The sequence below is a fragment of the Rosa chinensis genome, chromosome 5 (genome assembly GCF_002994745.2).
Source record: "Rosa chinensis cultivar Old Blush chromosome 5, RchiOBHm-V2, whole genome shotgun sequence".
NCBI classification, from domain to species: Eukaryota; Viridiplantae; Streptophyta; class Magnoliopsida; order Rosales; family Rosaceae; genus Rosa; species Rosa chinensis.
Window position 1 is genome coordinate 7428999 of NC_037092.1, and position 107167 is coordinate 7536165.

At 38.2% G+C, this 107167-nt stretch overlaps 7 protein-coding genes and 1 long non-coding RNA gene across 15 annotated transcripts; 3 read left to right on the plus strand and 5 right to left on the minus strand.

The window, feature by feature from the left end:
- The first annotated feature begins 10489 nt into the window (after positions 1–10489).
- On the plus strand, positions 10490–12811 carry LOC112166391 (cyclin-dependent kinase B1-1). 2 transcript variants are annotated; one of them, XM_040505388.1, is made up of 4 exons: positions 10490–11323; positions 11444–11531; positions 11691–11874; positions 12676–12811. In XM_040505388.1, exons 1-4 carry the CDS (start codon positions 10720–10722, stop codon positions 12754–12756), a joined length of 957 nt encoding a protein of 318 aa, XP_040361322.1. In that variant the 5' UTR covers positions 10490–10719; the 3' UTR covers positions 12757–12811. The 2 variants fall into 2 exon arrangements, with proteins under 2 accessions (XP_040361322.1, XP_024159001.1); XM_024303233.2 differs by having other exon boundaries at positions 10493–11323; positions 11694–11874.
- LOC121048999 lies at positions 12061–14314 on the minus strand. 2 transcript variants are annotated; one of them, XR_005799103.1, is made up of 2 exons: positions 12687–14314; positions 12061–12421 (listed from the first exon to the last, which is right to left on the minus strand). It is a non-coding gene; the product is annotated as an uncharacterized LOC121048999 (long non-coding RNA). The 2 variants fall into 2 exon arrangements; XR_005799102.1 differs by having other exon boundaries at positions 12061–12430.
- Positions 14315–15614: 1300 nt separating this feature from the next.
- Positions 15615–20380, plus strand: LOC112167196 (SAP30-binding protein). 2 transcript variants are annotated; one of them, XM_040507324.1, is made up of 8 exons: positions 15615–16263; positions 16519–16561; positions 16655–16863; positions 17814–18015; positions 18372–18503; positions 18618–18706; positions 18799–18841; positions 19925–20380. In XM_040507324.1, the coding sequence occupies exons 1-8, from the start codon at positions 15838–15840 to the stop codon at positions 19975–19977; spliced, it is 1197 nt and encodes a 398-aa protein (XP_040363258.1). In that variant the 5' UTR covers positions 15615–15837; the 3' UTR covers positions 19978–20380. The 2 variants fall into 2 exon arrangements, with proteins under 2 accessions (XP_040363258.1, XP_024159943.1); XM_024304175.2 differs by having other exon boundaries at positions 15617–16263; positions 18799–18857; positions 19925–20374.
- Positions 20381–28306: 7926 nt separating this feature from the next.
- Positions 28307–32023, plus strand: LOC112166114 (nucleobase-ascorbate transporter 2). The gene is made up of 13 exons (XM_024302881.2): positions 28307–28645; positions 28757–28854; positions 28947–29123; positions 29439–29539; positions 29636–29711; positions 29818–29877; positions 30014–30198; positions 30508–30604; positions 30684–30829; positions 30907–30998; positions 31104–31181; positions 31280–31440; positions 31579–32023. The coding sequence occupies exons 1-13, from the start codon at positions 28552–28554 to the stop codon at positions 31789–31791; spliced, it is 1578 nt and encodes a 525-aa protein (XP_024158649.1). The 5' UTR covers positions 28307–28551; the 3' UTR covers positions 31792–32023.
- A 144-nt stretch (positions 32024–32167) lies between these two features.
- On the minus strand, positions 32168–35066 carry LOC112166195 (O-fucosyltransferase 8). Of its 2 annotated transcripts, none has more exons than XM_024302969.2 (10): positions 34569–35066; positions 34401–34493; positions 34226–34328; positions 34061–34131; positions 33889–33977; positions 33674–33794; positions 33457–33600; positions 33000–33337; positions 32662–32887; positions 32168–32582 (listed from the first exon to the last, which is right to left on the minus strand). In XM_024302969.2, the coding sequence occupies exons 1-10, from the start codon at positions 34899–34901 to the stop codon at positions 32271–32273; spliced, it is 1830 nt and encodes a 609-aa protein (XP_024158737.1). In that variant the 5' UTR covers positions 34902–35066; the 3' UTR covers positions 32168–32270. The 2 variants fall into 2 exon arrangements, with proteins under 2 accessions (XP_024158737.1, XP_024158736.1); XM_024302968.2 differs by having other exon boundaries at positions 32662–32902; positions 34569–35063.
- Positions 35067–36021: 955 nt separating this feature from the next.
- Positions 36022–47711, minus strand: LOC112168022 (LRR receptor-like serine/threonine-protein kinase GSO1). 2 transcript variants are annotated; one of them, XM_024305134.2, is made up of 6 exons: positions 47492–47711; positions 39630–39991; positions 39324–39395; positions 38882–39241; positions 36735–38519; positions 36022–36618 (listed from the first exon to the last, which is right to left on the minus strand). In XM_024305134.2, the coding sequence occupies exons 1-6, from the start codon at positions 47659–47661 to the stop codon at positions 36257–36259; spliced, it is 3111 nt and encodes a 1036-aa protein (XP_024160902.1). In that variant the 5' UTR covers positions 47662–47711; the 3' UTR covers positions 36022–36256. The 2 variants fall into 2 exon arrangements, with proteins under 2 accessions (XP_024160902.1, XP_024160901.1); XM_024305133.2 differs by lacking the exon at positions 47492–47711 and adding an exon at positions 40739–40838 and having other exon boundaries at positions 39630–40314.
- A 1794-nt stretch (positions 47712–49505) lies between these two features.
- On the minus strand, positions 49506–64159 carry LOC112202565 (probable LRR receptor-like serine/threonine-protein kinase At3g47570). Of its 2 annotated transcripts, XM_024343570.2 has the most exons (9): positions 63386–64159; positions 63210–63281; positions 56451–56669; positions 55850–56140; positions 54490–54780; positions 53895–54185; positions 52534–52824; positions 50207–52228; positions 49506–50088 (listed from the first exon to the last, which is right to left on the minus strand). In XM_024343570.2, the coding sequence occupies exons 1-9, from the start codon at positions 63930–63932 to the stop codon at positions 49688–49690; spliced, it is 4425 nt and encodes a 1474-aa protein (XP_024199338.1). In that variant the 5' UTR covers positions 63933–64159; the 3' UTR covers positions 49506–49687. The 2 variants fall into 2 exon arrangements, with proteins under 2 accessions (XP_024199338.1, XP_040361479.1); XM_040505545.1 differs by lacking the exons at positions 63210–63281; positions 63386–64159 and having other exon boundaries at positions 56480–56527.
- A 36112-nt stretch (positions 64160–100271) lies between these two features.
- LOC112166295 (probable LRR receptor-like serine/threonine-protein kinase At3g47570) lies at positions 100272–105251 on the minus strand. Of its 2 annotated transcripts, XM_040519751.1 has the most exons (5): positions 104358–105251; positions 104188–104259; positions 103812–104099; positions 100864–101080; positions 100272–100774 (listed from the first exon to the last, which is right to left on the minus strand). In XM_040519751.1, the coding sequence occupies exons 1-4, from the start codon at positions 105007–105009 to the stop codon at positions 101022–101024; spliced, it is 1071 nt and encodes a 356-aa protein (XP_040375685.1). In that variant the 5' UTR covers positions 105010–105251; the 3' UTR covers positions 100272–100774; positions 100864–101021. The 2 variants fall into 2 exon arrangements, with proteins under 2 accessions (XP_040375685.1, XP_024158863.2); XM_024303095.2 differs by lacking the exons at positions 103812–104099; positions 104188–104259; positions 104358–105251 and adding an exon at positions 101970–103724 and having other exon boundaries at positions 100864–101292.
- Between the last annotated feature and the right edge of the window lie 1916 nt (positions 105252–107167).

The following is a 107167-nucleotide window of genomic DNA, read 5'->3' on the forward strand; positions in this document are numbered from 1 at the left end:
GAATTTGAGGGCATTGCTAATTTGCTATGCTGTTCATGTACATAAATGAGGAAGAGGATGAAAACTTAGATGATGCCAAAGATCGGAACAAATAAGAGTATAGAGCCAGAAAACTATTTGAATTTGGTCATTTTCTTATAGGCACACATTGTTTCCTCATGGGTCCAATCTTTCAAGCAGAAGATTGTACATAACTTACTAGTTGATACCAGTTAATACCAATATTGATGTGATTGTAAATTTTCATGTCACCTAACAAGCACTAATCAATAATGAAAATGAATGTCTATTGAACTTGAGCACAGAATGGCAAAATCAAAATAAGTATAATCCCAACAAACAAATAATTATTGTTTCTTTCCAACTCTATATAATGCCAATACATATATACATGAGTTGGGACTAGAATAGTTCATGCTTCACAAAAAAAAATACATGCTTCCCAATTACTATTACAACCTAACTTTCTTTCTCAAACAGATCGATCCACATCTTCTGTAATTGTAATTCCAAGAAAAACAAAAACCATTTAAATTTCTAATTCTCCAGTTAGCAGTCCAATTTATAACATGATCTCAGAGATCCCAATATACCATGTAGGCCTGAGAGCATCTGCCATGGTAAGGTAAATCCTTACTGAATATGGCTTTCCAAAAAGGGAATATACCAGGAATATTCTAATTTGCCATTTCATAATTTCCCACCGTAAGCTATATTTCATATGCCATTTTCTAAACCCAGCTTGTTTTTGGCCACTAAACAACTACAAGATTTCTATATCTTTTGCACGCTAACAGCTAAAAAAAAGACTCATATAAATTGAGTTATATAAAAGTTAATTTTCAAATCTCTTACAAAATTTTCATAATTATATACTAAATTAAATTTATCTAAATGTATTTAATATTAGGCTCAAATAAAATTGTAATGTTATAATATTTATCATAAAAAAATATATAAGTACAAAATTAGAGAAGAATAAAGATTAGGAGCTAAAAATAATAAAGGACACAAACCGAATTAAAACTCAATGTGTTTGAAATTGTTTGGGCAAAATAGGAACAGTGAGAAGAAATAATAAAGAAATAGAAAGATATGGCATATGAATATGTAAGCCATATATGGGGTGCATCTGGGTGGTGAGGCAAATTTTTTTTTTGATTTCCGTGTATAAGGCTTACGATGGGAGCAAATTATACCCCATATTTGGCTTTTTGGCTTACCGTGGCAGATAGTCTGAGAATCAATAAATTAAACTTCTATTCTCTATGAATGGATCTACAAAGATTTGGTTCCAAACAATGAAACAAAGAACAACTGGACAATATCATTAACATGACTGGGAATTCAAAGATCATCAAGTAGTGTAATTCTGTAAAGGACCCAAAGATGCATAAGATAGTAAACATAAAACGGACCCAAAGATCAAAGATGTATGTAGAAGACAAATCCAACCAACCAAAAACCAGGAAGACTTTCAGCAGAACACGAGCTCACATAGAAGGCAGGGATAGAGATGAACAGTAGGAACTAACGGAATGGGAGGTGTGGGAAAGAACTGATCTTTCTCAGTATTACTGGGAGGTGTTCTTCTTTCCCAAAACCCCATTCCATAACTTCCTGCCAGTCTTCTCTCTCCCCCTTACTACTTTCTCTTTCTCATTCAGACCCAACACTTGCAGACTCTCTCTCTCTCTCTCTCTTATGAACCTATCTAACAAAAACAAGGAATAAACATAACACAGAGGCAGAGGAATAACCACCCACACTCAGTTTCCTCAGATCTGTGCTTTGCACATCCCTTATTTCCAACTATCATTCGATGACGGCTTGAAAAGTACTCTTACGAGTGACCACATATATAGCAGAGAAGTCTAGGGTTAACACCATTTCGGGCTTGGCGGCCCATTATTGTGTGGGTCGTTCCTTCGGCCTCCAACATTTACCCATAAAGCAGATTAACACTGCTCTCTAGTATCTACTACAACGAGCCCACCAGCATAAGAAGTTAAGAACCGTAAACAAAATCGAATGATTTGCACTTAAGGGAAGGGGGATGTATTGTATTTAGATTTCTAAGGTGTTTTAAAGACTTTTTTGGACTTGAAAAATCTGTGGGTATTCGATTATGATTTAACAAAACTTTTAAAGAGTTGTTGCAAGTATTAGGGTATTCAATTTGGATTTGTAAATGGAGATTTTAATTCCATAAAAATCTGAAGGTATTTAAAAAATCTACAAATTCTATAGAATTTATAAAATAGTGAACTCTTGTGGATTTTAGAGCCTCAGGTATAAATACCAAAGCTCCAAACAAATCCAACGTCTCCACCAAAGATTTCCACAATATTATTTTTTTCAAAGCAGCTCGACGTAGGTACGTGAAACCTCTTCTCTCTTTTCTAGGGTTTCTCTTCTCTCTCATTTTTTCTTGAAATTTGGATCTCCTTTCTCTCGTTTCAATCCTTTTCTTTGCTCTTGAACAGATTGCTATTATATGTATCCATATTTTGATCACCTATGAATTGCACCATAAGCCCTAGGTTGACTTCAGTAGTATTCTTGTTGGTGTGAAAATAATCATTCTTGTTGCTATGAAAGGATCAATTCTTACTACTGTGAAATAATCTGTAGATGGTTTGAAATTATGTTGTGAAAATAATCAATTTTTGTGAACATGTATGACGTTCTTGTTGGCTGTTGTTGTGAAACCTACACTTCTCCTAAAAGCAAATAGGGTAAAGAAAAAAGAAACAAACAATCTACAGAAGACTGCCAGTCCCTTTACTTATTCCTCGATCATTAATCTTGATGTGAGTTTCTTCACATGTTTCAGCAGTGAGACCTCTTACTTGCTAAAAAGCTTCATTTCTTATTTGTCATATTGTGGTCTAGATAAGATCATATCCAAAATCTGTGTCCAAATTAAGAACGTATCCTCTTATTTTGATTCAACCTGAAAAGAAGTAGGATGCTCTTCTTTCTTGATGTGAATGTTGTAGTGTAATGTACCTAATCAACACCATATATATTATGTATTAGAAATGATATATTGCTAAGTAATTATTCAAACTTAGGAGTTCAACTAACATTCGATGGTTATGGGCTTTGTTACCAATTAAACTATCTCATAGAAACAAATCCAGGGTGGATTCTTGGGTTGGCTTGGGGATTTTAGGGGAAAATTGAGACAGAATCAATCAGAAAGTCAGAAGACCAATTTATTTTATATGTTGGTGTGAAGTGTGTATTTGTTCTGTGCTAGTTTGGTATCGTTGGTCTTAGATTGGATAGGTACTCAATTAGGTCTTAAGAAGTTGGTTGGTGCTTGAGTTAATTAAGAAAAGGCATTTCACTACGAGATTTCTTATATAGTGAATGGCATTCATGTCAAAACAAGTTCTTTGCAAAGAGGATATGACTCTGTGGTCATATATATGCCCACTATCTAATCTCAGCCCTTCTTTTGTTATAGTCATTGCCCAATTTTCTTTCTTGTGTGACCTGGTTTAGCTATAGTAATGAAAGTTACAGTTGGCTCTTGTTTGTAATCTCTACAGTCTCTCTGGGTTCTTATGTTCATGTAATTATATATTCTTCTAGTTTCAGTGTTAGACAAATTATGTGTTACGTGGGCATGAGAGAATATATAGAATTTTAAGTAGAGTTGATAATATTCAGAAAAAGAACTCCAGAGAAGTGTTGGAAATTCGTTATCCAGATATTTTTTCCATGGTCTCCTCTCTTTTTAGAGTTGCATATTCATAATTAAGTTTCTGGCCGAATTTAAAAAAATTCTTAGTTATTTGTAATTCCTTTGGCAGGTTTCAGAACCATACTAAATTGTGGAGCATGTTGGCTTGAACAATGGTGTACTGTCAATAGGCTCGCATTCTTTGGCATTGACAGATGAGTTCCCAAGTCTCAAGAGCTGAGTTGATGCTAAGGATAGGGTGGCTGCTGCTAAGCTATTAACCTCCATCTTGGATCCATGAAGCAGTACAGAAAAAAGACAAGAATTTTGAACAGCAACAAGGAGCTAGAGACAGAATGGTCCTTCCTAATAGTTGCCATTTGCTGTGCTTGGATTCAAGTTAAATGAAAATCGTAGTTCCAAGTTAAATGTACATATACCTAGATAGGTGTATACCAAACTATGAATCTCATCATCTCAAACATTTAAATGCACGTAGAGGAACCAAGCCTCGAGCCCTAAATATAACCCAAAAACAGGTCTAATATCTTGGACAGAAATGGAAAAGGATTTACCTTGCTTATCTCTGTAGAGTAGGATTGAGAGGAAAACAGGTGACCCTGAGCTTCTGTGTTCAAATGTTTAGCTTGATTAGGATTGAGAGGAAAACAGGAGACCCTGAGCCTCAAGTCTATCACCACAAAATACCAAATCTTGGAACTGGAACTTATTAGCCTAGCTTTGAGCAAACACATTGAATGGAACAAAATGAAATAGATTGTTGACAGGAAGCTGATAAAATTGGCCCTCAAAAGCATTCATCTAGCACTGTTGCAACTTTTGAGATTCAAAATGAGACTTGTCAAGCTACACAAATAGATTGTCGATAGGAAGCTGATAAAATTGGCTCTCGAAGTGGAAGCGGGGACTTGCCAAGATACACAAAGCGAGATGGTTTGCATGGATAAGGACATTCATAGGTATTGTCTGCCTCATCTGAAATCAAAAGGGATTTCGATTTGGCCATTGCTAGGATTGAATTGGGAAGTTTTGCTTGGGAGCTCGGTGGGCTGGGTACACTACACTCTCTCTGCTTTCACTCTCCATCTCTTGCCTCGATTTCCTTTTCTGTTTCTTTTTGTTTTGTTTTTTTTTTTTCACTCTATTGGTCTTGGGCCAATAAAAACACTCCATCAAAATCCATAAATTCTAGTAAAAAGTTTATACAAATTAGAAAAAATCTATACAAATCTATTTATATAAAATCCTGACAAATTTTAAAAATTTTACAAATCTATTAAAAAGTCGTTACAAACCAACAAAACTCATAAAATCTATTGAAATCTATCACTTAACAAAAATCCACTAAAATCCAACTACAATACATCCTCCTAAATTTTCATTTCATGAAGCCATAAGGCCGGTCCTCCCTCGGCACGAGCATATGCTGCATTGTAACAGCAGAAGCAAAGAAAACAAATTCTAATTGAGATGGGGTGGCAGCGTGGCCTTTCAATACTAATCACCAGCCAATGTCTTGTGGAACATTGTGCGTCTAATGCATTTCTGATGGTGTTCAGCTGGCCTCAATTTAGCCATGAAGTTGACTGCAATTCTGCTTTGATTGGTTTAGCTATTTTTAATCAATGGGTTTAATCAGCCGATAACATTGGTTTCACCCATCCAAAACTTTTGCTTCTTGGGTATCAATTGCCATGGTTTAGTCAAAATATCCAAAAACCAGGAGATTCATTCTGTGACTGGCTAATGACCACAGTCGCTGGCTCTTGAACGTGGTTGAAACACAAAGCCTACAATCCAGGAGTTAATGACTTGACAATTATTTATTTGTGCATTTTCTATCAGTCCGCGGATAGCTATCTGGTGCTTGACGCAGTTATGGCGTTTGATGAATTCTTGCAAGATGAAAATGTAGTATAACTGTATAAACTGTAAAAGACAAAAAAAAAATTGAAACTTTCAAGGAAATGGGTTGCAAACATGCATTCTTTGATCGAATTTCATTACACAAACTAATCTAATACAAAATAAAATCCCAACATATATTGCTGGCATATATGCCTCAAAATTAAATCAGACATCTGCATAAAGAACTTGTATAAAAATTCCAAAACGTAAAGAACCAACATGCAACATTTGGAACCAACAGTGTCAACCTAACTAAAAATTCAAGATTATTACTTTTTCTGATTCTGAAAAGGTCGATGCATCTAAAATTCAAAAGCAAAGTTCAGAACAAAAGTGCAGAAATAACAAGGGCAAAGCAAGAAGAAACCAATACAATAGTTAACAAAGAAAAAAATTGAAGCATAAAACTGGATCACATAGAAGACAGGGGAAAAGATGAGCAGCAAGAAGGAATGGAATAGGTGATGTGGGGAAGAATCTAATTTTTTCCAATATTTCTAAAAAAAGAAATATTGAATATTGTTTGTTTCTTTCCCACACCCCTACTCCATAACTTGCTGCCACTCTTCTCTCTCCCCTCACTTCTTCTCCTTCAAACCAACAACTTTCAGATCTTGTTCTCTCAGACAATATGTTTGATCTGTTTATGAGTAAAAGAAGGAATGGGAAAGGGAGAACTCTTGAGCAAACTAGATGGGCTGTTGATTTAAACCAAGGATTTATGGGTTTTCTATTGAAACATACGACTTTGCCCCTCTACCTTGCTCAAACCTCCTACCTTTCTCACTATCTTTCCATTTCTCTCCATCCATGGCGGCTTCTGAATTTTTGTTACCCTTGACTATATATATGGCACAGAGGGTCTAGATTATGAAACATCGTCGGGCCCATGAGCCCATTCATTTGTGTATTCCTTGGGTATCCAATGGGCCCAAAGAAGTAGCTTACTCTAAAAAACTCCTAATTATTTAAAAATATATAAAAAATAAATGAAATTAGTTTACTCTCCCTCAGCATCTCTAACAGTAGGAATTATTTATTGGGTTAATTAGTTAAATTTAGCTAAAATTGCGAAATATAGCTATTGATTTAACAATGTTGCTCCAACAATAGTAGATATAGAAAATTACTCACAAGTGTCATTTTGAAACTTTAATTAGCCATAAGGCCACCTATTATTTATTGTACACATAAGGCCATTTCAAACCCAAATTATTTTCGACAATGACAATTTTGCCCATCCACCTTATAACAAACAAAAATTTCTAATATCTCTCCACAATTATAAAAAAAGAAATTATGATCTCTCTCTCTCTCTCTCCGGTGAAACACTCTTTCTCTCCGCCATCACGTCAGCGACTGGAATTAAATCTCAAACGTCGTTTCGCGACTGGATCTCTAACGCACAAACTAGATCTCTGATGCACGACACCGACTGGAACAAAATCTCTAATTATCTCATCTTCCTCTCAACTCCATCGGCCACGTCTCCAGCTCAGGCTCCCTCAACGATTCCCTTAGATTCCTCCATCTTAGGTGTGTTTTGATTGTACTCCTTCTACGTTCATAGTCGTCGTCCTCCATAGCTTAAGCTTTGCAATCGAAATCCGACTGCTAGTGTTAGCGATAAAGCCTTCAAGCCTATTACTCGGTAAGTAGATTTGGTTCAGAGATTGGCTTTTGAAATTCCTAGCTTATAATGATATTGGCTTTTCATGTTGTATGCAAATTTTGTTTAATTGATGAATCGACGCTATATTGATTTCAGAAGTCAATGCAAAATGAGCTCGTTCTCCATCACGCGGAAGAGGACTCCATTCCAAAAGCACAGAGAGGGAAAAAAAGGTATTGCACTAGTGAATTTGTTCATTTAAAAAAAAAAATTCCCTAATTCGATCTCCTTTTGATCGAGCAGTTTGAGTTTACCAAGATTTGTAATTACCTAGTGAATTTGTGAATTTCAAATGGGCAATAAAATTCTACAAATGCTTTTCTGATGTGAAATAGCATGCTGCCAAGTTTTCTCTATAATTAAACAGCCAATATAGTGGTTGTGTGTGTAGCAGAGTCTCTATGCAGGACATAGGGGCTATGATTACTAATCATGCTTTAAAAATTACTATAGTGTTGGAGAAAGCAATCTGCTCCCGAAGCTTTGCAGGTTGTGATTTATCAAAGTTTGGACTGTGATGATAGTGCTTTATTTGATACGGTTTATTGGTTTCTTTTATTGATTATGCGTCCTCAAAGTATACATGACTCTCTGTTCTTTGGCCTGTAATGAATTTAATTTATTGATATATGAATTTGGAGATGGCTTTGGGTTGGTAAGTCCATTATGTTGCTACTTTTTTATGGATGCAAGTGTAACCAGCAAGGTTTAAATTTGTGCTTTGGCTTTATTAGTTTTGACAATCAACTAAATTCTATCATTAGCTTCCTTCCCCTTATCCAAATCTTTTTACATTTATTTGTTTGATGTAATGCTTGTAATTTTTTGCTGCGAAAGGTATTTAGACATGTAGTTTCATGTGGTGGGACAAGATATAGGAAAACAGAAAGATATCAAAGCCTAATACTTAGTTGTAGTTAAAAGAGATACATGCAACTTTGCTGTGGCTAAATGCTCTGTATTGAACATTGAGACAGTTTGTGATAACCATATTGTGTAACTTGACAGTGACTCTCAAATTACTAGATTTGGAGATAGTTTTTCTATTTTTATTTTGATTGATTTCAAGTCAGTAGCTCTCCATGATTGTTATAGTAGCTTTTCAACACATAAATAGTACCTTTCTATGGCCATGGTAGTATATTTTTAAGTTGATGCCAATGGTCAATTTCAAGTTAGTTGTAACTGTTACAGTGGTTTTTCAACACAATGATAGTAGCTTTATATCCCTATGTTAGTATCTTTTCAATCTGATGTCAATAGCTTTGTAGATTTTTTATAATTGTTTTCTGTGTCTATGTCAGTAGCTTTTTATTACTGGTCCAGTAGTTTTGTACGTGTATTATAGTAGCTTTATATACCTATGACAGTGGCTTTTTAGATTTTTTATTATTGGTCTAGTTGATAAAGAGTGCCAGGTTTGCGTTGCAGTGGTACATTGCTATTTTCAGTTTTCATTTCAAATACTAATATTTTGTTGTATTTTTGTTCTTGCAGAATTCTTCTCCTTTACATTTGTAGTAGTAGATTTCAAAAATCATGTGAATTTGGATATTGAAGCCTCCATTGACAGTAGCTTTTGTTGTGGTAACAGTAGTTTTTGTTGCTGGTGACAGTAGCTTCTGTAACCTAGTTGAAAATCTCACCAGCGTAGCTTTTGTTTGTGATAGCAACTTTTGTTGCCAGTGATAGTAGATTTTGTGACCTCGCCGGAAATCTCATGAGCGTAGCTTTTGTTGCTAGTGATAGTAGCTTTTATTGTTAGTGATAATAGATTTTATGACATCGCCGGAGGTTGCCAGAAATCTCATCAGAGTAGCTTTTGTGGTCGCCGGAGTACGCTGGAAACCCCCGGAGTTCGGCCGGATACCTGTCGGAGAGAAGAGAGAGAATGGTTGTTGACTTTTTACTCTAGTGGCATTTATGTAAATATGTTGGTTTTTATATCTAAAATATAACACCATTTTCAAGTGGCCTTATGAGGGAAAAAATTAATTGGTGACCTTATGACTAAAAAAACATTCAAAGATGCACTTATATGTAATTAACTCTAGTAGATAATCCTCTGATACCCCTCGAGGAACAATTTTCCTCCATTAGAATTCATAGGGATAACTTGTTGGGGCTATAGGTACTAGGGCATCTCCAACAGACTAGTTAAATTCAAATTTTAGCTATATATAACTATTTTTAAAGCAAAATTCAACTCCAACAGACTAGCTATAGCTAAGTTAAATTTAGTTTTAACTAAATTGGCTAGCTATATTTAGCTAGAGAATCATACATAATTAAAGCAAAAGTTATATTTCTTTCTCTTCTTTTGTCTACATGTCAGTTTATGATTCGACAAAATATAGTAGATTATTTATAAATATCTACTAGAGTTAATTAACAGATAGATGAAGACTAAAAATTGCTAAATCAACAGCTCCCCCAGAATGGCTGGTAATACCACTTAAGGGCGGATAGACCGTCCACCCAGTCCCGCTACCCACTTCTACTAAGGCTGAGCTTAATAGGAGCAAGAGACTTGGTGGCAACAACCAGAATGAAATATTATTTAATCGTGGAAATGCCTGGGTGATAAGAAACATTTTAATGTGTCTTCAAGTCATAAGGAGATAAACGACACAAAAATTTGTATTTTGGAAATGGCATCTCCCCTCGGAAAGCCAGTTATACTATTCCACTTTAGCTAAGCTAATGATGAAACAGGATCTGATCTGGATTTGTCTGCAGATGATGATGATGTCCACTCCTGGCTCAAAGAGCTTAAAGAAAGGGAACTCTCTAGATTAAGAAAGTGGTTGTTATGAAGCCTACCCACTAGTGAGCATTAGAGGGACAAGAAAGAATACGAGTAGGTTTGGTACCGGCTTTAAGGGATAGGGGGAAAGGCGGTTCTTTGGAGAGGCGGGAACAGAGCATGGACCAAGAGGATACCTTTGGTTTTATGGCTTGGCAAAAGCCTGTCCTGGCTTTCCGGTGCCTATTATAATACAAGACGAAATGACGCTATGAATGCTAAGAAAAATACAAAATTTATTGTTCGAGGGGCTAGTAAAGAAAAATGAATAATGTTTACCTCTATGGGTCTCTATGTAGACATGTACATTACTACTACTGACTAGTGGTAGGTCAAGATCTAGAAGATTAACGTACGTAGGCTTTTCGTTCGACTCACACTTCTCGTTGGTAAGAAACGAACCAGTAGTCTCTTCGACTAGTTGGTTGTGGAAGACTGAGCAGCTTTTGTGTGGTATAGGATTAACTTTCCTTGGTCTGCTCGGTTTCCTTGCCACATTAATTTTAGCATAACCTTTCAGCCCCACCAAAATCCTATTTCACTCATTCCAAGGTTTTTATTTTGAAATTTAGAACAGTTATTCTAGGGTTTTAGAAAAACAAAAATCCAAGAGGTTCGATGAACGCCCGCCCCAAAATACAAGATTACGAGATCAGTCCGGAGATTTTGAGGGTGGAATCCCATGGCCAAGTGTACAAAGCCACGCACAAATTGACCGGCGAGTTAGTCACGATTAAAAAGGTGACGGCGGACGACGGCGTACCTCCCACTCTCGTCCGCGAGATGTCTGTCTTGGGGAAGTTTACGAAATCGGCTTACGTTGTCAACTGCCGCGAAGTCATCCACGAGGTCGAGGACTACAAGCCCGTTTACTACGTTATTTACGAGTACCTAGTAACCGATCTCCACAGCTACATCGCCGCCAAACCCTTACCGTCCGATGTGGTCAAGAATCTTCTCTTCAAGCTCCTCCAGGGCGTCGACGAGTGTCACTCTAAAGGAGTCCGCCACCGGAACCTAAACCCTAGTAATCTGCTGGTGGACGAGGAACGAGGGTGTCTTAAAATTGGGGCCGGCATTGGTCAGTCCTTCGCTTTTTTTGGCGAGGCTTCTTCCATCCCCGGCGGGACGGTCAGTCTCTTTTACCAGGCTCCGGAGGCTTTGCTCCGATCAACCAAGTGCAGGGCTGCTGTTGACATGTGGGCTGTCGGCTGCATATTCGGTACTATTCAGTTGATGCTTGCTATCTTGATGTCTATTTATGCATGCTTTCTTGATTCAATGAGAATTTGATGTTTTCATTAGTTGATTGATTGTGTTTTGAATATGAAATTGATTGTAGCTGAGATGGTGACTGGGGATGTTCTGTTTGTCGGAATTGGTGATGATCCTAAACATGCTGATAAGGAGCACTTGCATGAGATTTTCAGGTTTTTTCTCTACTTAAAATTATTGCAAGTGTTTGCTAGTTGCTACACTTTTTTATTTCAAGAACTGTATAGGAAAAGAAATATATATATATATATATATATATATATATATATATATATATAGTCACCTCACTACTAAGTATGGTGAAATTATGTAAGCAGGCAGTTAGGAAAACCAACAGAGCATGAGTGGCGAGGAGTCGCTTCTTTGCCGGGTTGGGAACCCTACGAAGAATGGGAAGGAGAAAAGAAGAAAGCTCGGTGTTATTTGGCAGGAGATTTGCCAAAAGATCTGCTGGTAGCTGCAGTTTCTTTGGAACAAGATGGAGCTGATCTTCTTTCGGTGAGTTTTCTTTAACTGTGATCTGTAATCAACTTTTTTCTTTACTTTTTTATAACCTTATTACTCATTTAGGGCAATAACAAAAACAACATAAACAAGATTGAACGTATTTGCATCTATGAGAGCTGTTACATGATGGTGTAGCTTTTTAGTTGCCAGCAAATGTATCCACTTCTTGCCAACCTCTGTAATTAACTTTTTGCTTTACTAGTTTCTCAAATTACAACCTTATTACTCAATCAAGGCAATTGCATTTTTGCGTGATAAAAAACACAGTGGAAACAAGAGTGAGCACACATCTGGATACATGATTTGACAAACGGTCTATATACTTGCCAGTAACAAGAGTATCTGCTTTCTGTTTTTGTGTCCATGGTTCATGAAATACGTTTCTGCCATACGTCCAATCAGTAATTTCTGTTTTCAAACGACTCACATTGTCTAAGGTTACGCTCATTTCTCAATTTTTTTCAACCCCAGAGGGCTTCCAGCTCCAAATCAGGTGACCATGAATTGTGGTTTGCTAATGCCTCTTCCAAATGAAAACCTGAACATGCTGTAGAGTTGATGAGTGACTTGCAATAAGGACTATCAATCAAGTTAATCGCTTTAATATAACGTTACATGTTTTCACGAAGGTGTAGTCATTGGTTTAACTATCAAGAAGATGTAGTCATTGGTTTAACTATCAAGCTCATTATTTGACCCTGGCCGGCTGTTGTATGATTTTTATTGCAAAGCTTTTGTCCTTACAAATATGCAGTATGAGTCTTACAGTATATTTTCTTTTGAAAAATGCAGAAAATGCTTACATATGATCCAGTTAAAAGAATCACAGCTAAAGCAGCAATGGAGCACCCCTACTTCAAGCCAACAGCATGAGTCTTACAGTATATTTCTTTTGAAAACTGCAGAAAATGCTTATATATGATCCAGTGAAAAGAATCACAGCTAAAGCAGCAATGGAGCACCCCTACTTCGAGCCAATGGACCTCTAATGTTAGACGTTAGCTAAAGAAGTATATGGAAATATTCACAAACTGAAAACAGAAAACTTGACTGCTTGGAAAGCAGCTGTATATGTGCCACCTTATTTAGATTATGCATAGGTCTTCAAGCTCACCATAATCTTTTGCTACTTTTTCTCTGTTGGAATTGGGCGATGAACAAAATTAAATGACTCTGTTTGATCCAAAGACTCGTTTCTTGGGTATACCATGCCTTGTACTGCTTGATGCGTCTCAGAAGCCTAAGCATGTCGGCGCATATAGGACCACTGACTCTAAATTATTTTAGACACATTCAGGTAGCTGGAATTAGTAACGTTTAACTGTGGATGATGATGCAAAACGCATCTGTGTTATCTGAAAAGATGGTTTTTTTTTTTGTGACTGATAAGATAAGTACTTAATCGACATAGCAATAGATTACGACATAAGCACGAGTAACCGGTGTTAAAATTTGGAGGAACAAAAGGACCCATAAACTGGGAAGTTGATCTGTGATACTGCTTAATTGGATTAGCCATTGTCAAGAAATGGACTTCTTTAAATGGACAATCTGGACTTAAGATTCAATCATAGACCAGTGTTTTCACACATCTAAAACTTGTACTCTCAGTAGATTCATTCTGTTACTGGCTTTTGATCTTGGTTGAAACACAAAGAGTAGGATCCAAGAATCCGATGACTACAATACAATGTAAATTGTAAAAGATAATGAAAAAAACAGAAAAACCTTTCAAGAAAATGGGTTGGAACTTTCCCTGATTTAAGATACTTGCCTCAGAGTTACACTAAGCATAATTACAGTAAGCATCTACAAAAGGAATCGGTATAACAATTCCAAAACGTAAAAGAACCGACATGTACCATTTGGAAATCAACAAAGCCAACCTGACTAACAGTTCAAGAATATTACCTTTTCTAATTCTGAAAACAAAGACGTAACAAGAATATACAGCATAAAAAACAAGGCAAAGCAAGAACGAATTATTAGGATTTAGGGAAAGAGATGAGAAGCAAGAAGGGATGGAATAGGAGGTGTGGGTAAGAACTGATTTTTTTTTTCCCCAATATTTTTCAAAATATTGGATCTGTCATATTTCTTTCCCACACCCCTATTCCATAACTTGGTGCCACTCTTCTCTCTCCCCTCAATCCTTTTCTCCTTCTCCTTCAAACCAACAGGTTCAGATCTTATTCCTCTCAAACAATCTGTCTGAATCTGTTTATGAACAAAAGAAGGAATTGGAAAGGGAGAAAATTTGAGCAAAAATAATGGGATGAGGATGTTAACAAAGAATTGTTGGGTTCTCTATTTAGAAGTAGGACTTTCATTTCTTTATTAACATCACAGCCCTCTACCTGCTCAAAGCTCCTCCCTTCCAGTCTCCATGGCGGCTTCTCAGACTCACCGTCACCCATGGCTATATATAGTGCGTTTTGGAACTTGTCGACCCTATCGGCCCATTACTTGTGCATGCCTTACGAGATGGGCCTCCAAATAGCATACATAAATAGCTTACGCTACCTTTTTACGCGTGGCCTAACATAACACGATAAGAACACAATCCGAGTAATTTGTAATGTATGTATTGCAACATATATGAATCTTAAAAAAAAAAAAAAACAAGAGTAAATGTGACAAACAGTCTATGAAGTTTGGGTCATTCAACATTTTGGTTTTCAATATTTTAAACTATCATATTGCTACCTCAAAATTAGGGATGACAAAAATCCCCAGCAAGGCGAAGCTCCATTGGATACCCGCCCCTAATGGGGGGAGAATTCGGGAACAAATGGAGCTATCTAAGATTGGGGATGGGGCGGGGATGATATTGTGATCTCCATCCCCAAACCCGCCCCAATAATATATACATATATTTAACTTATATATATTTTAATTTATTTTTTATAATATAAATCACAAATATATACATTTACTACTTTACTTTAATGACTACACTTTTACTTTAATGATGTTTTGATTTTTGCACTCACTAAATTATGATTTATGAATTTAATCATATTTTAAATTTATTTGTTGTAAATTTTTATTTAAAAAAAGGCAATATGAGAAAAAATTATTTTATTTATTAAATTCTTATTGGGGATTTGGGGCGGGTTTGGAGGCTTAGTCCCCAATGGGGATGGAGACGGGGATCCCCAATATATTTTTACTGGGGATTGGGGCGGGGATGGGGTTAGAAAATGACCCTGGGGATGGGGATGGTATTGTGATCCCCATCCCCAACCCGCCCCATTGCCATCCCTACTCAAAATTAATATTCGACATACTTTTAGTACCCTCCGTTAATAATAATATTAAAGTTCATTTTTTCAAGGGTATTATCGTCTTTTTCTCCTCTTTTTTCCTGCTAGAGAACCCATCATCGTCTTGATCAAGACATAGTCACCGTCACACTGATCACTAACTAAAAAAATAAGAAAAATGCAAAGCACAAATAGTACTAGTATATGCAAAATGAGAAGTAATTAAGATAACTATTGATTAACTAGCATGACAGAGGAAAAAGATGAAAATACTCTTAGTCATCAATTTGGCTGAAAATTTACTGATAACTGAACAGTAGAGTTACCGATATATAATCGCTAAGCAGGTTCTACAAAAAATCCCTTAAAATGACTAGAAAAATAAATCCATAAGTGGAATGGCCCAGCTTTAAGCTTATCGAGATTTTTAAATAGACTAGGCCTCATGCCCAACTAGACTTTGAAGCCCAGAGTTAATTTTACAGTTTCTTATTTTCTATCTGAAACCCAGCTCAGTCATAATTTTCGTTCCCAGAAGAGCTGAAACCCCTTTCCCTCTTTGCACCATTCAAAACCCCAAAATTCCAATCTTCCACCTCACTAAATTTCTTCAATTTTCAATTTCTTAGTCACTCAATTCGCTTCTGAAACCCTAGATTTTCAATTTCTATCGAAGCCCAAACCCGCCATGGCCTCGAGAAAGCGGCAATTCGAGGGCATCGCGATGCTGTCGATGTACAACGACGAGGAAGAAGAAGAAGAAGAAGAAGAGGAAGAGGACGAAGACATGGACGACGCTGAAGAACGCGGCGAACAAGAAGAGCGCGGCGGAGAGAGAGAAGAAGGAGAACGGCGGGAACACGGCGGCGATGCGTCCATGTTGGATGTCGATGCGACTGCGGCCGTTGATTCTGGTAACGATGACAATGCAACGAGCGGTGTGGATGATGAGAACTCGGCGCGGAGTGAAGGGCAGTTTCGTCGTTCTTCGTCGCAACAGCAGCTCTCTCAGGCGACGGGATCGCCGCAGCAAGTGGCGCCGGGGAAGTTGAGTAGGAGAGGGACGCTTGTGGACTATGGCCATGATGAAGTTGCCATGTCTCCAGAGCCTGAGGTATATACTTTTTTTTTTGTAGTTTCTGTGATGAGATTTGAGTGTTTATCATGTTTTCTGTATTTGTGAATTGATTTTTTAGTAATGTTAGAATTAGATTCTTGTTTCAATCTTGCTTGGGAGCTCTTGTGTTCATATATTGGATTTGAAAGGACGAAATCTTTGAGTTCTGGTTATTGTTGAGCTCAGTAATTTGGCACAAAGTATGGTTCTGGATAGTAGTTGTTCGATATTAAGATTTTTGCTTGATTGCAGGAGGGTGAAATTGATGGAAGTGGTCGCATTTTGTCTACCAATGGTAATGTTGTTTTCTGAGCATTAGTTTTCCCGTGTTTCCGACTACTGGTCTTTTGCTTCAGGTGTATTTAACTTCATGTAGTATTTGTTGCAGGTGATTCACATGATAAGACACCTCAGTTAAGCAATCAAGTAACTCCTCAAATATCTGAGCCGTCACAATCTGAAACACTGAATGAGACTATACGTGAATCAGAGGGTAGAAATGCTACAGAGGCTGTTGCAGAAGATCAAAAAAATGTTGATCCATTAGATAAGTTTCTTCCACCGCCATTAAAGCTCAAGTGCTCGGAGGAGCTGCAAGTAAGTTCTTATTTAAAGGTTCACTATTTGCAGAATAGATGTCCAAAACAAGGTTCCTGTGGGGATAATAAAGTTTGACCTTATAAAACTTGTGTCTCAAGTCATATCAATATGAGTAAAAGTATGCTGAGGTTTCTACAAGATAAACAAGAAGACCATATCAAGACATTTTCATATATAAACCTCTTTTCAAAATCTTTATGCCTGTATTCCGTTGATTATGTTAAAAACTTAAAATATGGTGTCCAAAACTGTTGTTGCATTAATGGTTCATCTATGTTCAAACTTTGGGACTTTCTGTTTAAATCTTGAGACATGGAGCCATTTTGAGAATAACATGATTCCTCAGTTGAAAATATATGATATTTTTTTAAGGTCATCTTAGTCTCACTGTCTCCCTAACACATAATGTTATGTGCTACTTTATTTTTGTTTTCCTTGGATTATTTAACCCATGGAATGTAAAGGTTCCCGCAATCTAGGCCTTGTTAAAACTGAAAGCATCATAAGAAAAGGAAGGGGTCTTGAGAGTTAAGGGTTGGTCTATCGTTGTCAATAATGATATTTGTTTGCGTGTTTTGAGTTTGTAAAATCACAGATCATTTCTTTAGTTGCATATAGTTTAACTTGGTTCATTGTCAAGACGTAGACCTAACACAATTCTAAAGAACAAAGAGTAGAAGATTTATTTTCCCTCTTCTTCATTCCCTTGGCTGGGAAAATCTTGACTATATGATATGCCCCCTTTACATCAGTTTTGGATTTTGAAATTTTTTTACACAACCACCTTTGTTTAATTGTAGTTCACGAAATATAGGTCATATGGTCCTACCGATGTTTCATATTGATATTCCTTTGTCGTATACATCTAATCATGTTGCAGTGTTGGTTTTGTTTCTTTGACATTAAATGTTGTGTATCTGATTCAGTTTTGGTTGTACTTATTGCAGAGAAAGATTCAAAAGTTTCTTGAATTAAAGAGAGCTGGGAAAAGCTTCAATGAAGAAGTGCGGAAAAAGAAGGACTATAGGAATCCAGACTTTCTATTGCATGCAGTGCGGTATCAAGATATTGATCAGATAGGTTCATGCTTCAGTAAAGATGTATTTGACCCTCATGGATTTGACAAAAGTGACTACTATGATGAAATAGGTCAGTCACAACTCTTTGAACAGTCTCTCTCTCTCTCTCTCTCTGTTTTTTCTGTGTGTTTTTGCTCCTCTGCTGGGTTTAAGCGTGCTTTCCTTCATCCAATTCGAGTGGAATATGGAATGTGTAAGATTTTAATGTTCTAAATCCCACACCGATATATTAAACAAAAGATTAAAACTGATGATGAACCGGTCATTACACCTTCTTCATCTCCATTAAATCTGTTGTTACTAAAATTTTAATTTTTAATGTTGTCTGACAAGCTCTCTCTCTCTCTCTCTCATATATGTATTTATATATATGCATATCAAATATTTCTTCCTGCTTACATATTTTTTGGGTGTTTTTGGAAGCAGAGGCTGATTCGAGGCGTGAAATGGAAAGGGTTAATCAAGAAAAAAAGAACCGTCAGAATCTTGAATTTGTTTCTGGTGGAAGACAATCTACAATAGTTGGTGCTGCACCTAAAATTAATGTACCTCTTCCAGGTTGAAAACCATTTAACAACAATCTTTTGTGCTGATGTTTAAACTGCAGACGTATGCCGATGCAGGGTAGTACTGGCTTTTCAATAATTCTGTTGTGGTTCTCTCATGTTGTAGGTATAACTTCTGGGTTGAGTTCCTTACCGCCTGCTGCTGATATCATCCCTCGGGACGGTAGACAGAATAAGAAGTCGAAGTGGGATAAGGTTTTATTCAAAAGCATTTGCGTGCTTATTTTCCAGATGAATTATAAAGATATCAATTTAGTGACTGTCTTAAATAATTTTTCTTCTCTCAGATTGATGGGACTCATGCAACACTCTTATCTTCTGCTAATGCTGGTGGGTACACTTTGGGGTATGTTTCATTAACAAAATCTAATCCTATCTTGCTCATGTAGAATTCCATTCATGTTTATCTTGTTGGACCATGTAATGATAGATTTTTTCTTTTCTGTAATCTCTTAGCCAAGTACTATTTGCCTAAAATAAGCATCCTCCTTAAATTGAAACTGATGTTTTAGGATGCTTTCTGAAGTCATTCGGAGTAGTATATGTGAATTAATATCGACACAGCATGCAAATATATACTTTTAAGTGATTGTCAAGTGCTTATGCCACAAGATCATGATATGATTGAATTCTCTGCCTTTATGTGTTCTCTTTTTGCCATCATATCTTCAGTTTGTATTGAAAATTCCTGATGATCAAGATGGATACTGCATGTTATTAACTAGCAACTGGATTTTCAACGTTTCCCAATTCCTCCAATTTGAAATGACAGTGGTGTAAAGTTTCAATGTCTGTCTGAACTGCATTTGGGTTGATTGATTAAACCACTCTAGAATTTAATAGTAAATGTGTTGTGTTTTTTTTTCTTCCCGAAGTAAAGGTGTTTATATCTTTTAAGTGTCAGGGCGTGTTGTTCGAAATGTGTAAATTTAATCATAATCAAAGCTGATCATTAAGTTGAAGTCTTGTTGCTGTGTTGCTGTTGGCAATCATTTCCTGATTTTCTTGAATTTTGTATTAAAAAGTGCTTCTCGGTTACATAATGATAGCTTATATCTCTTATTAACTAGCAACTGGATTTCCAATGTTTCCCAATTCCTCCAATTTGAAATGGCAGTGGTGTAAAGTTTCAATGTCTGTCTGAACTGCATTTGGGTTGATTGATTAAACCACTCTAGAATTTAACAGTTAATGTTTTTTTTTCTTTCTTTCTTTCTTTCCGAAGTAAAGGTGTTTATATCTTTAAGTGTCAGGGTGTGTTGTTTGAAATGTGTGAATTTAGTCATAATCAAAGCTGATCGTTGACTTAAAGTTTTGTTGCTGTTGGCAATCATTTTCTGATTTTCTTTAATTTTGTATTAAAAGGTGCTTCTCAGTTACATAATAATAACTTATATCTCTTATTTGGAGCAGGCAGCAGAAACGGAGAGATGTGGAGGAGAAGAGATCTAGTGAAAGGAAGTTAGACAGAAGATCGTGAGCCATTGTTGTATTTCTTCCTAGTAGATCACGTATACCCCATTTCAGATTTTGAAGTGGATAATATGGCCCCAGGCGACAGTTCTTTTCTTAACATTCAGTGGGAGGCAATAACAGTGGGTCCTGTAACTTCTTTTATCAATTGTACATGTATATATGACCAGAATGGAAACATGCTTGATAGCTCTTACATAGAGGGAGATCAAGTGGTTTGATCAATTTACTAATTAAATTGCCGGAAGTATTCTGCCAAATTAGCATTTTGATTGCAAGAAAATTGAGGAGCTATTATCATGTGCATTTAAATATCTGTAAAACCGGCTTGTTTATGCTGTAGACAAGAAAGCTTATAGCCTTATACTGAGTTTGATAGCTCTTCATCCATTTCAATTGTGCAATACTAGTTACCCCTTGGATCCCGTCTCCTAGAACACCCTATAAAAGTAGTTCAGAAAAATTTATTAAAGCTGTGTGGATTGCTATCCAGCTTTCGTCTTTTTTGGCTTTTAACTTTTTGACTCTTGGTCTTCAATCAAAGACTATCATCATCCCAGTACGATTTATTAGTCTTTACTCGATATGAGTTGTTTCCGGGGAGTAAACTTGTCTTTACGTGATATCAGGACATGTATTTGAAGACTTTCAGAAGGTTTTGTTTTGTTCTTTTGTTTTTTGTTTTGTTTTTTGCTTTTATCTTGTTCATTCATGTAGGATGGAAAAGTTACGAGCTGAATTGCACTATACCGCAATAGCCATAAAAGTTTGCTTCCAAGTTCTAACAAGTTCCAACTCAAATTCCAAGTTCTAACAAGTTCCAACTCAAATTCAGATAGAGCTGGATTACACTGTACCGCAATAGCCATAAAAGTTTGCATCTGAGTTCTAACAAGTTCTAACTCAAATTCAGATAGATGGATCTGAACATATCTCCTCAACTAATAATACAAAAGGGTGGAGCTTAAAATTCTCCAGTACAACATGAGGTACCAAATGTAGCCACTAAATCAGCAAACAAAGGTTGATTAGTAGGGTGATGGGTTTATAGTTTTAACGTCAACAAAGGTAAAGTAACCTATATGATGCAGTTGCTTAACCAAGAAAAGTCATTAGAAAGTGATCCGTTTGGATTCACATACATACATCCAATATCTTCATTACATGATGTCAAAATCACTTTCTTTACATGTACATTCCATTTTCTCGCCGAAAGTATTCCTTCACTGTAAGATAATGCAAACAAAGAAAGCAGTCACCAACCCTACCTCACACATGCATTGGCTATTTGCTTTGTATTGACATCATTTTCTCTTGGGTCGACTTCCAGTCTATGCATTATAAACTCATCGAGTACGTGAGTAAAAAGTAGAGTATAGAAGACACAACTAGCAGCCAACTAATATTGATCCAGACACATCTAAAGGAGCGGAAATTCTAGGAGATGATCCAAGTCCGATGAAAACCTTGGTCATGGTGAAAGGTAAAAGTGGTTTTTAGACAAAATCATCCGTGCTTCCACTCGTTCCCTCATCAAAAGAAGCAATTTTTCTTTGTAACACCCCATGATTACGTGACCTTAACTTTCATTGTGCAGAGGTTTCTTGTTTGCTTGGATCAGGACGCACCAATCATCTTTTCTTTATGAAATTACTTATCATTATCCTATAGGATATCCTTTACATCTGATTAATACTATTTATGCAGCATGTCTGTGGGATCCAAATGGGTCCTCTTTAAGCTAGTCTGACCTTGTGTATTAAAGTGAAAACTCTTACACATTTTGCACACAAATATATTCATATAATTTGAAGAGTAGATGCATGCATGCATATGTTAACATGTTATTGATCTTACCCCATGAGAAAACAAGAAAAAACAAGTCGATTAAAGTGAGCTTTTTGGCTTCTGTCAATTGCCACTATGAATGGATATTGTACGTCTTGGCTAAGAAACCCTAGCCTTTTCGCATGGACTATGGAGGAGGAAAAGGATCTTAATATTATAGGTAAATTCTGTGGTCCTTTTTATTCACCCGAGTTAAATATTTAACTTATACATGATAGTGGGATGGGGATGCGGTTAACCGGTTAGGTTAATTTGATGCTCCTTTTTATGGGGTTGCCATGTTATATGGATTGATGTCTTCTATAGGGTTATGATTAGGAACTTTTTTTAGATAATTACTTCAAAATGATAATTATATGAAAAATATTACTGGGTAATTCACTTACATGATATGATATGGCAAGATATGACAAGCTATATCAAGTTGATATAATATTGTCTACTGAGTTTAAGTGTCTCCAAAATGACTCTTTACTTCTGTTATTTTTTTATTTTCGATAAAAATGGCTTTTAGACATCTAACTACTGAAAAATTTGCACTTTGCTGTTTGCTCGTCATACACCAACTATTGTGGAGACATGAGTATAAGATATATGTATATGTGTGTTTCTGTGTAAGAATACGGAACGGGAACTAAGTGTGGATCATGATGGGGAGAGAGAGAGAGACAAGCATGTATAGTGGTTCACCTTGCCCTTGAGGCAAGGCTACGTCCACTTAGAGATTCCACTAGTAGTGAGGCCAAGTAGCCTTTGTAGTGATACAAGTACAAGGATCATGGATCCATCCCTTTCCAAGAAGGGGAGGACTTCCTCTTATAGCTTAAGGAAGTCTCATTCTATTCTACATATCCGATGTGGGACATAATACACATATTTACTTCTCTTGAAGGCTTTTGGAGAGCATGGGAGGGTGGCCTCCTGGCAAGATACCGACCGACCTCCACCATGGCGTGGTAGCTCAGGTGTTGGTCTACCAGATGCATATCGTAGGCGGGACCTACCATGTCCCAGGGCCCACCTATGAGGTTGTTACTTATGCTTGGTGGTATGTGATATAGGCAGTATGTACAAGTCCCCCAGGTCCCCGAGTAAGAGGCACTTCTTGGTTGGGGAGTTTAAATATGATGCCGCCAAGTATGAGTGATAACCTTGTTGAACGCCATACCCATACTAGTCCCCCACTCCGTGAGCAAGAAGGGACTCTTCCGGGTCTTGTGAAGTTTCCATGACAGGTTGGTGCCACAGGGCCCATCATCTAGCTAGTACCTGCAAATAAGATAAGAGTGTACAAAGAGCATATTGATTGCGCTAGGGCAATCTAGGTGACATTGGAGTCAAATGCATCGAGGTGCATGAATGTTTGTATGAGATGTATGTTACATATAGCGTGTATGCAGGTATTATGTAGTGTTGACATACGACGTATAAGTCTAGAATGTATGTGGTTGTGAAAGTATAACGAAGTGCATATGATGCATAGATGTGTGATGAATGCGATGACACGTACATAATGATATGTATATGTTGTATGCATATGATGCACATGTGTTAGGACCTGGAGTGTGGTTACTCGCCGAGTCCCCCAAATCACGTAGTAAAACAGGAATTTGGATTCAGGTTACGTTCGACGAAGTCGGTAAGGCTGAGAATGAAGCTCAGGTATCGAAGGATAGGTTAGAGGAAGGAACGCTAACTTACGTAACCCGAACGTAAAACCATAACCCGATTGTTTGGCTTATGTGTAACGAGAACGTAAGAGTTGAGCTCGCTCATGTTGAGCGGGTGTGAGTTTTGTCCTATGGTCTTATTAATGGAATGTAAAAGAAATTTAATTGTTGCGATCAACAATAGGTGAAAAATTTCAATATTTCCATTAATAGACCATAACATGAAAAGTATGAGCGTGAAGCTTAATGATAGTCCTAGTCGGGTACTACCTCCACTTGTGATAAGTGGTATGAATAAGTCCCCCAAGTGTAGAGAACGCTCAGGAGGTGAGATGACTCAAAAAGCAAGGGACTGGACCTTGGCTTACCCGTTGGGTGTACCTCGCTTGGAGCAAGGATTATAATGCAAGGGATTGGAACTTGGCTTATGTAAGGGAGCTACCCTGTAGTTATCCGGTTGGGATACTTCGCTCGAGTAGAGGATTTATAAGGGCCTGTAGGCCTCGTGTACAACGACTTTGGTACCCGTTGGAGGGCCCGGTCTCTGGTACCAGGCTGAGTAGTGAGAGGGCTTGGTGCCTCTTGTACTCGATGGGGTAGAGTGAGGGCTTTAGCATCGTGACCCCATGGGATCACATGAGGTCTTGAGCCTCGTGCCCGATGGGGTAGAATGACTCGTACCGGATGGGGTAGAGTGAGGGCTTGAGCCTCCTTAACCCAATGGGGTTGAATGAGGGCCTGTAGGCCTCCGTGATCCGATGGGATCGAAAGGAGGGCTTGAGCCTCCTAACCCGGTTAGGGTACCTCCCATGATTGGAGGGTTTATGAGATGCATGTTGCATTTATTTAGTGAATTTGACATGTATATATGTAGCAATTTTAATTGACAGGCAATTAAATTAAAGCATATATGGCATGTATGTTTAACATGTACTTGTAGTGGAAATGCTAGTAAGAATTAGCACTTTGTAAGCATGCCTAAGAATAATGGAGACATTCCAAGCATGACATAAGTATTTTAGGCATAGTGAATATGCTACTAAGATCATCACGTTTTGTAAGCATGCTTAGATAAGTGATTAACGAAGCATGTAAAGTATTGCATTAGCTCAAAATAAAAGAGCATAAGTGAGAACTTATCTGGAGCTTATCGAAAGTAGTAAGATATTGGAATTGTTGAAACATGAGATTCCATGTTTTTCCTAAAAATAAAGTCCTCATTGTATATTTTGACTGATAATGTGCTCGGTAGGAGGGATTCGTCCTTGGTGGGTCAATTGGTGGTGCTCGTGCATGATTCTTGGTGGTACCCGCTGACTCCACAGAGGCTTGAAGAAGAGTGAAGCTTGGGAGTGGAGGGTAAAGGGTGTGCGCATACCAGCTGACTCATGGTACCCGGAGGATCATGTACCCGCTGGCTCGTGGTACCCAGAGGCTGATGTACTCGGAGGATCATGTACCTGGAGGATCATGTACCCGTTGGCTCATCAAAGGCTTGGGTGAGGAGGATCATGTACTCGGAGGATCATGTACCCGCTGGCTCATCAGAGGCTTGGGTGAGGAGGATCATGTATCGGCTGGCTCATTGGATGCTTGGGTGAGGAAGGATCACGTACCCGGAGGATCATGTACCCGCTGGCTCATTGGATGCTTGGGTGAGGAAGGATCATGTACCAGGAGGATCATGTACCCGCTGGCTCATTAGAGGCTTGGGTGAGGAAGGATTATGTACAAGGAGGATCATGTACCCGCTGGCTCATTGGAGGCTTGGGTGAGGAAGGATTATGTACCAGGAGGATCATGTACCCGTTGGCTCATCGGAGGCTTGGATGAGGAAGGATCATGTACCCACTGGCTCATTGGAGGCTTGGGTGAGGTTCATGTACCCGGAAGATCACGTACCCGCTCGCTTATTGGAGGCTTGGGTGAGGATCATGTACCCGTTGGCTCATTGAAGGCTTGGGTGAGGAAGGATCATGTACCCGCTGGCTTATTGGAGGCTTGGGTGAGGATCATGTACCCGCTGGCTCATCAGAGGCTTGGGTGAGGAAGGATCATGTACCCGGAGGATCATGTGCCTGCTGGCTCATCAGAGGCTTGGATGAGGAAGGATCATGTACCCGCTGGCTCATCGGAGGCTTGGGTGAGGATCATGTACCTGCTGGCCCATCGGAGGCTTGGGTGAGGAAGGATCATGTATCCGCTGGCTCATCGGAGGCGTGGATGAGGAAGGATCATGTATCCGGAGGATCATGTGCCCGCTGGCTCATTGGAGGCTTGGGTGAGGTTGAGGGTGGGGTGTCCTGCATGTACCCATGCACCCGCTGGCTCTTGGTACCTGGTGGCTCGTGGTACCCGTACATGACCCTTGCTCAAGGTTGGAGGTTCATACCCAAACCTAGGGACTCTCCTTCTAGCGCCAATGTTTCTGTGTGAGAATACGGAACGGGAACTAAGTGTGGATCATGATGAGGAGAGAGAGAGAGAGAGAGAGAGAGAGAGAGAGAGAGAGAGAGAGAGAGAGAGAGAGAGAGAGAGAGAGAGAGAGAGAGAGAGAGAGAGAGAGAGAGAGAGAAGCATGTATAGTGGTTCACCTTGCCCTTAAGGCAAGACTACGTCTACTTAGAGATTCCACTAGTAGTGAGGCCAAGTAGCCTTTGTAGTGATACAAGTACAAGGATCATGGATCCATCCCTTTCCAAGAAGGGGATGACTTCCTCTTATAGCTTAAGGAAGTCTCATTCTATTCTACATTTCCGATGTGGGACATAATACACATATTTACTTCTCTTGAAGGCTTTTGGAGAGCATGGGAGGATGACCTCTTGGTAAGATACCGGCCGACCTCCACCATGGCGTGGTAGCTTGGGTGTCGGTTTACCGGATGCATATCGTAAGCGGGACCTACCATGTCGCGGGGCCCACCTATGAAGTTGTTGCTTATGCCTGGCGGTATGTGATACAAGCGGTATGTACAATGCGTCATTCTCATCCAATAAGATCTTACTTATTTCTCTTTCATGACCAATAATGGAAGAAGAGCAGAACCATTTGTTGACTATGTCAGCCAGCATGAATCTGAAAAACCACATGAGAATTCGTGTGTGTAATTATTTAAATACAAACATTAATCCGTTCAATTTTTCTGCATTATTGTCGACAAATCAAAATGAACTGAATTGAAGGTGGTTTGGTCATCCATGAATATCCACTCAACCAAGAATGTCCTCTCTGCTTCATGCAATATATGAAGGATAGAGACTTGTGATGGTTTCGTATATTGTCTAATTTCTTGTATTTTGTAATGTACGTTTCCCCTCTTTTGCAGGGTCAATTAATTTGGTTAGTTGGTATGGTCCAGATGGTGGGAAGTAAATAGCCATGGTTTTCGCTGCAATCACTGCCCCAGAAAAGCGAAAGCTCAAGCTATATATTTATACACTGTTGCAGAAAAATGGCAGATTCTGGGCTCCTATTTCCAGGCTGCATGCTTGTCTTAGCATAGAAATATAGACGTTAGAGGTGCACACACACGTTGGGAGCCCTAGTCTAGTCAGAGTCTCAGAGATACTCTTTATTTTAACACATAAAAATCTATCATCGAGTACGCTAATTTTGTAATTTACCTCGATCTAAAACTACCCCCAAAAAAGGGCATAAAGCGGTGTAATATTTTACTTTTTTTTAGAATAGCGAAATATTTTACTTGAACAAAGAACAATCATAAGAGAGCTTCTTGTTATAAAATTGGTTGGGATTTTACTGGGGCTTGTTTGGTTTTTCTTTTCTTTAAATGAATCTAGAGCAAGGTGAATTAGGGATCATGTCGGTTGCAACACCCAAAGGTTGGTCTTTTCTCAATAAAAGAAAAGTTGGTACCAATTTTGATATTTTGGTGATTTGGTGTTACCATTTATTGTTTGGAGGTCCACATTTGTGTATAGGTATCACATGATTTTCATATAGATCCTACTCCTCTACATATATACACACATATTTTAAAAGTTTTGAGGATTCAAATTTATGCAACTCGACAATAATTGTAAGGATATGTTATTTTGCGTTGCACTTGTAATATTCTTTCAGACTTATAGATGTGTGACGCTTTAACAAGTATTGATTAACTAATAATTCATATTGAGTTTAATCAGAAATTGGTCTTACTTCGCTGGAGTTGTGGGTGTCGATCCCTCAATTGACAAGTATCGATGATCGAATATCTCATAATCCCCTGTTTAATTAAACATTGGTCTACTCGCCTGAAATCTTGGGTGTTAGACTCCTCAATTGACAAGCATTGATGAGATAAGCATAATCCTCTGTTTAATCTCATGATTGCATATCTCATTATTACGCGTTACGTCATATCCGAACAAAACATACACAAGTATGCATAAAAATCATGTCAAGAAAAGGTTTAAACTTAAACGTTTTATAAAAGAAGAAAAAATTCATAACTCCTAATCCTTTTGCCATAACTCTCACTCTAGCTCATCTCTCAACTTTCTCTCCTTCCTAAGGAGAAGAATTAGATTTCCAAAGTTACAAAATCAAGACGTTTCATTCAAAACAACTAATACTTTGAACCCCCATTCAATGTTTTACCCTTTTTAGCCAATTAGATTTCAAAAAGCAATTAAGAAATGGAGTTGTAAAATTCAGTGGGAACAGTGTGGCAGGCAACGGTAACATTCAGTTTGGAAGTTCCTTAAAGGGCAGTTCGGGAATGTGAGAAAAAGGCCAACGGAACTTTTGTCCAGGTGAAAAAGCAAGAGCCATATAAAACTCACCAAACTCGAAACGGAAAAAGCAGCTCGAGTTTAGCTTAATAGTGGGCGCCAACTGCTCACATTATATCTCACTCTCTCAAAGTCTCAGACTTCTGCAGTGAACTCTCTCTCTCTCCCTCTCTCTTTTTCTCTGTCAGCTTTTCCCTTTCTGCTTTCACATTGCCTTCATTTAGCTTAGACTCCCTTAGAGGGTCTCTCTCTCTAAGTCTTTGATTCATTTAGAGCAAAACAGGGGTCACTGCTCACAAAATCTAGAGCTATGGCAGCTCCAGCTAAACCAGAAGAGATAAGCCATCCACCAATGGACCAGCTTCAGGGATTGGAGTACTGCATTGACTCAAACCCATCTTGGGGTATGTAAATTTGGACCCAAAATCTGAAATGTTTGATTGGTTTGTGGTTTTCGCCATCTGGGTTTTGTTCAAAGCCTGAAAAGTTTGAGTCTTTTTTTGATGTGGATACAGGGGAGGCAATTGCTTTGGGTTTTCAGCACTACATTTTGGCCTTGGGAACTGCTGTTATGATCCCTTCATTTCTTGTTCCTTTGATGGGCGGCACTGATGTGAGTTCATTGGTTCTCAGATTGAATTGGCTATCTGTTGGATTTGAGTTTGTGACCCTTTGATTTGGTTCTTGTTTGACTTGATTTATCAGGGTGACAAAGTGAGAGTGATACAGACTCTGCTCTTCATTGAAGGAATTAATACACTTCTGCAGACATTGTTTGGAACAAGATTGCCAACTGTGATTGGAGGGTCTTATGCATTCATGGTTCCCATTATATCCATTATTCATGATTCTTCATTGGAAACTATTGGCGATCCTCATACTGTAAGTTTGATTTTTTATTTTATTTTTTATCTCACTTCAGCTTTTGGTTGACACTCCTATGAGACTGTGACCTGTTTGATAATTGCTTCAATCAGCACAAACATGATAGAAGATTACATGTTTAGAACGATTTGTTAAATTCTTGAAGATTATTAATTTACTTGAAGACACCAGTTTAATTGGTTGGGAATTGGGATTCTTTCATGATCCCATTTTGGAATAGATTTTGTCATTTGATTGTTTATGAATTTTTTGGGATTATACTTGTTTTGTTATTCCTTGACGAAAAACTAATGGCATTTCATGTATTTCTAGAGATTTATAAACACCATGAGAGCAGTCCAAGGTGCATTGATAGTATCATCAAGCATACAGATTATTCTGGGATATAGTCAAATTTGGGCCATCTGTTCCAGGTACAAATTTTATTCCTGAATCAAAGAAGTAAATTTTGTTATATTCTTTTGTCATTTCTCAAAATCAATGAGGGCATACATCTTTGTTTGGTACAGGTTCTTCAGCCCACTTGGAATGGTTCCTGTTATTGCGTTGGTGGGTTTCGGCATGTTTGATAGAGGCTTCCCAGTGGTAACTATCCAATAAGTTTCAGTTGTTAATTTTACCACGCACTCTTATTAGCATTGTGGAGTATTTGCACTTTCGTGTTTGACTCCCTACATTCGATGTCTTTCAGGTTGGGAGATGTGTTGAAATTGGCATTCCAATGCTAATCCTATTTGTAGCTTTCTCTCAGGTAATACTGCTTAACATCTACTGATTGTTTAGCGTTTATTAGTATACTTGTTGAGATTGAAGAGCAACCTTTTACTTGCAGTTTCAATGAATTTCATACAATATTCTTATCCTGTGTTATGTGTTCTTGTGAACAGTACTTAAAGAACTTCCATGCAAGACAGATACCAGTACTAGAGCGATTTGCGCTTATTATATCAATCACAGTAATATGGGCATATGCACACCTCTTGACAGCCAGTGGTGCATACAGACACCGCCCAGAAGCTACCCAATTAAGTTGCCGAACTGACAGGGCCAACCTCATTTCCTCTGCTCCATGGTTGGTACCAAAACTAGCTTTTTTTTTTCTCATTGGTTTCACAATGCTCACCTTTAAATCTTTAATAACCTCTCAAAATAGCAATTGTATAAGGAAATATTCATCTTATAGTTAGGGATATTGTTTTACTCAAATATTTGCTACTCTACAAAAGAAATGATTGAAATATTCACCCACATAACTGCTTCTGTAATGTACACTCGGAAGTATTAAGAAAATTTGCACCAGAGTACGTGGTTTGAATTAAATTATGGATTGAAATGGATACATTTTAATTTGCATTGGTTTAACATTCTCCTCTGAAAACAGGATAAAAATACCATATCCTCTTCAGTGGGGTGCCCCTACCTTTAGCGCTGGTCACTCTTTTGGTATGATGGCAGCTGTTCTAGTTTCGTTGATTGAGGTACAACTCATAATAACTTGAAATTCCAGTCTAGAATAGTTGATACCGGTAAAAGTAATACTAATGCTTACTTTGGCAGTCAACTGGAGCATACAAGGCTGCATCACGTCTAGCAAGTGCTACACCACCTCCAGCTCATGTTCTTAGCCGTGGTATCGGATGGCAGGGGATAGGAATCCTTCTTAACGGACTATTTGGAACATTGACAGGCTCGACAGTCTCTGTGTAAGTATTAATTTTTCTTTTTCTTTCTTATCTCACTTAACAATGGACCAAACTAATATTATTTGGAAAAACTACAGAGAAAATGTGGGGCTTCTTGGTAGCACTCGTGTTGGAAGCCGTAGGGTTATTCAAATCTCGGCTGGTTTTATGATATTCTTCTCCTTGTTGGGTTAGTTCAGCCTAATACTTTGCTCATAAATGTCTTCTATTGCAGTAAGATGACACTCTTCTACTCTGTCTTCCAACTATCTAACTTGGATCGTTCCTCTGGCAGGAAAATTTGGAGCTTTATTTGCATCAATACCCTTCCCCATATTTGCTGCTGCATATTGCGTATTGTTTGGTTTTGTTGGTGAGAATCTGTTTTCACTTGCACATTTTAGATTTTAGTAAGCATCTTCTCAACCTCTTACTTTCGTAATCTAATTATTAATCTATTAATGTTCTCAGCTTCGGTGGGGCTATCCTTCTTGCAATTCACAAACATGAACTCGATGAGAAACCTCTTTATCGTTGGCGTATCTTTGTTTTTGGGTTTGTCTGTGCCTGAGTATTTCAGGGAATACAGTATAATGGCTCATCATGCTCCAGCTCATACAAAAGCTGGATGGGTAATTTCCCAATCCCTCAGTATCTTTTACTATATGATGAAAAAATTTGCTAAGGTGAACCTTACTTTTACTCCAACTTTGAGCCAATATCAAGAGGATAATAACTCCCATCCACATTTCTGTTTTCGTGATGTGCAGTTCAATGATTATCTTAATACCATCTTCTCATCATCTCCAACTGTGGCCTTGCTTGTCGCCGTTTTCTTAGATAACACACTTGAATACAAGGAAAGTGCAAGAGACAGAGGAATGCCATGGTGGGCCAAATTTCGGGCATTCAAAGGGGACAGCCGAAATGAAGAGTTTTACACTCTCCCCTTCAACCTTAATCGATTCTTCCCTCCATCTTAAAGTGATAGCATGCATTGGTTGGATTACCAGAAAAGATGTTTAGCGGAAAAACATCATTTCCAGATAGGGATTAGATTTATCAGGAACAAGTGAAGCAAAGTGAAACAATGATTCTATGTCAGTACTGCAGGCAGGGAAACTTCTGCTTCACTGTGTTTTATTATATCTGTTAGTATATCTTGACTAGGATTATTCGGGTTTAATCCAATAAATTTAATTGATTTTTCCCATCTGTCCAGGTTTTCTTTATCATATATGATTTGTCCTAGTTCGGAATAATTTTGACAATCATAATTCTAACTTATGACAAAACTGACAGTTTATAAGTTCATTGTTTGCAACAAGCAGGGCTAAAAGGATCCGTGCAATGTTCAAGAACAAGCTAAAAAGTAATGATATTTTTCATGGATGTAGCTGCTAATAAAAGAATCATATGTAATGTGACATCTAAAAAATGAATGTCAAATGTTTAAAAAGCATCAAAGGTAGGATTTACACATGCACTCTGGGCATCTTGGCTGTCGATAAATGCTTCGACCAAACCTCCTTACATGTACCCTTTGACCTTCCTCGATCATCTTTTTAACTCTGTCTTCAAAACTATTCCAGCCTATGGTACTATTCTCAGACAAAATTGCTGCTAGCCTCTTCTTGTTAGGCCGCAGAGTAGGAGCATGGCCGCCACCATAATAGGTTCGAAATCCAGATACCAGGGAGGACAGTTGGCTCCCGGAGTCAGTCATAGCAAACACATCGGCAGTTGCACAGGCAATGAAGTCTAGTGCTGCTAACTGCATAAGAAAATCCTCTAAATCATTATCAAATGTATATTGTAATTTTAATTGCAACAAACAGCCAATGCTGACTTACCTTGGAAGAGAAGTTTTGAAAAGGTGCAAGTTCTCTTGGTGTGAGGAGAGTTTCCTTTGTGACCAAATTAGGATAGAGGTTAGTGAAGGAATTCATCCTGGAGTTTCCACCATATATCTGAGATCCAGCTAGGTAAATGTAAGTTCTATGCTTAAAACCTATACCAGCAAGAACTAGCGCTGCTTCTTCCGGTGTCAATGGACATTTCCCCAACTTTCTCAACTCACTTTGAGAAACAGACCTAGAATTGTATATGTATCAGTTAAAATCAAATTGTCCATTAATTGCACATAGTTAAATAAACTAATAACTGAGAAAGCCATATAGGAAAAATATACTTCGAGTTCTTTAAGCGCTCGATGAGCAGAGGAAAATGGATTTCTCTGTATGCTTGAAGTTCATTTCTCTCACTTTCTCCACGTCCAAAGTCACAGAGGGAATAGGCTACCATGTCAATCTCGAATCTCAAGTGTAGAGCAAGATATTTGAACGGGCCTCTTGCAGCAGCATCATGCTGTTTTGAGTGAATGCTGTGCATGAAGTTTCCAAGCAATTGTTTGTCCAACATACTCAGTGCAGCATCATATTTTCTTATCCTTGTAACCAATAAAGAACCAACTCGTTGGATTTCGGGCACGTATTTCAAAGCATGGAAGTTGCATTTGCATCTTAGTCTCTGCAATATATTGGAACATGTATTATTGCATGATAAAAGCAGTGCTTTTCCAAAGTTGTGCTGCTTAGTTCCCATAATATGTCTATTTCGGTATTTCCTAATAGTCAAATTTTAAGTACCTGAAGCTCAGAAGGCAATGGATCGAAGCCTAGTCGATTCCCGTATCCCAGTAAGTGAACAACTCCATTTTTCAAGAGGATAGGAAGCACAGTTCTAACATAATCAGTTGGTTTTGCCTCCTTCACAAGATCTGCATCAGTAATCTGGTAAAGAAATAAGTAAGGCTTAAAAAAATTGTTTTGGAAATCAATGTAATCAAATAGAAGAAGAACATACAAGGCTACCAATTGCTTCAAGGTCTAGTGATGCCAAATGAGAGGGGAGTTCATTGACAATGTCTACTTCATCCTTCATTACATCTATAAAATATTCTTCTTGGTAAATATCACCAAATTGACTGCACCAATAAAAATTTATCAACTTAGATGCTTAACTACACCAAAATGAGGTAGCTAACAAAATTAAAAGTTGACAAGATAATGATCTCAAACCTAGGATCATTCCACACATTGCTGTAAAGAAATCTTGGAAGAACAAGAGTAGCATTTAGAAGAGATGCCACAGCAACAGCATTGCAAATCTGTAAGCAATAAAAATAGTCTACTCAGATTCATGAGTATGCATTGGATGATCATTACAAGCAACAATTACTTGAATACATACAGCAACTCGTTGTTGATTGAGACCACCATTTGCACTGACTATTATGTAGCCATTACTTTTCTTATATTTTCCTGCATACAAAACAAACTGCTAAGTAACAGGACAAAGGGTTCATAGAATTATCTTATCATACTATAAAATTTAGACTTCAGAATAACCAACTACCTAGGCTTTTCGAAACTTCTCTATCCGCACAAGGTTTCCATGCAGCAACTTGCCTCCTATTTGGTTCTTCCCATAAGGTTGATGACTCTTGCTTGAACTCTTTCTAAAACAAAAAACTTTGGTGAGAGCGAAATCCAACTGTATGCTAGAAACTTATGAAGCAAAGTTAGCTAACCTTTGCAAGGGATGCAGACGCCAACTTTAGTAGGCGATCATACATCTGAACTGGTGATTTTTCTTTCATAATGTAGGCATCCATTTTGTCCTCCTTTGAAAAACAATTGTAGGACATATTAGTACTATGACATCAAAATGCTGTGTCAACAATAATAATTTCTCGTACCTTAAGGCCCAGAGATTTTCTTAAAGTTGAACTGTTCTGAAGAACCATAGAATCGAAAAAGGACACCAGAAAAGTATCAAGCAGGATAAGGAAACCCATCAAAACAAACACAAAAACGATTGACTTCACATCTTTCCGAAGCCACAAATGCTTTTTCCCCACAAAGCTTCCCTTACAAGTACTATACTTCATGGAATCATTTCGTAGAACATGAAAGTCATGACTTTTCAGACCATGAAGCCACAACATATTGGAATTCAAACTGTAATCTCCCCCTGACATTCTCCTCCCAATATTAGAAGGATCATATTCTTTACTCCCTTGCTTTCCCATTGCAGTCTCTATCTTTCAACAAAGCTTCGATTATACCATTTCTAGTTTCCGAAATGGTCAAGAAACTTTGGCCAAGAATGAACCCAGAGCAGAAGAACACTATTGAAGCACCCTTTAAATCTACGATATTTTCTGTTTCTAAAACTGACACGCCAACCCATTATACCAAGTAAAGCAGCTTCAAATTTGGTGGCAGACATTGACACCCAGAATAAGAAATGGAGGCAGAAAATTCAAATAAATAAAAAGAATATGGTCGAAGCAGAACATTCAAGGTATGAAGGATTCAAAGTGAAGCTAAGAAGTGGTTGAAAATGAAAGAAGGCTTGAGCAAACGAGTAAAATGCAAGCGAACAGTGAAAACTCAGCATCACCTAGCCATTAACTAACTTGCATACCAAGAATTAAATATTAGCACATACATGACACACGAGAATAGAACTACTACATCCTACCAACTCAACGCCTGTAACACATTGTGAATCACATCACATAAAGTAGGACTCATATGTGACACAAACTAATAAAAGAAACAAAATTAGCATTCAATAGTACTTTGGGAGCATTTTGGCTAAAAATAATAGTACTCTAGGAGTACGACTAAAATCAGATAGCCATCTGAAATGTATTCCATACTACAGCTTTGTTTCCTAAAATTTCATTGATTTTTTTTAACAAACATGAAAAACAAAAAACAAAAAAATCGGTAGTTAAACGTTCATGTGGTCAATTCCCATGAATTTACAGTGCTTTCCTTATGAAACACGAAATCTCGAACAAATTACAACATGAGATGAAAAAGTGTATGAATACCTATTACACAAAACGAGTCACATTCCAACCCCATGAATATCTATGTGTCCGGCTTTTGTTGAAAAGCTACCGATGAGTTAGTATCTCAAAGTTATACACCAATTAAGAACAAACTTGGACACGTAAATAGATGATTGAAATGCAAGTGAAAAGTGAAGACTGGGCAATGAACTAACTTGTATGCTAACCAACCAAAACAGACTTACTTCACTTCTGAGCTTTTTCATTGTTAAAGTGATATTTGACCATTCGTCCATAAAGAGATTAGAAGAAGAAGAGTAGTGCATAGGGTGTCAATGTGTCATAATCCAGTTTTATAAACAAGCTAATCTTCTATTTACATAAATTTTGATCTGGAAATTATGAGAATATTTCACATAGAGAGAATTATGCGTGTTACAAACTTGGGAACTTTTAGGATAGAAAGTTTCGTGTACTTCGAAAGTATTTAACAGAATACATTTTCATAGAAATCCTTCACACTAATGCAAATCTTTGCACAGCCTTCATATCAACAACAACAAAAACCAAAAAAACCAACATCACACACCTCCAATGTCCTTCAAAAAATTGTTCTTGATTTTATGGAGTGTGACTGCTGCATCTTGCATACTTACCCTCTCTTCAACTGATTCTGCAGAACAATCTAGTGCCAACCTCATAATGGAAGATAAACAATCCCTCTTATTCACAAAATCATGATCTTCGTCTTTCCCAAGTAAACTGCCATCCACAACTTCAAGTACTGCATCTGAAAGTAACGAATCTGCAACCCATCGCTTTAAACTCATTTCCCCAACAAATATCTCATCTGTAGGCTTCTTTTTTGTGAAAGTCTCCATTAATACTATACCAAAACTGTACACATCCCCTTTTCTGGTAACTATTCCTTCTATTCCATATTCTACATATAAGAAATTTTAAATGTGATCAGAACAGAATTAATGATAACTGAGTACTTGATACGTGATAATGTTTTTGTGTGGAAACATAAATTGAAACATAAAGTAGCGACATCACCTGGAGCCATATACCCAACCGTAGCTAGTGTCAGGGTTTCGGTCACAGTATCCCCTCCACCCAAGAGTTTTGCAATGCCAAAATCAGCAACATGTGCAACCATATCATTGTCTAGTAGTATATTGCTTGGCTTCAAATCACAATGGACAATTGGTATTGAATAACCATGATGAAGGTATTCCAACGCCGATGCAACATCTATCATTATGTTCAACCTCTCTAGGATTTTCAAAGAACAGTATTCTTCAGAATACAGCAACCTCTCGAGGCTCCCATTAGGCATGTAGTCAAGTACCAAGGCTTTGAAATGACTTTGGTTGCAACTACCGATGATTTTGATAAGATTGTGATGACAAACATTGCTTAGCAGTTCACTTTCAACATCAAATTTTTTGAAAGCCTCTTCATGTTGTAAATTGAACACCTTTATAGCAACCGCTATCCCATTTGAAAGTATTCCTTTATACACTGAGCCAAATCCCCCAGAGCCAAGTAAGTTGGTTTCATTGAAGCCATTTGTAGCAGTTAGAATTTCTTGGTATGTAACTTTTTTCCGAAGAAGCTCAGGTATTAAGGTATGCTCTGTTGCAACCTCTGCATCCCCTTTTTTGTGTAGTGTGAACAACCATATGAAGGTCAATACAAGCATTGCTGCCAACATCCCTGGAATAATATATTTCAACATAGATGAACTAGCTGTCCTTGAATATTGTACAGGGGTTCTGCATGGTCGAAAATCAAGCTGGGATGCACCACATAGTCCATCATTTGAGAGAAATGACTGAACAGAGAAGTTTTTGAAAGGTCCACCTGTTGGAATTTCTCCATGGAGTTTGTTGAAAGACAAATTCAGATACCTGAGATGCAAGAGCGCTTGTAAAGAATCTGGAATGATTCCAGATAGATTGTTTCTGGATAGATCCAAGAGCTCCAGGCTTCCTAAGTTGCCAAATGAACTGGGAATTGGGCCTTCGAGATTGTTATTTGCCAAGGAGAGATTAACCAAGTTTTCAAGCGACCCAATGTTGCTTGGTATAGTACCTGAAAAGTTGTTCCTTGACAAATCTATATTTGTGACAACTCTTAAATTTCCAACATCTGCTGAGATAGGACCAAGTAGAGAATTGGATGACAAGTTTATGTGTAAGACATATGTAAGTCCCCACACTGCAGATGGTACTGTTGAAGTTAAAGAATTGGACCCTAATGACAGAGTTCTTAGAGCTGTTAGATTACCCAAGCAGGAAGGTACAGAACCAGAAAGTTGATTACCACCCAAAACTAAGTCAACTAGATTGTTTAGTTGACAAAGTTCATCCGGAATAAATCCTTGCAATTTGTTATCAGTCAAGTACAAACCTTGGAGGTTCTGTAGTCTTCCCATTGTAGTTGGAATTGATCCACCCAGTTGATTGTATCCCAAGTCTAAGACTGTCAAGTTGCTCAAGTTGCCAATACCGTTGGGAATGTTACCCCCTATGTTGCAACTGCTCATACCCAGATATTGAAGGGATGTAGAGAAGTTCTTGAGGGAAACAGGAAGCGTGGCATATAATGGATTGCTTGACAAATTTAATCTCCACAAATTTTTAAGATTGGCCAAACAAGAGAAAATGTTGGCTTCTGGAGTAGAAGTATCAATGGTTAACTTATTCTTGCCCAAGTTAAGTGACAGGAGTTCTGTTAAGGCACAGAGTGTGGTAGGAATGGACCCAGAAAATGAGTTAGCAAGGAGTGACAATATCTCTAAATTTTGAAGATAGCCAATCTCATGCGGAATAGTACCTGCCAAATATCAGTACCCTAAGCTTAGTTCAGATCACCATACAGATGGCCATAATCTAACCACATGCCTTCAAGAGTATTAGTTGAAAATGTAAAACTGAAAGAAAGAAAGAAAAGAAAAAAAAACAAAGAATTTCAGTCATGAAAAAGAGAATATAACAACATGCACCAAAGATCAGAATATTTTTCTCTTACTTGGTTTCAGATTAAACTTTGATCGAACATGTTGGCTTGGACAATGTCCATTGAGATTAGCAAGTACTTTGAACCATTCAAGATCAAAAGTCCCCATGTTCTATTTAAAAACTAAGAATTTGATCATGGTATGAACAATTGAATAAAGTATTAACTTGATTAGGTACCTGTCAAATTGTTGAAGTCTAGATAAATCTTCTGTAACTTAGTCAAGTTGCCAATATTTCTGGGTATACTTCCACTGAAATTGTTAACAGATAATGACAATACAAGAAGCTGTTTGCATTGCCATAATTGGGATGGAAGTGGACCATCAAACTGGTTGATAGAAAAGTACAACCTTTGAATACTAGGAAGATTCTGACATATATTGTCAGGAAGACGACCACTGAAACTGTTTCCTGAAAGGCCCAAAATAGTCAAAGAAGACATGTTGAAGAAAACCAAAGGAACACGCCCTTTTAGGCCATTGTATTGCATAGACAGCAAATCCAGCTGATGTAAACTGCCGATCTCATCCGAAATTTCTGTAAATCAACACATGCGTATTAAACTAATATATTTCAATTTGCACCATGGTTAATCCACTGCAACAAAGCCTACTCATACCTTGGAAATTGTTATTGTCAAGGTATAAATGCTTCAGCATTGTTAAGTTCGCGATTTCTCTCGGTATGCTACCTGTTAAATGTGTGTACAGCAGACAAGGATAAAGAGGATCAAGAAAATTGTAACAGAAGTTAAACTTTTTTTTTTCCTTCTCTTTCAACAAGAGTAACACTATTGGTTCCATTTTCAAAGCTTAATCAGTAATCACAGCCTTAAAAAAAGTAAAAAATATAAACATAATCAAACAGGCCCTATAGATGATCACCAGGACTACTTGCAGATAGCTAACTGCTTGTTGGTGCATACCTGATAGCTGGTTATTTCTCAGATCAAATACTTGCAGAGCAGATAAGTTGAAGATAGCAGCAGGTATGGATCCTGTGAACCGATTCCCATACAAATTCAAGGCTTTAAGACTGGATAAGGACCCAAACCATGATGGAATCTCCCCCATAAAGTTATTGTATTTGAAGTTAACCAACTTCAATCGGCGCAAACCAGCCAATTCCACAGGCAAAGTGCCATTAAAACTGTTGTTTCTCAAGCGTAGCACAACAAGAAATGAAAGGTTTCCTAGCTCCGGAGGAATTCTACCTGTGAGGCCAAAATAAGAGAGATTCAAGGCAGCGACTCTAAGATGGACATGACCACAAGTAACCCCAACCCAGTTGCAAGCGGAGGTATTGGTAGACCAGTTGGACAACAAGTCTTGAGGGTCACTAGTGACATTAGCTTTGAGAGCAAGAAGAGCAGACTGGTCTGTCGTCAAGTTGGTTTGTGCTCTGGCCATGCAAAGCAACAATGTTATGCACAAGAGGAAGAACTGAGCTCTCTCCATTGTTGAGAACGAAACCAAGACGAGAAATGTATTGATTGCCCTCAATCACAATGTGAATCATAATCACAATTTTCCGACTGACTGTTTTGTATCTTTTCTCAAAGTAGTCTCAACCACAGTTCACAAGACCAATAAAATAGTCTCCGGATCACACTAGTCACAATCAATAAGTCTTTGTTAACTAAAAAATGGTGAGCTGTTAAACAATTTCCCACTATAATTCTGACTGATAATGACTAAAGGAAGAAACCAAGTAAAGTATAAAGTCTCCGGCGACTTCTATTATAGCTATTCTCAAGTCGCTTGCAATATTTTGTGACTTGTTTGTTTTCGATTCTTTGATTCCTCAGCATGTTAAAGCATCATAAATCCAGAAAGTTAGAATTGGATAGATTAATCTACAAAGCTGCTAGAATCAATCTTTCTTTTGCAGGTCAAATATAAATTATTAAAGGCAAAGCCAATTACAAACAAAGCTACAAACTTTAACACAAACCTAACTCATCATACAATTAAGGACTAAATCAAAAGGCCATGAAATATTGAAATAAGCTTTGCTGAACAAGAGAGTGTGTACCTTTAACTTCATATCTCCTGCATCGTCCTTTAAAAACTTGATCTTGATTTTGTTACTATTTGCATATAGTCTTCTCTCCTAGTGATTTTGCAGAATTGGGTGAATCAGACTGGGTATTTTCCTTTTTGGGTGGGTAAAGACATCCACCAATATTGTACTGTTCAGTACAGTATTGTACTATGGGTCCAGCCTATTTGGGCCGCCTCATGGTCCTTTTTACTTTTTACTGAATGAAGCAAAACAAAACAAACAAAACCCATCAATGTCATGTCTGTCTGTCAAACCCAGAATGGCTATGCCTCAGTTCTGACTAGACATTAGTGGAATCAGGGTTATGATGATCTGCAAGCACCAAATCAGGTTTGATTCATTTTAACTTTCTTTTATTTATGTATATAATCAAAAGAAAATTAACCTTTTCATGATTAACGACAACATTACATAAAACTGAAAGATAAGCTAGCAGTAGTACATTACCTGGAGCAATATACCCAGTTGTGGCTAGGGTCATGGTTTTAGTCACGGTGTCTCCTCTACGTACCTAAGAGTATTGCAATGCCAAAATCAGCAACATGTGCACCCATAGCATGGTCTAGTAGTATGACGCTAGGCTTCAAATCACAATGGACCATCGGTATTGAATAACTGTGATGAAGGTATTCCAATGCCGATGCAACATCTATCATTATGTTCAAGTGTTCAACCTCTGCAGGATGTTGATGATTACGGTATTACTGTACTGATGATTTCGATTAAATGATGAATTAAGTGAAAGTCTCCTGCGGCTCTCAGACCAATATATTGCATTGTTACTTATTTTAGTTGTTGGTGGATTTGGAGTTCTCTGATTCTCTCTAGTTTCTCAGCATATTCCACCACCACAATTCCGAAGATTTGACAATTAGTGAAGGTTAGGTGATTAGTTAAGTTCACCAATTCTGAAAATGCACAAATCTTGGAATTTTCACAATATACAGTCTGATTGTTGGTTTGAAGGATCCACTCAACGTTCTATTTTGGTTCAGAGCTGTATGCCTTAACTTGTTTTTTAATATGCCCCTGAAGTCCAATCCGTTCGATTAGGAGAAAACAGTGTTTGGTTGATTCCAAGCAGCTAGTCTCAAACCAAACCAATGTTTATTACTACAGAAAATGCAAATTACAAACTACAGAATAAAAATAGCTAGATGAAAGTACCAAGTTATTGTTGAATACCAGCTAATGACCTCAAGCAGCAGAGTCATACAGTCATACAATTACATCAATTAGAGACTGAACCAAAGAACATGAAAGAACCCATCAATCAATAAGCTGCCGAACAAGACGATGGTTCATCACCACACCTCCTGTGGCATCCATCAAAAACTTGATCTTAACTTTGTCCAAAGTGGCTAGAGAAATATGCATATTTATCCTCTCTTCTGGTGATTCTGCACAACAAGCAAGAGCTAATCTCATAATGGCTGATAGACACTCCCTCTTGCTCACAAAAGCATGATCTTCCTCAATCCCAAGTAAACTGGTATCAACCACTTCAACTATTGCATCTGCTAATAGTGCATTTTCAACCCACTGCTTTAGACTCATCTCCCCATCAAACATCTCATCTGTTGGTTTCCTGTTTGTGAATGTTTCCAAAAGCAGAATACCAAAACTGTACACATCCCCTCTTCTAGTGACAATTCCTTCCAGTCCATACTCTGCATACATAAAATTGGAAAGGAAAAAAAAAAATCTATGAGTAAGGACAACAAATACCAAATTGAAAGAAATATAAAGTTATAAACTAGAACAAACAAATCACCTGGAGCCATATATCCAATTGTGGCTAAGGTCAGGGTTTGAGTCATGGAATCTTCTCCACCCAAGACTTTTGCAATGCCAAAATCAGAAACATATGCCACCATATCATCATCTAGTAGTATATTGCTTGGCTTCAAATCGCAATGGACAATAGGTGTTTCATAACCATGATGAAGGTACTGCACTGCCGATGCAACATCTATCATTATGTTTAACCTCTGCAGGATGTTCAAAGAAAAGTTGGGAGAGTACAACCACTTCTCGAGGCTCCCATTAGGCATGTAATTCAATACAATTGCCTTGAAATCAATTTGACTGCAGCAACTGATGACTCTGATAAGATTTCGGTGACAAATGTTGCTTAGGACTTCACATTCAAGCTCAAAACTCTTAAATGCCCTTTCTAACTCCAACTTAAAAACCTTGATGGCAACATTTATCCCATCTGAAAGTGTTCCTCTATACACTGTGCCAAAAGCCCCAGTGCCAAGTAAGTTGCATTCATTGAACCGTTTGGTTGCACTTAGAAGTTCTTGGTATGATACTCTTCTCCATTGAAGTTGAGGTAAAAAGTTAGTCTCTTGAAGATGAGGTAACAAGGTAGTCTCGCTTGCAGCTTCTACCTTTCTTTTTCTACATATGATCAAAATCAATACAAGGGACACTAGGATTACTAGTACTGACATGATCCCGGGAATAATATATTTCAACCGCAGGAGGATAAATCTTTCACCTTTCCTTTTGCATGGTGGAACATGAAACCGTGGTGCACCACATAGTCCTCCATTTGATAAAAATGATTGATCAGAGAGGTTCTGGAAAGTTCCACCAGTAGGAATTTCTCCTTGGAGTCTGTTGAAAGACAGATTTAGATACTGGAGATAAGAGAGGGCTTCGAGAGACTTTGGAATTATTCCTGACAGATAGTTGTTGGATAAATCCAAGCGCGCCAGGCTTAGCGAGTCCCCAAATGAGATAGGAATTTGTCCTTCAAAACCATTATTTGCCAGGGAGAGGAAATCCAATGCTTGGAGACCCCCAATGGTGCTTGGTATACTACAGGATAAACGGTTGTTTGTTAAATATATAGCTTGCACAACCTTCAAATTACCAATGCGATCTGAGAGAGGTCCAATTAGAGAATTGGATGACAAGTCTAAATTCAAGATATCAGTCAGTCCCCACAAGGTAGATGGTATTGTGGAATTCAACAAATTGAACCTTAAAGATAGAGATCTAAGAGCTCTGGTTAAATTTCCCAAGCAAGAAGGTAATTCACTCAGTAATTCACCCAGTCTGTTGGTTACCATCCAAAAGTAATTCACTCAGTCTTTCTAGCTGACAAAGTTCATCCGGGATGTGTCCTTGCAATTTGTTATCACTCAAATTCAAACCTTGGAGCTTCTATAGTCCTCCCATTGAGGTTGGAATTGGTCCACTCAATTGATTGTTTCCCAATTCTAGGCGGATCAAGCTGCTCAAGTTGCCAATATCATTGGGAATGTTACCTCTCATATTGCAATTATCTAACCTAATGTTTTCAAGTGATGTAGACAGATTCCTAAAGGAAATGGGAAGGTTGGCATTTAATGGATTGTCTGATAAGGCTAATTCCGTCAAATATCTAAGATTGGCCAAACAAGAGAGCAGATTATCTTGTTGAGTAGAAGAATCAATGGTCATATTGTTTTGGTTTAAGATAACCAACTGAAGCTAGGGGTCGTCAACGGGCCGGGCCGGGCCCGGCCCGGCCCATTCATAGCGGGCTTGGGCTGGGCCGGGCCGGGCCTTGCTATATTTTAAATAATTGCGGGCCGGGCCGGGCCGGGCTTTATTAAAAATCAAAGGATCCAAGCCCGTCCATATAAAGCGGGCCTTGCGGGCTTTTTCGGGCCGGGCCGGGCTTAGCCTTGCGGGCTTTTTTGGGCCGGGCCTTGCGGGCTTTATTTATAAATAAATATTTAAAGACACAAGTATTTTTTTTTTAATCAAGCTTTGGAAATTCAATGGATAATGATCAAATACAACCAAAGATAACAATCTATATAAATATATTGTACCCAAAAAAATCTATATTTATATATAGATACTAATTTGTTGATAAATAAATTTTTAAAGACACTAATTTTTTTATAAATCTATATTTATACATCATACACTCCAAAGAGCTACATATAGCAATTCAAAGAAAATAAGAAACCGACCGTTGGATGAGTTTATTACAATAAATTATGAGTGTGGTAAAAAATTTAGCCAATTTCACCATATTTTTGAATCCGATCGGATTGGTCAACCGTAGTCACTTATATGTTTTATTGGTTGACCGATGGCGTGGCAACCGCGAAACGTGCTTATTTTTTCACATCACGTTTGTATATATTCCATCGATGGATGTGCGTGGACATAAGGTAAAAAAAAATTAATTTTAATTACAAACACATTGGACTATACTAATTTTATTCCTATAGTTATATGACTTATACATTGCATTTAAATTGTTTAAGTTCATTCTAAAGCAACCATGAAGTGGAAAATGAATTCGGAGAAACCAACTGCTTGATGGAGAGATTGTAATGTTTCATGGTGGTTGTAGAAAATCCAGCCAATTTGGTTCACGTTTCGAATTCGATCAACTAGGTCAAACGTAGTTACTCTTATAAACTTATATTTATATATCATACACTCCAAAGAGCAACCCCTATCAATTCAAAGAAAATGGAAAAACCGACCGTTGGATAAGTTTATTACAATAAATTATGAGTGTGGTAAAAAATTTAGTCAATTTCACCATATTTTCGAATCCGATCGGATTGGTCAACCGTAGTCACTTATATGTTTTATTGGTTGACCGATGCCGTGACAACAGCGAAACGTGCTTATTTTTTCACATCACGTTTGTATATATTCCATCAATGGATGTGCGTGGACATAAGATAAAAAAAATTAATTTTAATTACAAACACATTGGTCTATACCAATTTTATTCCTAAAGTTGTATGACTTATACATTGCATTTAAATTGTTTAGGTTCATTCTAAAGCAACCATGAAGTAGAAAATGAATTCGGAGAAACCAACCGCTCGATGGAGAGATTGTAATGTTTTATGGTGATTGTAGAAAATCCAGCCAATTTGGTTATCGTTTCAAATTCGATCAACTAGATCAAACGTAGTTACTCATATAAATCTATATTTATATATCATACACTCCAAAGAGCAACCCCTATCAATTCAAAGAAAATGGAAAAACCGACCGTTGAATGAGTTTATTACAATAAATTATGAGTGTCGTAAAAAATTTAGCCAATTTCACCATATTTTCGAATCCGATCGGATTGGTCAACCGTAGTCACTTATATGTTTTATTGGTTGACCGATGCCTTGACAACTGCGAAACGTGCTTATTTTTTCACATCACATTTGTTTATATTTCATCAATGGATGTGCGTGAATATAAGATAAAAAAAATTAATTTTAATTACAAACACATTGGTCTATACCAATTTTATTCCTGTAGTTGTATGACTTATACATTGCATTTAAATTGTTTAGGTTCATTCTAAAGCAACCATGAAGTAGAAAATGAATTCGGAGAAACCAACCGCTCGATGGAGAGATTGTAATGTTTTATGGTGGTTGTAGAAAATTCAGCCAATTTGGTTCTCGTTTCGAATTCGATCAACTAGGTCAAACATAGTTACTCTTATAAACCTATATTTATATATCATACACTCCAAAGAGCAACCCCTATAAATTCAAAGAAAATGGAAAAACCGACCGTTGGATGAGTTTATTACAATAAATTATGAGTGTCGTAAAAAATTTAGCCAATTTCACCATATTTTTGAATCCGATCGGATTGGTCAACCGATATGTAGAATATATATGCACATATTTTATATAGAAGTATAATATTATAGAACTTCCACACACACATACACACATATATATATATATATATATATATATATATCTCTCTATATATATATAAATATATATATCTCTCTCTCTCTCTATACACACACACACATATATTAATATATATATATAAACACACACACACACACATATATATATATATATATCTATATATATATATATATAAACACACACACATATATGATATATTGATATATATATATATATATATATCTATATCTCTCTCTCTCTATATATATATATAAACACACACACACACACACACACATATATATATATATATATCTATATATATATATATATATATATATAAACACACACACACATATATGATATATTGATATATCTATATGACTATATATATATATATATCTATATAAACACACACACAAATATATATCTATATGTGTCTATATATATATATATATATATTTATAAACACACACACACACACATATATATATATAAAATATTTTGCGGGCTTTTACGGGCCGGGCCTAGTGGGCTTTTACGGGCCGGGTTTTTGCGGGCTTTTTTGCGGGCCTCCATCGGCCCACCAAGGCGGGCTTTTGCGGGTTTTTTGACGGGCCGGGCCAGGCCAAAAGCCCTGCGGGCCGGCGGGCCTCCATCGGCCCACTTGATCCGCGGGCTTTTTGATGAGGCCTAACTGAAGCTTTGTTAAGGCACAAAGCGGGCTAGGAATAAAGGCAGATAAGAAGTTAAAGCCCAGATCTAGTACTGTGAGCTGAGAAATATTGGAGATGGATTTGGGGATTACTCCCGTGAGTTTATTGTTTCCTAGAAAGAGCTTTTGTAGGTCTGGAAGCCCAAGGCCTATGTTTGTTGGAAGGCTACCTGAGAGCTGATTGTCGACAAGCGATATTATTCTTATTGTGGACATATTGAAGATTGAAGATGGGATGACGCCATTGAGGTTGTTTTGCCCGCGTGACAATATCTGTAGATTTGGAAGATGACCAATTGGACATGACCACAAGAAACCCCAACCCAGTTGCAAACGGAGGTATTGGTAGACCAGTTGGACAACAAGTCTTGAGGGTCACTAGTGATATTAGCTTTGAGAGCAAGAAGAGCAGACTGGTCTGTCGTCAAATTGGTTTGTGTTCTGGCCATGCAAAGCAACAATGTTATGCACAAGAGGAAGAACTGAGCTCTCTCCATTGTTGAGAACGAAACCAAGACGAGAAATGTATTGATTCCCCTGAATCACAATGTGAATCATTAATCACAAGTTTCCAACAGACTGTTTTGTATCTTTTCTGAAAGTAGTCTCAACCACAGTTCACAGGACCAATAAAATCTAGTCTCCGGATCACTAGTCACAATCAATAAGTCTTTGTTAACTAAAAAATGGTGAGCTGTTAAACAATTTCCCACTATAATTCTGACTGATAATGACTAAAGGAAGAAACCAATTAAAGTATAAAGTCTCCGGTGACTTCGATTATAACTATCCTCAAGTCGCTTGCAATATTTTGTGACTTGATTGTTTTCGATTCTTTGATTCCTCGGCATGTTAAAGCATCATAAATCCAGAAAGTTAGAATTGGATAGATTAATCTACAAAGCTAGAATCAATCTTTCTTTTGCAGGTAAATATAAATTATTAAAGGCAAAGCCAATTACAAACAAAGCTACAAACTTTAACACAAACCTAACTCATCATACAATTAAGGACTAAATCAGAAGGCCATGAAATATTGAAATAAGCTTTGCTGAACAAGAGAGTGTGTACCTTTAACTTCATATCTCCTGCATCGTCCTTTAAAAACTTGATCTTGATTTTGTTACTATTTGCATATAGTCTTCTCTCCTAGTGATTTTGCAGAATTGGGTGAATCAGACTGTGGGTATTTTCCTTTTTGGGTAAAGACATCTACCAATGTTGTACTGTTCTGTACTGTATTGTACTATGGGCCCAGCCCATTTGGGCTGCCTCTGTCAGTATTTTGTTTTCTTCACTGAATGAAGGAAAACAAAACAAACGAAACCCATCAATGTCGTGTCTCTGTCTCTCCAACCCAAAATGGGTATGCCTCTTTTCTGACTAGACATTAGTGGAATCAGGGTTGTGATCATCACGGCACCAAATCAGGTTTGATTCATTTTAACTTTCTTTTATTTATATTTAGTTGTTTACATTTTATACATGCTCCATAGTTCTACCAATTATGGACTTAAATCACTTAATCAAATCTCATGAATGACATCATTGACATGTGCGGATTCAAATTTGCTCACCACTTTTTTTTTTTGTGGTGATATCACCACCTATTAAAACTTACCACGTCATATAGAATTAATTGAATACTTAAAATATAATTTTTTAATAAAACATCATGATAAACTATAATTATATTTTATAACACGTGGCAGTTTTGTATAGAGTGGTGATATCACCACCAAAGTATTGGTGGTGAGCAAATTTGAATCCGACATGTGCTCTCTAGAATCCATCAATTATCAGTTTATCACACATTCTGCATTGTACTTCGAAAAGGTCCTTCAACAACTTAATCTTGATTTGATCGAGTTCGATTAGAGCTTCTTGCATACTCGTTCTCTGTTCCGGTGACTCTGCACAACTAGCCAGAGCTAATCTCATAACGGATGATAAACAATCTCCCTTGCTCACAAAATCATAATTTTCCTCTTTCCGGAATAAACTGATTTTCCTCTTTCTTGTAAATGTTTCCATCACTACAATACCAAAACTATACACATCTACGCAACTCCAAACTTTTCTAGCTATTCCATAATCTCATAATCAAAAGAAAACTGTTATGTTAAGTCGTGCAGAGAGTTCTCTGATTCTCTCTAGTTTCTCAGCATGTTCCACCATCACAATTCCGAAGATTTGAAAATTACTGAAGGTTAGGTGATTAGTTAAGTTCGCCAATTTTGAATATGCACAAATCTTGGAATTTTCACTATATATAGTCTGATTGTTAGTTCAGAGGCTCAGAGCTGTATGCCTTAACTTGTTCTTTAATTTGCACCTGAAGTCCAATCTGTTCCATTAGGAGAAAATAGTGTTTGGTTGATTCCAAGCAGCTAGTCTCAAACCAAACCAATGTTTATTATACAAAAAATGCAAATTACAGACTACAGAATAAAAATAGCTAGATCGAAGTACCAAGTTACTGTTGAATAACAGTTGATGACCTCAAGCAGCAGAGTCACACAATCATACATGCAATACATCAATTAGATGATGGTTCTTCACCACACCTCCTGAGGCATCCATCAAAAACTTGATCTTGATTTTGTCCAAAGTAGCTAGAGCCTCTTGCATATTTATCCTCTGTTCCGGTGATTCTACACAACAAGCAAGAGCTAATCTCATAATGGATGATATACACTCCCTCTTGCTAACAAAAGCAAGATCTTCCTCAATCCCAAGTAGACTGGTATCAATAACTTCAACTATTGCATCTGCAAATAATGCATTTTCAACCCATTGCTTTAGACTCATTTCCCCATCAAACATCTCATCTGTTGGCCTCCTGTTTGTGAATGTTTCCAAAAGCAGAATACCAAAACTGTACACATCCCCTCTTCTGGTGACTATTCCTTCCAGTCCATACTCTGCATATATATAATTGGAAAAGGAAAAGAAAAAAAAAAAAAACAAATTCGTTGAGTAAGGACAACAGATACAAAATTGAAAGAATAATAAAGTTGTAAACTAGAAAAAATACATCACCTGGAGCCATATACCCAATTGTGGCTAAGGTCAGGGTTTGAGTCATGGAATCTTCTCCACCCAAGACTTTTGCGATGCCAAAATCAGAAACATATGCGACCATATCATCATCTAGTAGTATGTTGCTTGGCTTCAAATCACAATGGACAATAGGTGTATCATAACCGTGATGAAGGTACTGCACTGCCGATGCAACATCTATCATTATGTTCAACCTCTGCAGGATGTTCAAAGAAAAGTTGGGAGAGTACAACCACTTCTCGAGGCTCCCATTAGGCATGTAATTCAATACGATGGCCTTGAAATCAATTTGACTGCAGCAACTGATGACTTTGATAAGATTTCGGTGACAAATGTTGCTTAGGACTTCACATTCACGCTCAAAACTTGTAAATGCCCTTTCCAACTCTAGCTTAAAAACCTTTATGGCAACATTTATCCCATCTGAAAGTGTTCCTCTGTACACTGTGCCAAAAGCCCCAATGCCAAGTAGGTTGCATTCATCAAATCGATTGGTCGCTCTTAGAAGTTCTTGGTATGCTACTCTTCTCCACTGAAGTTGAGGTAACAAGGTAGTCTCTTGAAGTTGAGGTGACAAGGTAGTCTCACTTGCGACTTCCGCCTTTCTTTTTCTGCGTATGATCAAAATTAATACAAGCGACACTAGGAGTAGTGCTGATATGATCCCTGGAACAATATATTTCAACCGCATGAGTATAGATCTATCACTTTTCCTTTTGCATGGCGGGACACGAAATCGTGGTGCACCACATAGTCCTTCATTGGATAAAAATGATTGGGCAGAGAGGTTCAGGAAAGTTCCACCAGTTGGAATTTCTCCTTGGAGTCTGTTGAAAGAGAGATTTAGATACCGGAGATATAAGAGGGCTTCAAGAGACTTTGGAATTATTCCTGACAAATTGTTCTTGGATAGATCACAGATTTCCAGGCTTAGCAATTCACCAAATGAACTAGGAATAGGACCTTCAAAACCATTATTTGCCAAGGAGAGCGAAGCCAATGCTTGGAGACCCCCAATGGTGCTTGGTATACTACCGGATAATCGGTTGTTTGTTAAGTCTATAGCTTGCACAACCTTCAAATTACCAATACGATCTGAGAGACGTCCAGTTAGGGAATTGGATGACAAGTACAACTGCAAGATATCAGTGAGTCCCCACAAGGTAGATGGTATTGTGGAATTCAACAGATTGAACCTTAAAAATAGATATCTTAGAGCTCTGGTTAAATCTCCCAAGCATGAAGGTATAGAACCAGTAAGTTGATTACCACCCAAAAATAATCCAGCTAGGTTTTCTAGCTGACAAAGTTCATCCGGGATGTGTCCTTGCAATTTGTTACCATTCAAATACAAACCTTGGAGATTCTGTAGTCCTCCCATTGAGGTTGGTATTGGTCCACTCAATTGATTGTTTCCCAAGTTTAGCACGATCAAGTTGCTCAAGTTGCCAATATCATTGGGAATGTTACCTCTCATGTTGCAGTTAGCTAATTTAATATGTTGAAGTGATGTAGATAGATTCCTAAAGGAATTGGGAAGCCTTGCATTTAAAGGATTTCCATTGAAGCCTAATTTCGTCAAATTTCTAAGATTGGCCAAACAAGATAGCAGATTAACTTCTTGAGTAGAAGAATCGATCGTCAAATTATTCAAACCGAATTTAAGTGTTTGAAGCTTTGTTAAGGTACAAAGCGTGCTAGGAATAAAGCTAGAAAATGAGTTGTTGACCATATCTAGGATTGTGAGCTGCGAAGCATTGGAGATGGATTTGGGAATTACACCACCTAGCTTATTTCCTCCTAGATACAACTCTTGTAGGTTTGGAAGCCCAAGGCCTATGTTTAATGGGAGGCTACCTGAGAGTTGATTGGAAACAAGCGATATCACTGTTATTGTGGACATATTGAAGATTGACGATGGTATGAGGCCGTTGAGATTATTAACACCAAGATTCAATTTCTCTAAATTTGGGAGATCACCAATCTCATGTGGTATAGTACCTGCAATAATTATAAGAACACCTTGTCAATTAAATATTAATTCTTTGAATTTCCAAATCATTTGAACCAAGGTAAATAAGGCTCAAGCTCCCATTACAAATGAAATGATGGAGTCTAATCACAATCTTTGGTTTCTTCATACTATCTGCTTTTTCCTTCATTTTTTTTTCTCATAGACATTATGATCTGTTCATATACTTATGAAATAAATCAATAAAATCAGGCATTTCATAAAATATTAATAAATCATGATAGGAACAATATAGAATGAATATTGATCGGAACAGAGTTGGAATTACAGGTACCTCTCAAATTGTTGTAGATCATGCTTAGGATTGTGAGCTGCGAAACATTGGAGATGGATTTGGGAATTACTCCGCCAAGCTTATTTTCTCCTAGATACAACTCTTGTAGGTTTGGAAGCCCAAGGCCTATGTTTAATGGGAGGCTACCTGAGAGTTGATTGGAACCAAGCGAGATCACTGTTAGTGTGGATATATTGAAGACTGAGGATGGGATGAGGCCGTTGAGATTATTAACACCAAGGTTCAATTTCTCTAAATTTGGGAGATCTCCAATCTCATGTGGTATAGTACCTGCAAGAATTATAACAACACCTTGTCAATTAAATACTAATTCTTTGAATGTCCAAATCATTTGAACCAAGGTAAATTATAAGGCTCAAGCTCCCATTACAATAGTCTATTCACAATCTTTGGTTTCCTCATAAGGTGGTTCTAGTTGAACCTCCTAATTTGCTCTTTGGACCTCCCATCACAATTTTTTTCAACAAACTTCCTATTTTGTCCTTGTTTGTATTTTACTTTTTTTTGTATATCTCCTACTATGATACGTGCAGTTCCTTTAAACATCAATTTTTTTATCTTTGTCCTGAAAGAAACTAACATAGAGAGGAGATGAAAGATTAATATATGACCACACTACCAACTTTAAAGTCTAAACTCTATACATGGCATGAAGGGTCATCAATAGTTTCGTCAAAAGGGATAAATACAGGCATACAGTAGAGTACTTAATTAATTGAGAACTACAAGTGCAATTGTGTGGGAGTACAGAAGAAGGACCAAGCTAGAGGCTACGTTCTCAACCCAAAAACCCACAAAAATTTCTGGGTTCTTGCATAATTTAAAACCACCTGCATATCTCAAGTGATGTAATCTGCTCCTTACTCGTTTTTCTTTTCCTCTTTAATTTCTCATGGCTATGGAGTTATGAAGTGCATCACAAATTTTGAATAAAAAAAAATAAAAAATAAAAACTCTACGATTCATATTTGTCAATTGGCTAAAAACAATTGCGAAGGAAGAGAGTGTTTTTAGAACAATGACTCTTGCGTATCAATGGTATTCATTCTATATATTCAGTTTTTATTTTTTAATTATAACAGAGGGTTAAAATAGGAATTAAATTTTGACAAAAATTTAGGTAGGTCCAAAGAGCAAATTGAGAGGTCTGAATAGAACCACCCTTCTTCATACTATCTGCTTTTACCTTCATTTTTTTTTTTTCCTCATAGACATCATGATATGTTCATATATTTATGAAATAAATAAATAAAATCAGGCATCTTATAAAATATTAATAAATCATGATAGGAACAATATAGAATGAATATTGATCGAAACAAAGTTGGAATTACAGGTACCTATCAAACTGTTGTTCAACAGGCCTAGGACTGTGAGCTGCGAAACATTGGAGATAGATTTGGGAATTACTCCGCCTAGCTTATTTCCTCCTAGATACAACTCTTGTAGGTTTGGAAGCCCAAGGCCTATGTTTAATGGGAGGCTACCTGAGAGTTGATTGGAAACAAGCGATATCACTGTTATTGTGGACATATTGAAGATTGACGATGGTATGAGGCCGTTGAGATTATTAACACCAAGATTCAATTTCTCTAAATTTGGGAGATCACCAATCTCATGTGGTATAGTACCTGCAATAATTATAAGAACACCTTGTCAATTAAATATTAATTCTTTGAATTTCCAAATCATTTGAACCAAGGTAAATAAGGCTCAAGCTCCCATTACAAATGAAATGATGGAGTCTAATCACAATCTTTGGTTTCTTCATACTATCTGCTTTTTCCTTCATTTTTTTTCTCATAGACATTATGATCTGTTCATATACTTATGAAATAAATCAATAAAATCAGGCATTTCATAAAATATTAATAAATCATGATAGGAACAATATAGAATGAATATTGATCGGAACAGAGTTGGAATTACAGGTACCTCTCAAATTGTTGTAGATCATGCTTAGGATTGTGAGCTGCGAAACATTGGAGATGGATTTGGGAATTACTCCGCCTAGCTTATTTTCTCCTAGATACAACTCTTGTAGGTTTGGAAGCCCAAGGCCTATGTTTAATGGGAGGCTACCTGAGAGTTGATTGGAACCAAGCGAGATCACTGTTAGTGTGGATATATTGAAGACTGAGGATGGGATGAGGCCGTTGAGATTATTAACACCAAGGTTCAATTTCTCTAAATTTGGGAGATCTCCAATCTCATGTGGTATAGTACCTGCAAGAATTATAACAACACCTTGTCAATTAAATACTAATTCTTTGAATGTCCAAATCATTTGAACCAAGGTAAATTATAAGGCTCAAGCTCCCATTACAATAGTCTATTCACAATCTTTGGTTTCCTCATAGGGTGGTTCTAGTTGAACCTCCTAATTTGCTCTTTGGACCTCCCATCACAATTTTTTTCAACAAACTTCCTATTTTGTCCTTGTTTGTATTTTACTTTTTTTTTGTATATCTCCTACTATGATACGTGCAGTTCCTTTAATCATCAATTTTTTTTATCTTTGTCCTGAAAGAAACTAACATAGAGAGGAGATGAAAGATTAATATATGATCACACTACCAACTTTAAAGTCTAAACTCTATACATGGCATGAAGGGTCATCAATAGTTTCGTCAAAATGGATAAATACAGGCATACAGTAGAGTACTTAATTAATTGAGAACTACAAGTGCAATTGTGTGGGAGTAAGGACCAAGCTAGAGGCTACGTTCTCAACCCAAAAACCCACAAAAATTTCTGGGTTCTTGCATAATTTAAAACCACCTGCATATCTCAAGTGATGTAATCTGCTCCTTACTCGTTTTTCTTTTCCTCTTTAATTTCTCATGGCTATGGAGTTATGAAGTGCATCACAAATTTTGAATAAAAAAAATAAAAAATAAAAACTCTACGATTCATATTTCTCAATTGGCTAAAAACAATTGCGAAGGAAGAGTGTTTTTAGAACAATGACTCTTGCGTATCAATGGTATTCATTCTATATATTCAGTTTTTATTTTTTAATTATAACAGAGGGTTAAAATAGGAATTAAATTTTGACAAAAATTTAGATAGGTCCAAAGAGCAAATTGAGAGGTCTGAATAGAACCACCCTTCTTCATACTATCTGCTTTTTCCTTCATTTTTTTTGTTTTTTGTTTTCTCATAGACATCATGATATGTTCATATATTTATGAAATAAATAAATAAAATCAGGCATCTTATAAAATATTAATAAATCATGATAGGAACAATATAGAATGAATATTGATCGAAACAAAGTTGGAATTACAGGTACCTATCAAACTGTTGTTCAACAGGCCTAGGACTGTGAGCTGCGAAACATTGGAGATAGATTTGGGAATTACTCCGCCTAGCTTATTTCCTCCTAGATACAACTCTTGTAGGTTTGGAAGCCCAAGGCCTATGTTTAATGGGAGGCTACCTGAGAGTTGATTGTAAACAAGCGATATCATTGTTATTGTGGACATATTGAAGACTGAGGATGGGATGAGGCCGTTGAGATTATTAACACCAAGATTCAATTTCTCTAAATTTGGGAGATCACCAATCTCATGTGGTATAGTACCTGCAAGAATTATAACAACACCTTGTCAATAAAATATTAATTCTTTGAATTTCCAAATCATTTGAACCAAGGTAAATAAGTTCAAGCTCCCATTACAAATGAAATGATGGAGTCTATTCACAATCTTTGGTCTCTTCATACTATCTGCTTTTACCTTCTTTTTTTTTTTTTTTTGGCATAGACTTTATGATCTGTTCATATACTTATGAAATAAATAAATAAAATCAGGCATTTTACAAAATACTAATAAGTCATAATAGGAACAATATAGAATGAATATTGGTCGAAACAGAGTTGAAATTACAGGTACCTCTCAAATTGTTAGATGAGAAATCTAACCAGCGAAGTTGTTTGCATTGAGACCATTTGGATGGAAGTGGACCATCAAACTTGTTGCCACCCAAAAGCATTTGTTGAATGTTTGGATGATGTTGACATATATCTTCAGGAAGATGCCCTTGAAGGAAGTTGGACCCCAACCACAACTTCTCCAGCTTATCCAAACTGCCGATCTCGTTTGGAAAATAGTCTGAAATTGTAACATATATGTATAAAGTCATGTAGAAGCCGAAATATACTCCCTACTAGTAGTCTAGGCCTGGCAACTCAGCCCATAAACCGTTAAACACCCGTTATCCTCCCACTTGAAATTTATTTATTTCCACCTGATAATATATCGTGGTAAAGGACTGCCAACCCATTAACTAACGGGTGCGGAAACGGGCAGCCCGACGGAACCCATCTAACCCGACTAAAAAGAAAAAAACCCTCTCGAGCACACAACCTCACTTCCCTGAGTAGGGCTGCACACGGATTGGGTTGGATCGGTTTTGACTCCAAACCGTCTCTATGCCAAAGTGAGCGGTTTAGGCATTTTAGAAAACCGGTCATCAAAAAAAATAAGCTCAATCCGACCCAATACAATCCAATTACAGATTGTTTGGTTTGATCGGTTAGGCGGTTTTCACCTATATAATATTAACATGCTATTTATGAAAAATTCATAGTAAAAATTCAATCTCAATAATTGAAATTATGTTAAACTATCTAATTAAAATCCAAAACATATAGTCCAAAACTAAAACCTAAATTAGATTCAAAGTGATTCACTTATTTAACGACTTAGCCATCAATACTAGCTTAATATGATAGTATTAAAGGTCAGAGAATGAGAGATTGAGAGATTAGAGATGTGCTATGAAAGGATCAAAAAAATTATAGCAATTATATACTAAGGTTTTAGGCCTTTGGGCCTTGAATTCAATATGATAGTATATCATTTTAGAATAAAGTTATAACTGGAGATTTAGAACTTACTTAGAACAAACCGGACAAATAAATATATATTTATTATGTGTGTGTGTGTGTGTATATATATAATACTCTTATATTTCAAACATACCGGTTGGTTCGGGTTCCGCGGTTTAAGTACAAGAGAAACCAAACCAACCCAGTTCATAAATGGTTTGGTTCGGTAGTGAACCAATTTTCAATTTTTAAAGTTAAAAAACCTTAACCAAACCATATTTATTGGTCGGTTTTGGCCGGTTTGGCCAGTTTGTACCATGTTTTGTACACCCCTATCCCTGAGTTCTCTCGCATCGCTCAGTCCTGATTAGAAAGAACTGAACTCATCGGTGCAACTCTCCGGCGCCTTCGCCGGCCGACTACTCCGGCCTTTTCATTTTTCCGATCTCCGCCTCTCCCATATCTCTCAGTTACCTTTCTTCTGCTACTGCATGGCTTCGATTTCTTTTCCAGCTATTCTTAATCAGTTTAGGGATCTTGATGTAAAATTTGGGGTTTTGATGATAAAGTTTATATTTTGATTCATGGTAGTGGAATTGATTTGATAGTAGATGGGTTTGAGGATTTGAGCAGATTTCTTCGATGGGGTTTCGTGATAATCGAAAGACGAAAGGGTGGTTTTTGATCTCTGGCATTCTCTTGTGCTATTATTGTTGTAGATTAGCTTGGAAAGACTTACAAATTTGGGCTGGACTTTGGTGTTTATAGCTGTGATCTTTCTGGATAAGTTAAGAGCCGAATTGAATATCGCAAAGTCTATTTTGTTTCTCTTTGGATGGTTTAAGTTTATGTTATATTGTGTAGATTGTGGAATGTTTCTTGGTGGACATAGAATTGAGTATTTTAGTTTCAGGTACTCTGCATTTGTTTTGTATATTTTAGTTGAAAAATTTGTTAGATGCTTAGCTATTTTCTGGCCGAGTAGTTCTAGATTTGGTTAGCTTTTGGAATAACAAGTCACTTTGTTTGTTGTTTTGATTCTTGCAATCTTACATGGCTTTTCATTGCATAGGGAAGGGAGGACTGGGGGTTTAATAATGTTAATTGGTTTGATAATTTCACCAGATTAGGCAATTTCCCATGAATAAACTGATCAAATTTCAATTCAGTAGCTTTACAAACCTATGCATAATTGGTTTAATATGTATAATTGCTGTCTGTCCATCTTTTATTTTATTTTATTTTTTTATAGCTTTACAAACCTATCCTAGACTACTGTGTAGCTTTTTGGTCTAAAAATTTATTCTTGACTTCTTGTCATACTTTTGGTCTAAAAATTTATTCTTGACTTCTTGTCTCATTATGGGTCCTATAATATAGGTGCAGTAAATTTTGGCATCTTTCTTGCTCTTGTTGTAAATTATTTGTTTTCTTGATTGTGTTTAGGCTTCATCAAAAAGCCTACGGATCAAGTGGGCCGATGGAGGCCCGCCGGCCCTGAGGGCTAAAGGCCCTGCCCGGCCGGTTAAAAAGCCCGCCTCGGTGGGTAGTGGGCCTACCCGCCAAAGCCCCCAAAAACTCGGCCCGGCCAGTAAAATATTATATATATATGTAGATATGTGTGTGTGTGTTTATAAATACACACACACACACACACACACATATAGATATATTTGTGTGTGTGTGTGTGTGTGTGTGTATATATATGTGTGTGTGTGTGTGTGTGGCCTGTGTGTGTGTGTGTTTATAAACATATATATGGAAGCTTGTAGAATCAGTGAGAAAAAATGGCTAGCTGGGCCTTCTGTTACTATCTTCTTCTTCTCCTTGAGCTTGCTATTCTTCTTTGCAATATGCGAAGCTTCCAAATGTATATATATAGAAAAGATATATATGCATTACCGCAAAATAAATATATATATATATACATACATATATAGATATATGTGTGTGTTTGTTTATATATGTGTGTGTGTGTGTGTGTGTGTGTGTGTGTGTGTGTGTGTGTGTGTATGTGTGGAAGTTCTTATACTTCTATATAGAATATGTGCATTAGTGCATATATATATTCTACATATCGGTGGACCAATTCGATCGGATTCAGGGCACGTTTACTTACTTGGAAGGAAAGGGAATGATTACGGGGTAAAAACATTCATGCGTTTACTAACACATAAAGGAATCGGAATGATTCCGGGTAAAAGAATTCCCGCATTTACTAACACATGAAGGAATCGAAATGGATGTAGGTCTCACCTCCTTATCAGGAATCGATTCCTGAATACTCAGGAATTCAATTACGAAGGGGGGAGATGGGTTTAGGAATCATTCCTCCGGAATCAATACCGATTCCTTTCTTCTCCCATTCCACTTGTCTCCGATTCATGATTATTTTCCATTCCAAGTAAACGTGCCATCAAAAATATGGTGAAATTGGCTAAATTTTTTACCACACTCATAATTTATTGTAATAAACTCATCCAACCGTCGGTTTTTCCATTTTCTTTGAATTGATAGGAGTTGCTCTTTGGAGTGTATGATATATAAATATAGGTTTATAAGTGTAACTAAGTTTGACCTAGTTGATCGAATTCGAAACAAGAACCAAATTGGCTGAATTTTCTTCAATCACCATAAAACATTACAATCTCCCCATCGAGCGGTTGGTTTCTCCGAATTCATTTTCCACTTCATGGTTGCTTTAGAATGAACCACAACAATTTAAATGTAATGTATAAGTCATACAACTTTAGGAGGAAAATTGGTATAGGCCAATGTGTTTGTAATTAAAATTAATTTTTTTTTATCTCATGTCCACACACATCCATCGATGGAATATTTACAAACGTGATGTGAAAAAATAAGCACGTTTCGCGGTCGTCATGCCATCGGTCAACTAAGAAGACATACAAGTGACGACGGTTGACCAATTCGATCAGATTCGAAATATGGTGAAATTGGCTAAATTTTTTACCACACTCATAATTTATTGTAATAATCTTATCCAACGGTTGGTTTTTCCATTTTCTTTGAATTGATAGAGGTTGCCCTTTGGAGTGTATGATATATAAATATAGGTTTATAAGAGTAACTAAGTTTGACCTAGTTGATCGAATTCGAAACGAGAACCAAATTGGCTGGATTTTCTACAATCACCATAAAACATTACAATCTCTCCATTGAGCGGTTGGTTTCTCCGAATTCATTTTCCACTTCATGGTTGCTTTTGAATGAACCTAAACAATTTAAATGCAATGTATAAGTCATACAATTTTAGGAGGAAAATTGGTATAGGCCAATGTGTTTGTAATTAAAATTAATTTTTTTTTTATCTTATGTCCACGCACATCCATCGATGGAATATATACAAACGTGATGTGAAAAAATAAGCACGTTTCGCGGTTGTCACTCCATCAGTCAACCAAGAAAACATATAAGTGACTACGGTTGACCAATCCGATCGGGTTCAAAACTATGGTGAAATTGATTAAATTTTTAACCACACGCACAATTTATTGTAATAATCACTTCCAACGATCGGTTTTCCTATTTTCTTTGAATTTAAAGAGGTTGCCTTTTGGACTGTATGTATGATATATAAATATAGATTTATAAAAAAAATTATGTAAAATACTAAAATTATATATATGTTTTTAGAATGATATATCCTACCATTGGATTTGGAAAGGGAAAACCCAGCCCGGCCCGAAAAAAGGTGGGCTACTCGGCCCGGCCTGAAAAAGCTCGCAAGCTCCGCCTTATAAGGATGGGCTTGGATCTTATGATTTATAATGAAGCCCGGCCCGTCACTATTTAAAAATGTAATTAGGCCGGGCCGGGCCCGTTAACGAGGCCTAATTGTGTTCAGACAAGTATCAATGATGAGACAATTAATACATCAATGGAAGAAAGAGGAGAACCTATGGCAGAAAGTGTACCTAGATCGAGTAGAAGAAGACATTTTTAGCTTCATGTAATGATTTGTTTTGAATTTGTAATATTTTAGTTTCACGTAACATTGAATTTAACCTATTACGAGAATTGTGAGCCAAATATGTATAACTTTTAATAGTTTGATTTAATAATTGGGTCATTGACTTAAAGCACTAAAATTGACAAAAATTATTCTACTTACCATAACAACATATTTTTGTTCTCACCTACTCAATTTGAAGTCAAATGACCATTTTGACCTCAGCCTAATTAAAAAACTACGCTATGCCATCAATCTCTCTCTCTCTCTCTCTCTCTCTCTCTCTCTCTCTCTCTCTCTGGCGATGGCATCCACACCTGAAGACGACGACGCATCCCTCGACCTCGCCTCCCGCTTCTCTCCGGCCACCTTTGAAGTCATCAACGCCGACAAAAAGTAGGTATGCAAGGGCCTCGACATCACCACCAACAAGCTCTTCGCTCCCGAACGACGGCGTTCTAACCACGACGGTGGCGCTGGTCGAGTTGAAGCATCTCAACGACCCTTTCACGTCGCCGGCGACAGATTCTACCGTCAATTTCATCCTCCTCCACCCAGATCGGTCTTACACCATCGGCCGAATGCGATTTTGTCTTCGCCGACCACTACGTCGAGGAGTTGCCCAGCGCCACCATCATCTCCGTCTCTCGCCCCGACACCGTTGATATCAGCCCCATGCTTCTCTCCTACACAATCGAGTTCCAATACAAGCAGGCACAATCACTTATCTCTCTCTTATACCGGCGAGAAATCACGATAAGCTTTTGACGTGGGTGCCCAGAAGGAAAGAAAAAAAAGAGTTTTGAATATCTATTGGGGGGCAATAGACGTTTTTAAATTGATATAATCTCTTCGTTTTTTTTTCTTTAATCAGAGTTTTATTTGTCTAATTTTAGGAAGATTAGTTCCTATTCCGGCTATCGAAAATTCTATTGGGGGGCAATAGACGTCTATTGGGGGCAATAAACCTTTCTGGCGACCTATGAAATCTCCGACGACCTCTTTGGGGACCTCCAGTGAGGTTTTCAAAAAAGTCCAGTGGGCGGCGGCCGATGACGGAAATCCGATGATAGGATTCTGGCAATAGTTGGCAGGAATACGGATACTGGCGACCGGATTCAGGCAAAAATTGACTGGAGTCTGACGACCGCTGACAAGACTCCGGCGAAGTCCCCTATGGCTTCTCTCTCTTTCTCTCTCTCTAAGTAACAAAGGGGTAAGGATAAAATAGTCTCAAAAAAAAAACTTAATGGGGTGTTAGGAAGACTTCCTTAGAGTGTTTTGGGTAAGGGGGAATTAAAAAAATTAATGGAGTAAATGGGAAAAGAATCTCTGAAAAAGGGATAAATGGACAAAAATCCTTAATGATTTTCTTTGAATTTGTCGATTTTCAAATCAACAATGAAAAAATGTTTCAATGGGTAATGGGTTGGAAAAGGGTTTAAAAAAATATAAAATATATATATTTTTTTAGAAGAGTTCTAATGGATAATGGGTGTGAAAAAGAGTTTAAAAACACACACACACACACACATGTATATTCATTTTTATGTTAGTGGGTCTTAATGGGTTTCAATGGCCAATTTGTTGTTAACGGATGTTAACAGGTTTCAATGAGTAATCGATTAGAAAATAATTTTAAAATGAAAAAAAAAAAAAAAAAAAAGCCTTGGCGGGTTTCGACGGATAACCTTCGAACCCATCAAGCTCAACCCCTTGTAATACATATAATAGGTTGTGCTCGTTTAGACCTCCACCCCATTAAGACTACTCGTGACCGCACTGTTGCCAGGCCTACTCCTTAGCTAGCTATCTAGTACTGTTTTATCAATCTGAAGTACGTCATACCTTTGAACATGTTGTTATCCAGTAATATCTCCTTCAACAGTGTTAAGTTTCTAACTTCTCTTGGTATGCTACCTGTTAATAAGATACAAGCTTATACTTACCAAAAAAAATAAGGTACAAGCTTATCAATTACTTCAACATTAATTGTAAGGTAACTTGTTATGTCCGTAACGTACCTGATAGCTGGTTATATCCCAAATTAATTACTTGGAGCACAGATAAGTTGCACATGGCAGTGGGTATGGAACCTGAAAATTTATTACCACGCAAATTGATTGTTTGAAGTTTGGATAAAGACCCAAGCCATGATGGAATAATACCCATCAACCTGTTTAATCTGAAACAAATGAACTTCAATTGGCGCAAACGACTCAATTCCTGGGGCAAGGAACCGTGGAAGTTGTTATTTGTGAAGTCCATATTAACAAGGAATGATAGGTTGCCTAGTTCGGGAGCAATGGTGCCTACAAGACCAAAGTTAGAGATATTCAAGTCTGTGACTCGATGATGGCCTGCACCACAAGTGACGCCAGCCCAGTTGCAGACTTGAGTGGTGGTTGACCAATTGGACAAGATTTTGTTTTGAGGGTCATGGGTGATACAGGATTTGAGAGCAAGAAGAGCAGACTGGTCTGTGCTGATGTTGGTTTGTGCTGCCATGGTTAAGCTAGCCATGCAACAGTAGTAGTATACGATCATGAAGAACCAAGTAATTCTCTCCATTGTGATTATGTGATTCGGTGTGTGTGTGGCTGAATGGCTAGAGATGGAGATGGAGATGGAGATGGATATGCAAACTGTGCTGGGGAAATGAAATGCAAGACACTAGAAAGACCACTTTCTCTGACTAATTTTGCTACCTAGCTAGCTCGGCTCGTCCTCTCAATTTGGAGCGGAGCACTCAATCTAAGAAATTGATCTTCTTAATTGGATGCACGCACTCTACCATCATTCCCTTTGCACACTGAATAGGTTAATGAGCACCTCTGTTTATATAGTAGTGGAGATGATAAAAGCCTCCAAAAACCTTAATTAGTCCCTGTTGATGTCATCAAATTCTTCATTCATGTATATAACTACTTGCATTGGAATTTATAAAGTCGTGTTGACCATATTAATGAAATTCACCATGTTCCAAATAACCATCATAGAGCCAGCTAGCATTAATCAAACTTTTCTTACCATTCATATTAATTTCAAAGTAACGGACCAGCGAAGCTCTCCAAGCCGGTAATTGATATCCAGAAATTTACTAGTACACTCCAAAACATCGCGGGCTGCTTTTATCATATACATAAAGAATTGAAATTGAAATTGAAAATTAAGTGTAATGCATGTTTGAATGCAGGTTTAATTTGTAATGTAATATTGCTAGCTGTTAATTCAAAACCTTCTATAGTCTCTATTTACTGACTTTGTTTTCTGCCTGCCTGACTTCGCAAACTGGTTCCCCCGTGTGGAAGTGGAATCATCCTATCATGTCATGTAGCATACATGTGGAGAGGATTGTATGCATCGACAGTGCAAATGCACTGTCAGTTATTTTAATCTCTAAAAAAATAACAGTCACTCATCTAATCCACTCCTTTATATATTTTAATATCAAAAAAAATTATCCATTCATATTGCAAGTACCCATGCACTGACGGTGCATGGAATACACTCCCAACATACATGTGGAGAAAGCGAATTGACAGAGAAGGTTCACCCAAGACTTGTGGCAAACCTTCATTTATAGACAAAGTGACAAAGTGATATGAACAAATTAATGGACTCTCTTACATTTTTAGATTTATGTAATATCACTGTTGCAGTTTTTTTTGTTGAAATTATGATGAGAAATTTGATTTTGAAAAAACAAAAGGATGTTGTTAGATGATAGTGTTTTTAAGTTTTCTGACTGGGATCGAAAAGACTAATTTTTTTTTTTTGTATTATACTGCCGTACGTGCTCTCGTTTACTAACATATTAAACTTTGTCAAGCTAACAAGTAATTTTGAACTTCATTAATGTGATTTTGTGCATTATTATATATGTGGCTGGAGATGGAGATGGGAAAATGTGTGCAATTGTTATAATTAAGAGGAACTGGCTGGAGATATATAGTTCGATCAATATATCTGTACAACATAGCTAGTAATTAAGAGAGGTACGAAGTTGTTTTGTCATCGATGAGTGATTGAGAGCATACACGTCGTGCAATTGGGTCCAATTGGGACATACACGGCACGACGTACACGTTGTACCGTCTGCCCCGATGAACTTTCCAGCATGTTAAACCTAACAACGCGTTCAAAGACTTGACTTGCTAGCTAGCAATTAAACCGAAAGGGACGTCCATGGGTCAATATCCAGATTCTGATATATATAATTATAAACTAACAAGGTTTAAACTGATCAATTTAAGAACAGGTTTTGTAGTAGAGATGGTGGTTAATTTGAATCATAAGTTGGATCTTTCTTGCTGGAGATGGATTTGCAAAATGCGTGGATGTCACTGTTCATATTTGAAATTCTCCACTACTATAAAGGAGTGGAGAATTTCTTTATTCTGGTCTGAATTCAGGACTTCGCAAGGTAAAGCGAAATGAAGAAGCTCCTTTTGTGCCCACTTCAATTAAGGACTCTGTTTTCTGCCCTACTATAAAGGAGTGGAGAATTTCTTTATTCTGGTCTGAATTGAGGACTTCGCAAGGTAAAGCGAAATGAAGAAGCTCCTTTTGTACCCACTTCAATTAAGGACTCTGTTTTCTGCCCTACTATAAAGGAGTGGAGAATTTCTTTATTCTGGTCTGAATTTAGGACTTCGCAAGGTAAAGCGAAATGAAGAAGCTCCTTTTGTGCCCACTTCAATTAAGGACTCTGTTACCGAGAAGCTGACTCCGATCATTCAACTTCCTATACGACGTATGTACACTTAATCATACATTTAATTCAGCAAAACCGATCTGAGTCATACCTTCGAAATTATTACTATCAAGGTATATGTGCTTCAACATCGTTAGGTTTCCAATTTCTCTTAGTATGCTACCTGGAGTTAATCATTACAAATTAGATATAAGATGAATTATATTAAAACTTAATAGCAAGTTATTATGTTACAATATACATAGTGAACTAATTATCACTGGCTCTGATAAATCGTGGTTTCAAATAGTTAGTTAGTAGGTACATTAATTAGTTCGTACCTGATAGACGGTTAAAGCTCAAATTAATTATTTCGAGTGCTGATAAGTTGAAGATGGTCGTTGATATGGAACTTGAAAATTTATTGCCATTTTGAAGTTTGGATAAGGACCCAAACCATGATGAAATGATTCCTTTAAAATTGTTGTATGTGAAATCAATCCCCTTCAATCTACGCAAATGACCTAATTCTAGAGGCAATGTACCATGAAAACTGTTATTTTTAAAGCTTAACCTAACAAGAAAAGAAAGGTTGCTTAGCTGCAGAGGAATGGTGCCTGTGAGTTTCATGTTGGTGAGGTTCAAGACTGTGACACGATGATGAGGAGCACCACATGTCACACCAACCCAGTTGCAAACAGCAGTTGTGGTTGACCAGTTGGTGAAGATCTTGTTATGAGGGTCATTAGTGATATGGGATTTGAGAGCAAGAAGAGCAGACTGGTCTGTGCTAATGTTGGTCGTTTGTGCTGCTACAGTTAAGATAGCTGCCATACAACAACAACAATAGTGCAACAGGAAGAACTAAGTACTTCTCTCCATTTTGTGAATGTAAGTCCCTATTTTCAAAACTGTTTAGCTCATCAAAACACTTTGGCTTAGTTGGGAATATCCGACGAGAGCGACCGGCTTCTCTCCATATACATTTATATATAGATGGATGTTGAACAATGTCGACATAATGTGTGCCTCTACAAACTAGGGTTTAGAGTTGTAATAGGAATGTGTTCTAGGTATTCAATTGTAATCGGATTCTATTACCTTTTTGGTACCTTATAACTCCCTATTTAAAGGGCTCCTATTATCAATAATACAGACAATTCCATTCTCCTACAACACGTTATCAGCACGAGTTCTAACCCTAGCCCAAAAAAAAAAAAAAAAACCTAAAAACTCTCTCTCCCAAAAATCTGCCGAAAACTCTCCTTACCCACAAGACCCTAGCTGCAGCCCAGCCTCCTGCCGCACGCTACCTGCAGCCCAACCTCCTGCCGCAGCGCACCTGCCAGCCCTCCGCAGCACCACACCGCAACCTTCCTGCCGCAGAGCTGCAACCTGCGCACCATCCCGCACACGTCCCCGCACCAGCCGCGCAGCTCCCTGCCGTAAACCCTTCCTGCAGCCCAAGTACTGCAGCCTGCCAACCCGCAGCAGCCCGCGCTGCAACCTATACATCCGCGTGCACCCCTGCGACCTGCACCAGTCCGCTGCTGCCTGCACACCGGCCAGCCCAGTCCACCAGCCAGCCACCTTGCAACGCACCTGCTGCCTGCCTGCGTCCCTGCAAGCCCTCCTCCCTGCAAGCCCGCTTGCCTGCCTTGCGAAAGAAAGAGAAAAAAAAAAAAAACAGAAAACGAAAGGAGAAACACACAGAAGAAGAAGAGGAAGGAGTGGGCCCAGAAAAGAAAAGAAGGAAAAAAAAAAGGGGGGGGGGGGGGGAGCAGGCTTGGGCTCGAAAGAAAAGGAAAAAGAAGGGACCCGGCCGGCCCAGAAAAAAAGAGAAAGAAAGAAGAAGAAAAAAGGAGAAAGAAAAGAAAAAAAGAGAGGAAAGCCCAAAGAACAGACGGCCCAGAAAAAAAAAAAAAAAAAAAAAAAAACACGCCTGCTCCAACACACGCGTGTCCTCAAGGCAAGAACCATCACGTAAGTTTTTGTGAATTAAAGTTGTTGTTTTCATGTATTTTACATTTGTTTATTTTCTGTAAATATTGGAATATATGTTGCCAAATGGTTTTGAGTATTTAACAAAGCGGAATTGTGGGGATTCACGCTTAACGAACTAAGAGTGTTCGTATGAACTAAGAGTGTTCCTAATTAAACGAACTAAGAGTGTTCGTGTGAACTAAGAACGTTCACAATGCTTGGACTAAGAGCGTCCGTAAGCATCAAATTGTGACCATATTAAAACATTATTGTTTGGTCTAATTCAAAAGAGATTCTTGGAAATTGATTTCTTAGTAGCATAGCTCGGAAATCTTATTGTTTTAGTTTTCGTGGAAGTTTAACTCCGAAACTAATATATCTTCTCTTCTTATTTTCAGGATGTCGAATGAACCTAGCCTCGACTTTCCCATGCTTGACTCAACAGGCTCGGATTACCACAGTTGGGTAACCGATGTTGAGAACCATCTCACTTCAAAGGGAATATTACCCATAATCCAGGCACCTAACCGGATCTTGTGTTCGTGCGAACACCTACAAAGCATGCTCAAGCAGTTATCTTGATGCGACGCCATATGGACAAGGCACTCAGATTGGAGTATATGTCGATCAAGAATGCAAGAGAGCTATGGGTAGCGCTAGAAGAGCGCTTTGGCAATGTCCAAGATTCCCTCCTCCCTGACTTGAAGGTTCAATGGAACAATCTGCGCTTTGCTGATTTCAAGTCTGTTGCTGAATATAATTCAGAAACTCTTCGCATACAGTCCATGTTGAGGTTTTGTAGACAACCTGTCACAGAGCAAGAGCTAATTGAGAAAACTCTCTCCACCTTCCCCGTTTCAGCTATTGTGGTATCAAAGCAATACCATACTGAAGTCAATGCTGGACGGATCACGAGGTTTCATCAGCTTATCAATGTTATATCTGTAGCTGAGAAACATGATAACATACTCATGAAGAATTATAATTCAAGGCCCATTGGAACTAAGAGCGTTCATGAGACGAATTATAATGCACCCAAAGGAGGGCCCAAGGAGCGGTATCCTAAGAATGGGGATATGAGGGACGTATGGGCCCATATAACCGCCCTAACCAGGAAGGAAACCGCAAGTTTGGTGTGGATACACGTGGTGGTAATGCCACATGTGGGAGAGGAGGTCGTGGTATCCCTAGCCGTAATGGTGGCACCATGGGTCGTGGTGGTGGCACCAACCCTCCTAGGGAACGCCCGCAACGTGCACCTCAATTAAAGGGAGGCAACCACAATGATGAGTGTCATCGATGTGGATCAATTGAGCATTGGTTCAAGCAATGCAAGGCAAGCGAGGAACTAGCTGAAAGATACAGGGCATACAGGGACCTGAGAGAGCAAGAAGTGTACCTTGCAGAAGAAGAAGAAGATAGTGGAGATGTCAATCTCACCATAGAGGACTTCAAAGTTGAAGATGAAGTGCACAAGGATGCAGCAGACTTTGATTAGATTAGTCCTATTATTTTTCCAAGAACTTTTGTAATGGCAATTTGCCTTAGTCAATAAGTGACAATTGTATTAACTCTTTCTTATGTGGCGGACCCAATAAAATGTGATGTCTAGGAAAGTCATTGAGATTATTGATACTTAAGAGAGCCTCGCTCCACCAACGTCTCTCTCTACTTTCCTGGTCATATTTGATTGGAGATTACCAAACGGATAGAGTGACTACAATATGTCTTACTTTGATTTTATTTTGGATTAGATTTTGGAAACTTTGATGGAATCATTGGCTATTAATAAAGTGTCAATTCTTTTACTTAATGTCTTGGACATACCTTAATTCGAACTTTATAAGAGCCAATGGTTTTCATGTGGAAACACATTATGAGAATGGACAGAGTTCCTTTGCATCACCTCTAATGACTACGGATATAAACGAGTATTAGAGAAACTTATGTGTCGCTCTAGTGGGTTGTATGCAACCACTATTTGAGTTATTGAATCCAACCATGTCATGAGAGATGACTTATGGGATTTTGACACATATAGGCTTTGACATGATGATCCGTGTATTAAAGACTTTACACGGACATCCATTTTCAGAACGAAGAAAAGTAAGAACCAAGAATTGGTTCGAGGAGCTGCACATGCACCTCATGGCACCATGATTGTGCAAAGACCGGCCATACATGGCCGGCGCCGCCTACCCCCTGCGGCAAATACATGGCATTGACGCCATAAACTCCTTTCTCTACTTCTCAAGTCTATTGTGACATTATGGCTTAACCAAAACCTTTATTGGTTGATTATAAAGCCCATGTTTCGTTCTGTAAAGCCTGTTATTTAGGATTGAGACCATCCTATGCAAAGGAGATTGAGGAAATAATTCCATTCTTACAAAGAATCTAAGGGAATTCTATGGATTTGATCAACCAACTTGCGGACCGTATAGATGTTTTATGGTGTTGGTTGATACGCAAACACGCTGGTCATGTGTTGTGCCATTATCCACTCATAATGTTGCTTATACTACACTCCTAGCACATAACATATGGCTACGGGCTCACTACCCAAATCATCCCATTCAGTCAATTTGACTTGATAATGCTAGAGAGTTTACATCGACAATTTTCGATGACTATTGCATATCATTGGGTGTTGATATCAAGTATCATATTCCCATGTACACACCCAATTGGTCTCGCGGAAAAGCCACCATTAAACGACTACGATGATAGCCCGGGCATTGGTAATGCGCACCAATATTTCCGCTTAGGTTATGCAATATCGCATGCAGCTATGCTAATTCGTCTACGACTCATAGCAGCCACTCAACTTTTATTTGCGTTACAGCTAGTGACTGGGTTCGAGTCTAATATCTCGTATTTATGCATATTTGAGTGTGCGGTTCTTGTGCCAATTGCGCCGCCACAGCGCATCAACATGAGTCATTGCAACGAATGCTATATTTGTTGGACATGAGTCTCCAACTATAAGTCCGCTATGTCGAACCCTTGACAGGCGATCTCTATTTCGCTGGATTTGCGAATTGTCACTTTGATGAGACAGTCTTCCCGTCGTTAGGGGGAGATTAGAAAGTCAATGTTCAACAGGAACGATAGGAATTGTCGTGGTCTGTCCCCACTATGTCTCATCTTGATCCCCTAAAAGTGACGAGATCACATATACCTGCTGCAAACATGCCTGCAAGGATTGATGTCCCCACAAGAGGACATGGTGCCACCCAGAAGATAGGTACGGCAACACCACCATGGATGGTGGTATGGTGACGCCACAAAGGTGGCATAATGGCGTCATAGGCCATGGGTTCCGCTAGAGAGAGTAGGAGACCCATAGGTTCGATGGATTCTCGCCCTAAGAAGAGAGCGAGTTTGGCATAACTTGATCTATTGATCATTGATACTCAAAATCCATCTCATGAGAATATTTTGGATTGTGGTTATATCCAAGAGACATCATTGGGGGACGCCTCAATGTTAGAACCAATTCCTGAGAATATAGAGATCTCTACGAACTACACTAGTGTACATGAGGATGTGGAATTATTGAGACCAATGACATCGAACCTTACTCCGTTGAAGAATGCCAACGTAGAGAAACTTGGCCTAAATGGAAAGATGCGATCCAGGTTGAATTGGATTCACTAACGAAGAGGAATGATTTCTGGCCTGAGATGCCAACACCTCCTAACATAAAACCTATTGACATTAATAGGTCTTCGTTAGATAGCGTGATGAGAAAAAGAGATAGTAATCTCGCCTTATGGCGCAAGGTTTCTCACAACGCCCTGAAATCGACTACGAGAAGACATATTCTCTCGTAATGGATGTCATTGCACTCCACTACCTTGTCAGTTTGGTAGTTTCCAAATAACTGAACATGCAGCTTACGAATGTGGTCACTACGTATCTCTATGGGGATCTAGATACGAAATATAATGAAGGTTCTTGTGGACTTTATTTACCCAAGTCAAGTGGCTCTAGACCACGGAGAGTATTTGCAACAAGGTTGAAATGCTCACTAAAATGACTACTTGATTGGGAAGGGATATGATGAACTATGCCCACGCGTTTCCATGACAAGTTCCGGATTTGCAATTGTCGCGGTTGATGTTGATAAACATAATTGGAACCCCTGAGAGTTAAGGGAAACCGCTGAACACCTGAAATCCGAGTTTGAGAGGAAGGACCTTGGGAGAACACGGTTTTGTCTAGATTTAGAACTTGTATACCGTGTCAATAGACATTTTTGATAAAGTCAAAGATGCACCATGGTCATCCATAGTCTTGGCCCTAAAAAGGATCTGTTTCGTCCCAGGGATGATGACGAAGACGTGTTAATAGCAGAAGTGCTTACTTATGTACAATAGGCACATTATTGTACTTAACACAATACAAGACCGGACACCTCAATTATTATGAACTTGTTGGCTACACATAACCCCGTGCCAACGCAACGCCATTAGATTGGTATAAAGACAATCTTTCGATATTTGAGAGGTACGAATGATATGGGCTTGTCCTATCCCTCCAGAGAGAAAAGAAATGACGGAAGTGTGGGATCGGACCCCACAAGGCAAAATGCCACCTTCCGTGCTCCTCCTCCCCTCCATCAAAATGACAACAAGCACTTCTAAATACTGAAGTGAACCAAATCCGATAAGAGGATAATGTAGCGGACTTATTTACTAAGTCGTTACCAAAATCCACCTTCGAGAGAAACATGTGAAGAGCATCAGATTTGAAGAGCATCGGATTGAGAAAGTTATCTGAACTCCCATGATTGTAGCAATCAGGGGGAGATATTGACATCAGGGGGAGGCATGATGTCTACATGTTCGATCTCGAAGAGTAAAGGACTTGTTGTGCTCTTTTTGTCCTTCAACCAGGGTTATTTTTGTCCCACCGGGTTTTTGTTACCTAGCAAGGTTTTTAATGAGGCAACAATCAAAGCCTCATCACCAAGTTTGAGCGGCACAAGGGGGAGTGTTGAAGGATGTCGACATAATGTGTGCCTCTACAAACTAGGGTTTAGAGTTGTAACAGGAATGTGTTCTAGGTATTCAATTGTAATCGGATTCTATTACCTTTTTAGTACCTTGTAACTCCCTATTTAAAGGGCTCCTATTATCAATAATACAGACAATTCCATTCTCCTACAACAATGGACATGCAGTATCGCGATCATTAATGTCATCAACTACTCACAGTTAGGTAAATCTTGATAATGACTTCAGTATATATAATAAGCAAATGGCGTATGAAATCCGATAAGGGAAATGAAAAACAATTGATCTATGGACATGCAGTATCGTGATAATTCATTAACTACTCACAAACAGGTAAATCTTAATAATGACTTCAGTTTATTTAATCCTTGTGCCAGGCGGCACGTTTTGACTTACAAAGTGATCCAAACAGCTGGTTGTTAAATACTTAAACAGATTGGTCATCGATGAGCTCAGGCTGAACTCATCAAGCGATGACCTGCTTAGCTCTCCGTTCCAAGTGAAACATTTCAGACTTTGAGAATCAAGAAAGTTTCTCGATCTCTATTGTAAATAGACTTTGTCCTCCATTGGCTTGCTTTCATTATTATTACTAGCCTTCCTCCACCCGCTCATGCGCGTGCGGAAGTGCGGTGCTCGGGTGTGCAATTAATCTTTGTTTGATTTATTATGATTATTTTATATTGTAACAAATCCTGTAAATGAAGTTGGATTTTATTGCAAATGGAAGTGTTTTACAATCCAGCAGGAGTAGAAGCACTGACAGGGGAGATAATCTTGCATATACCTGAAGATATCATTGCAAATTAGTAAGGCAAAAGTCGGCCAATATTACTCTGGTAAAACTTATCAAATAATTTATCAAATAGATGTTGTTGTAATAAAACAGGGAACAATTCTTGGATCCACCCCCAGGTGAACCTGCTTGTTCACCCCTCTTCCAACCTACCAATAAGAAATAGCCACATATATGTTGAGTAAATAAATAAAACTCTACCTTAACTATTTATAAAAGAAATAATAAAAAATAAAAACAGAATTCCAACTCAATTAAGGAACGGACGTTAGCTAACGCCGTTCCCAAATCCATACCGTGCTCTTGGCTAGGACGAAGAACAGAGGAAGTTTTGAAACCTAGCGACGCCTCAGTCAATCCATACTGAGTGAAGCTGCAACTATGGATACCATCTCTGACAAGGATTGAGGTAATTTTCATTTGGGGTTTCTGTTTCTTTTCTTTAGCCTTTGGATACCATCTCTGACAAGGACGAAGAACAGATTGCGCTAATTGGACTGAGGTAATTTTTATTTAGGGTTTCTGTTTCTTTTCTTTAGCCTTTGAATTTGGTTTACGTTTTATATGTTTAATCAGTTTTGATTTTTCTTGATCTTATGTTCGGTCAATCATCTCCTTCTTCTTTTTTGTTGGTCAGTCGATTATCATATATTGTATTCTATTAGTGATGTAGGACAAGATTTTAGCCAACTTCAACAAAGAAACTTGAAAAGAAAGAAGCGTCTGCACATTAAGAAGAATGATTTGAATATTGAAAATTGGTATTCAAATAGACTTCTTAATGATGGAATTAATCATAAATTACTCTTTTGGATATATCGGGATTCTCGAGCGAAATCTTGGCCGGGATTCCATATATATGTTTGCGTAATATTATTTAATATCTAGGATTTTATTTCTGATTTTTTATTTAATTAGGTTTCCTAGTTTTAGTCTATAATAAATTGTTCTTTTTGTTTTCTAGTTGTATTAGGTTTATTCTATGTGCCCTATATAAGGCACCTCTTCGATTGTAATTTTTATTCAAGTTATCAATAAAAACCCAAATATTAGAGAAGTTTCTCTATCTTTCTTACGGCTGTGCCCGTAATTGCTAGTGGATTCTAGCTCATCTCATATGGCTTTCGACGGTTGACGGAGCCTCTTACTATCGTGTTCACGCTTCCCGCATCAATTAGCTTGATCAATTATGACTCTTCTTGTTCTAATGTTCGACAATTCCATCTCAGTTTATTATACATATAGTACATGATAGTTTACTTTAGAACCTATTAGCTTCGACAGCTGACAATTTCATCTTCTTCTTTTTTATTTTTTTGGTCAGTTGTTTGTATGATCATATGTTCCAATGTTTAGATTACTATCTATTAGCTTGATTAGTTATGATTCTTGTGTTTCTTTTAAACGATCTTTTAATTTTGATGCTCTCTAGAGTTGGAAACTTGGAATTTAAATGCTCTCAGTAAAGAAAGAAGTTTGATCATGATTTTATTAACCATCTACTGGAGCAATGAGTCGCTCTGCATACACAAAACCCAAAAACTAAGCAACCATTGTTTGTTCATTAGCATATTATCAGTACTTTTAAATCGGGTTTGAAATACGGCAACTGCTGTATGCTTTGGGAAAGCTTAAAGCAGAGAAAGCTGCATAGACATTAGCCAAAGAAACTGGGTTAAAGCTTACTAGAATCTACCCAGGTCTCATTATTGGCCCTGAATTTTTCTCTAGAAACCCAACAACAACAATAGCATATCTCAAAGGTAATCATTATTCTGAGCCCTTATACCGGCCATTTTTCACTGATGGATGACAGTAGACTACAATTTTTTCATTATTCACCAACACCCTTTTGTTTTCATAGACTTGAACCAAATTCGAATCACTTTCTTGTGAATGTATTATTATGCAGGAGCCCAAGAGATGTACCAAAGTGGCGTGCTAGCAACCATGGATGTGATGAGACTGGCAGAAGCACGTGTGTGCAAATTGTCAAATAAGAAGCTTACAATTTATTAAGTTTTAAAATTTTGTTTTGGTTTAGTCAGATTGAGTTTATAAGCACACTGGAAGGTTTTGGAAGCATTAGAAATAAATTTCAGTATGTCTGCTTGGATACACCATTATTTGTTCTGCAGATGCACTGACCTTCTGGTTAGCATCATCAAATGAAATTGTAAGGAAATCAACCATAGCTAAGAGTGTACCTGCAAGCTAATCAGTAGTAAACAATGATGACCAATATCCTTAAGGAAGAAAATTATGGAAAAGTTGGATATCTGGAAAAGCTTCTGAACATTTAAGCCAAGATAATTCTTTGAAGCTTAAATAAGCCATCAATATTATCATTTCATATCCAATGAAAGAGTGTCATGGTCTTAAACTTCTTATCAAACTACAAAACTGTCCCAGTGTCTGTGCAATATAAATGGCACTGACACAATTCAACAAATAAAAAAAGTAATTTTCTACATATCTTCAACTTCCCAGCTGCTTTTTGCCTTCTTCCTCACTTACTAAATCATCTTGTTCCTCACCTTGCAAATCAATTCCATTCTCACCCAGCAAACTGAACTCGTCATAACCTTGCAAACCAAATTCATCCTCATCTAGAAAAGCAACTTCTCTACCACTTAACAACTCATTATTTATACATACTATATTCTTTGTAACCTGCAATATACATATTAATTCTAAATTTTTATTTGTTACCTACAACTATTAACGAACTGAACTAAATTTTATTTGTTACCTACATATTAAACTGAACTGCTGCCTTGACTTAAATTTTGACCACGATATCAACTATTAACGAAGAAGAAAAATTGATCAAGCTATATTCCAATTGACCATGAAAAATAAGTTACTGCAACAGAGACTTGAATTAAGTATTTTTTTTTTTTTTAAGAGCAGAAGGTAGCAGTTCGGGCAAGTAATAAACAAGTGTTTTTATCCCATGTATACACAGACAAAGTGGAGATATAAAACAATCCATATATGCAATAAACTTTGAGAGACAGGTATCAATTGCTTCAAACTATCTTACAGAAGAAAGAAAGAGATTCATGGTTAAGTCCCAATTATATATATTTAGTAAAAATCAGGTAACAGAGACCTAAGCAAAAGTGGTTCCAAAATCACTGACTACCCAAGAGGTCTTTCCATACTTGGAGTCACTAGAAAGTCCATCTCTGAACTTCCATTTACAAATATAAAAATTTCTGAGGTAAGAATTTCAAAGTCTTGAACAATTTGGCATGTGATTTAGTGCAGACCATGCTCCAACACATAAGAAGGCTAAGCTTATGCAGTCTTAAAGAAGCATTCCTATACCAGACAATCTGACACAATAAGGATTAGAATACTTCTACGAGCTACAGGACATGTCTCCCTGTTTTCACAGGATAAAACACTTCCACATCCCTTTTTTTAGCTACCTGTTTATAAATCTAACTCAAGTATATACCCAAAAAAAATTATCCTGAGAATAGTTCATGGTCATGAATATCAGGACAAATGGACAATTATCCACTTTAGTCATTCAACTGGGCTTTAGAACCGCCACAAGGAAAACAAGCTTGTAAAAACGAATTATGCCAGTAAACTTGTACACCAAAAGCCAACATGTAAACAGATGTATATGTATAAATGTCAAAACATACTATATCAATTCCCATATGATATAAACAAAATATGAAAGCTTAATCATGAATTCCTTGAACCGTATGACTTGATCGAAACCATATGCTGATATAAATATTACCTCCTGTCCAAGCGCAATCTGTTCTTCATCCTCGTCAGAGATGGTATCCATAGTTGCAGCTTCAGTCAGTATGGATTGACTGAGGCGTCGCTAGGTTTCAAAACTTCCTCTGTTCTTCGTCCTGGCCAAGAGCACGATATGGATTTGGGAACGGCGTTAGCAAACGTCCGTTCCTTAATTGAGTTGGAATTCTGTTTTTATTTTTTATTATTCCTTTTATAAATAGTTAAGGTAGAGTTTTATTTATTTACTCAACATATATGTGGCTATTTCTGATTGGTAGGTTGGAAGAGGGGTGAACAAGCAGGTTCACCCGGGGGTGGATCCAAGAATTGTTCTAAAACAGGAGAGAGCTAAATATCATTTATCCAAGAACATGAGGCAATGATAAAATGTAACATATTTCAGGGAAATGTGAAACAAAAAGCATTGCGAAATTATAAATTTTCTATAATACCCTATATTTATAATTCAATTCAAATGCATTGCAATAATTTATAGTGTGTTCTTACTTTAGCCTTTGTAATCCATTTTGGTTAGATAAAGGTGTTGTAAGGTTTGACCTCGATATATCTAAGCATATGTACCTGAGCAATAATCATAGGACCTCCTTGAGAAGCAAATGGTTTCTCTTTTTTCATCATATCCACGATCAATCTAGTGAAATTCTTCATGTCATTCTGCCAAAAACAAAAAATAATGTTACCTACAAAAGTTGAAGACTTGAACTAAATTAGGTAAAGTGAAAGTGATTTCAATTACCATGAAAACATCATTTGCTGTTAGAGGGAAAATTTATACATTTACTTCTAAAAACAGGCATAAAACATGACCAAACTTTGAAAAGTTAGGCTGGTTTCCAATGCATAAACATTTAAAAATTATTTGCTATGTCAACGAAGATGTGAGGGTTTCTATAATCTACCTTCTCATCTCCCTGATTTTCAAGCCCCAAATGAATAGCCGTCTACTGCATCCTTCCCTCTGATTCATCTAGACTATGGTCCTTGGAACTTCTATCATCTAGTTTCACCTGCTTTTCACACATTAAGAGAGAAATAAGTCAAGATTTCACACAATGGTTTACATAAATTTAACGTCTTTTAACTGATATTTTTGAGATTTTACATATGTAAAGCATAATTATTCGTATTTCCAAACTAAAGTTTTAATTCCTCTATGCAAGAAGTCAATTGGATGTCTTCAGAACCTAATCTATACATCAATTAATGTGATTACAAAATAGATGCAGCCAGTTAAAGCAAACATATCAATTCATTTGGTATCAGAGCTACATATGTATGTGTATACTTCCAGACTTCAATATAGCAAGGAAATAAAGGCCACATGGTTATCTTGTTCTCTCTAGTTATTAGTTAATAACCTTTTGGCAGACAAAAGCAAAAACCTCAACAATCACATATTGGTCGAATTATTGGTAACACAGGCATAACCTTTTTCCTTACCTTCAGTTTCTTCTCTGACCTTTCTGCAATTCCCACTATTTCAGAATATAATTAGCTTCCTCTGCTCGATTTCAAAATAAGAAGACTGTATCTCCCTCTTTCTTCTCTTATCTACAGGCATGCTGCATGCAACTCTATCTCCCTCTCTCCGCCTCTCTTTAGCACAGTCTAGTATTATATTGTGAAGAGTGAACTGTTCAAATTAGAACCACAAATTGAGTCAAAATAAGAAAAAGGGGAAAACCCAGATCAAGTCAGAGCAAACCCTTCACTTTGAAAGCGATCGTACCATTCCCCATGATCAATCATTTTCTTTGTCCACCAAAAACTAAGAACAAATATTACAACATCGCATGCATCCAAAAAAAAAAAAAAAACTATCCATTAAATTCATCAAATTACATAAACGAAACCTATTACAAATCTTCTTCCTTTTTGTTCCTTGTATCTTCTTCCTTCCGTTTAGGTAATTCTTTTGTACTTTTCAACTATATAATAATAAGCAGACGTGAAGTAAAACCCAGCACACTTGCAATATGAGTTTGATTTCAAGTGAGAGAACACAGACAAAATCTCTGTCACCCACAAAACCGCAGTCACAACTACCCAAAATTTCATCCAATCAATCGCACCCAAAATTCAAAACCAAAATGTCAAACCAATCAACCAAATAAGAAGCTTACCTGAACGGTTGAACCTCAATATATCAAAGATATATGATTGTGTTTGAGCCCAAAACATAGTTTGGCAAAATCCTTTAGTGGGTCTGAGCCAGTGGGCCGATACCTGCGGCCCAAAAATGGGACTACATGGACTTGGGTTGTGACGCTGCTCATCCCGTGTTTCAGAAGGAGATATCGGCTTTAATTGTATGAAGATATGAGCGCTCGCGAAGGCGTGAAGATATATTTTCAATTAATACGTGCGGATCCTACTGCTCGCATCCAGCGATCACATCTAGGATTCTAAGAGGCAATTAATCTTGACTTATATTCTAAGCGATGACAGAAGCGAATAGTGATCACCCACAATTATATCAATACTATTAAGAGTTTTGATTTGATTCAAGGCCAATAACTGTGGCCTAAAATATAGTATTCCATTCCTATTTGGAGAATGAATCTGCAGTAGCCTATATATAGAGGCTAAAGACGATACGGAGGGAGATCTCTTTTTCTAATCAATCAATCCCAGCGATTACAAAGCCTCCCCGGAGCAAACCTTCAACCTTGTTGAAACCCGGTGACCGCCCGCCAGTCCTAGTCTCCTCACGAGCCGACTGTCAGCCTCACCAGATCAACCTGGCGACCGTACTTCCAGTCCCAGTCTCCTCGCGAGCCGACTGCTAGCACAACCGCCACTGTTACTTCCAGCGAAGCAAGGGTAACACCCTCGCACCCAGCGAAGCTAAAGTCACGCTTTAGCAAACCCGTGCTTTCTCCAACTTCCCAGTGATTGCTCTGCTCAGCCTTCAACGTTGAGTATCGATACGGTGAACGTAAAGAGACCACAACCAAAGCCCTTACCCGCGTAAGGCAAGAAGTCCTTTTCCGAAAGGCAAGAGAAGAACCCTGTGACGAGGTTGGTGCTCTCCTCGTCCACAGCGCTTGAAGAAGAAGTCAGGTCACGGGACTACCCCAACGACTGCACCCCGCGGTGCTGGCACGCCTGCGCAATCACTCGCTCAAAAGAGACTGTTTGCACACCAGCTGGTTTTGGAGCCAAACAGATTGCTCAATCGGATCCTCCGATTCGATCAAATGGATGCTCAATCAGATATTCCGATTTGACCAAATGAGCTCAATTACGCACGCATTCGTCTGGGTTTGTTTTGGATTCTTTGTTTTTGATCTGAAAATCTTGCCGATTGGTGTTTGGCGCTTGCGGTTTTGGATTCTAGTTGCTTCTCTTCTTTCTTCTGAACTTTTTCTTCTCTCCCTCACTCTCTGTCTGGCTGAACTTTTTCTCTATGTCGGCAGAATCCAGATCAAAGCTCTCGTTGATATCTCCGTCTCCCATCATATCAAAACCGCGCCAAAACCATCCACAGAAGCCACCTGTCTATTTGCATACGAGCCACCTGTCTCCTTTCTGTTTCTCTGTAAATCATGAGCAAAAACAGGGGCAAAGTCGGAAGTTCGAAAGTTTCCCCAAGATGAACAGTAAACGGCTGCTCGCTTTATTAATAGAGATTTTCTCTTAACAAGTGTTTTTTTTTTTTTTTTTTTGCCCATCTTCACCCCGTGGCCAGCAGATTTGAGGGACCTAGGTTGATTAAACACCAATGTTCGTGCCTCTGCGGTGCAGTGATTAGTCTGGCTACGCTGGGATACACTACTGCATAGGTTGATTAAACACCCCGTGGCCAGCAGACATACTGAAATTTATTTCTAATGCTTCCAAAACCTTCCAGTGTGCTTATAAACTCAATCTGACTAAACCAAAACAAAATTTTAAAACTTAATAAATTGTAAGCTTCTTATTTGACAATTTGCACACACGTGCTTCTGCCAGTCTCATCACATCCATAGTTGCTAGCACGCCACTTTGGTACATCTCTTGGGCTCCTGCATAATAATACATTCACAAGAAAGTGATTCGAATTTGGTTCAAGTCTATGAAAACAAAAGGGTGTTGGTGAATAATGAAAAAATTGTAGTCTACTGTCATCCATCAGTGAAAAAATGGCCGGTATAAGGGCTCAGAATAATGATTACCTTTGAGATATGCTATTGTTGTTGTTGGGTTTCTAGAGAAAAATTCAGGGCCAATAATGAGACCTGGGTAGATTCTAGTAAGCTTTAACCCAGTTTCTTTGGCTAATGTCTATGCAGCTTTCTCTGCTTTAAGCTTTCCCAAAGCATACAGCAGTTGCCGTATTTCAAACCCGATTTAAAAGTACTGATAATATGCTAATGAACAAACAATGGTTGCTTAGTTTTTGGGTTTTGTGTATGCAGAGCGACTCATTGCTCCAGTAGATGGTTAATAAAATCATGATCAAACTTCTTTCTTTACTGAGAGCATTTAAATTCCAAGTTTCCAACTCTAGAGAGCATCAAAATTAAAAGATCGTTTAAAAGAAACACAAGAATCATAACTAATCAAGCTAATAGATAGTAATCTAAACATTGGAACATATGATCATACAAACAACTGACCAAAAAAATAAAAAAGAAGAAGATGAAATTGTCAGCTGTCGAAGCTAATAGGTTCTAAAGTAAACTATCATGTACTATATGTATAATAAACTGAGATGGAATTGTTGAACATTAGAACAAGAAGAGTCATAATTGATCAAGCTAATTGATGCGGGAAGCGTGAACACGATAGTAAGAGGCTCCGTCAACCGTCGAAAGTCATATGAGATGAGCTAGAATCCACTAGCAATTACGGGCACAGCCGTAAGAAAGATAGAGAAACTTCTCTAATATTTGGGTTTTTATTGATAACTTGAATAAAAATTACAATCGAAGAGGTGCCTTATATAGGGCACATAGAATAAACCTAATACAACTAGAAAACAAAAAGAACAATTTATTATAGACTAAAACTAGGAAACCTAATTAAATAAAAAATCAGAAATAAAATCCTAGATATTAAATAATATTACGCAAACATATATATGGAATCCCGACCAAGATTTCGCTCGAGAATCCCGATATATCCAAAAGAGTAATTTATGATTAATTCCATCATTAAGAAGTCTATTTGAATACCAATTTTCAATATTCAAATCATTCTTCTTAATGTGCAGACGCTTCTTTCTTTTCAAGTTTCTTTGTTGAAGTTGGCTAAAATCTTGTCCTACATCACTAATAGAATACAATATATGATAATCGACTGACCAACAAAAAAGAAGAAGGAGATGATTGACCGAACATAAGATCAAGAAAAATCAAAACTGATTAAACATATAAAACGTAAACCAAATTCAAAGGCTAAAGAAAAGAAACAGAAACCCCAAATAAAAATTACCTCAGTCCAATTAGCGCAATCTGTTCTTCGTCCTTGTCAGAGATGGTATCCAAAGGCTAAAGAAAAGAAACAGAAACCCCAAATGAAAATTACCTCAATCCTTGTCAGAGATGGTATCCATAGTTGCAGCTTCACTCAGTATGGATTGACTGAGGCGTCGCTAGGTTTCAAAACTTCCTCTGTTCTTCGTCCTAGCCAAGAGCACGGTATGGATTTGGGAACGGCGTTAGCTAACGTCCGTTCCTTAATTGAGTTGGAATTCTGTTTTTATTTTTTATTATTTCTTTTATAAATAGTTAAGGTAGAGTTTTATTTATTTACTCAACATATATGTGGCTATTTCTTATTGGTAGGTTGGAAGAGGGATGAACAAGCAGGTTCACCCGGGGGTGGATCCAAGAATTGTTCTTACTGAGCCTTCACCTACACTATCGACACAGACAGAGATAGAGAGCGACAAGGGGCCTCATCTTTTGGGTTTTGGTTATTTACTCGACACAGAGAGAGATGGAGCGAAGTAAACAGAGGAAGAAAGGAGAGAAGAAGAGGCCATCCCCTCAAAAGTAAGCGAAACCCTCACTCCCCAAAGCTTAATTTCACTGCAAATCACTCATCTTTTGGTTTTTTTTGTTTTGGATTGACTGATTGATTGGGAATTGATTCCTTAATTTCTCTGCGAAGAATTCATCTTTTTTTGTTTTTTTTGGATGGATGGATTGATTGGGAATTGGGTTTTCAGTGTCCATCGCTAGGGTGGAGTTTGCCATTGGAGGCTTAATCGTGGACACCAAGGTGTTCTATTGGCCAAGAAAGGTCTTTTGCTATGGATTTCCGGTATTTGTGCAGATTTGGATCCTTCTCAGCTTTTCTGATTAAAAATTTTCGGTCATGGATTGGAATTGGGTTTATGTTTTGGTGAATAGATATTTGGTTCTTTGGCTTTTTCTTTCTCTAAATTTTCCTAAACGATATGTATTGATATTTTTGCAGTGTGCTTAGCTTTGCTGCTTGAAGAAGATGAATGGAAAAATGAGCTCTTCTTCAGCTTCAGAAGGTATTCTAATTGGGAAGTTTGTTGCTTCCTTCTGTTTCAAGCTTTTACTGATATCTTAGAATTTATTGGGTATGAATGCTTTAGTAATTGCATTATTATTGCTTTTTAACTTTGATTTTATGCTTCTTTTAGTTTGACTGTTTTTGCTTCAAGTTTGTTCCTTTCTTTTATCACTTTGCTTATGTTTGCCACCAAATGATAATTCACACTTTTCATATTACATTGTTGGTATCAAAATGACAGAAGGGATTGCTTCTGTTTAATTGACTATTTTATTTTTCGAGTCTAACATGGAAAGTAATACACAAACTCAAAGGAATGAACACAAGGATTTTTTTTTTATCCGTTACTGAAGGAATAAAGGTTAAATAAGAAAACATGGTATAATTGAAACTTACTATGAATTCAGTTGAAGGACCATATATATTTCCAAAGAGTTATGCACAAGATGGAACAATGACCAAGTTTCCTTAGTTCATTACAAGTGAAATTTGAGAAAAAAGTTTAGATTGTTAAATCAAAATAACCAGAGGAGCAGAAGTACCAGTGCGCAGAGAGTATCAATGTTGACATATAAAATTGAACATGATGGGTTCATAGGGAAACTAAGATTGACTGGGTCAAATTTCAAAAAATTGAATCAGAAAGTGTAGACAAGATTGAAAAGAAGAGAGGGAGCTTACCAAAATTAGGGGTTTAAGACAGAGCAAGCAAGCAAGCACCCTGATCACACTGACTGGGGATCTCACTCATTGATATGGCCATTACGGTATTACCTAAGGTAGATATCTATTATGATTTTTTTTTTTTGTGCATTTCTTTGTTTCACAGTAATTGCAAGTTACTTTAGATTGAACTGTATTGTTATCTGTGAGTAACAGTTCATGCAATTATGGGAACTAAGTTCTCAATCTTGCTACTTTTCATTTCGATTTTCAGATCACTGCTCAAATTCCTCAATTTTTTTATTTATCTTGCTTGCTTCCTGGGTTCATAAAGTAATTGCTCCTGTTTTTGGTTTTGGTTTTGGTTTGTGGGATCTGTGATATTTTGCTATAGCATGCAAGTCATCAATCAATGAATGAATCAAAAGTTAGAAAGAAAAGAGAGATGGAATAAGTTTTGGTGGTGCATTATTCTGTGGCTTATATTCTATCTTTTTCTCACTTTGTTTCTCAATTGCATGAATATGTTTTTCAATGCAGAAACCCCTTCCCCCCCCCCATAATGATTCATGGCCTTTTGAATGGGAGATATTGATTTTAATTGAATAGTGTGTGAAACTTAGTTGGGGTTGAAATGAATGAATATATGAATCCAATCTTAAGCTAGCTTTTGTTCCTTTTTTTTTTTCTCCCAATCCTGGTTGAATATCATTTTTGAGGATTCTGTTTCTTTTAGGTCTCCATTGTTTTCACCTGTCATGACTCAGTAGCTGACCCTGCAGCACTCAAATCAAATTGCCTAATTGTACAGCTGATTCTGTGAGTTAATTTTTCTCCAGTTTTTTTTTTAGGATATAGAGGCAGATATGACTGTCACTATTTCAAGCAAATCTGTGTTGCTTTCTTCAGTTCACGATAGTATTGGCATCATGCAGGTCATAGTCCTTTTCAGGTCCCAAATAGAAATTTAGATGGGTTTGATTTTGGACCTGATTGTTATCATGTTGAATAAGTTTGTTAACTCAATATTCTATTAGAAAAGCCTAAATGTGCTTATTCAAAACTAAGCATTAACGAGCAAGACAAGGCCCTTACTGTAGATAGGTGAATCATGTAGATCTTGGAATGCATATAGAAACAAGAATTATTTGAAGTTTAAAAAAATGCACACCAATAGATCAAAACAATTCCTATGCATGGTGTTTTTGTTTTTCCCTTCTATTTCAAATGGTTGGTTTTAACTGTTGTGTATGGTTGTGTTTCTGACAAGGCCATGTCTCTGGTTTCAGTTCTAATCTTTCTTATGTTTCAGCCTGCAAAGATGCATTCTTATGCTTAAAACCGTTGCTACCTTGAGGAGAGGTAATTGATTTTTGATATAGTAAGGGAATCAACCATTTGAATTATGAAGATTGTAAATAGTCAGAGTCTAACTGAACTTTTGACATGAATGCTTTACCACATGTTTGACAAACTGTTTTTTACAATGATCTTAGATGCTACTGCTCAGGAGCTGATGTGTGCCTGGAGTGGTGGCCGCTTATGACAATTGCTATTAAAGTGATTGACACTGCCCTTTGAGGTAGGAATATTTTTTCCATTGGCATCTGATCTATATGTTGTTAGAACTTAAAACCCTTGAATTTTCACTTTTGTGAACTTCTTTTCTGCAGATGACTTTGGTTTCAATGACATTCTTTGGGTATACAGTGGCCGACATGGTGTTCACTATTGGGTTTGTGATGAGAAAGCTGGAAGGTAAATCACTCGGTGGTAGTTTTGGTCTCTAAGATATGTCACGACACTTAAGAGCAGCTATTACTGACTATTTTCGTGTCTAAAAGGTGGTATTGTACTTTAAACTCTTTTGGGTTAAAAGACATCTGATATGTTATCCGATTTTGTAAAAGTTGTTAATGATTGGCCGTGCTCTTTATCCATTCCTTTAGAGTTATGAGAATCTGTATTCAATATATATTTGGAATATGACTTGCTTATGATTCAACTTGCATTAGCTAAGATTTTGGGGGTAGACCAAGCTGTTGCATTGAAAATACTGGGATATGAAAGATCATTCGAACCTCTTGAAGATAAGGCTCTTACAGAGTCATTAATTCCTACATCGAAAAAATTGATGCTGATGTTGTGAAATTAAGTAAAAGAAAGAAGTACTACATATAAAAAGACTACATGCTCTGGTTGAGAAATTGAATATGTAGAGGAAGCCAAGACTGTAACTTTCTTTCTATTTATTGCAGGAACAGTGTAGAGAGTTAGAGAATTAGTTCAGCAGGGGATTTTCAGATTGTGAGCACATGCAGAGGACGTTAGCCAAGGAATTTCAACACATGAAGTCTAAGTATGCAAAGGTTTAGAGAATTGATTACTATAGCTTTCTTGATTGTTATCTCCCTCTCTTATGAATGTTGGATTCTGTTAGTTATGTCGTCAATATATTGAACTTCACAACTTATTGTTCTCTCCCCCTGATTTTGGTTCTCTGCTAATTTTTAGATCAGAGTTTTTTGTAATTGACATTTTTTTATTGCATCTGGATTTTAGGTGCTATTGTTTTCTGACCATAATTCCGTCTTTGGATTTGTTTTAGATTGGTTTCTAGGTATAGGTACTTCCATGTACTATTTTTGGAGTACGGGTTTCGGCAAATTGCTCACCGCAGTTTCGGTATTCATTCCGACGCCGGTGCGTAGCTACCACCAGGCGGACTCTCGTCGTCCGTGAATCCTGATCTCTCACGTGGGAGGTCTTTTAGGCGTTGCTTCACAGCACGCTGTCTATCTCGCTGCTTCGTCGGCGACAACATTTGCCTTTCGTCAGCGACGCTGCACGTCCCGGCGTCTGATAGCTATGGAGGTTCTGGCTTGGAACTGCCGTGGTCTTAATAACTCTGCGTCGCTTCAGGCGCTGAAGCTGTTGATCCAACAACAGAAACCCTTGATCATTTTTCTTTCGGAGACGAAGGTGGATGATTGGAACTATCTGAACGATCTGCGACTGCAGATTGGATATCTTAACTGTGAAGCAGTCTTCAGTGAAGGGCAGAGCGGAGGTGTGGCTCTGTTTTGGGGAGATGGACTGGATATCAGGTTCCGTTCTAAGAGTCGAAACCATGTTGATGTTGAGGTGCGTGAGACGGACGGTTCCGGCATTGCCTGGCGGTTAACTGGGATATACGGTCACCCTTTTACTGTTGATCGTTACCGAACGTGGGATTTGCTTCGTTCTTTAAGCGCTGAGTGTGCACTACCTTGGGTGGTGGTGGGAGATATGAATGAGCTCCTTCATGCCTATGAGAAAGAAGGGGGGGCAGTGCGTAGGGAAGGCCAAATGCAGCCCTTCCAGGATTGCTTGTCGGAGTGTGATCTCTATGATTTAGGATTTCAAGGGCAGCCATTCACATGGAGTGGTCCAGGTATGCGTAGCCGTCTAGATAGAGCTGTAGCCACTGCAACATGGATGGATGTGTTCACCACAGCCAGGGTTGTGCATTTGCCTCCAGTTCATGGTGACCACATTCCAATTTTGTTAGGTGTTCATCGTGGTAATCTCCCCACTGTGGAACGTCATCGATTCCAGTTCCGGTTTGAGAGTTTCTGGACTTTGCATGTTGATTGTCAGGATGTGGTGCGTCAGGGTTGGGAGATGACAGCGGAAGGTTTGCCTATGCTTCAAGTCAAGAAGAAGCTAATGCAGACTCGTTTCTTTCTAAATCAGTGGCAGCGTGTCACATTTAGGGCAAGGAGTCGTGAGATTGGGTACATAAGGGATAGATTACAGATCCTTTATTCGCTGCCTATGACTCAGGTATACCAGGAGGAATGCTTTGATTTGCATTCTCGGTTATAAGGGCTTTTAGCTGCGGAGAGTGCATATTGGAGGCAACGCTCTAAGGTGTCTTAGCTTACAGATGGGGATACAAACACGAAGTATTTCCATCGGAAGGCTTCCAATCGTAGAGCTAAGAACAGATTATTTGGTTTGTTTGATCACAATGGGGTCTGGCAGGATTCTATGAAAGGAATGGAAGAGGTTGTCTTGCGTTATTTCACTGGATTGTTTAAGGCAAATGATGTTAACTATTTTCATATGCAGAGTGTGGTTGAATTGGTGCAACCAAAGGTGACTGCGGAGATGAATGCTGATTTGTGTGCTCCATACTCGGCAGCTGAGATAAAAGCTACTCTCTTTCAGATGTATCCTACGAAGGCCACTGGTCCTGATGGGATGCCACCTTTATTTTTTTCAAAAATATTGGGAGATTGTGGGAAGTGATGTAGTGTCTGCTGTTCAACACTTTTTGCATACTGGTCAATTTCTTGGTGAGATTAACTATACACATATTTGTTTAATTCCAAAGGTGAAGGATCCTGTTTCGGTATCGGATTTGAGGCCTATAGCTTTGTGCAATGTGTTGTACAAAATATGTTCTAAAGTGATTGCTAACAGGCTTAAGAAAATTTTGTCGCATATTATCTCTCCATTTCAGAGCGCTTTTATTCCAGGCAGGTTGATTACAGACAATACTTTGGTGGCAAATGAGGTGTCTCATTTTATCCATAACTGTTACTCTAGCTCAGAGGGTGTTTTTTCTTTGAAGTTGGATATGAGCAAAGCATATGATCTGATGGAATGGAGTTTTCTAGAAGCGGTGCTGTACAGGTTAGGCTTTGATGAGAATTGGATTGGAGTTATCATGAAATGTGTCACTACTGTGAGGTACTCTTTTTTGATTAGTGGCCAACTGAGAGGTTATCTAACTCCTATCAGAGGACTCCGGCAAGGGGACCCCTTGTCACCATATTTATTTTTACTATGTGCTGAGGTTTTCTCTGCTCTACTAGCACGTAAAGTTACTCATGGTGAGCTACAGGGGATCAAAATTTGTGAGGGTGCTCTGGTAATTCACCATCTTCTCTTTGCTGATGATAGTCTTCTTTTTGGGAAGGCCACTCTAAGTGAATGTCAGCATATACAATCTATTTTGAATGCTTATGAGTTGGCATCTGGTCAACAGATTAACTTTGCTAAGAGTAGCATTGTGTTCAGCAAGAGAGTTCCTGAGACTGATAAGCTTTCTTTGGCAAGTTTTTTGGGTGTGGCCATTGAAGTCAAGCATGAGAAATATCTGGGACTTCCTACTTACTTGGGGAGGAATCGGACTAAATCTTTTGCTTATATAAAAGAACGCTTTAGTAAGAAACTAGCTGGTTGGCAAGGTAAGCTCTTGAGTGGAGCTGGCAAAGATTTGTTGGTTAGGGTGGTAGCGCAGGCCCTACCATCCTATGCTATGAGTTGTTTTTTACTTCCAAATAATTTTTGTGATGATCTACATCAAATGTGCGCTAAGTTTTGGTGGGGCAGCAAACCTAATGAAAGAAAAATTCATTGGATGTCATGGGAGCGTCTTTGTCTCTCCAAAGAGGAGGGTGGAATGGGTTTCAGAGATTTGCATGCTCATAATTTAGCCTTGCTTGCCAAGCAAGGATGGAGACTGATACGGTATCCGGGTTCTTTGGTGAGTCGGTTATTTAAAGCTCGTTATTTTCCACACTCTTCTTTTTTAAATGCTACTACACCTACTCATGCTTCTGCTTGCTGGAGAGGAATATTTGCTGCTAAATCAGTGTTACAAGCGGGTCTTAGATGGCAGGTTGGAAACGGTACTTCTATTCGGATTTGGGATGATCCTTGGATTCCAAGGCCGAATTTGTTTCGTCCAATAAGGTATGGTCCCTCTCCTCTGGTGTTAGTTAGCGATCTGATGGTGGATGGTCATTGGAACAAAGAGCTTATTTCTGAAAATTTTCCTGCGGATGAAGCTTTACTAATTTGCTCCATTCCGCTTAGTAGAAGCATTGTTCCGGATAGACTAATTTGGCATTTTGATATGAAAGGTCTGTTTACTACAAAGAGTACATATAAAATTGCCTTTGCTTCACTACATCCGGTGCTCACTAGTGGCTCTTCCTTTAATTCCAATCCGAGTCATTGGAAGTTTATTTGGGCAGCTCCTATCCCTGGAAAGGTTAAGGTACATGTTTGGAAAGTTTGTGCTTCTATACTCCCAACTGCTTCTCAACTCAGAAGTAGAAGAGTCCCTGTTGAGGATGGTTGTTTGTTCTGTAACTCGGAAGAGGAGACCTTATCTCATGTTAGTAGGGAGTGTTGTTTTACGCGTGATGTCATTGGGTTGGCACCAGATTTGCTTCCGGTTTTGCATACTCCACCTAGCTTTTTGCTAGATTGGCTTGCTCTATGTTATACTCTAGTCACACCTCGTGCTTTTGTTTTTTTGCTGATGTTGTTATGGGGGGTGTGGAAAGAGAGAAACCAACGACTTTGGGTTGGGAAGGAAAGGACTGTGCAGCAGGTCTTTTGTCATACTACTTCTATATTGCATTCATATGTGGTAGCCAGACATAGTGTCATGTAATGCCCCGTACCTTAAAGTCTTTATTAGTTACTTTTTACCGTGGTTGACCGAGGAGTGACTTTTTCTTTAGTCCGGTAAATTAGAAAATTTATTTGAGATTTTAAGGAATTATAGAATTAATCCCAAATTAAAGTGTAGGAGTTTTATAACAATTTGTGAATAACGGATGCTTATTCCGAGGGAAATGAGTTGTTTTTGAGAGTATTTCCTTATTATGGTTAATTATATCCATGCAATTGTGACAGGACGTACTGAGCCCTCGAGCGAGGAGGACACAGGCAGGCAGCAGGGTTAGCTGCGGGATTCACTTGTGAGTGGACCTTTATTTTTATTTAAATAATGCATGCAGCATGGTATTAAGTTTTGAAATGTGATTTTATGGAAAGAAAAGGATTAAAAAGGAAACAGTTGACAAGGAGGCCAGTTTGGCGCATGCGTATCTTACCTAGTTGGCAGACCCTTCTAGGTAATAGTCTGGTTGGCAGTCCCTTCCAGACTACAGCTCGGTTGGCAGTCCCATCCGATGCGTCATCTAGTTGGCAGTCCCTTCCAGATGACTTGAGGTAGTTAGTCGGCAGTCCCATCTACTACATGTGGCTAGTTGGCAGTCCCAACTAATCACCGCCTCCTACTCCGGTTGGCAGTCCCTCCCGATGCGTCATCGGGTGGCAGTCCCTCCCCGATGGCATGAGATGCCTAGGAAGCAGTCCTTCCTAGCCATCAAATGAGTTTCATGGAAAAAGGATTGAGTTGGAACTTCATAGGGTTCAGCTGCATGATGGTTTTGTTAAAAAGAGAAATGGGGAAGCATACCATAAATTGTTTTGATTCTAGTTTCGGTTTTGTCCACTCACTCTAATGGATTTTATATGTTTTCCCCTGGGCCCTTCGTTTTCAAATGCCCAGATTTCAGATTAGCAGAGATTGCGTCCAGGCTCAAGGACTTTGGGAATCAGCGCTTCCGTTTTTGTCCGTAGGTTATTACTTAACCTACCTTGTATGATATCGGCTTAGTTTTAGTGTTGCTCTGATAAGCCTTTTCTTTTGATTTTGATGGATGTTGTTGTTCGGATTGTGGTTGCTTACGGAGGTTATATTGGGATTTGAACTTTCCGGATGTAATATATGTGCTTGGATTGTAAATATGATATTGTAGGTTGAGTAGAAGTTAATGTTGTAATCATATCCAGGTTTGTGAAATTTTTGGGTAGCCCATATTTAGGGGAGGTTCTGCCTAATTTTCTGTAGGATTTCGCTTAATGTGGGCCCCGCAGGCTCGTATCCAGGTAATTGGGGTGATTCCTGGGTCGGGTCCTGTCAGTTGGTATCAGAGCACTAGGTTATTAGATTCTGTGGCCGATATCTTCTTATAGTTGTCTTACATGCTTGATAGTATTCAGTACCTCCCGAGTGATGGCCCGACTGCAGCGGTTCCCCATCATATACTCTTCGGTGCTGACGTACCAATCAAGTATGTAAGATAGTTGTTGTTGGTATAAATATCTTGGTGTAACTCAGTTATGGGAATTTCAGGTGGAATAAGACCCGGACGCAGATCTCGTGCTGGCAGGAACCATTCACCCGCTAGTGAGGGTGATGATGAGCATGTTCCTCGTGGGTTGTTACGGACCATGGAGCGGTTGTTTGAGCGTTTTGCAGCGGCTCTCCCCAATCCTAGGACTGATTATACTGTGGAGCGTGCCAGACGCCATGGGGCGTATACTTTCTCTAGTGCTCCTACGGAGTCCGTAGCAGGAGACTGGATCACCCGCATGGAGAGAGTATTTGAGTCCTTGGGTTGTCCAGCTGCTAGGAGGGTTCCTTTGGCTATTGACCTCCTAGACGGGGATGCATGGCTTTGGTGGCAGGGTACCAGGAACATGGGTTTTGACCCAACCACCATGACTTGGGAAGAGTTCAAAACGGAGTTCTCAAATCGGTACTATAATCAGGCATCCCAGCATCGTCTCCGATTTGAGTTCATGCAGTTGAACCAGACTGAAGAGATGACCGTGTTACAGTATGAGGAGCGTTTCATTGCTTTATCTCGGTTTGCCCCTGAGTTGGTGGCGACAGAAAAGTTGAAGGTTGATCAGTTTATCAATGGTCTCCTACCTGTATATCGAGATTGGTTGGCACCTCACGATTATCCGACTTTTAAGTTAGCTGTGGAGGCTGCTATGAGGTGTGAGGCTAGATATCTGGACGGTTCCCGACCTTTGGAGATTGGCGGTCCCAGTCAGGGGCCATCTAAGAGAATTGCCTCTAGTTCGGGTTCTGCATCGTCATCAGGCAGTAGACCGAGCAGTTCAGATTCTAGCTCTCGTCAGCGTTTCAGGGGACGCTTCAGGAGGCCTGGGCAGACAGGTAGGAGACAGTCCAGGGGTGGCACTGCTAGTTCGAGTGGAGGCTTTGGTAGACAGGCGATTCCGAGAGACTATCCCCAGTGTGCTACTTGTGGTAGACACCATGCAGGTCTGTGTCTGGCAGGTGTGGGGACTTGTTACCAGTGTGGCCAGTGGGGTCACTACAGGAGAGAATGCCCTCAGTTGACCCAGGGAGTCTTCACTACTACTAGTCAGAGTATGGGTCAGACCTCTGTGGGTGCTACTAGTTTAGGTTCTCATGGCAGCTTGTTAGGCAGGAACAGCACTCAGCCGGGTCGTGGACAGAGAGGGCGTCCAGTGACCCAGGCCCGTCTTCATGCTATGACCCAGCAGGAGGGTCGCACTGCACCGAACGTCATTATGGGTATGTTAATTGTTTTTGGTCAACCAGTTTTCATTTTGATTGATCCTGGAGCCTCTCACTCCTTTATGTCTAAGAGGTTTTCTTTCTTTGCTAATGTGCCCCCATCTCTCCTACTCGGAGAGTGGCATGTTGTTCTACCATCAGGGGAAAGACATAGAATTGAATGGGTACATCGTTTTTGTGGAATGTTTGTAGAAGGAGTTTGCTTAGAGGCGGACTTGATTCCATTTGAGTTAGTGGAGTTTGATGTAATCCTCGGGATGGATTTCCTACGGATGCATCATGCCTTAGTGGATTGCTTTTGTAGTACTGTATTATTTCGGAGTCCGGGTAAGCCAGTTGTCACCTTTTATGGTGAACGGGAGGTTCTCCCATCTTGCATAATCTCAGCTCTAACTGCTAAGAAGATGTTGAGTAAGGGTTGCCAAGCTTATTTGGCACATGTGGTGAATTCAAATGCCGAAGTTATGGATCTTAGCCAAATTCCTATTGTTGGTGACTATCCTGATGTATTTCCAGAAGAATTACCTGGATTGCCCCCGGTGCGAGAGATAGATTTTACCATTGATTTACTTCCAGGTACAACACCCATCTCTCAAGCACCTTATAGAATGGCACCGGCGGAACTGAAGGAGTTGTATGTACAGTTGCAGGAGTTAACGGATAAGGGATTTATACGACCTAGTGTATCTCCCTGGGGTGCACCTGTGTTGTTTGTGAAGAAGAAAGATGGTACTTTGAGGCTTTGTATTGATTACCGGAAACTAAACAGGGTGACTATAAGGAATAAATATCCCTTGCCCCGCATTGATGATTTGTTTGACCAGTTGAGGGGTGCTAAAGTTTTCTCAAAGATTGATTTGAGGTCTGGTTATCATCAGTTACGGATTAAAGAGGAGGATGTAGCCAAAACTGCTTTTCGATCACGTTATGGTCATTATGAGTTCCTTGTTATGCCTTTTGGGTTGACTAATGCACCCGCTGCTTTCATGGATCTCATGAACAGGGTATTTCGCCCGTATCTTGACCGCTTTGTGATTGTGTTCATTGATGACATACTGGTTTATTCTAAAAGTGAGGAGTTACATGCTGAGCACTTGAATATTGTGTTGGAGACTCTACGGCTACACCAATTGTATGCTAAATTCAGTAAGTGTGAGTTTTGGCTTGACCAAGTGACATTCTTGGGTCACGTCATTACAGCTGCTGGTGTTAGTGTTGATCCCGAAAAAGTAGAAGCAGTGTTGAATTGGGAAAGACCTACCAATGTAACGGGAATTCGTAGTTTCTTGGGTCTTGCTGGTTACTATCGACGTTTTGTGCAAAATTTTTCTAGAATTGCCGCTCCTCTTACTAAGTTAATGAGAAAGGGTGTCAGATTTGTTTGGTCTGAAAATTGTGAGCAGAGCTTCCAAGAACTTAAGAGTCGGCTGACTAGTGCTCCAATTCTATCCTTGCCTGATGATAGTGGGGAGTATGTAATTTACAGCGATGCCTCTAGACAAGGCTTGGGCTGTGTTTTAATGCAGCATGGTAATGTGATTGCTTATGCTTCCAGACAGTTGAAGCCACATGAGTTGAATTATCCCACACATGATTTAGAGTTGGCAGCTATTGTACTTGCTCTTAAGCTGTGGAGGCATTATCTGTATGGAGCCAGATGTCAGATTTTCACTGACCATAAGAGCCTCAAGTATGTGTTTACACAACCGAATTTAAATTTAAGACAACGAAGATGGATGGAATTGATTGAAGATTATGATTATACCATTGAGTATCACCCCGGTAAAGCGAATGTGGTGGCGGATGCACTTAGTAGGAACCCATCCGTGACCTTGTCATATTTAAGGGCCACTTGAGTACCCCTATTGTCAGAGTTGAGGTCTACGGGGGTTGAGTTATCGGTTGATGAGATTGGTACTCTGGTGGCTAGTTTTCATGTGAGACCAGTATTCATTGATAAAATACGGGAAAACCAGCCTCTTGATCCAAGAATTGAAGGGATTAAAGAAGGTGTTCGTGGTGGTTGGCAACTTGAGTTTTCTATTCGAAGAGATGGGACATTGATGTTTGGGAAGAGACTTTGTGTTCCTAACGTTGAAGCACTTAAACGAGAAATACTTGATGAAGCTCATACCTCTGCGTATGCCCTGCATCCTGGTGGTACAAAAATGTATCGGACTCTTAAAGAGTAATATTGGTGGCCAAATATGAAAAGAGAAATTGCAACTTTTGTGAGTAAATGCCTTGTGTGCCAGCAAGTGAAAGCGGAAAGGCAAAAACCGTCGGGGTTGTTGCAACCTTTGCCAATTCCGGAATGGAAATGGGATCATCTCACCATGGATTTTATTTACAAGTTACCTCGTACGCAGGATGGTAATGATGGTATTTGGGTGATTGTAGATCGACTCACCAAATCAGCTCATTTTCTGGCGGTTAAAGAAACCTTTAGTTTGGATAAACTGGCAAAGTTGTATGTGGACGAAATTGTAAAGCTTCATGGTGTTCCCGAGTCCATTGTTTCTGATCGTGATGCTCGATTCACATCAAAGTTTTGGAGGAAGGTTCACAAATTTATGGGAACAGAATTACAATTTAGCACTGCTTTCCATCCTCAAACTGATGGACAATCTGAGCGGACTATACAGACTTTGGAAGATATGTTGAGGGCTTGTTCTCTACAATTTAAAGGAAGTTGGGATAAGCACTTGGCTTTGATGGAGTTTGCATATAACAACAGTTACCATTCAAGTATTGGTATGGCTCCCTAGGAAGCTTTGTATGGGAAACAGTGTAGGACCCCCTTGTGTTGGGATGAAGTGGGAGAAAGACAACTTATTGGTCCTGAGATTATTGAAATCACAACAGATAAAATTAAAGTGATCAGAGAGAGACTTAAGACGGCCCAAAGCAGACAGAAGAGCTACGCAGATAAACACAGGAAGCATCTTGAATTTCAAGTTGGTGATTGGGTATTTCTGAAGTTATCTCCTTGGAAGGGTGTGGTAAGGTTTGGTAAACGAGGGAAACTAAGTCCGAGATATATTGGTCCCTATGAGATTGTGGAACGAATTGGTCTTGTTGCTTATCGCTTGGCTTTACCTCCACAACTATCTCAAGTACATGATGTTTTCCATGTCTCCATGCTTCGCAAGTACATCACTGATCCTTCACATGTGTTACCAGCTCAACCCATTACACTTACAGAAGATTTAACATATGAAGAAGAACCAGTACAGGTCCTTGATCATCGTGAGCAAGTACTTCGAAGTAAGATTATATCTTTGGTTAAGGTATTATGGAGGAATCACCTGATTGAAGAAGCTACTTGGGAACCAGAGGATCAAATGAGGCAACAGTATCCACATCTTTTTCCTTGACAGGTAAAATTTCGAGGACGAAATTTTATAAGGAGGGGAGATTGTAATGCCTCGTACCTTAAAGTCTTTATTAGTTACTTTTTACCGTGGTTGACCGAGGAGTGACTTTTTCTTTAGTCCGGTAAATTAGAAAATTTATTTGAGATTTTAAGGAATTATAGAATTAATCCCAAATTAAAGTGTGGGAGTTTTATAACAATTTGTGAATAACGGATGCTTATTCCGAGGGAAATGAGTTGTTTTTGAGAGTATTTCCTTATTATGGTTAATTATATCCATGCAATTGTGACAGGACGTACTGAGCCCTCGAGCGAGGAGGACACAGGCAGGCAGCAGGGTTAGCTGCGAGATTCACTTGTGAGTGGACCTTTATTTTTATTTAAATAATGCATGCAGCATGGTATTAAGTTTTGAAATGTGATTTTATGGAAAGAAAAGGATTAAAAAGGAAACAGTTGACAAGGAGGCCAGTTTGGCGCATGCGTATCTTACCTAGTTGGCAGACCCTTCTAGGTAATAGTCTGGTTGGCAGTCCCTTCCAGACTATAGCTCGGTTGGCAGTCCCATCCGATGCGTCATTTGGTTGGCAGTCCCTTCCAGATGACTTGAGGTAGTTAGTCGGCAGTCCCATCTACTACATGTGGCTAGTTGGCAGTCCCAACTAATCACCGCCTCCTACTCCGGTTGGCAGTCCCTCCCGATGCGTCATCGGGTGGCAGTCCCTCCCCGATGGCATGAGATGCCTAGGAAGTAGTCCTTCCTAGCCATCAAATGAGTTTCATGGAAAAAGGATTGAGTTGGAACTTCATAGGGTTCAGCTGCATGATGGTTTTGTTAAAAAGAGAAATGGGGAAGCATACCATAAATTGTTTTGATTCTAGTTTCGGTTTTGTCCACTCACTCTAATGGATTTTATATGTTTTCCCCTGGGCCCTTCGTTTTCAAATGCCCAGATTTCAGATTAGCAGAGATTGCGTCCAGGCTCAAGGACTTTGGGAATCAGCGCTTCCGTTTTTGTCCGTAGGTTATTACTTAACCTACCTTGTATGATATCGGCTTAGTTTTAGTGTTGCTCTGATAAGCCTTTTCTTTTGATTTTGATGGATGTTGTTGTTCGGATTGTGGTTGCTTACGGAGGTTATATTGGGATTTGAACTTTCCGGATGTAATATATGTGCTTGGATTGTAAATATGATATTGTAGGTTGAGTAGAAGTTAATGTTGTAATCATATCCAGGTTTGTGAAATTTTTGGGTAGCCCATATTTAGGGGAGGTTCTGCCGAATTTTTTGTAGGATTTCGCTTAATGTGGGCCCCGCAGGCTCGTATCCAGGTAATTGGGGTGATTCCTGGGTCGGGTCCTGTCATGTCACACCTAGATTGGGAAGGCACCTAAGCCGTGGAATCCTCCTCCTGCAGGTTGGCTTAATGTGAATATCGATGGTGCCTTTGATCAAGGCACACGTCGGGGAGGGTTAGGGATAGTAGTACAAGATGCAGATAGCACAGTGGTGGCAGGTGCTTGCGGTCAGTGTTCTGATGTGTTGCAGCCACTTGTGGTGGAGGCCTTGGCAAGCAGATTAGCTTGCAAGCTAGTGGAGGAGAATTCTCTACCTCCAGTTATTTTTGAATCAGACTGCCTGCAGTTGGTTCAAGCTATCCAAACTGATGGAGATGATACCTCGCAGTTGGGTAGAATTGTTGATGACATTTCTTTGTCTCTTGCTTATTTAGCTGGTTCTTTTTTCTCTCATGTTTATAGAGAATCAAATATGCTAGCTCACAAGCTAGCTAAGTATGCTTTGGTTTCAGGATTGCAGATTTCTTGGAGTGGGCATGTCCCTCCTAGACTTGTAACAAAAGCATCCTTAGCTCACAAGCTGGCTAAGTATGCTTTGCTAGCTAAGTATGCTAGCAAAATATTTTGTAACAATTAGTACTTCTCAATGAAATATGACGTCCTCTCTTTCAAAAAAAAATGTACTGTTTTTGGATAATCAGTTACATTATTTTTGTAATTTTGGCTTCTACATCATCTTTTTTCCTTTTCTTTTTCTTTTTGGGGTTCCTATTTCATTATACACTTGAATTCAGAAATATGTATATATAAGAAAATTCAGACAAAACATAATAATGTTGGATCAGAAACACTGCGACAAGCAAACAAAACCCGCAGCATCGTGCGGGCTATCTTGCTAGTGAAAATCAAAGGCTGGTAATCAACAGCTCTTTAATTACCCATCAAGTAAAAGTCACGCCTGCAATAATTAACCTTAGAAAGAAAAAATTACAGGCAGCAGGTCATAAAATATGGAGGCCTGGTGGTAATGGTCTTCACCCTTTGCAACCCTTTATCTTTACTGAGAATGTTCAAAGCCAGAAATCGTACAGCTTCTACTGTAGCTAAAACTAAAAGACCGATCAGGTTACTTTCTATTTTAAACACCCCCACCCCACAAAACCATGCAAAAAATATATATATATATATATATATATAATAATAATAATAATAATAATTTATTATTATTATTATTATTACAGCAGGTCACACAAATTGCAGGAGTAATATTCAAAGCCCAAAAACCACACAGCTTCGAAGTTCTAACCTTATACAGTAATGAACTTTGAATGTTTGCCAAGAAAGGAAGCTTTGAATTGAGAAGCCAGCTACGTGCCCAAGCGGCAAGAGACAATAATGAAGAGGAGTCCGTTGTGGTTTGACCATCTCATACACAAGTAAGCTTTGATTTTGTGTTTGATTTCATTGCATCTACTATTGTCCTTAGAATAGACCTAGCTCAATGACAATCAGTCTAATACTAGATATGCACATACTAATAGAAGTCTCGGGATATTTTCACATTCTGAAGAGTCGAGATTTAGTGTAAGAAAGCTGGGTTAAATGTTACACAAACATGAGCAGAATCGCACAATCATACTATTAAATCATTAAGGACCGAATCAAATGCCAAACCTACAAAATATACTATATAGATACCGAATATATGTATCTATTCATCAAAGGTCTATTGAACAAGAGGATCGGTTCGTCACCACACCTCCTTCACATACTCGATCTTGATTTTGTTCAGCGTGGCTACAGCCTCTTGCATAGTTATCCTCTCTTTTGGTGACTCTACACAACAAGCAACACCTAATCTCATAATGGATGAGAAGCAAACATTATAGCTCACAAATTTAGGATCTTTCTGTGTCCCAAGTAAATTAGTATCAACAACTTCAACTATTGCATCTGCAAATAGTGAATTTGCAACCCATTGCTTTAAACTCATTTCCCCAACGAACATCTCATCAGTTGGCTTCCTTCTTGTGAATGTTTCCATCAATACAATGCCAAAACTATACACATCCCCTCTTCTAGTGACAATCCCTTCCGTTCCGTACTCTGCAATATATGATAAAACAGGTTCTTAAGGACAACAACATTAATCATAATATACATAGTTGAAACATATACTAGCAATAGTACATCACCTGGAGCCATATACCCAATTGTCGCTAGCGTCATTGTTTGAGTCATAGAATCTCCTCCGCCTAATAGTTTTGCTATGCCAAAGTCAGCAACATGTGCAACCATATCATCATCTAGTAATATGTTGCTGGGCTTCAAGTCACAATGGACAATAGGTGTTTCATAATCGTGATGAAGATACTCCAAAGCTGATGCAACATTTATCATTATATCCAACCTCTGCAGCATGTTCAAAGAATAGTTCTGTGAATATAACCACTTCTCCAGGTTCCCATTAGGCATGTAATTCAGTATAAGAGCTTTGAAATCATTTTGATTGCAGCAGCTGATGACTTTGATAAGATTTCGGTGACGAATATTGCTTAGCATGTCACATTCAACATCAAAACTTGTGAAAGCCCCTTTTGTTTCTAAATTAAAAACCTTTATGGTGTGGAAGTAAAGCCACTTGTGCATCTTACTTCATGCTTAAGTTCTTGATAAGCATGATCTTCTTGATTAGTCAAAAATGGAGGCTTGCTTCATGCTTAAGTTCTTGATAAGCATGGTGTTTTTGATAAGTCAAAGATTGTGACTTACTTCATGCTTAAGTTGTTGATAGGTCAAAGATTGTGACATAGGTCAAAGATTGTGACTTACTTCATACTTAAGTTGTTGATAGGTCAAAGTTTGTGGCTTACTTTCCAACATATGATAGTTGTAAAGATTGCATTTACAACTCATACATAGCTAAGTTTCTTAAGCTTTAAGAAGCTAGTTGTAACCTCCTCTATCTAGTATAAATAGAGGTCTTGAGTTATAGAGTTGTAATCCCATGTGGTGGTGAGTGAAAACAAAGAGAGAGAGAGGGAGTGGAGTTTAGAGAGAAAATGGAGATTTCTCCTAAAACTCAAGTGTCTTTCCTTTGTTAGTGTGTATTTCCTCCTGTTATAAGAGAGAGGGTATTCTCAATTGTTACTCTCCTTATTGCAGAAGAGAAATTGTTGTATCCTTTTGCTATAGTGAAATCCTTCTACAATTTGCCTATCATCTTGTGCTTCACTCATTTTCATAGTTTCTACTTCAGTTGTAATTGGGTGCCCCATTCCACAACGTTCCTAACATATGGCCACATCTACCCCATCTGAAAATGTTCCTTTATAAACTGAGCCAAAACTGCCAGTGCCAAGTAAGTTGCTCACATTGAATCCATTTGTTGCACTTAGAAGCTCTTGGTATGAAACTCTTCTGTACAGAGGTTGAGGCAAGTAGGTAGTCTCTATTGTAGCTTCCACATTCTTTTTTCTGCGTAACATCACCAACCAAATTATGGAGATCACAAGAAGCATTGCTGACAAGATCCCTGGAATAACATATTTCAAGCTAGATGTACCACTTTTCCTTTTGCATGGTTGAACATGAAATCGGGATACACCACAGAGTCCACGGTTTGAAACAAACGATTGAGCAGACAAGTTTGTGAAAGGTCCGCCTGTTGGAATTTCTCCTTGGAGTTTGTTGAAAGACAAGTTCAGATACTTGAGATATGAGAGTGCTTCTAGAGACTTTGGAATCATTCCAGATAGATTGTTCTGGGATAAATCCAAGCGTTCTAAGCTTAGCAAGTTTCCAAAGGAACTAGGAATAGGGCCTTCTAAATTATTACTTGCCAAGGACAGATTGACCAAATTTTGTAGACTCTGAATACTGCTTAGTATGCTGCCAGACAGTTGGTTGTTTGATAAATCTACATCGATGACAACTTTCAAATTACCAAAACCTTCTGAGAGAGGCCCAACTAGAGTTGGATGAAAGGTTTATGTGCAAGATATCTGAAAGCCCCCACAAGGTAGATGGTATTGTGGATGTTAACAAATTGGACTGTAAGAATAGACCTCTTAGAGCTGCATTTAGATCACCCAAGCAGGCAGGTATGGCACCAGTAAGTTGATTCCCATACAGACTTAACTCATTTAGATGGATTAGTTGACAAAGTTCATCCGGAATGAATGTGTCCTTGCAATTTATTAGCATGCACATCCAAAATTTGGACATTCTGTAATCTTCCCATTGAAGTTGGAACTGGTCCACTCAGTTTATTTTCCGCAAGGTCTAAGAGTGTTAAGTTGCTCAAGTTGCCTATATCATTGGGGATGTTACCTCTCATGTTGCAGTCACCTAAATAAATGAATTCAAGTGATGCTGAGAGATTACTAAAGGAAACCGAAAGCTTGGCATTTAAAAGATTGTGTGACAAGGCTAATGTGCTCAGATCTTTAAGATTTGCCAAACAAGAGAAAAAATTTACTTCTGGAATAGAAGTATCAATGGTCAAATTATTCTGGTGTAAGGCAAGCCGATAAAGGTTTGCTAAGGCACAGAGCTCACTAGGAATAAAGCCGGAAAATAAGTTTTGGCCAAGCTCTAGCCTTATGAGCTGAGAAGCATTGGAGATGGATTTAGGGAGTACTCCACTGAGCTTATTTCCTCCTATGAAGAAAAATTGGAGGTTTGGAAGCCCAAGGCCTATGTTTGCTGGAAGGGTGCCTGAGAGCTGATTGTCGTGAAGATCTATCAATGTTATTGTGGAAATATTGAAGATCGAGGATGAGATGAGACCACTGAGATTATTAATTCCGAGACACAATCTCTCTAAACTTGGAAGATGACCAATTTCATGTGGTATAGTCCCAGCCAAAATTAATATCAACACCTTAATTGTCATTCAAATATTTCATTGGCTTATAGATGTTCCAAATCCTCTGTGCTATATATTGTATTTTCATTTCTTCGTTTCTTCACATAATTATAATCTGTTTATCTGTTCACTTGTTAATTAAAAACTTACCAACCTGTTTTGACCAATTAAAAGATTATTCAGTTTACCCATATTGATGTACTTAAGAAATAAAAACATGATAGGAATAATATAAGTGTTTATATATATGCAGTTGACATTATGGTGGAATACCTGTCAAATAGTTCCAGCCAAGGTCAATCATCCTTATCTGGGTTAAGTTGCCAATATTGGATGGAATTGGACCATCAATCTGGTTCTGAGCCAAATCCAACTGTTGAATGCTCGGAAGATGTTGATATGTATTCTCTGGAAGACTACCATTCAAACTGTTTCTATAGGAAGTCATAGTAATCAAAGAAGACATGTTGAAGACAGCGAGAGGAACATGCCCTTCTAATGCATTGAACTGCACAAACAACCTCTCCAGTTGATTCAAGGCTCCAATCTCGTTTGGAATTTCTGAAAAATCAACACGTATATATATTAACCTCGATCACCTACAAGTTGTGTGATCAATAAAACTCCGTATTATCCATCTGCATCATACCTTTGAAATTTTTTCTATCAAGGTATATCTCCTTCAACTGTGTTAGGTTTCCAATTTCTCTTGGTATGCTACCTGTTAATAATTTCTATTGGTGTTAGAGTATACATAAAACATACATACATATAATGAACCAAACTAATTAACTTTGATGGTTAAATATTCTTTTTTACCTGATAGCTGGTTATAGCTCAGGTTGATTACTTGGAGAGCTGTTAAGTTGAAGATGGCAGCAGGTATGGAGCCTGAAAATCGATTACCATACAAATCGAAGGTTTCAAGTTTGGATAAGGACCCAAACCATGATGGAATGGCTCCCATAAAATTGTTGAATCTGAAACTGATGAGCTTCAATCGGCGCAAACGACCCAATTCCAAAGGCAAGGTACCATGAAAACTGTTATTTCTCAAGCTTAGCGCAACAAGGAACGATAGGTTACCGAGCTCCGGAGGAATGGTGCTCGTGAGTCCCATATAAGAGAGGTTCAAAACTGCCACTCTAAAGTGGCGTGCACCACAAGAAACACCAACCCAGTTGCAAACAGGGGTGGTGGTTGACCAGTTGGTGGAGATCATGTTATGAGGATCACTGGTGATATGAGCTTTGAGAGCAAGAAGAGCAGACTCATCTGTAGTGAGATTACTGTTGGTTAGTGCTGCTGCCATAGTTAAGCAGCTAGCCGCGGCCAGGAAGAACCAAGTAATTCTCTCCATTGTTGGGATATATGTTGCCGGAACGGAGATGGATATGTGCAGAACGTGTGGAGGTTTTAATTGAATCTGAGAAGCTAGAGTTACAAGAGGAACTGGCTTGACAGTTGACATATATAGTTGAATACACAAATACACAGAGAACTACTAACTAAGAGGGCACACTACAGAACTACTAATTAAGAGGGCTTGGCTGAGCCTGAGCTGTCTGCCCCGACTTTTTGTCATATCAGAATCCACAAGATGGCGAAAAGCTTGATCAGTACACGTACACATACGTCATTTAATACATCACTGATGAGGAAATGAGGTTCAAAATGTGTGGAATTGTTAGTAATTAAATGGATCAATGGAGATGCAATGTAACTGTGGTACATAAATGTTTTCTGACTATTCGGTCAGCTAATTCAAGCTGGTACATTAAAAAAGAAAGATCGCTGGCCGCTATTATATCATGTACATAAAGAATTGAGATTGAAAATTTAGTTGTGATTAATTTCTGAATGCAGAAGTGATTTGCAGTATAATATATTGCTAGCTGTTAATACAAACCTCCTTTAGGCTACAACTATGCATAGAAGGTATACTTGTTTGAAGTTCAATACAGAAACTGTTCGCACACTCTTCAGTGTCCTTCCAAAAACTTCTTCTTGAGAGGTTCAAGGTTGCAACTCTAAAGTGGCGAGCACAACAAGTAATGCGAAGCCACTTGCAAACGGGGCTAGTGGTTGACCACTTGGTCAAGATCATGTTTTAGTTTGAAATTAAGAAGAGCAAACTGGTAAGTTGTGAGATTGTTCTTTTGTGCTGCCATGGTCAAGTTTGGTATACAAGAGTGTACCAGCAGCAACGTTATCGACAAGAGCAACTGACTTCTCTCCATTGTATGCAAATATGGATTGCTGAGGCTGAAATCCTACAACAAAAACAAAAAAAAATTGATCCATGCGTAGACAGCGTCATGACTCATGATCATTCAATCATTAATGTAAGTACCATATTCTTGATAATGTCTTGGTAAGTAATTGACTATAAGAATGTGTGCCTCTAACATGTTTGTTGTATACTTTTTGCCTTCTTGCAGCTATATATGACTTATTCTGTGCTGATTAATTCAACTTCTCTAACTCACAAGTCATCCAAAGAGTAGTTGGTTCTTTAACAGATTGGTGATCAGCTAAGCTCCTTCAGGTGTAAACCCTTTTGTATTTTATGGCCAAACATGTCCAAAACCTTGTGGATGGATTTAGGAGAGTTGCTCTCTAATGTGAATGGTTTTCATAGTAGACTTTCTCCTTCATCAAAAGGCTTTGCTTTTATTTTGACTGGCATTCTTGAAAAGAGTTTCCAATCTTATGATATGCATATAGGACCTTTTGGCATATTCTGGGTTTTGGGTAATGCTTAAATTGAGCCATGCATGAAGCCAGAAATGAAAATCAGTGGTTAGTAAATCAACATTTTTTACCCCATCAAGTTAAAGTAACAGCCTCAGATATTTACCCCCCAAAGCAAGTTACACTTACACACAGCTTCTGATGGGGGCACGTGGTGCTGTCTAGACCATGAGTTTAAGCTACTGTACAAGCACTATAGCAGTAGCGGAGGCCTGCAGAGTTCAGAAATAGACCAGCCAGGCTATCCATTTTCCAGTTTGACCAAAACTCAGATACGCTGTTCAATCGTTGACCACCGACGGTGCTATACCCTAAAATAACGCACTTTCTTAAGAACCCTGATAATATTAATGGGAATTTTACGTTCTAATTTACAAAGATAAAACCGGTAAATTTTCTATTTGGCGCAATCATAACATGATTAAATTTTCATTTGTTAATCACTGTTAATCATCCTTATATTACTGTTTTAAAAAGGAAATGTATAATAAGTAATTGAAAAATCATTTCCCTGCAGAATAGTGGTCAAAACAGTGCTTTATAGATAGACATTAGACCAAAGGCAGTCCTAGACAGAATGATTAGGCACATCCTTTTCACACCTTGGCTGAATGGCCAAGGCTGGTTGCAAAAGAAGATGTTCAGATCCTCAGCTGTAGAAAGTTGAATTTATGCCTTTTGTAGGTAAATTTGAAACAATATTTTTTGCATTCCGAAATGATTTTTAATGATAATTTTTTCTAGTGTGTACATAACTCTTTTTTTGTAAATTATAAATTTTGAGTTCGATTTGCATTCTCGTAATCGTTTATAACGATGCTTATTCGTTCTGATGAGCAATAATCTAAAGTAATGAGACTAGTATTATAATTGGC

Excerpts from the sequence above, each read along its gene's own strand:
- LOC112166295 (XM_024303095.2), bottom strand. The coding sequence starts at position 102,417 with ATGATTCCAAAGTCTCTAGAAGCACTCTCATATCTCAAGTATCTGAAC. Across the intron at positions 101,293-101,969 it reads TTCAGATGGGGTAGATGTGG|CCATAAAGGTTTTTAATTTA; the intron begins CCATATGTTAGG and ends TTTACTTCCACA. Across the intron at positions 100,775-100,863 it reads AATTGGGTATATGGCTCCAG|AGTACGGAACGGAAGGGATT; the intron begins GTGATGTACTAT and ends CATATATTGCAG.
- LOC112166391 (XM_040505388.1), top strand. The coding sequence starts at position 10,720 with ATGAACGCCCGCCCCAAAATACAAGATTACGAGATCAGTCCGGAGATT. Across the intron at positions 11,532-11,690 it reads CACTTGCATGAGATTTTCAG|CAGGCAGTTAGGAAAACCAA; the intron begins GTTTTTTCTCTA and ends AAATTATGTAAG. Across the intron at positions 11,875-12,675 it reads ATGGAGCTGATCTTCTTTCG|AAAATGCTTACATATGATCC; the intron begins GTGAGTTTTCTT and ends TGAAAAATGCAG.
- LOC112167196 (XM_024304175.2), top strand. The coding sequence starts at position 15,838 with ATGGCCTCGAGAAAGCGGCAATTCGAGGGCATCGCGATGCTGTCGATG. Across the intron at positions 16,264-16,518 it reads CCATGTCTCCAGAGCCTGAG|GAGGGTGAAATTGATGGAAG; the intron begins GTATATACTTTT and ends GCTTGATTGCAG. Across the intron at positions 18,858-19,924 it reads GCTGGTGGGTACACTTTGGG|GCAGCAGAAACGGAGAGATG; the intron begins GTATGTTTCATT and ends TATTTGGAGCAG.
- LOC112166114 (XM_024302881.2), top strand. The coding sequence starts at position 28,552 with ATGGCAGCTCCAGCTAAACCAGAAGAGATAAGCCATCCACCAATGGAC. Across the intron at positions 30,605-30,683 it reads TTCTAGTTTCGTTGATTGAG|TCAACTGGAGCATACAAGGC; the intron begins GTACAACTCATA and ends TTACTTTGGCAG. Across the intron at positions 31,441-31,578 it reads CTCATACAAAAGCTGGATGG|TTCAATGATTATCTTAATAC; the intron begins GTAATTTCCCAA and ends CGTGATGTGCAG.
- LOC112168022 (XM_024305134.2), bottom strand. The coding sequence starts at position 47,661 with ATGGAGAGAGCTCAGTTCTTCCTCTTGTGCATAACATTGTTGCTTTGC. Across the intron at positions 39,992-47,491 it reads ACCAATACCTCCGTTTGCAA|CTGGGTTGGGGTTACTTGTG; the intron begins CTGGGTTGGGGT and ends CTCCGCTTGCAA. Across the intron at positions 38,520-38,881 it reads AGACTTCAACAATTTGACAG|GTACTATTCCGCATGAGATT; the intron begins GTACCTAATCAA and ends GATATTTGGCAG.
- LOC112202565 (XM_024343570.2), bottom strand. The coding sequence starts at position 63,932 with ATGGAGAGAATTACTTGGTTCTTCATGATCGTATACTACTACTGTTGC. Across the intron at positions 54,186-54,489 it reads GATCTACAACAATTTGAGAG|GTACTATACCACATGAGATT; the intron begins GTACCTGTAATT and ends TAATTATTGCAG. Across the intron at positions 50,089-50,206 it reads AATTGGGTATATGGCTCCAG|AGTATGGACTGGAAGGAATA; the intron begins GTGATGTATTTT and ends ATATATATGCAG.
- LOC112166195 (XM_024302968.2), bottom strand. The coding sequence starts at position 34,901 with ATGGGAAAGCAAGGGAGTAAAGAATATGATCCTTCTAATATTGGGAGG. Across the intron at positions 33,795-33,888 it reads AATGTGTGGAATGATCCTAG|TCAATTTGGTGATATTTACC; the intron begins GTTTGAGATCAT and ends TTATTGGTGCAG. Across the intron at positions 33,601-33,673 it reads TTGAAGCAATTGGTAGCCTT|ATTACTGATGCAGATCTTGT; the intron begins GTATGTTCTTCT and ends TTTCTTTACCAG.